The sequence below is a fragment of the Vitis vinifera genome, chromosome 5 (assembly GCF_030704535.1).
Source record: "Vitis vinifera cultivar Pinot Noir 40024 chromosome 5, ASM3070453v1".
Lineage (NCBI taxonomy): Eukaryota > Viridiplantae > Streptophyta > Magnoliopsida > Vitales > Vitaceae > Vitis > Vitis vinifera.
Window position 1 is genome coordinate 16,389,496 of NC_081809.1, and position 144,179 is coordinate 16,533,674.

The 144,179-nt window shown below is 35.0% G+C and overlaps 2 protein-coding genes across 3 annotated transcripts; one reads left to right on the top strand and one right to left on the bottom strand.

The window, feature by feature from the left end:
- The first annotated feature begins 17,050 nt into the window (after positions 1-17,050).
- Positions 17,051-96,069, top strand: LOC100243413 (DNA repair protein RAD50). Of its 2 annotated transcripts, XM_002266629.5 has the most exons (27): positions 17,051-17,344; positions 17,424-17,510; positions 17,806-17,973; positions 23,838-24,013; positions 24,539-24,653; positions 42,410-42,638; positions 42,860-43,038; positions 43,138-43,308; positions 54,027-54,131; positions 54,223-54,330; positions 54,438-54,649; positions 54,758-54,850; positions 62,752-62,879; positions 78,355-78,469; positions 78,564-78,693; positions 78,810-79,019; positions 82,656-82,864; positions 83,055-83,256; positions 84,796-84,965; positions 85,042-85,366; positions 93,632-93,757; positions 93,839-93,891; positions 94,929-95,079; positions 95,161-95,223; positions 95,308-95,441; positions 95,528-95,656; positions 95,729-96,069. In XM_002266629.5, the coding sequence occupies exons 1-27, from the start codon at positions 17,222-17,224 to the stop codon at positions 95,766-95,768; spliced, it is 3,951 nt and encodes a 1,316-aa protein (XP_002266665.4). In that variant the 5' UTR covers positions 17,051-17,221; the 3' UTR covers positions 95,769-96,069. The 2 variants fall into 2 exon arrangements, with proteins under 2 accessions (XP_002266665.4, XP_059592975.1); XM_059736992.1 differs by lacking the exons at positions 17,051-17,344; positions 17,424-17,510; positions 17,806-17,973; positions 23,838-24,013; positions 24,539-24,653 and having other exon boundaries at positions 42,493-42,720.
- A 3,231-nt stretch (positions 96,070-99,300) lies between these two features.
- Positions 99,301-102,933, bottom strand: LOC100248779 (serine hydroxymethyltransferase 4). The gene is made up of 4 exons (XM_002266240.4): positions 101,918-102,933; positions 100,805-101,195; positions 100,608-100,709; positions 99,301-99,794 (listed from the first exon to the last, which is right to left on the bottom strand). Exons 1-4 carry the CDS (start codon positions 102,593-102,595, stop codon positions 99,550-99,552), a joined length of 1,416 nt encoding a protein of 471 aa, XP_002266276.1. The 5' UTR covers positions 102,596-102,933; the 3' UTR covers positions 99,301-99,549.
- Positions 102,934-144,179: the final 41,246 nt, after the last annotated feature.

Here is a 144,179-nt window from a genome sequence, read left to right on the forward strand (position 1 = left end):
GCAACCTTCGCTACCCATGGCCGATAATCGACTTCTCAAGGGCGTTGACATCTTTATCTCGTTCCCACAAATGGCGCCAATGTTGATACCAGGTCAACTAAGAATAGACTTCTTCCTTAATTGTGGCAGGGAAAGTTCCAATCCAGCAATTAGTGACTGGGCTAGCTTCTTCCCTGCATAAAAGATGTTCGGACAGGACGTCCAGACACATCCTTCGAAGCTCAAGTTAGGCACAAATGGGTAGAAACCTTTTGAGAATAGAGATGTGGGAGCCTTTTTTGTGTTGTGTACCTGAGTTCTATTTTAGGGGGGTTTTTATAGTGCTCAATGGGGAAAGCACTGTAGTGTTGAGCTAGCGTCTTGACCTAAACTACAATGATGGTTGACTAGTAGGTGACAAAGCAATCATTGTAGTTCACGGCGGCTAGTGGATGCGTCAAATGACGCGTCATGATGCAGTTTGTTGCCGTTTTAGCTTATTAAAGGTAGGGAACAAGATGTGATGATTCACTGATGCAGATGTAGGGATGAGAGAAGGTCCCGTCAGTCACTCCTGTGTCAGATGGCCATCGCTTCACATATCAGGGAGGATTTGGGGTTGGCAGGAAGATGTTGTCTACTTAGTGAACCCATGCGGCTCGGATAGAACATTCCTAGGTACTTCGGTGGTTGTCTAAGCAGTAATTGGAGGGAGTGACATGTGGTCCAGCAAGGGTACGACCACGTGGACGAACGCGTGGAGGTACTCATAGGCAGACACGTGGGGGAAAGTCCCCACAAACATATTACACATAAAAAAAGAGAAGAATTTAACACTTCCAACATTAAAAAAAAAAGTAAATATTATGACAAGTTTGTTTACTTTCGAATAAGACACTTGTTATATTCAAGTTTTTCATGATACCTATGGACTTAAGTTCCTACAAATTTATTTATAATGAACTTAACATTGGTTGAGTTTAGGTTCTACATGTATTATAATAAAGTTCCAAAAAAAAAAAAAAAAAGAAAAGAAACATGCATACATTATTTATGATAGCTAAGTTTAGGTTAAGTTACCTCCATTAATGAGGGACATGCATCTTTTTTTGTTTCTTCTACCATTGCAACAACAATAGCAGCAACATATGTTGTAATTTCATATGGGTCTTCCTCATGCCTTAAGTCATTCTTCTTGGTATCTCGTGAGGTAGTTGATTGGTGCAACATTTCTACTGATGCTCTTTTCTATCTAAATGCTTGTAATAGTCTTGTTGTTGTTCCTCCAAAGTGGGTGTCAGTAACAAATAAAAAGATAGCTACAAAATTCAAATAAAATTTAATTATTGGTAAACAATAATACAATAATATATATAATTGCATTGTTGAAATTTAAAGGTCATGAATTACTTACATTAAGCTCTAAAAAGACTTTTTCAACTTCAATAGATCTTGGAGCACTAGTTGCACACTAGTTTAAGATTAGATTATAGCTCTAAGATACACGAATGACATATTTCAATCCAATGAGTGGAATAGCCTCGTATGCACAAACTTGGAAGGCATATGCAAATCCAACAAGACTATATGCTTCAACTATAGTTTTTCCCTTTGCCTTTTTCTTATTTTGGTATTTGGATATGCAGTTCTCCAAAACTCTTTACAAACCAAAAAATGTCATCTCATAACAGATTTCCTCCCATGGATATTTATTAAAAGCCTTCAAATTATCAACAAGAGTAATCTATTGCATATCTATTAAAAATTTCCATTTTTTCCCAAATAAAACATGCTCTAGAAAATATAAAAGTGACAACTTTACGATATCCTCATCTTCAGATTCTTTCATATTTTTTTCCTCTCATTTTTTTTTCTTTCTTTTTTTCCAGCTCTCATAAAGAAATGAAAACTTTTTTAAACTCATCGTTTTATGGCTCAATCAATTTCTTTGCAATATTTTCAATGGCTACCAAATGAGATAAACATGCAATTTTTCCAAGAAAGTATTCCTCTCTAGGTATTTTAGTTATAAAAGATTGTGGAGGATGAGGAATGTCAATCTGTAAGATAATAAAAAATTGTAAAAATATCAATATAAATTGTGTAAAATATATTAACAAACTTATCCAATTATATTTAATCCATCATTTCATATTACTTCCTAACGTAGATTTTCTTTTCATATTATTCAAGGATGTCATGGCAGATGCTAATATTCTACAAGGTGTCCTATTTCATAACGATGTTGTTGATGATACTGATGTAATTGAAGCTATTATATTTTCATAAAAATGCAAAGAATATTTTGATGTCTCTTGAAACAAAATCAAAGCATTTTAAAACTGAAACCTATTGACAATGAACTTGATAGTGGTTAAGTTTGGTTTTTTTTTTTTGTATCATTAAGATATTACTTTGGGACTTGGACTATGATCTTACCGAGACAAATTTTAACTTCAATTTCATTTTTTAAGTTTTACTAACCAAAATATCAAGAACTATTGTGTAAGATTGAGAAAATGAAGATATAAAAAATAGAGATATCAATAAAATATTAAGTATTTAACAGAATTAAATAAAAATTCTAAATATTTAGATCAAATAATTCCACAAAAAATCTATTCAATTACATTATCAATTCATAATAAATAAATCCATGAAAAACATTTCAAACAAAATCAAAACAACTTAAAACCTGTTGATAGTGAACTTGATAATAGTTAAGTTCAGTTTTTTCTAATCATTCAGATATTGCTTCATACCTTGGACTATGACCTTATAGAGAAAAATTGCAACTTCAATTCCATAAAAGTTTTATTTAATTACACTATCAATTAATGACAAATAAATTCATAAAAAAAATAAAAGCCCAAAATTTCAAGTAGAAAATTAATGTTTACTTATTTAGTTGAATTGTTCTCATTTTCTGATGATGATGATAGGGTTTTAGTGTATCATTTTCTCTCACTTCTCTTTTCTGTTAGGATTTTATACCTCTTTGGTTTGGTATTTTTCATTAACGAAATTTGTTCTTCCGTCATTTTCAAAACTAAATCAACCCACAATATCAGGAAGATGAAAATAGGATTTGATTTTCAAAAATAAAGAGAACTTAAATAGGACACTTAGGGCTTCTTTTCACTTTAATATGTTGAATTGCATGAAACTTACTCTACGTCTTCCCTCGTGTTGCCTTCCCATTCTTGTGTTGGCTTTCTGTTCTCTTGGAATGAATGGAAACATCCTCTGCAATTTTTTTCTTGCAGGGTAATAAATGGAATGAATGGGTTTGAAGGGTAAGGAAGGGGTACATAGAGAAATAAAAGTATAAGGAGGGAAAGTAAAAGTTAGAGAGAAAATGGGTTGAAGGGTATTTTTGTCGAAAATTGGCCACTTTTAAGGTTATTAAAAGTGAGATGTTATATTTGTAATTTTAAGAGAATTTTGTTCCTTTTAATCAATTATCCCTTATTTTTATGTCTTTGTTTTAAAGATAGTTTTATTTGAATGAAAATAGTGGTTTTTTTTTTGGGTTTACTTTTATTTAAATGGGAGACTTAGGGTATGCTTGGTTGTTGTTTTTGAAAACTATTCTAGAAAACTGTTTTTAAGAAAAGTTTTTTAAAACAATTTTTAGTGTTTTTAGAAAAAAAAATGTGTTTGAAAAACTTAATTTTGGAAAACAGTTTTTGTTCTAAAAAAAATGTTTAGTTGAGTTAATAAAAAGTTTTTTTAGAACAAGTAAAACAAATAACACGTTTAGAAGTTGTTTTTTTTTTAAATTAAGTGTTTTCATCGATTAATTTGATTTTATAAATATAAATAATTTTTATATGTACTCTTCATTAAAATTTAAAGAAATTGTACCAATTTTAAAATTATTTGCATCATTTTCAATTTCTTTTAAATAATTGTAAATAATGGAAATACATCAGAGGTATATTAGATGTCTCAATATAGATATGTTGGTGGGGACATTCTCAAGGTGCAGCACATTATTCAAAGTTACGATCTTGATCATTAACTATATCATTTTCCATGTCTCTGATATTGTGAAATGCAAGATATAATAATTAAAAAGTTCAAAAAATTATAAAAATATTATTAAAAATATTAAAAATAATTATAATTATATAAGTTTAATCATTTAATTTATATCATATTATTAAATCTACAACATGATACAATATCATTAAATTCACATTATTTGGTAACATCATGTCATTAGCATATAAAATAATACATCATTGCATATAAAATAATATATTACCAAATCATACAATACCATTAGAATTTATATAATAAACCATATACTAGAATTTATATAATACACCATATATATATACCATTACCATATAAATTTGGATTTATTCAATATCCATATTACACATATAAAATAATAAACTATTATTGTATAAAATAATACATCATCAATTGCTTGCTTCTCTTTCCCCCATTCACAAACAACACAAGGGCATACCCACAAAGCCCAAATGCAAAGAGGAGATGGTACACTAATCACCCAGAGAGAGAGAGAAAGAAGAAAACAAGATGCATTAATCTTCAATCCTATCGCCGATAAGAGGAATCAAATTGTGGACCCCGCATTTTGGCTCAATGCGTTTCCCACTCGATGGTGAGCTCGATTTTTATTTGAAAAATTGATTTTTATTGATTATTTGAAAATGACTTGGAGTCGCCACTTATTTTTGTTTTATTTTTAAAGGGTAAACAAAATAAGAAAGAAAAACCCTAAGTGTGACTCCTTATTTTGGAAAAGGTGATCTACGAAAAACCGGATCGGGTTCGGGGGTCAGGTTACTTATCGGGAAGGTACGGTAAAGACCGTAGCACCCCTCTAAGTCCCTAAAGTCGGGTCTCTACTAATAAAATGAAGCTGACATGGCAATCAATGAGAAAATCAATGAATATTCGAATCAATCATGCATATATGAGTATCAGAATATGCAATAGAGGATAACTGAAGCGGAAGTGGATGCGTACCTGATCAGCAAACGGCAACGCGCTATCACAAAATGAGATTAGTGCATAGTAATGAACATAAAGTATGTCACTCATGTCACCAAAACAGATAAAGAAGCACCAATAGCACACATGATATTTCATTCAAAATTCATTTTTATTTTAAAGCAAATTTATTTGATGTAGGGCCCCCACCAAAGCCCGTTTATTTTGCATGAATCAATTCCATAAACTCCATCACTTAGAATTATGAAATTTAATTCTTACTTATTTTTAAAACATTTTAAAAAATAAAGAAAATGCAAAAGTGGCTTGCCGGAAAGAAAATGGCAACCAAATTTTATTGAAAATGAGTCTTGCGGAACCCAAAGATTCTAAGGATGAAAACTTTGAAGATTTGAAGTTATTTAAAAAAGAAACAGAATTTGGAATTACAAAATGAAGTCGGGAAGAATTATTTTCTAAACCGAAGAGGATTAGAGAAAAGGAAACTGACACGTGGCTCCTGAGTTGCATGCCAAAGGTGGCCATGCAAAACAGGTCGTGCTTGAGGAAAGAGAATGGGCCTGGGATGCAAATGAACTGGCCACTGAACCACAATATTAAACACGCAACTGCTGGTGACCAACTTATTGGCTGAGATAAACCATTGATGTCAAAGGAGGAATTTCCATTTGCCATGGCATGATAGCGTGCATCAAAGTTATCAGGAGGTTTAAGCAGTGGGATCGCACTTTTCCCATTGTCTGTACAGACCACATCAGCTCCATACTTCTCCAATGCACCAGTAGCTACTCTGAGGTTCGCATTATTGTCATCCACAACTAGAATTTTTCCCCCTACGAAAAAGATTGCGGAGAGACAAACTGGGGTGCTTTTCATTCCGGCAAACCTCTTTGTTCCCAACGCCCAAGGCTCGTTGTAGAGATGCAGTCAGCATACTGGCTCTCAGAGGCTTCATGATGACAGTTGGATTATAAACCCCAGAAGAATTGTAGAGATTCTTGATGGATGAAAATCATGTCGCAGAAGAGAATGGTTGCCAACATGTTCAGGAATCAGATTCTGAGTTCTGGCGTCTTTTGACCTTATTAGGCTTATTCTTTTATTGCTTCCAAAGTGATAAGGGCTCCTGCCACTTGAAGATGTGCTTGGTTTCAATTTCAACAAACTACGGTATCCAGTGATGAAAACCGGGCATGAGCTGTTCTTTGTCTCTACTAAAAGAAAACTTCATCCAGAAATATTAAAGTCCATCTCTCAGACTGAATCAGTTTTGCCCGGAGCCAAGGGAAGGGACCATGTCTATGAACTGAACAGCAACATGCAAGCATTGCTATTTCTAATAAATCCCAGGAATGGTCGTCCTTAGCATGTGCACTACTATCCACAGATGTGTTCTTTCAGGTTCCTGTGCATGAGTGTTTCAGCCGTCATGAGATCTAATTCCCCCAACAGATTGATCCCTTTGAAATTGTCACCAGATTACTTTTCAACTGATAGAGCATCATCAAGATCAGTAGCAGTAGAAGAAACAATAGTAAACAAGCACAAACTTCTAAGATCTCTTCTTCTTCTTAGTCTCAAATTCAGGCACATCTCCTTTAAAATATATTGAGTCGTAGTGAACCTCTGCCCAAAACTCAAAAGCATTACTCGCTCATCGGTGATTTTTCATAATGGTGAAGCACTTCCTATTGCAACATACCATTCTTTACTACTGGAAGCGCAGATCACAGCAATTGGTTGAGCCAGTGGTCATTGAAGAAACTGGAGCAGCCTTAATGGAACTAGCAACAACATCACAAATACCAAAGCCACCATGAGGGCCAGATGAGATGGCAGAGGTGATGAATCTGCATCATTCCATCTTCTCCTTGGGCTTCACACTTGGCCACTTATTCCTTTCTCTTTGGAAACTTAGGCATGAGATTTTTGCCCTGGCAAGAAAGAGTATCGGTGATGTACAGCCAGCCCAACCTCGATCGATTCCCTTAATCCTTGCATTGAGTGTCTACAAGAATGACATATAGTGCATCAATGAGGCCCCTGAATCGTGAAGCTTAAAGTATCTCCGTTTTGGTCCAAACCATCTCCTGAAATTTACATCTATACAAATTGCATACCAAGCTGTAGCATGAATGCCAAGAAGCATACTGCAGCTAGATATGTCTGAAGATGGGCCATGGCTTAGCGGCCTCTTATCCGGTTCTGGCTCAAAGGGCATCAACCTCAGCAATGAAAACAACAACACGTCGAAATGAGTGGCACCATGATAGAAATGGGTATAGAGAATGATTAACGGAACGGCTCATGGAGATATATACGTATGAATTCATGCATGACGAGGACAAATGGGAGAGATGGTGAAACTGCAAGAGAGATGGGCTGAATGGTGGAATTGGAAAATGGGTATGGAAGGTGTATGATGTGGAAAGATGAACATGGCGGATATGGTGGGTATTGGATGAATTGATGGTATGTATGGGTATGAAATAATGAAGGTGGGGTGGTGAGGAAAAGAATGAGCGAGATGGGCATTAGAGAGTAGGGTAGTGATTAGTGAGGTATTTGCATGGGAATAGGGATGAAGGCTATGAAGCATATATACGGGTAGTGAGAAGGTGGGCATAAAGGATATGGCTATGTGGAATGGGTTATAGCAGATGGGTGTAATGAATGGAGGAAATGGGCGTCATGGGTGGAATAGGTAGTGGGAAGGGTGGAATAATGGATATTTGAAGAATGGGAATGTGGGTATTATGGAGGATGGCCCCTATATGCATGCATGATTGGGACGGATAGAAGGTCAAATCAGAATTTAAAGTCCAATCCCATCTCACTCCTTGAATAATTGAGCTAAAAGCTCAACCAAAAGAAGCAGTAGATATCACTGCACCAGATCTAAGAGTCCATGGTGGAACAACATCATAATTAAACAACCACCTTTCAGAAAGCATAAACTCAAAACCTAGGGAATTTGCATGACAATACCACACCTTCTTGCTAGTCATGACTGCAAAACAAGGCGAGAACCCAAATACAAAGTAGCCAGTAAAGAGCTTCAAGGAAGGAGCCATCCAGCATAGTGATACACCTGATGCATAGTTGGATGACCATTCACCTTAAAAATAATTCTCTTTTATCCCTAAAAATCCAATGTTTTCAACCAACTGATGCGATTAAAACATTGATTCCAAAAGTGACCAACAACTATACTTGTCACTCTATAATGTTTGACCAACTCGACACACCATAGTCATCAAGGCAAAAAGTGCAGTATTCGATTCTATTTTGGACGCCATGAACTGAAACAGCTAAACACTTGGACTACTGTGAATAGGCAAGCTTTCAACTCAAAACCAAACAGACATGGGAATTCCACTAACACCATAGGAATAAATAGATATTAACCACAACCATATGGCACTTTCGAAGCTTTATTTCCGAACACATTGGCATCATGGCATCTGTCTCATTTCAACAACAAATTATCTACTCTTCACCAAGAGTGAAAATGAACCTGTGCATGCAGTGGTTTTCCCTTGGAAATTCAGCTTCGCAATCACCACTGGCAGAGTCAATCTCGTGAAGTAATGAAGCAACCTCAACTTTAGCCAACAATGAAGAGGAAGTGGTCATCTATTTCAGAAATGCCATACCTCCAGGATGAATCAGTGCGAGTGTGAGAACTTAGGCCCATCAATCCTCTTACCATAGACTGTCAGGTTCAGCTTAGACTCGATTTCATCCTAGTGACAGAAGGTGAGCATTTACCCTCTCATTCCACCCAGAAGAATGACTTTCCCACCAGATATACATAGAGAACTCCCCATCCAAACACCAAAATCGCCAATCCTTAAAGGAATGAATTCCTGATTTGAAGAACTGAAAGCACCAACCTCCTACATTGAGTGAGATTTCTGACCTTCTGACCAAAGCTACTGACCATTCATAGGAAATTAATACCCTGCTGCGTTGATTTAATACCCATATGCCCCACACATCCACCCAGATTCATGGACATCTGAAAGTCTCTTTTATCCTCAAATGTTCCTCAAATCAATTCATTCTCCACCAGCACACCAGCACAGATTTACAGTCTTAAAGCCTTGAGAGTGCATTCAAGAGAAAACAGAGGAGCAAGAAACAAAAACGAGAATAGAACATGAAGCATTTAACAAATATGTTGAGCCCATTTCCTCATTTTATCCATGGGTCCAACAATTAGTGGGTTAAGATGAAAAATATTTGCCAGAATAGAGCATAAAATGTAGCAAGCTCTCTAAATATTAAACCAATGCAACCCAACAAGCAGAGTGGAAATCACAGAAAATGAGTCATGAGAAATATGAAAAAAAATGAAGGTGCACTGGAAAGCCATAACAACCATACCTGAAAGCCTCTTCTTCAACTAGTCTTGGGTTGCAACTCCTTGCTCTGTCTCCGTTAAGCGCTTAGCTCAGAATCCCTCTCAAAGATCTCTGCTCCAGACTATGGCTCCTTGCCTCTGCCAGAGAACAGCAGCCAAAAACACCACCCTCCTCTAGCTTGCTGCTCCTAGCCCTCCTTAAACCATACTCTCTCTCTCTCAAGCTCTCCCAAAATCTCCCTCTTCCACTCAAACAGCAATGGAAGCTCCCTCAAAAAAATGTCCTCCTACTCTCTGAAAAAGCCTCCCTGAAAAGCACCACCACCCTGCAGCCAAAAACCGCTCTTCTTCCTACAGCTGGCCTGCTGCTCTTCCATAACAGAAACGTACCTCCTCTGCATACCCTCCAACAGGTATCACCTTCTCATTCGTCCATCAACTCCACTAAGCTGATTCCACAACAACCAACCAGGAGGCAGCACTTGGCTTTCAAAGAGCCCTCCAGCTGGCAAGTGAGCTGCAAAAATGAGAGAAAAGAACATGCCCCAAATGGGGGTCTACACAAATGTCTCTAACCAAAGCAGCACTGTTGGAACCAAGGAATTATTCTCGATTGGTCGATTGTTTGGATTTCTTCATTTTTCATCTTCATCTCATGGGTATTGAAAGTTTTGCTTTTTGAGAGAATTTCTTATTTTTCAAAAAAATTTCTATGTTTTACGGAGATTTTTCATTGTTTTTCTAAAATATTTTTCCCCTTTTTTCTAGAAAATTTTCTTTGTTTTTCTATATATTTTTCTTTCTTTCTTTTTTCTAGCAATTTTTCTCAATTATTTCAAATATTTTTCTATGCTTTTTTTTTCTTTTAGAGATTTTTCTCTATTTTGGTTGTTGGTGGAGACGTTCATACTATAAACCGAGGGGGGACACACTTGAGAACACGAAGAACACTCCTAATAAAAACACGAAGAAGAAGCCCATTCTTTGATTCTCTAAATAGTGCAAAAAACAAGTTAAACAAGTTGAAGATGTTTTTAGAAAATAGGACACCAAGAATAGAACATTACTCAGGTTACCCAACATGTTTTTCGGTGTTTTTTTGTTTTTGAGAATAGAAAACAGTTTTGGGAAACACTTCTCAAAGAGGCCCTTATTTTTTCTCTTTTTTCTAGCTCTTAGGATCTATTTCACAATATTTTCAATCTTTTTTTTTTGTGAATATATATATATACATCCTATAAAAGCAATTTTTTCTAAAAAATAAATAATTTTTTTTAGAACAAAATTTCTAAAATTTGATTAAAAAAGATTGTAAAAACACACTTATACACCATCAATACAAGCATAAAACAATAACTCGACATGAATCAAGGGGTGGCTCAAATTGAAACCTTTTAATTGAAACATTTCTTTGTATTGTACTCTTCTCACGAATATCTCCTTTAACTTTGTACAAATAAATACTTTGTCAAAGTCTTATATCATACAATTTATAGCAATAGAATCAAATCTTTTAATAAGATTTTCATGTTTCTCATTTCGTTTTTGCTAAACCATCCTTACGTTCATAAATAATTATTTTACTACAATTATAATTATAATTATAATTATGAATAGTTTTATTATTAATATTTTGTTTCATTGTCTATAATTTTTTTTTAAAAAAAAAAAATTTGTTTGATGAATTATTTTTTTATCCTCCACTAAATTTTAATTAAACTTTATATTTTTAAACCTATGTTTTCTTGGATTTCATGTCCAAATTCATATTAAAATATAATTTATTGGCAACATCTCAAAAATATAAAAACTTTACAACACTTTTTTAACTGGCTAACTATTATTTTAAGAGAAATTTTTATATAATTTATAACTTCATAAATAAAACAGTCATTTAAATTAAAAATTAACTATCAAAAGTTACTAGATTCCAACAAACACAAGTCTAAAAGATAATGAAAAGTGAAAAATTTTCACACAAGATAAGTCTTCTTATCTTAAAGTAAATTTTTTTAAATTTATTTTATGCAAATATAAACATGTCTATAAAATTTTTATGTTAAATTATTTATTTATTTTATACATATTCCTTATACATTTATATTTTGATTATATTTTTTGTATTTTGATTATACTTTTCATACTTGGATCACAAATTTTATATCTCAATATCATAGCCATATTTTTCGTAACTTAGTCATATTTATTTTATACTTTAGCCACTTATATATATATATATATATATATATATATATATATATATATCTTGATCATATTTTTTTACACTTATGTCATATTTTTCATGCTTGATTATACTTTTGATACTTATTAGTTTAATTATATATTTTATACCTTAATCATATTTTTGTACTCCAATCACATATTTCTTATTTATATAATATTTTTTGTTCCTTGATACTTTGATAAAAATTTTCGTATTTTATTGATTTTTTTATACTTGTTACCTTTTTTGCACCTTAATACCTTGGTCACATTATTCACGTACCACTATTACTTTTTTTGTACCTTAGTTACTAAGTTACCTTCTTTTACATGCCTTAGTGCATAGGTCACATTATTAGTACCTAGATCACATTATTGGTACTTTAGTATTAAGTCACTTTTTTTATACCTCAATACCTAGGTCACTTTTTTTTTTTTTTACTTTACCACTAAATAACATTTTTTTGTAGCTAGGTTATATTATTCGTACTTTAATACCTATGTCTAGTATTTAAATTACATTTTTCATATCTCAATATCTAAGTCACATTCTCCGTGTAGAAGTCATTTTTTTTAATACCTTAATAACTAAGTCATATTTTCTGTACCTTAGTACCTAATTTATTTATTTTTTCATACTTACCTAGGTTACATAATTTATACCTTAGTACCTAAATAACTTTTTTCGTACTTTAATACTAGGTAACATTATTCTAAATCATTTTTTTTTTTTTTTGTACTTTAACAATTAGGTTACATTTTTTTTTGTAGCTAGATAACATTATTTGTACCTTAGTTATATTATATGAACCTTAGTTCTTTTTCACACCTGGGTCATTCTTTTCATAGCTAACTCACATTTTTTTGTATTTAAATCACTTTTTGCATATTTTAATACCTAAGCCACAATTTTTATTTTTTCTTGTACCTTTGGTACGTATTTTAGTTTTTCTTTACTTTTAACTTCTATAAGATTGAAAAGGTGAAAATCCAATCTCATAATCTAATGTTCAGTAGTTTATGTTTTGCACCCTACCTTCTAAATTTATATGTATTTTATTGTTATTGTTATTGTTATTCTATTTTATTATTGATTTTTTTTTCTTTTCCTTTCATTATTTTCAATTTTAGAAACAAATAAATAAAAGAATGCTTTTTTTTTTCTTTTGCTTTCTTTTGGTTGATTTTACTTCTAGGGAATATTATTAAATTGAATGATGGAAAACACGTAAATCTCAAAGAGATTTTAGTATAGTTTAGGTCACTTTTTTAAGTAACTAATCAAATCTTATTTGAAAAAAATAAATTGAACATTTTTTTAGCTTGTCAATTAGTAAGCATTAGAGTTGGGTTTAGGTGCCCAATTAGGCTGACCTCGACCCAATAAATGGGAGAAATAAGGGGAGTAGTTTCTGGGAGTTTTAAAATTTCCCAAAAGCTCACTATTAAATGTAAGAAAGGGGTTTTTTTTTTCCTCTTAAAGAGTAGTCTCTACACCAAAGAGAGAAAGAATACTTTTTCTCTCCTCTCTTTCTCTGAAAATAAAATAAATAGTACAATTCTTCTGGGAAGATGCTAATCTAGTGTCTCAAGCATTGATGTTGCTTGAGCGCTAATCTAAGCGCTTGAGCGCTAATCTAAGCGCTTGAGCGCTACATCCTACAATTGCACTCCAAGAACTATTAAGAAAGCTTTGATCTTCACTTTTGGGTCACTATAGAGGAATAAAAATCCGTTTTTTACAAGGAAAAATCCTATGATATGGTAAAATGGGGATTACAATTCGTTTAAGAACAAAATTTGATTTTTACATTGAAACATAAAAACCTATGCTCTTAACCATTGAGCACCATTCATTCATTTCTCTAGGCAATGGGATGAATACACACATCCTAGAAAATAGATGTGAGCACACCCTAAAATGAATCTAACACTCAAGAACCTAACCTAGGGCTTGGATACTAGTTGTTGGGAAACCTTTGATTGCTTTGTTCCTAGGCCCTAGCTCATTAGGATACATGTAATTCTATCTTAAGCACTCTAAATCTAAGAATAATGGAAAACATGGTGTTTAAAAATAAAAAACCGAACCATAGATCAAGAGAATAGTGTCATACCTACGATCAGAATGTTGCCAAATCGATTCTTATCGATGTAGAAAGCTCCATAGGTGTAGAAGATCTTATAAACTCAATCGTCTTCCTCCTCATGACTCTTCCTTGAGTTTAAGCGTTAAGATGGTGAAGATCCCAAGGTTGGAGGTTAGGGTTCTTTCTTTAGACTGAAGGGAGAGTATGACAAGACTTAAAACTCCAACCCCTAAAGTGGTATTTATAGGCTTCTTATTGGGCTTAAGTGACTTGAACCCATCTTAGGTCACTTAGTCCAACCCTAAAAGGTTGCTAATTGATTAATTAACACAACAATGCTCCATTTAATCAATTAGTTTAGACTAGAGATACTGCTCATTTACCTTTATGCAACCTTACATAATTATCAAAATGTCCTTTATGCACACAAGTGAACTAAAAACTCAAATAACCCTCATAAACCGTGTCATCAAGGAATATGAGCTCGAGCAAGGACCACTGTGACCCATAGGATAGTGTTAGCTTCCTTGAAATCCAATTCTGAAGTTGACTGAACATCTTATTATAGAGAGTCAATTGTATTCCAATATCTTATGTATATTACAATGAGACACCAAGTACTTAAGTTTGTGACTTGCTATCAGGAATGGCAACGGGGCGGGTTTGGGACAAGTCACTCATATCCCATTTCGATCCCAAAATATATGGTTATTTCCCATCCCGTCCCAAACCGGGGCGTGATGGGGTATGCACTCCCATCCCCGGCCTGTCCCGACCCGGGTATGTGTATGCACTTTGTGTTGCCTAAAAAGAAGGGAAAACAATGAGTTATAGATCTGCTGAAATGAGAAAAAGAAATTAGCAAAAAGACCACACTTTGTTGCCACCAGATTACAGATCTGCTATACGTTTGGACTCTCCAAATTTTCTAATTAAGCTGCAATTACAATGATCCCAATAAGAAGGACAATCCCAAATATCACCAACAAATATCTCATCTTTTGCCCAGAAACTAACAAAGAAGCACCCTAAACCAAATAAATCAACATTCAAATCTCTCATATTTTGCCTAGAAACTAACAAAGAAACACCCCAAACCAAACAAATCAACATTTGAAAAAAATACCTAAAATGATTCCAATGGAGAAAATGGCAGTAGTATAAACTGATGAGACTGCTAGTAGTTGTAATTTTTGTGAACATGAGATAAAAAAGGATGAATCAAGAGGACATGGAGGAAATGAGATTATTGAATGGATTTTCAGATGGATTATCTAATGGATTTCTGCATTGAGTGGGAGGAACAACAACCCTAGTGATAGAGAGGAATGAGAACCCTAAAACGAGAAAGGAAGACTAGAAAGGATCAAAGGAAGCAAATGTTTATAGGTGGGGGGTAAACTTATAATTTCATATTCGAGGCGGGGCAGGGCATATTATTACTAAACCCGATCCCACCCCGAACCCGATTAGGGTTTTTTTTAAAAAAACTGAACCCGTCTCATCCCCGATTTCTATGCTCCCATACCTGTTCTAATAAGGGCGGGTGACTCGAAAAACCTGTGAAATTGTCGTTCCTATTTGCTATCCATTGTATATTGTCTCCTTGTTAACTAGTCATTCGTAGTCTAATAAGGTAAAAACTATCAACTTTTCAAGACTACTTTTACTATCCTTGAGTTACAAGGATATTAACTTAATATCATAACTTACAATTAAAAATAACTTTAAACATTAAGTCAAAATAGTTAACATATTCTCAATTTCAAAATTTTTGTCTTATTTGTCCACGTCTAATAAGAGTATATTTTATAACCATAACTCTAAATCCATGACACATTTTTTATATGCAATGTTTTGTGATTAACTTATATATATATATATATATACACACACACACTTTAAATCTGAATATTTAATAAACAAATTTATTATTTAGATTAATCAAAATAAATATTAGTTGGGTAAATATTTCAATTTAATAATTTAGAATTAATTTTAAGTTAATTTTTTCAAATAACCTTAATGCTAAAGTAGAAAATCAAGTATTAAGTTTTAAGTTAATAACTTAAGAATATATAATTTAACTTAAAGTAAACTTAAATCATTAAGTCATAAGTATGAGTTTTACCAAATACCCTTGTAGTGTTTGCCAAATTAGACCCCAAAGCCCCTAATTAATTTGAAAATGAGGTAACTTTGATGATTTTATATTGCAAATTATAATTTCCTTTGTCATTTTTATTTCTAGATTTAGTAAACATTCAATATTGTTGTATTGAATACAAAGCTCAAACACTTTTGAGATGCTAAAAAAGGATTTGGTGGTTGAGTTGCAATCATTTCAAGAATATAAATAGTTTTCGATGAGCATTTATTACAAATAGAAAAATTAGAATGTAACATCAACACATTTTTATTATCATCATCGTACTAATATATGTGTTCATGTTATTTATTTGTTTGCACTTAAATGGTGGTTCATGTTAATGCCACCACCAACACACCTTCTTTGTGTAAGTGCTGACTTCATGACTATCGGACAAATTAGTGGTGTGGGTGTTTTTGGTTTTGATATGATGCTTCATGATGAGAAAGAGATGACTGTGGAGATGATGATAATGCTAAACATGATGAAGGAGATGTTCAATAATGTGATGAAGATGTTTATCATCCTTACGCGTCATGAGCTATGACCAACCTCCTTCCAAATAATGGAATGAGTTCAAATTCGACTTTGTAATAATTATGATATATCTATCTTTCTACACAAAAAGTCATATGATGTTTATTAGATGCCAGAAGAATTTCAAATAAGTATATTAGTGAACTTGAAATTTTCATCCATAAAGAAGCTTAAGTGAGAAGTAGTGGATTGAAGTCAAGAGATTTATGTACATTATACTCATAATTATAATATATAAATTATACATTATGGTACTAATATTGTTTTCATCAAAATGGGCTTCCTTTATCTTCACATGTCATAGAAACACATTGATATTCATTTTAGTATAAAACAAAACCATTAGAATGTAATTTTTTTAAACTATTAATATTTAATGAAATCAAATATTTACTCAATGTTAGTATTAAATGTATACTTTGTAAATTTCATATTTTTTATTAATATACATTATATTATTACAAAATGCCGCAAATTTTACTCTCTATATATATTTATATTATTTTGTTCAATAAAATAACTTCAATAGGTATGTCATTATTATTTATTATTTTTTTAATTTTTAAAAATATTTTTATGTGTTTTGACTTACATCTATTTTACTACTTTCTTTTTTCCTTTTTAGATTTTCATCCATTAATTTTTAATACTTTTGTAGAATTTAACAACCGATATTTCACGAGATTTGGGGGGGAAAAAAAGGAACGAGTGAAAAAAGAAAAAAGAAAAAAAGAAGAAAAGGACACTCAAATTGCATTTAAACCCCAACGAAAATGGCTACAATCTTACGCCAGAAACGCAGCCTGAGAGTGCCCGCCCTTTCAACCACAGAGCTTACAGAGGCAGAAAGCAGTGAGTGGGGAGGTTGGATGGTTGGAAGCATCAAAGATGAGTACAGTAGATAAGATGCTAATAAAGGGCATCCGGAGTTTTGATCCGGAAAACAAACACGTCATCGCCTTCTTCAAGCCCTTAACTCTCATTGTTGGTCCTAATGGCGCTGGCAAAACCGTAATATTCATATACTCAACTACTCATTATTCCCCTGTCTCTCTCTCGCTCTCTTCAAATCGTTGTTCTATATTTGCAGACCATTATCGAGTGTTTGAAGCTTTCATGTACCGGAGAGTTGCCTCCTAACGCAAGGTCTGGTCACAGTTTCATCCATGATCCCAAGGTCTCTTTCTCCACTCGAGGGTTTCTATTTTTCTCTCTCTCTTTATCGGGTTTTTTCCTTCAACCTCTTTTTGGTTCATGGCCCCGGAAACATTCTTCTTCTTTTTTGGTTGTCTTTATTGTTTCCTAGAAATGAAAATTTTCAATTTAAATTGGGAAATTGTTGTCTTAGTTTATTATTTCTTCGATGGAAAATTCAAGATTCAAAGTTTTAGATTCTTTGTTGCTAAAAGCTTTTTATTGAATATGTTAATTTCTCTTAATATTATTTTAAGGAAAATTCAACATCGTTGTAGGTTGCAGGGGAGACGGAAACGAAGGGACAGATAAAGCTTAGATTCAAGACAGCTGCTGGTAAGGATGTGGTGTGCATAAGGTCGTTCCAGCTGACGCAAAAAGCTTCTAAGATGGAGTACAAGGCAATTGAGAGTGTCCTTCAGACAATTAATCCTCACACCGGAGAGGTAGGCCTTGGCTTTGCTGGGTTTCTGCTTGGAAGTTCAATTATTATTGTAAAAAGGCGATAGTTTAGGCCTGCTTATCTTGATTTGGGCTTAATAGGCTTTACTGGAAAGTAGTGCTTTTGGGTTTCACAAAAAGTTTGGAACTATTATTGATTAGTTTGTGAATAGGATCGGTTTTAGATTTTGCTCAACTATAATGGAAATATATGGATTAATTTGTTTTGCTGTGAATTCTGTATGCTTTACGGTGGAGTGAAATAGAATTAGGAAAGAATGTACAACCATGTCCATTGATGATACTCATTTCTCTTCTTTAAGTTATTTTCTTCACAATATGCTGCATAGAGTTGTTTAAAACATAGAGGGTTGCTAGTAATTAACCAGCATTTTTTCTTGGTGGATTAATTTTTCACTTATTATCAGTTTGCTTTAGGAAGTTGGTTCAATAATTAATTGTGATTCTCGGTCTGTTGCTTTTTCCTGCATCCCTGGGCAATCTCTTGCAGGGTTGGTCTATTAGAGAGCATATAGCCCTACTGAGTGCTGCTAAGCAACCTGGTTTCTTTGCTAGTCTCTCAGGGTTGTGAAAGTGAAGGATGCTAATGTCTTTGAGGGAGAGGGCTTTGGTTTCCTCAACTTGGGGAAGAAATTACCAGATTTTGGTTGTCTTTGTTCTTTAAATTTGAGTCTGCCTAAAAGTATGCTGTAAAGTAATCATTAGAGTGTGATATTAAAACAGCTCGCCATTTTGGGGCCAGCGGACCTTCTCTTTTTGTTTTGTTTGGTTCCTTGATCTTTTTTCATTTATTTATTTATTTTTTCTGCTTGAGGAGGTGCCTTGCACTCTTTTCCTCTGAACAAAAGTTACCATATTTAGCTCCCATCCCAGAAGAATGAGAAAAAGAAAATCCCTCTGTTCTGGTGCTATAAAATTGCTAGCACAATATGACCAAATTGTGGGCAGTATGGCATCTGTCAAAAGCCTTGTAGGAAGTACTACTCTGTTGGTGTATTTGAGAGGGTATCTCTTTGTTGGAGCTCAGATTTTTTAAATCATGATAAGCACTCAATAATTTCAATATTTCTCTCTATGGAGTCTTGAACTAGTAGGTGTCTCTTTGTTAGAGCTCAGATTTTTTATGCCATGGTAAGCACCCATTAATTTCTATATCTTTCAATGGAGTCTTGAACTCGTTTTCTTATCATTCGTTTTGTGTCTCCATTGTTAAATTCTAATGTATATATGATAGCAACATAAACCAATTTCCTTCTTGTGGGACCTAAAATTTAAGACCCAAGAAATTGTTTGGGTTCTGTTTATATTTTTTTTTGGTTCTAATTTAATGGTATTAGCTATCTTTATATATAAAAATGTTTTAGGTGCAGCTTTATCGTTGCCCTTTTTGGTAACCATAGAAACCAAAATGAAAATATATATTTTTTTATTTTTATTTTTCCCTGAGGGATTAATACAAAATTAATTGAAAAATCTAGGTTTATGGGTGGTTGAGAATTGAAATTGGTGGAAAGGGATTTAATTTGTATATGTAACTGCTTTGGAAGATGGAAATAGAGTGGGATGGGAAATAAGTTCATTTGAGGTTGTGTGCATGGAGTTTTAAGCTATATTGACAATGTTTGAGAGGCACAAGTGATTTTCTCATAGTTGAAGATGTTTGTGTGCATACTGGCAAATGAAGTATGCAGAGAGCACTTGAAAAAAAGAAAAAGAGAATTTGAAGGCCTTATCATGGACTGAATTCTCCGAATGTGATCAACAAATTCTAACAAAGAAGCGTTATTAACCCTTAGGAGATCCCTAGACCACTCGAGCAAAGAGTAAAAGTTAGTTTGAAGGCTGTAACATGGCCTAAAATTTCCCAATACAATCAATGAACTCTTATCGGAGAAACATTATCAACCCTTAGGTGATCCCTAGATCACTTGGACAACGATATGAGTAAAGTCTTGGCCTGATCAGAAAGCTCCAGATCTAAGAAAATCTTGCTGCTCTTTTCTTTCCCTATATATCAAAACAAGCATAAAGGGGCCATCCTCTACACCTACCGCATCTTGCTTGCAAAACTTTCTTGCTAATGTAACTACTAACAAGAATGCTTTATTGAACCATGGGAGCTCCAAAGAAAACCCAAATAAAGAGAACAGAAGATAGTTTTTCCATAATGGATGAGGATATGATTTGCCAGCTCCTCATTGGGTTTGCATAGACAAAATCTGTTAACTATAAATCAGCCCTTCATAAGTTGGTTGGTTGTTAGAATCTTCTTTCCCCACTGCTTTGAACAAACAAACTGACATTTAAGGGAGCTTTCACCTGACACCTTCACAGGAAACAAATGAGACAACTAAAGAAAAGGATTATTTAACAAAAAAATTCCTGTTCTTGGCACATCTTAGTTTCAGTCTATCCTTGTAACTCCCTCAAACAGTTTCTCGCTGAATGCTCTACAGAAACAACTTGACTATCTCCAAGTCCCAATCATGAGAACTCCTTAGAGAACAAGGGTTCTAATGACCTTGCTTGTTTCCTTAATCCTGTAAGGTAGCTAGCCAAACGTTCTATTGTGAAGCAATATGCTAAACAAAATATGGAAGCAGTCTTCAACGTAGAATCCCAGCCTTAAGTGATAATAGCCTAAAACCATTGCCAACTAGAGCTCTTGTTCTAAATCAAAAACGTCCCAAACTGTTTTTTTCCTATAGGTTATGTGTGTGTTCTCTTTCTCTCTCTCTCTCTCTCTCTCTCTTATGGGCTAGAGGGAATCAAACTTGAAACCTCCTCTATCTCTACAACAACCTCTTGCCACTTGAGTTAGGCCTCAATTGTGTCATCGGAATCTCTTTGAATAGCTTTCTAAAACCCAACACCATACTCCTTCCTCCTCTTCCTAGAACACCATCCACCTTGTAACAACACCCCCTCTGCCACTTCCTCAAACTTTCCTTTAATAACTTATCTCCACCAATAATCCTACTCCACAAACAATCAATTTGGAGATTGGTTGGAGTCAATAACTTTTAAATATGGTGACAAATGATTGATTTATTTAGGATAAATTACAATGACCTCCTCTACTGCTTAGTGCTTACAACAGTAATGCTTCCTGTCCTTCTGTTTTCAAAGCAACGTTGTATCCTTTGGTTCACTAACTTTTAATGTTTGTTACTGAACATTTAGTCGGATGGATGGAATTTTCTGATGCTATACTCTTAATTTCTAAAAATGCGATGACTACACTTAAATGGCTTATTTGAGCACAAACCTGCACATGAATAAAAGAGGGTTGATGATTTTCAGTAGCAGCTTTATTGTATAGGTCTCCTATATATAGTTTTTCCTTACAATTCCCTGTATAGAAGACAAAATATACAGGTCCATGTAACATAAATTTCCAAAACTACCCAAGAATAGCTTGTGTGTGTGTGTGTGTGTATGCAAAAATGCGAAAAAGAAGTATTAGTGACTGCTGACAGCACCATAGCTAAAAATCAAACTTCTCTGTCCAAGAGTTCCTTCACATCGCCATATTCCTTGTACTGCACTTGATACAGTCCTTAGAACCATAACCCTGGCATGACATAATTTAACTAAACAAAGCATGTAATACAGAATGCAAGATTCATACAACATCTTGCAGCATATAAGAAATCTACATAAGAAAGTTCAAGACTAAGTTATAACACAAATAGAAATAAATACTAGTTCGTGCACTAAGTAATTAAACTAAGTATTATGCTAAAGCCTTGACACTTAGCTTAGGTAGCAATGTGTTAGGATGAGGGATAGGTGAGGTTCCAGGTTTGACTCAATCTTAAAAAAAGGAAAAAAAATGACCTATCAAAGAAAAAAAATCCTAAGTTATATGCCACAATAGCTTTATGTGTCCTCTATAAATCTTTATTTATCCTAAAAAATCTTAGCATTCGTCTCTTGCCAATGGTCCAAATAATAGCTAGTTATATGCCATAAAATCTGACCTTTTAAATGAACTCAATTACCATTAAAGGAAATAACTATCATAACTATCATCTCTATTACATTTCTTGGGGGTGAACCAATCAATTTGAGCAAATGTAAACAACTCATACTAGAGTACTAAAGCTAGTAGATAGTGAAAAAAAGTGGTGAATTGTTCTCCATTAGTCAAACACATAACATAACAACTAGGATAAAGGAATTTGAAAGGCCTCCTCTTTTGAAGTATGTCATTGGTATTAATTTTATTATTAGCCACAAGTTATTCGAAGGCCTTAATATCAGGAGAGGCTTTTGAATCTCAAATGAAATTGGCTAGAAAGGAATGAATTAAATTAAGAGAAGTAGGCAAGACTCCAAAAAAGGAACTGACTGAGAAAATGCTCAGGAGATCAAAGACCAAACTCTTGCATTTGGAAAGTGGGTGAAAAATAGACATGGAGTAGTGAGGATATGAAACATGCTAGTTTCTAGAATTCTTGATTAGAAAAGTTGTTGTCGAGATTGAAATTCCATGAAGTAAGAGAAAAAGCCTAAGATAGGAAGAAAGGAAAACAAGAATCTTTAGTTCTTATGACCCTAAAGATATTTGGAAATTGAAAATGGAGAGGTTGCTCATCCTACATTGTATCTTCCAAAAAATGGATTTTTGAGCCATCCCCTAAAAAGAAATGAACAAAATGAGTAAAATCAGGTAAAACAAGTGTAATAACCTTCCAAGGGCATCAATGTGACCTCTTGACAACCATGATGGCATCCATCTATTAGGGGGTGACTCATGCATATTTAAAATAACCCTATGCCACAAAGCGCTATTTTTTCTTGGGAATTTTCACAACCACTCCTATAGTTGGGCTCTATTCCATAAGGAATTCCTCCCTAGACCTAGATGAAAAAGACAATGAATTAAAAAAAAAGAGAGATTGGAATCTTGAATGTTGTCAAAAAATAACTTGGAATGTGAGACAGAATATAGATTGCATTAGACCAATTCTACCTCCAAAAGATAGATAAGGTTTAGGCTTTGTGTCAACCCCCTTGAGGAGACCCAAGTGCAAAATGGGTCATTGTGAGACTTTGCACTTTAAGAAGGCTAATTCACTTATAAAAGGCCATGAGTAAAATTGATGCCTAGCAAAATACTCCTATCAAGATTAATGTTAAGGCCTCGAATATGACAAAAAATTTGGAGAATAAGCTTGAGATATTGCAAGTCTTCTGCTTTAGCTCTTGAGCAAAAAAAAAATGGCATCACCAACTAACTGTAAATGAGTCACCTTGATTCTGTCCGACCCACCACAAAGCCCTCTAAAATACCACATTTTTTTTGGTCTTAGCTGCAATCTACTCAAAACATTATCCACAATGGTGAAAAATAGGGCAAGAGTGAAAAATCTTTTCTTAATCTCCTTGATGCCTTCACCCAACCTTAGCCACTTCCATACTAAAAAAACCTAAATAGACTGACGATAAACACCCACCAAACCCATAATCTCCATCTCTGATTGAAACTTTTTCTTTCTAAGCCATGGTTTTTAAAGCCTTGATCTACATAATCATGAGCACAAAATCCTGACACTAATGACTTATCAAAAAAAATAATCCTGACACTAATGTGCTAGCCTGAGCTAAGATTGGAGGTTGGGGTTCCTATATGTACTCAGTGTTTATGATTATTGCTTTACTCATTTGATCTATTTGAATATTTATCATTTATTTTGAAAGTGGGGACGATCCTTTTTTTGGATATTTTAATTTCAAAAAATAATAGTGGGTTTGCATCTTGTAACTGGTTTTTTAATGTAATAATGTCTTGTTTTGTGTAATTCTAATGCCTAGGTTTTGACTTCATGTTGTTGGGCTGCAGAAAGTTTGCCTTAGCTATAGATGTGCTGACATGGATCGAGAAATACCTGCTTTAATGGGGGTTTCAAAGGCTGTCCTTGAAAATGTTATATTTGTGCACCAAGATGATGCCAACTGGCCACTGCAAGATCCTTCAACATTAAAAAAGAAGTTTGATGATATCTTCTCTGCTACCCGGTATGCTTCCATATTTTCTGAGCATTTATTTTAACAGACAAATTCTTTTGGTTCAGATAATGTATACCCTTAATTGCATTCATAAGTATGCCTTCTTCCCCTCTATGGAGTTATAAACTTCGTGTTGTTAAGATTTAGGTAACATGGCCCTGTTGACTTCTTAACATGATTGCCACTGTTATGAATTCATATTTTCTTGAACATGCAGTAATATAGTTGTTCTTTCACAATTTTTGTTAATATTCATTATTCCTAAAATTTGATATTGCAGAGCATATTTTTGCATGGGCAAGTGCCTCTACAATACTCATTTATATATCATGGAAGGGCTTTTTATGAAATCTTTTGAGTGCCTTGTCAAAAATTACATGGTGCACCCAAAAAGCTTCTAGAATAATCTCCATATGATTTTGGTTCTTGTGCTGCAACTTTTGTCATAAAGCGCTGCTTTAGCATTTTTTTAAGACAAATTCTGTTAATAATTTGAGGTTTTTGTTCAGATATAATCATGTTCTTCCAAACCAGGTACACTAAGGCGTTGGAGGTCATTAAAAAGCTTCACAAAGATCAGGCTCAAGAAATAAAGACATATAAGCTGAAGTTAGAGAATCTTCAAATCCTGAAAGATGCAGCATATAAGGTTTTTTTCTATGCTTTTTTGACCAAAATATATATTTTTTTTAATAACACTTAAATATCTTATTCTCGTATTATATTTCTCATAATCTCAATTTAATTTATATTTTAAGTTTATAAGATGAGTAAAACTTCAAAAAAAGTCTACATGGCAATTGTGAATATTGTAGTTTCATTTGTTTATTTTCTTTGATAGCCTGATAATATTTAGTTCTATGCAAGGGTTTAAATGCTTGGGCATTGTTTAGTTTTATAGAGTGGCTGTTTGTCTAGCTAGGGGAAAGGTTTTTGGTCTTTCTTTTTGCCTAGTTTTTTGGGCATTGTTTGTATACTTTGTGTACTTTTCGTCACTTCTAGGCGTTTCTAATACAAGCTCATATTTACCTATCAAAAAAAAAGAAGGGGTTAAATGCTTCTTGTTGTAAGGGAATGTCATGGAGTGTATATTACTTATTCTTTAATGTAGAAATATTCTCTCTGCCAGCTATTCTTTAATCATCACGTGGTTGATATTAATTGGAGACTGGCGTTGATGTTCCACTTCCTTTGGAGATTGTGAAACTCATTGTGAAAGGAGACTTGGGTTTTTTTGAGTTGGCCTATTGTGGGGAGTAGAGGGACATGACATTGTGGTCATTGGAGGAGGTGGATCGATGTAGGACAGCGGAGGCATTCTTTTGAGACAGAAAAATATGGGAACAAGGAAATTTAGATGAGAACTAGGTATTAACTTCAGAAACATAGAATATCATGATATGACAACTTAAAAAATATAGCACAAAAATTAGGTATTAACTTCAGAATGTAGCTTATCTCTCTAATGGTGCTGGTGTCTCCCAGAGGGAGATGCTGGTTTGGTGTTGAATCGATTTTTTTTGAGATTTTGATTAAGGAGGTCAAAAGAAAGTTAGTTGGGAAGATCTGTGAGAGAGGTCAAGACTTTTCATCTTGGATTAGGTTTGGAGGCAAGGGCTTGGCTTTGTTGTTGGAAGGAGTGGAGGCTTGTTGTGCCATTAGGGATGGAAAATCCTTCAGACTGGATTGGATGGAGGATGGAAGAAGTTATAAGCTGGTGTTGTGGAACAACAGAGCTGGACAGTTTTTGCTTTGTACTGCAACTTCAGTGTAGGCAAAGAGGTTCACTTTAGTTTTCCCAGAAGGAAAAGGTTTTCTTGGGGGCTGGAAGATTTTTTCCGCTAAGCTGAGGAGTGTTGGGTTCTTTCCTGTTCGCAAAAGTGTGGAGGAGCCTGGTGCAGTTTCTGAGCAGTTAAAGGGTTCCAGTTTTCTCAGGGTTGGGAAAGAGGGTTCCTTTGTAGAGGTGGTTTCCAAGTCAGAATAGAGCAGAGTAATGAGGTGTGGATTTAGGTTGAGAAGGAGATTGTTGACAAGAATTTAGAAGCTCTGAATCATAGTCTTGTGGGCAGTTTGGGGGGCCCCTGATGTTTTGCCTCCGAACCTGGCAGTCTTGAGAAAGTGGGCCTTGGTCAAATGGCACCTTAAGGGGAACCTTTGGCTGGCTTTGTTAGTGGGAAACCTTATCCTCTTTGAGTTTGAATTTGGCAGGGAAGCTGAGAAAGTGCTCCACTCGGGTACGTTCTTCTTTGATGAAAAAAGGCTTTTTTTGGATTGGTGGAATCCCTCTATCGGATGCTTCATGGAGGAGTCTTGCATTCAAGAAGTATTGGTAAGGTTGTGGGTCTCCCTTTGCATCTTTGGGGAATTGACTTGTTTAAAAGGTTAGGGGATGCTTGTGGGGGTTTGTATTTGTTGATGAGGACACAAGAAGGCGGCGAAGGTTGCATTGGGCAAGAGTCCTAGTGAAATTTAGAGGGTGGAAGGTGCCTAGCTTTGTGCAGGTGGTGGTGGGGGGCTCTTGCTATGTGGTTCAGCTATGGTGGGACTTTCCACCATGGAGGAGTGAGGTGGTGTCTTCTGTGGAGTTCAGAGAGAGGCAGTTTGGAGTAGCAGGTGGGGAAAGTTCATGTGTGACAGTGAAAGTGGGAGTTAGGGCTTCTGAAAGGGTTGGTAGCCACACGTCGATTGAAGGCACATTGAAGTTCTAGAAAAGGAGAGGGAGGACCAGATTGTGGTACTGGTTGCATGCAGGTACATTTTGGCTGGTCTCCAGGCGAGCTGGACCTATCCTTGAAGGCTCTGTTGGTGGGCTTGTTGAGGTTGAAACTGAGGGTGTCGGCCCAAGTGGTTATCGGGCCATGCTTGGTTCTATATAGGAAGTGGAACCTTTTACGAGTAGCCTAGTGAAGGCCCAAGGGACTGTGGAGCTGGCCCTGGGCTCTTCTAAAGACTTGAGTTTTAATGGGCCCGCTCTTTCAAATCCCATGCCACCAATTTCTTCCTTTTTAGAGAAAACTAGTAGGAGACCTTGCTCTGTTCTCTCTTGCAGAGCGATGCTCAACTTAGATCCTTACGCTTCAAAGTGTCTCCTTTTTGATAGGAGAACAAAGTTGGTTGCAGATGAAGCTCTCATCATTGAAGCCAACATTTTCCAAGGAATGGATCCTAGGGTTTATTCTGTGGGGGGAGGGTGTTCTTCTTCTTCTTTTCCTTTTTTGGTGGCGGAGCCCTAAGATGGATGATTGTTGGATCTCATGGGGAATGAAAAGAAGGGTCCTTCAGGTCACTAGTTGGTGGGACGGAGGTCAAAAAAGCATTGGAGGCCCATAGATGGTCGGAGGGGGAGGAGCTTAGCTCCATGATTATACCTAGTAAGTTTGCTGACTTCAGTAGTTTTTTGGGGTTGCCAATGGTGGGGTTTGAAAAGGAGATCACTGCTTTTTTGAGGAAAATGGAGTCAAGAAAAGGATGTGGGTTAATGTCTCAAGGGGAAGTAGGAAATCTTTGTCTTTTCATTTGGAGAGGGAAATCCGAAAGCTTGAATGTTCGGTGAATTACAATTGCTCTCCTCCCTTAGTGAAGGGAAAAAGGGGAAGCAATGGGGGTTCAATTCTCTCACTTTGAGGTCATGGTCTTCTTCTTCAATTTGGATGGTGGTTTGCGGTTTCAGAAAGGCTTTATGTCACGGACTTAGTCGTTCACTAAGCTCGTGCGGCACTTAGGCAAGTCAAGACGCTTGATCTTGCTAAGTCAGCCTTGATCCCTAATGCTTAGCTTGCTCGGCTAAGACACTCGCGACTTGAAAGCTTACGAAGCTTAGTAGGCAACTCCTTAAAGAATGGAAGATCTTTATTACTCGAAGAAGCTTTTACAAGTGCTTGGAAGCTCACTTGCTTGGTTAGGAAGTGATTTGGGTGGTGCCTTGGCCAAATGAGGCCCTCACCTATTTATAGGCACCAATGGAACTCTCTAGAACCTTGGAGGGTTCCTTACAATTCATGAATATTCTAGAATGTCCTACACTATTCTAGAATATTCAAGAGACTTCTAGATTTCTCTAGAAAGCTTTGGACCCTTCTCATGCCTTCTACCATAGTGTAGAGTTGTGTGGGCTTCTCTAGGCATTTCTAGAACCTTCCACACTCTTCCCACTAGTGGCTAAGTGTGGATGTCTCCAAGGGTCTCTAGAAGCTTCTCACCTCCTATATAAGCCATGGGGAGGGTCATTTGAAGCATCTTGTGACACTCTCCCCCACCTAAGCCATCGACGTCCTCGTCGTTGCCTCTTTTTGAAACCTCTCGATGTGTTTCCAGAACCTTCTCAAGGCATCCGCATGTTCCCGGCTTACCTGCCTCTTAGGTAGTCCTTTCCATTGGACTAGATACTCTGTCACAGGAGGGACCCCTTGTCTCCTGGTGACCCGTTCAGCCAGGATATTCTTCACCTCCTTCTCTCGTGAGGCTTCAGAAGGATGCAGACCCGTGCGCTTTCGACGCTTAGAGTGCTGCTTCCTCTTACCCATTGAGTTCACCTTTCCCTCGGTGACCTCTTCCATGTGTGTGCGAGCTACCTCAGCTTGCTCCCCTTTTTCCTCCTTTACTTGCACCCCTGCTAGTAAGGAGGTCTTAGGCGTGCTAGGCTTCGGGTTGAATTGGAGGGCACCTAGTAGCTGCATTGAGCCCATATGTGCTTCGTCCTCCTGCTCCCTCTCTTCGATCATGGCACTAAGCGCCTTCCTCTTTGGACAATCCCGTGCCCAATGTGGACCGTCACACAGGAAGCATTTGATTTTAGGCGTAAACTCCTTCCTTTCCGCCTTACCCCTTCCTTCTCGGACGTTAGACGTCTTGCCTGATCCCTTTTTAGGAGCATTGTGGTCCCTTGGAACCTCGTCTCCCCCACCCATGGCGTGGCTATCCTCCAAAGACTCAATCTTGGAGGAGTCTCCCCTCTTATAATCTGTTAAGGATTCTGCTATTGCCATAGCAGTGGCTAAGTCTTGTACGCCTCGGCGCCTTAATTCCTGCTCGGCCCACCCTTGCAGGTTATCCATGAAGTTAAATAGCAACTCCTCCTGAGTCATGTTAGGAATCTCAAGCATGAGCGAAGAGAATTCCTTGACATAGTCGCGTATTGAGCCTGTGTGCTTAAGACGCCGCATGTTTTTCCTAGCCAGGTAAGCCACGTCCTCGGGATAGAACTGCCTCTTGATCTCCCTCTTGAAGTCCTCCCACATCTCTATGGTGCAAATGCCTTTCTCCATATCGGCAAACCTTCGACGCCACCATAGAGTAGCTGTGTCAGTAAGGTAGAGAGTGGCAGTTCTTACCTTAGTCGCCTCATCCGTCAATGCGATAGCTTCGAAGTATCGCTCCATATGCCATAAGAAGTTATCCAACTCCTTGGCATCCCGCTTGCCACTAAACCTGTGTGGCTTCGGCACCTCCACCCTAGATGCCTCCTGTGTGGCCATGACCCGTGCCGACACAGCAGCCTTGTAGATGGCCAACTCCTGCCTAACTTCCTGGTCTCGGGACTCCATTCGAGTGGCCAAGGCCTCTATCCTTGACTCCATGCTAGCAAGCATGCTCAAGACCTTTCCTTGGAAGGACACAAACTCCTCGTGCGACACTGGCTGAACTTGTGAGACTAGCACCCTCTCACGAAGGTCTTGGATCTGCTCCCTTAGATCCTCTAAGCCCTTCTCCATGCCTTGCTCGATCAAGTCCAACCCCTCCCGATTGTCCGCCATGGCTAGCTCCACCTTGGCTAACCTTGCCTCCATGTTGGCAACGGCATCACGAGATTTATCCTTCCTGCCCCTGCCCCGTGCAGTAGGCTCGGTCTCCCTCCCACGGGTTTGCTCACTAGTCTCCTCCATGTTGGAACCCGACATGCTTCCTTTGCTATGCCCACCTCGTAACCGCGCTCTGATACCACTTGTCACGGACTTAGTCGTTCACTAAGCTCGTGCGGCACTTAGGCAAGTCAAGACGCTTGATCTTGCTAAGTCAGCCTTGATCCCTAATGCTTAGCTTGCTCGGCTAAGACACTCGCGACTTGAAAGCTTACGAAGCTTAGTAGGCAACTCCTTAAAGAATGGAAGATCTTTATTACTCGAAGAAGCTTTTACAAGTGCTTGGAAGCTCACTTGCTTGGTTAGGAAGTGATTTGGGTGGTGCATTGGCCAAATGAGGCCCTCACCTATTTATAGGCACCAATGGAACTCTCTAGAACCTTGGAGGGTTCCTTACAATTCATGAATATTCTAGAATGTCCTACACTATTCTAGAATATTCAAGAGACTTCTAGATTTCTCTAGAAAGCTTTGGACCCTTCTCATGCCTTCTACCATAGTGTAGAGTTGTGTGGACTTCTCTAGGCATTTCTAGAACCTTCCACACTCTTCCCACTAGTGGCTAATTGTGGATGTCTCCAAGGGTCTCTAGAAGCTTCTCACCTCCTATATAAGCCATGGGGAGGGTCATTTGAAACATCTTGTGACATTTAGGTGGCTTCTTATCCTTCTTAGGGTTTAACCAGTTTTCTAGCAGGTTGGGTTGGGTTGTTGTATACGTGGTTTGTATTAGCTTTACCCTTTTTTCTCTTGCTAGGCTTTAGGCCTTTTTGTATACTCCATGTGTACTTGGCTATGCCTTTTGCTAGTGCTCTTTAATATATTTTCCTATTTACCTATCAAAAAAAAAAAGAAAAAAAAGAGAGAAGGAAAATAGATGAGAAAAGAATAGCAATTTGATGAGAAAATAGTAGATTTTTGAGAAAAAGAGAAAGCAGTGTAATAATTTTGAATAATAATAATAATAATTGTTCTTCCTTTCATGTATTCGACCCTATTTATAAGCAACTCAAGAAGCTTAAAAACATATTATTGACTTTGGGATTTTTGAGAATTTCTCTCTTGTATTATTTCAATAGAATTACACCAAATATATATAAATTGTAAGAGATCAAAAATGGAAAAAAGGAAGGAGCTTGTTTCTTGCCTAGGATATCTCTATTTACAAAAAAGAATTAGTCAACTAAACTAATAAGGAAAAACTAAATTCAAAAATATTTCCTAGTTGGAAAGTCTTCATACAAGCTATACATATTTTCCAACACTTCCCCTCAAGCTGGTGAATAAATGTTCTTCATCCCCAACTTGGTTGTGATGTTAAAGAATAAACGTGTTGTAAGTCTCTTAGTCAATATATCAACCAATTGGTTTTTTGTGGAAATGTAAGGGATGCAAACTAGCCCACTATCCAATTTTTCTTTGATGAAATTCGGTCATACTGAACTGGATTGTGAGCTATGCTAATGGTTGACTTGTTATTACAGTAAAGTCTCATTGGTCCCTCCCACCTAACCCTAAGGTCAGTGAGTATGATTTTTATCCAAAGAAGTTCACATATTCCATGTGCCATGGATCAAAATTCTGCTTCTGCACTTGATCTTGCTACCACTGATTGCTTTTTACTCCTCCAAGTTACCAAGTTACCTCCTAAGAAAGTGTAATAACCAAAGGTTGATCTTCGATTTGTAATTGATCAATCCTAATCGACATCTGTATATGCTTCAAGTCTGATTCCTTATGCCTTTTGAAATTAAATGCTTTTGCCTTGTGTTGATTTTCAATAATGAAGAATTCTGAATATCGATTCTATATGTATCTCCTTGGGATTATGCATGAATTGACTCACCACACTCATTGCATAAGCTATGTCTAGTCTAGGATGTGATAAGTAGATCAATTTCCCCACTAGTCACTGATATTTCTCTCGATCTATTGACACATGTTCTTTATCTCCATCAAGTTTGTGATTTGGCTCAATCGAGGTGTTTGCTGGTCTACCTCTCAACATTTCTGTTTCTTTGAGAAGATTAAGTGTATACTTCTGCAGTGAAATAACTTTTACTTCCTTTGAATGAGCAACCTTGATTCCTAGGAGATATTTTAACCTTCTAAGATCCTTAATTTTAAACTCATTTGCAAGTTTCTTTTTTAGTTTCTCCATTTCCTCCAAATCATCTCCTGTTACCATGATGTCATCAACATATGCTATGAGAGCTATTATCCTTCCTTTCTCTGAATGTTTAATGAAGAGAGTGTGATCCCCTTGGCTTTGACTATAACTCATGTTTTTCATTGCTTTAGCAAATCTCCTAAACCAAGCCTCTCCCAAACTAGGCCCTAGGCAATTGTTTGAGGCAGTAAAGAGCTTTGTTCAGTCTGCAAACTTCATTTCTCATAGAGCTTTCCATAAATTCTGGTGGTAGTTCCATATAAACCTCTTCCTCTAAATCTCTTTGCAGTCCTATAGATAGGAGAATAACTTAAGCTCTCAACTTTCAACCACTCTTGATTCCTACCTGTTGAAAGAGAGAGAGGGAAAACCTTAACTCTCATTCATATAATTAACTTTTTCCAATAGAGAAATATATATACAAGGCTAGGTTGAACTAACTACCATATATGTGACCTATATTAAGAAAGGAAAGAAAGATTGTACACTATAAATACATTATATTCCACACTCCCCCTCAAGCTGGAGCATATATGTCATATGCACTAAGCTTGTTACAAATGTATTTAATCCTAGGACCTCTGAGAGATTTAGTGAAGATGTCTGCTAGTTGATCATTTGAATTAACAAAACTTGTAGCAACACACCCTGATGCGATCTTCTCTCTAATGAAGTGACAGTCAACTTCAATATGCTTGGTCCTTTCATGAAAGACAGGATTGGATGCAATATGTAATGCGGCTTGATTGTCACAAACTAGCTTTATCTGTTCATCTTTTCCAAATCTCAATTCCTGAAGGAGTTGCCTCAACCATATGAGTTCACATGTTGCCAAAGCCATAGCTCGATACTCAGCTTCGGCGCTTGATATAGCCACTACATCTTGTTTCTTACTCTTCTAGGATATTAAGTTACCTCCAATAAAAACACAATACACTGAGGTGGAACGCCTATCTGAGGGTGAACCAGCCCAGTCTGCATCTGTGTAACCAACAATTTGGGTTTGACCCTTGTCTTCATACAACATACCTTGGCCTGGTGTTCCTTTAATATATCGAAGAATGCGGATCACAGAATCCCAATGGTTGTCACATGGTGACTGTAGAAATTGACTAACCACACTCACAAGAAAAGAGATGTCTGGCTGAGTGATGGTGATGTAGTTCAGTTTGCCTACAAGTTGTCAATATCTCCTAGGATCTCTTAGAGGCTCCTCCTGTCCTGGTACAAATTTGACATTTGGATCCACAGGAGTGTCAACAGGTTTACATTCTAACATACCTGTTTCTTCCAAGATGTCTAAGGCATACTTCTTTTGTGACATAACTACACCTGAACTGGATTGAGCTATTTCAAGTCCCAGAAAGTACTTGAGTTTGCCCAAGTCTTTGTTTTGAAAGTGGTTGAAAAGGTGTTGCTTTAGTCTTTGGATACCCTCCTGATCACTGCCTGTAATGACAATGTCATCCACATAAACTACCAAATAGATGCACTGGCTCGAAGAGTTATGATGATAGAAAATTGAATGATCTGCTTCACTCTAAAGCATTCCAAACTCTAGAACAATTGAACTAAAACGCCCAAACCATGCCCGAGGAAACTGTTTCAAGCCATATAGAGAGTGGCGTAACTTGTACACTAAACCAGACTCCTTTTGGGCAACAAAACCAGGTGGTTGCTCCATATACACTTCCTCGAGAAGTTCACCAAGAAGGAAAACATTCTTAATATCCAATTGATAAAGAGGTCAATGACACATAGTTGCCATGGAGAGAAATAAGCGAACAGAAGCAATCTTGGCAACAGGAGAGAAGGTGTCACCATAGTCACAACCATAAATCTGAGTATAACCTTTAGCAACCAAGCGGGCCTTAAGGCGATCAACCTGACCATTAGGACCAATTTTAACAGTGTAGACCCAACGACATCCAACTGTAGATTTACCAGAAGGTAAAGAAACAAGATCCCATGTGCCATTGGAGTGCAGAGTAGCCATTTCATCAACCATTGCCTGTCGCCACCCAGGATGAGAAAGTGCCTCACTAGTGCTCTTAGGAAGAGAAACAGAGGATAAAGTAGAGACAAAGGTAGAATAGGATGAAGATAATCGATGGTAGCTCAAAAAATTATAAATAGGATGAGGATTATGAGTAGATCGATTATCTTTCCGAAGAGCAATAGGCAAATGGTCAGCAGTTGATAGGGCTGGGGTAGGAGAAATCGGTGGGACAAGATGTGAGTCATCAGGTACCTCAGCTGAAGAGAGAGGAGGAGCAACAACACAATGTCGACGATGATAAACCTGAAGAGGACGAGAGAGCGCATCTGAAGGGGGGGATATATAGGGAAGTGACAATACTTCAGAAATGGGAAGAGATTCAGAGGATGAGAAAAATGGAGAGTCCTCAAAGAATGTGACATCAGCGGAGAGAAAATAACGATGAGTGTCAGGGGAATAACAACGATAGCCCTTCTGAAGTCGAGAGTATCCCAAGAAGATGCATTTCGTAGCCTTGGCGGAGAGCTTGTCCTGCCCATGTGTGAGAGTATGAACAAAACAAGTACAACCAAAGATACGAGGAGGAAGGAAATAAAGAGGTTGGGTAGGAAAAAGGAGGGAATGAGGGATTTGGTCATGTAATATAGATGATGGCATACGATTAATCAAGTAACAGGCTGTAAGAACAACATCCCCCCAAAAACGAAAAGGAACATGACTATGGAGAAGGAGGGTACGAGCTGTCTCAACAAGATGTTGATTTTTACGTTCAACAACCCCATTTTGTTGAGGAGTATGAACACAAGATGACTGATGGAGGATCCCATGTTGGGACATAAAAGAAGTAAAGGGTGTAGAAAAATATTTCCGAGCATTTTCACTACGTAACACTTGAATAGAAACATTGAATTGTGTTTGGATTTCAGTATAAAATTTTTGGAAAATAGAGAATAACTTAGCTCGATTTTTCATTAAAAATAACCAAGTACATCTTGAATAGTCATCAATGAAAGTGACAAAATACCGAAATCCTAAAGTAGACGCGGTTCGACACGGACCCCAAACATCATTGTGGACAAGTTCAAAAGGAGACTTTGCTTGATTATTCAAACGCTTTGGGAACGAGACACGAGTATGTTTCCCAAGCTGACATGACTCACACACAAGCGATGACAAAGTGGAAAAACGAGGGACCATCTTCTGGAGCTTGGAGAGACTAGGATGACCTAGACGACTGTGAATGAGAATAAGAGCATCGGTGGAAATGCAAGCTGAAGGAGATGAAGGTGATGTGAGGTGATAGAGGCCTTGAGACTCACGCCCTATGCCAATCGTCTTCCCCGTACTCCGGTCCTGCAAGATCACAAATTTATCAGAAAAAGTGATAGAATAGTTAAGAGTACAAGTTATTTTGCTGATGGAAATAAGATTAAAAGGACACTCAGGGGCATAAAGGACAGAATGGAGAGGTAGGGAAGGGAGAGGATGAGCCAAACCAATACCTTTAGCCATAGTTTGGGAACCATTAGCTAAAGTAACAGTAGGTAAGGCAACGATCTCGAGTGTGACCAAGCTTATTACAATAGGTGCACTGAGGATGTTGTCCTCGACCCCGATTGCCACTACATCCTCCTCGAGAGTTAGTCTGAGAGGCTAACATAGATGAATCTGAAAGACCATCAGTTGACAAGGTCTGAGTAGAGGAGAGGTGTAAGAGACGAGCGAACACATCATCCAATGATGGTACTGATGGACTAGCAAGAATTTGATCTCGGATAGACTCAAGATCTGGACAGAGGCCAATGAGGGTTAACACCATAAAGAACTTGTCAGTCTGTATTTGTTGAGCTTCAGCACCATTAGTGAAGGGCATCAAAGTTAAGAACTCCTCCTTAAGAGACGCAATTCGGCCAATATAAGTAGACAGATCCATGTCCTACAGTCTCACATGAACAATATTAGAAACCACCTTATAAAATCGTTGAATATCATTCGTGTATAATCCTTTAGCTTGAGTCCAAAATTTAAAGCAGGTTTTGTAGGCATGAAGATGATGTAAAATTTTGGGATCAATAGATTGCCATAATACGCTACATAATTGTGCATCGATTTTCTTCCATTGAACTTTGTCAACATCGGGTATAGCAACCTCAGGTGTAACAAGATGATGCTCATAACCTTGTCCCATAGACTAGAGTTCCACGGACGCTGATTAGGAGAGATAATTCTCATTACCAATCAATTTTTCCGATGTGATAGTAGGAGATCCAGAGACGACGGATGTAAAAATAGGATTTTTAGTCGCCATATCCACTTCACTTGAGAGTGAATCACGTTTGGATCGAAGAGAGCCCTAAAGGGAGGTCGGATCATAGCTGTGGAAGAAGAACCTGGTATGTCGAGACCCAAACAAAGGAGAAAAGTGACTGGAGATGAAGAAGAGGCCTTCCCAAGGCACACACAAGTCTCGGCCAAGGAAGGGAGCTGCTGTCAGAGGTTGAAAGAAGACCCGCAGAGGTTGAAATGCCAAAAAAATGGAGAAGCAGGGTTTGGAGAGGACTGACGGAGGCTTAGAAGTGCAAGACGGCAAAGGACGAGCCTGTTGGTAAAAGCTCAGCACCAGAAAGTGGGCTACGCGCCCTCATGCGCCAACGCGTGGGATTCAGGCTGTCGGAGAAAAACGGCGCGTGGATCGGTTTTTGGCTCCAGTGCTTTGAGAAAAGTTGCAGATCTCCTTTTTGCACTCCTGATGATGTGGTCGGTGTTGGAAAATATCGGCAAAAAAAAAAAAATAGTCGCCAAAAAAGTCTCCGGAAAATATCGCCAAAAAAATGTTGACGGTGATGAGAGTTTTCTTACCACGATATGGCTGACCGGAAGCTTTGGGAGATGGAAAAGGTGACCGGAATGAAATACGGTCACTGGACGGATTCCCGGAATTAATTATACGGGTAAACCAGAAAGAATAAAGTTTTCTCGCTTGGCTCTGATACCATGTTGAAAGAGAGAGAGAAAACCTTAATTCTCATTCATATAATTAACTTCTTACAATAGAGAAATATATATACAAGGCTAGGTTGAACTAACTACCATATATGTAACCTATATTAAGAAAGGAAAGAAAGATTATACACTATAAATACATTATATTCAACACTACCCTTAAGTGAGGTATTGAAGAATCTAATGATCCTAAATTCAAATCCTTGTCCTCAAGTATATTACCATCTTCCCTTTTAATAACTTCAGTGATTTCTTTTTCCTTTTACCATTCACAATCTTATGAAATAATTTTTAGTTAAGATCATTCTCCTTGACCCATTTCAACCTAGACTTTTTTCAATAGCTTATTAGTCCTCAAAATTTCACCTAGTTCTACTTTCCTACCTATCTTAAGAGACCTAGCATCATTTTTCAAAAGTCTTAACCCTTTAGTGGCATCGATATTTCTATGGCCTTGAGAATAGTGGATTTTCCTTGGTCAAACTCACAAATTTCTCTTTGTTCCATGACTTTCATAAAAGCTTTGATATGCTTGAACTTTTCTATAAATTTGTGCTCTTCCCTCCCTAAGTTGTACAAAACTCAGGCCATTTGCTACTAACATGCAAAGGTTCTCCCTTCTCTCACAATTGAAAGTAACAATTAGTGAGGAGGATTTGAAGATAGACTCACATGCTTATAGAGATTTTGCATCCCACATCATAGTAACTTAATAGAACTTCTAATTCTTTCCTAAAACTATTAAACCGTCCACTTACTAGAAAATATAAACTTTTGGATAACAATATATATATATATATATATATATATATATATATATATATTTATTTATTTATTTATTTATTTTCTTAGAAAATGTTAACTTTTAGAAAAAGAAACATTTTTTTTTTAATAGAAAAAAGAATCTTTCTAAAAGACCTAAATTAGCAAAATTTTCCTTTTGTTTCTTTATTATATTTTCAAGGACTTAGATGGTGTTTAACAAAATTGGAAATTAAGTACTAAAAACATCAGTATTAATTATAGGTGCTGAAAATTGTAAGTGTTAAATTAATAATAGTGAAACGTATTTGTCCTTGTTCTGTATGCCAAGGTTGGTTGGGTGGAGGTTGGAGCAAATTCAAAGAGACTTTCTTTGGGGAGGAAGGGCCCTTGAGAGGAGACCTTACTTGGTTAGTTGGTCTGCTGTTTGTTTACACAAAAGTAAGGGTGGTTTAGGGGTTAGGAACCTCTCATTGCTCAATAAAGCTCTTCTATGCAAATGGAATTGACACTTTGCTAAGAAGACGGAGGCTTATTGGAGGCAAGTTAGCAACGGAAAATACAGGGAGGAAAAAGGAGGATGGTGCACCTGGGAGGTGAGGGAAGTGTATGGGGTAGGGGTTATGGAAAGTCATCAGGAAGGAGGGGGATGTGTTAAGTTGCAGAGTTGCCTTTTTAGTGGGGGGTGGTAGGAGGGTAAGGCTTTGGAAGGACAAGTGGTGTGGTGTTGAGCCTTTGTGCATATGTTTTCCCTTTTTATTTGTTGTAGCTTCCTCCAAGGAGGCGTTGGTGGAGGAGGTTTGGAGTCATTCTCCTGAGGGAGGGTGTTGGGCTCCTCGCTCTTCTGGGCATTTCAATGATTAAAAGATGGAGAGCTCGAAGCGCTTCCTTCTGAGATTGCATAGGAGGAGGGTGTCCAGGGACAAGGAGGATGAGATTTTGTGGATTGAGTCTAAGAATGAGGCTTTCTCTGTTAAATCTTTTTATAGGGTGTTGGAGCTAGGAAGACGGAGCGTTTTCCCACCAAGTGTGATTTGGAATTCATGGGTGTCACCGAGGGTGGTCTTTTTTGCTTGGAAGAAGGTTCTAACTCTGGATTACATTTAGAGGAGAGAGTGATCTTTGGCAAATAGATGCTTTCTTTGCCTTAAGGAGGAAGAATCTGTGGATCATATTCTCCTTCATCGTGCTAGAACAAGAGTTTTATGGTGTCTTCTGTTCTTTCTTTTTGGTGTGGCGTGGGTGCTCTCCTCATCGGTTAGAGAGGCTTTGTTAGGATGACATGGTTCTTTTGTGGGAAAGAAAAGGAAGCAAACATGGTGGGTTGCTCCTTTATGCCTTTTTTGGATTTTTGGAAGGAAAGAAATAGTAGGGCTTTTGATAATGAGGGGCAGTCAATTCAAGGGTTGAAATCCTCCTTTGCTTGTAATCTTTGGGCTCGGTGCAAGATGCACATAGTTCCCTTACGCCTCATTCCTTTGTAGATTTTGTGGGGTGTTAGGGTTTGAGCTAAGGGGGTTGTTGTTGATGACTCTCTTTGTTTTTTGTGTTGCTTTGAGGTATTTCTTTGTATACTTCCTTTGTACTTTGGAATGCCTTTTCCGTCATTACTTTTTATAAATTGATTTTGATTACCTATAAAAAAAAAGTAGTGAAACGTATTTGGTATCATTTTATGTTTAAATGCGGAATTTAATTTGATTGTTTGATTATAAAAATAACTTGTCTAAAAATAATTGTTTTTTTGTGTTTTAACAAATTCTAACTTATACTGGTGATATGCATATTTTAAATATTCTTTTCAAATGGTTTATGTATAATATGGTTGACATAAAGTATTATATGAATTGTTCCCTAGAAATAATTAAAACAAATAGATGGTTAAATAAAACTTGTACATAATTGAAATAACAAACAAAATAGTTCAAACTCAATTACCAAATAATTCATTTATAATTTGCTTATGCAAATTGAGTGTGTAAGTGTAATTAGATCGTGTTTCAACTCCTCTACATCAATGGATGCCAAATTTTCATTCTTAATTATAGGTGCTGAAAATTATAATTGTTAAATTAATAATAGTGAAAAGTATTTGGTATCATTTAATGTTTAAATGCTGAATTTGATTTGATTGTGTGATAATAAAAATAACATGTCTAAAAACGCTAGGATTTTTGAGGATAAGGGGAGATCGAAAAGGATGTTATGAGATTTACTTCATTTCTCTTCCTTTCTATGGGCCTCTTGTACTACTGCTTTTAGAGGAGTTCCTCTTAGTGTTTTACAACTCAATTGGATTGCGGTTTGTGATTCAAAAGTTTGAGATAGTTGGGGTTTATCTTTGTATATAGTTTTCTATAAATGGGTGTATTCTCCTTTGATCAATTTCTATATTTTGTGGGACGGACCTCTCATCCTTCTCTTGTATCTTTACTTCTATTAATACATATTTCTTCGTTTCTAATAAAAAAAAAATGTGTCTAAAAATAATATATATATATATATATATATATATATATATATATATATATATATATATATATATATATATATTCTTAGTTTTCTATAATTGTTTTTTTTTTTGTTTACAAATTTTAACTTATATCGGAGATATGCATGTTTTAAATATTCTTTTCAAATAGTTTATGTATAATATGGTTGACATAAAGTATTATATGGATTGGTCCCTAGAAATAATGAAAACAAGTAGATGGTTAAATAAAACTTGTAAATAATTGAAATAACAAAAAAAAATAGTTCAAACTCAAATACTAAATAATTCATTTATAATTTGCTTATGCAAATTGAGCATGTAAGTGTAATTAGATTGTGTTTTAACTCCTCTAAATCTATGGATGCCAAATTTTCATTACTCTTGTGAGTTCAAAATCATCATTATCAAATTTCTCGAAAAATGCATTATTGTTCTTCAAGGATCATCATGTACACAAGTAATAAGAATGTTCTTTTGCACTAAAAAATTAGGTCGTACACTAGTTTCCAAGATTGAAATTCATGACTTTGAACACTAAAAGTTCATTCAATCGCATTCCTCAATTTAGCATGTGTATAATTAAACATAGTTTTATTATCCGCTATTGGAAGTTTAAGCGTCTTGCCCTTGTTTTCCTTTTTCGAATGCAAACTCTACTTGATCGTTCCTGGTTGCTTTTAGGCGCCTTTTGCTTGCCTTTCAAGCTCAATTACAACTAGAATGTGTATTTAATTGCATTGTTTATTTATCTTGTCCTAAATTCAAACTCGAAATCTACTGACCGGGAATATACAATATTTGAGCAATCTTTCGTTGATAAATCATGGCATTTTTGTTCTTGACTCCAACCAGCACCTTTACTACAGCCACAACATTTTGCTTGGCACTCTATTCACAACTTTGTACAGTTGCATCCCAACACTAGAGCTAGAGTTCGGGTCAATTACTTGAAAAGCAAAGCTAACTTGGAGAAGCTTCTATTTAAAATTTCTTCATATTTGAGTGTTTATGTTATGAATCTCAATGTAAGAATATATATTCTTAAAAAATGAGTCTAGTATATATGCTCATTCAGGTTGAACTGTTCACCCATCATTTTCATCTCTATATGTGCATCTCCCATGCTGTTTTATTGTACTAGGGCCCAAACACACATAAAGTCAGGGATATTTGCTCACTCTAAGTGAACTGTTCACCCATCATTTTTGTCTGCATGTGTGTCTCCATGCTAAATTATTTTACTATGACTCAACCACACACATGCATACAGAACTTCACAGCTCTTCAAAAATAGATTGAAGTAATAAACATAGAAGTTCATTTAGCTAATATGTATTGGGTTCCACCAAGGAGTATTGGAGATATGATGATTATATCGTTTAGAGGCTTGGGGAATTCAATTAGAGGCAAGATTCTTGGGCATATCACATGCATCACTGTGTGGTGGGTTGTGCGGCAAGAGAGAAATGCTATAATTTTTGAGGAAAAGTGCAAAATGGAAGGCATGTTATGGGATCTTATTCATTTCAACTCCTCTTTTTGGGCTTCCTATACTGTCCCTTTTAGAGGAATTCCACTTAATGTTATTCTACTTAGTTGGCTTTCAGTTTGTAATTCTTGAGAGAGTTTGATTTTGGTTTTGGAGATATTTTGTACATGCTTTTATCAATACTTCTCCTCATACAATGGAGTATAACCTTACTTTGATCAGGTTTTGTACTTTGTGGGAGGGACCTCTCATCCTTCTCTTCAACTTTACTATTATCAATATATATTTTCTTTCTGATAAAAAAAAAAAACCACCAAAGTTCATTTATTATAAAATTTTCAGTATGATTATTTTGCTGCTCTTGTTAGCTTTCCTCTTCTGATCATCCTTGGTATTTTGGAAGGATGTTGCATCTAAAATCAATATTAATAAACAGTTAGTTTCTGATAAAAAAAATTAAAAAAAAGTTGGTCTATTTAGGAGAAGGTTTTCTTAGGATCCATTACCATATCCCACTCCAACCTGTTGCCACTTGATCCTGGCCCCAGGGGCTATTTTGATGTTTATTTTCTGATGAAAATTTGCTTTAGGATTGTGATTTTAATTAATATGAGGTTTTTTTTCTTACAGCTTCGAGAAAGCATTGAACAAGATCAAGAGAAAACAGAGTCATTAAAAATTCAAATGCAGGAATTGGAAAATAACATCCAAAATGTGGATGCCAAGATACAGCATACTGAAGCAACTTTAAAAGACTTGCGGAAGCTACAAGACCAGATATCAACTAAAACTGCTGAAAGAAGCACCTTGTTTAAGGAGCAGCAGAAACAATATGCAGCTCTTGCTGAGGAGAATGAAGGTCTGTCAATTGTATAGCAGAAGCAGGAGAGACTCTCTGTTATTGTGTTTCATTTTTCTGCTCAATCCCTTTTACTCTAGTGGTATAAATTATCTTTCTTTACTCTCTTCTCTGTGTCACTATGTAAGTTCTGCTTTACAGGCTTATGTGACCAGTTTGTGCAAATGTTTTATGCTTTTAACAGTTTTTTCTTACTTCCTATTCTTTGGCGAATTGGTCAGACACTGATGAAGAATTAAACGAATGGAAAACCAAGTTTGAAGAGAGAATTGCACTCTTAGAATCTAAAATCAGCAAGTTAGAGAGGGAAATGGATGACACAGAGACAAAAGGTTCTTTCCTTAAGCAGACAATCAATGACTATATCTGGGAGATAAGCAAACTTCAAACTGAAGCTGAAGTAATATCAATGAATCTGTATATATTTTTTATATTAGTAAAAGTAGTCCAGTTAGTGTGGAAATGATTACTAATTTGCTCTCTCTCTCTGGGGTTTTAGGTTCATTCCTCCTTGAAGAATGAAAGAGATTCAACTATTCAAAAACTTTTTGCAAGGAATAATTTAGGGTCTCTTCCCAGTGTCCCCTTCAGCAATGAAATTGCTTTGAACTTCACAAACCGAATAAAAACAAGGTTAATGGATCTTGAGAAGGACCTGCAAGATAAAAAGGTGGTTTCTTTTGTTGCATGATTACGCTTACAAGCATATACCTGTATCCATAACATCCTGATCTTAAATTAGAACTAAGGAAAGGAAGTCTTCTTATAGAAACCTAAAATTTCCCAGTTCATGAATTTATGCAATCTCATATTTAATTTTGATCCTTCTTATGCTTTGAATAGTTCATGTAATCATAATTTTTCCTTTTTTTTTTCCTCTTTGGGGGTATCCTGAATATTCTAAGGAGTATCAGGTTGCACTCTATTTTGTGCTTTCAGTTATTTTATTTTTATAAAAAATATAATTACTGTATTAACAATTGTTGTTTCAGTAGTGGATCCATCATTTTCATTGTAGTTCTCATTTTAATTTTCTTTCATATTTAATTTTCATTTATAGTAGCATCCGGTCATATTGTGAAGAAACTAAGAATTATTTTAAAGTTCATTCAAAACTATATCTTTTTACATAAGCGTATCCCTATTTAACAAATACACAGAGAGCAATTAAAAAGGAAAAAAATACAAATATGGAACACAAATTATCCACAATTAGGGTCTCAATCTTTCCCTATTATCCTACCAATCATCATTTAAAATTATAACGGATTTCAACACTCCCCCTCAAGTTGGATCATAGATATTAATCATGTCCAACTTGCCAATAAAGTCTTCAAAGGTTGATTTCTGTAACCCCTTGGTGAAAATATCGGCCAATTGTTCCCTTGTAGGGATATAAGTCATGCAAATAATCCCTTTCTCAATTTTTTCCTTTATAAAGTGTCTGTCCACTTCCATATGTTTGGTTTTGTCGTGCTGAACAAGATTATGAGAAATACTAATGACAGCTTTGTTGTCACAATAGAGTTTAATGAGGAGCTCTGTTGTAATGTGTAGTTCTTCCAACAGTTTCTGCAACCATAGTCCTTCACACATACCTTGTGCAACTGCTTTGAATTTAGCTTCGGCATTGCTTCTGGCTACTACACTCTGCTTCTTACTTCTCCATGTTACTAAATTCTCCCAGACATAGGTACAGTAACCTATAGTAGACTTTCTGTCATCTGCTGATCCCGCCCAATCTGCGTCTGTATAGATCTCTACTTTCTTACTATCACTCTTTTTAAAGAATAGTCCTCTCCCTGGAGAACCCTTTAGGTATCTGAGGATCTTATACACTACTTCTAGATGACTTTCCTTTGGTGAGTGCATGTACTGGCTAACCACGCTTACGGCAAAAGCAATGTTAGGTCTAGTATGAGAAAGGTAGATCAGTCTACCTACTAGTCGCTGATATTTCTCTCTATCCACGGGCTTTCCGTCACTTTCCATTTCGTTTTTTTGCCTTGAGAGGGGTATCACTTGGCTTGCATCCCAGCATGCCAGTCTCAGTCAACAAGTCAAGTACATACTTTCTTTGGGAAATACTAATTCCCTTCCTTGATCTGGCGACCTCCATTCCTAGGAAATACCGCATTTGACCCAAATCTTTCACCTCCAATTATGTGGCTAAGACCTTCTTCAACCTTTTCACTTCTCCTATGTCATCTCCAGTGAGAATGATGTCATCGACATACACGATTAGAATGGTCATCCTTCCATCATTGGACTGTTTGAAGAACATAGTATGATCCGACTGTCCCTATTGGTATCCTTGGTTTTTAATCACCTTTGGAAATCTATCAAACCATGCTCTGGGTGATTGTTTGAGACCATAAAGAGTTTTCTTCAATTTGCATACCCTGGTTTCTTCTCCTTTCTTACAGAACCCTGGTGGTAACATCATAAACACTTCTTCTTCTAGTTCACCATTCAGAAAGGCATTCTTGATATCAAACTGACGGAGTGGCCAGTCGAGGTTTGCTACCAAGGATAAAAGAACTCGTATAGTGTTCAGCTTTGCTACTGGTGCAAATGTCTCAGTATAGTCGATGCCATAGGTCTGAGTGAACCCCTTTGCAACTAGGCGGGCTTTGTATCGTTCTACTGTGCCATCCACCTTATATTTCATTGTGAATATCCATTTATAGCCCACTGGTTTCTTCCCCCTTGGCAAATTCATCACTTCCCAAGTCTCATTTTTTCCAATGCCCTTATTTCTTCCATCACAACCTTTTCCATTTTGGAATTTTGAAGGCTTCTTGAATGTTTTTAGGAATCTGGATTCTGTCAAGGTTAGTTGTAAAAGCACGACACTTCGCAGAAAGAGAGTTATAAGACACAAATTTCGAGCTAGGATGGAGAGTACATGAACGAGGTTGTTTCCTAAAAGCAATGGGTAAGTCATCTGTTACCTGATCAGAATTGGAGCCATACCCCTGAGGGGTTGGAACTATCATCGGTTCTGACTCTTTTAGTGCTTCAGAGATGATTGTCTCATTGAACTTCGATTTTGGCCTCCTTGAGTAGACAAGTGTTGTCTTATTTGTCTGTAATTCCGTATCTCCCCTTGAGTTTAAGTGTCCTTCTGTATTAGGTGAAGGGGTAGATATAAGGCACGAAGTGGATTCAAACATAGCAACATTAAGATAGTCAAAGGTTAAGGAAGGTCTAATTTCACTCATGGACTCCCCCTGAAGCGAGTAGTAGGGAGTATGCTCAAAAAATGTGACATCTACGCTAACATATAGCTTCTGAGAAATTGGGTCATAACATTTGTAGCCTTTTTGTGTGGAAGAGTAGCCAAGAAAGACACATTTAAGTGCTCTGGGATCAAATTTGTTCCGCTTAGGTCCGTGAGTGTGGGCAAACACAGTGAACCCAAAGACACGAAGTGGAAGATGTGCATCAAGTCTCGAATGAGGGAAAAACTCTTGGAATTTCTGGAGGGGTGTGACAAAGGATAGGACCCGACCAGACATTCGGTTAATAAGATATATGGCTGTCAAAATGGAGTCACCCCAAAAATGTGAGGGCATGTGAGATGTAAACAACAAAGCACGAGCAATTTCAAGAATATGTCTATTTTTCCTTTCTGTAACCCCGTTTTGCTGAGGGGTGTCAACACAAGAACTTTGATGTATAATACCATTTTCTTGTAGGTAAGTGCTCAAGGAGTGATTGAAATATTCAGTACCATTATCAATACAAAGAATTTGAATTTTGGTGTGAAACTGTGTTTGTATCATAAAGTGAAAGTTCATGAAGATTGATCAAACCTCGGTTTTATCAGTCAACAAATATACCCAACACAGGCGAGTATGATCATCAATAAAAGTAATAAACCATTTTTAATGGGTCCCATTAGGGGTACGTGAGGGACCCCATAGATCACTGTGAATCAGAGTAAATGGTATGGATGGTTTATACTTAGATTTAGGAAAAGACGCCTGATGATGTTTGGCAAGTTCACACACTTCACACTGAAAATTCAATAAAGTTTTATTTGAACATAGTGAGGGAAATAAATGTTTTAAATACTGAAATTCACTGTCCTTAGGATAAGAGGTAGAATTACAAATAGTAGGAGAACTCTATCCAAGCACCTTGGTTTTGTCAAAGTAATATAGACCCTCACGTTCCTTAGCACTGCCAATCGTCTTCCCCGATGATAGGTCTTGAAAAACACAATGAGATGGTAGGAATTTAGCTGAGCAATTAGACCTTTTGGTTAACTGGCTAATAGACAGCAAATTGCAAGACAAATTAGGTACATGTAGGACAGGGTTGAGAGTAATCGACTCAGAAATATGAATACTCCCTTTGCCAGCAACTGGTGATAAAGTGCCATTTGCAATTTTTACTTTTAAATTACCGGCACAGGGAGAATATGTAGAAAATAAATGATGAGCATCAGTCATATGATCAGATGCACCAGAGTCAATAATCTAGGGAGTAGTTTGAGACATGGTGCTAAGGGCTGTCAAAAAGGTACCTTTTTTTGCCAAAGAACTAGATGATAAAGTGGTAGAAGACTGACCAGAGGCTTGGAAATTAGAAAAAAGCTCATATAATTTCGCAAGCTGGTTGGAATTAAACCCCACACTAGAAGTTGACTGACAAATTTCTGTGGGAGTTTTGTTTGCCTGGGTTTCGATGGAGGCCTGATGACTATGGGCTTTATTGGGCTGTCTGGGCTTCCAATCTGCGGGCTTGCCATGTAAAGCCCAACAAGTGTCTTTAGTGTGGCCCAACTTCTTACAATGCTCACAATAAGTCCTCTTGGACTATCTTGGGCTTGGCCCACTAGATCCAGCAGCATGAGGCCCACTAGCAGCAGCATGAGGCCCACGTCCAGCAACAGTATGAGGCCCATGAGGCCCATGAGTTAAAAGGGCTGAGCCCTCAGGCCCAAATGAGAGATCCAGCATCACTCTCCTTCTGCTTTCCTCTCACCGCACCTCGGAGAAGACTTCTTGGATGGAAGGCAACGATCGGCGATTGAGAACCCTACTCCTGACATCATCAAGCTTGCGGTTCAGCCCTGTTAGGAACTCGAAGACCCTCTCGTTCTCCATCTTCTTCTTGAAGCGCACACTGTCCCCTGTGCACTCCGACTCCTCTTCGTAGCTGAGATCGAGATCTTGCCACAGACCCAACATCTCGGTGTAGTATTCTGTGACTTCCCGATCTCCTTGCTTCATCTGCCAAAGCCGTTTCTTGATTTCAAAGATTTGGGAAGCATTCCCAGCATCGGAATACATTTCCCGTATCGCATCCCACACGTCCTTTGCCGTCGGGAGGAACATGTAAGTCATTCCAATGGCTGGTTTCATGGAGTTAATCAAGCATGAGGTGATAAAGGAGTTTTTGGCCGCCATTTCTGGGATGTTGCTACATCGGTCGGAGGTGGTTGCATAGTCTTGTCGGTAAGGAACCCTTACTTTCCCTTTCCGTCAATAGCGAGCTTGATTGCTTGGGCCCACTCTCTGTAATTCTTACCATTTAGTTTTTCAATGGTAAGGTGGAGTGAGGAGTTGTCGAATGCATCGACGGGGCCCATTGAAGAGTGTATCTCCGACACACTTTGATGGTGGTTTCCTCTTTGGGCATCCATGGATAGGTTAGGGTTTTAGAGCAAACGAGTCTCTGATACCATGAAGAAACTAAGAATTATTTTAAAATTCATTCAAAACTATATCTTTTTACATAAACGTATCCCTATTTAACAAATACACAGAGAGCAATTAAAAAGGAAAAAAATACAAATATGGAAGAACACAAATTATCCACAATTAGGGTCTCAATCTTTCCCTATTATCCTACCAATCATCATTTAAAATTATAACGGATTTCCACATATTGTCATCAAAGTTCTTGTGTAGACACCCAACAACAAAATGGAGTTACCGAAAGGAAAAAGAGACACCTCCTTGAAGTTGTTGGGTCTCATGTTCACAACACATGTGCCAAAATATTTATGGGGGGAAGTTGTCCTTGCTGCTGCCTATCTTATCAATAGGATGTTATCTAGAGTCCTAAGATTTCAAACCCCTTGCAAAACCCTCATCCAGGCCTATCCACAAACTTGGATCATCTCCTCCTTGCCTTTAAAAGTGTTTGGTTGCACTGTGTTTGTTCATGTTTACCAACAACACAGAGTAAACTAGATCCTAAAGCCATAAAGTGTTTCTTTCTCGATTATTCTCCCAACAAAAAAGGTTACAAATGTTATTTGCCTTTCACCAGAAAATTCTACAATTCTATGGATGTAATCTTCTTTGAAAATGAACCATTCTACCCTAAAACTTTTATTCAGGGGGAGAAGACATTCACATAAGAATGTCGGTTTTGGCTAAATGAGGATATTGTCTAATCTAATTCCATTACCTTGTTCGCACCAATTTCTCCTCAAAATATCTAGTCCGAACCCATTCAAGACGGAATCTCAAACCCACACACAACATGCAAATAACAAATAGTTGTGTTTATTCAAGGAAACAAAAAATTGAAGAGAGATAGAGCATATACACTCCTTGAGTAAAACCAAGAGTCCAATCCTAGTTGAGGCAATTTCGATTCCCTCCCAGGTGATACAATTCATGAATCCTTTTATGATGTAATGATCTTGATATTCCTATTGCCTGGTGGAAAGGTGTTAAATCGTGTATTCAACATTTGATTTCCAAGTTTGTATCTTATGGAAATTTATCCTCAAGTTATCATGCCTTTGTTACTAATCTCTCAAATATAGAAATTCTAAACAATATACAAGAAGCTCTAAAAAATTCAGAATGGAGAGTAGCAATTGGAGATGAAATCCAAACTCTTGAGAAGAATGGAACCTGGGAACTCTCAGAATTACCAGTAGGGAAACAACCTTTAGGATGTAAATTGATCTTTAATGTCAAATATAAAACTGTCGTGAAAGGGACAGGTTCAAAGTAAGACTTATCACAAAAGGGTTCACTCATACTTGTGGGATTGACTATTAGGAGACATTTGCTCTATTAGATAAACTAAATACAGTCTAAGTGCTATTATCATTGGCAGCCAGTTTAGATTGACCTCTCCACCAATTAGATGTCAAAGACACCTTCCTCAACAGTGACTTGGAAGAAGTCTACATGGAGACTCCACCAGGAATTGTATGGCCTCAACAAAGTTTATAAACTACTGAAGTCATTGTATGGTCTCAGCAGAGTCTATAAACTACCAAAGTCATTGTATGGCCTCAATAGAGTCTATGGAAGTCATTGTATGGCCTCAAGAGTCTATGGAAGTCATTGTATGACCTTAAGTAGTCTCCAAGAGCATGGTTTGACTAGCTCACAAAAGCAATCAAGAGGCACGGGTATTCTCGAGGGTAGTCAGATCATACACTATTTACCAAATACTCTCCTGAAGGAAAAATTGCTATTCTCATAATGTACATTCATGATATTATCTTAACCAAAGATTATGAAGAGGAGATGAACAAGTTAAAGGCAATTCTCTCCAAGGAGTTTGAAATCAAGGACCTCGGAGTCTTAAAGTACTTCCTAGGTATGGAACTAGCTTGGTCAAGGAAGGGCATTTTAGTTTCTCAACGTAAGTACACTTTGGACCTACTAAAAGAAATAGGAATGCTAGGATGCAAGCTTGTTGGCGCTCTTATGGATTCAACCTGTAAAGTGGGAATGAAAGAAGGGAGCTTTCCAGTTGACAAGGGAAGGTATCGAAGACTAGTAGGGAAACTCATATATCTTTCTCATACAAGGTTTGACATTAGTTTCTCGGTTAGTGTGGTGAGTCAATTTATGAATAATCCAACAGATGAACATATTGATGCTATGTATCAAATCCTTAGGTACCTAAAATGACACTAGACAATGGTTTGTACTTTTGAATGGGAACAAACATGAACATTGAAATTTTTTTAGATGTTGATTGGGCTGGTTCTATAACAGACAAAAGATCCTCCTCTGATTATTGCACTTATATATGGGGAATCTCGTTACATGACAAAGTTAAAAATAGTTCGTGGTTGCAAGAAGTAGTGTTGAGATTGATTTAGCCAAGAGTGAAATCATTCTAGTGGGAGAGGTGGTGGAGATGGAGGAGTTGGCTGTTGAGCTAGGCTGCAGGGTGGGGTCTTTACCTTCTCAGTACTTGGGTCTTCCTTTAGGGGCTCCTAATAGAGCGCCTTATATGTGGGATGGGGTGGAAGAGAGAGTCAGGAGGAGACTAGCTCTTTGGAAACGGCAATATATTTCTAAAGGGGGAAGAGTCACCTTAATAAAAAGTACTTTGGCTAGCATGCCAATCTACCAAATGTCTATTTTCAGAATGCCCAAGATTGTTGCTAGAAGGCTTGAGAAAGTGCAAAGGGACTTTTTGTGGGGAGGGGGAAATATGGAGGGGAAAACTCATTTGGTAAATTGGGAGGTGGTATGTATAGACAAGGATAAAGGTGGGCTAGGCCTTAGAAAGCTAGCTATGTTGAACAAAGCTTTACTTGGCAAGTGGATATGGAGGTATGCTTGTGACAAAGATAATCTTTGGAAACAAGTGATCAAGGTGAAGTATGGGCAGGCGGACTTTGGTTGGAGGCCAAAGAAGGCTAATGGGGCGGTGGGAGTAGGGGTTTGGAAAGAGATTTGGAAAGAATCAGATTGGTGTTGGGATAACATGACTTTCAGAGTAGGGAAGGGCAACACGATCAGGTTTTGGACAGATGTGTGGTGTTCAGAGTCAGCGCTGTCCCAATGTTTTCCTCATCTCTTTGGTATGGCGGTTCAAAGGAACTCAACGGTTGAGGAAATGTGGAATCAAAATTCGGGTCAAGGAAATTGGAATCTAAATTTTTTGAGAGATTTCAATGATTGGGAGCTGGAGTTGGTTGGGGATTTTCTCCATATATTGAGGGGTCACAAACCCTCCTTGGAGGAAGATTCAGTCTTGTGGAGGAAAGGAAGAAGAGGTCAGTTCAGGGTCAAGGAAGCTTATAGTTTGTTGGCGAGGTCTGATGATACAGGCTTTCCATCAAGGAGCATTTGGGTGGCAAGGGTGCCAACTAAAGTTGCTTTTTTCGCGTGGGAGGCGACATGGGGAAAGGTGCTCACTTTGGATAGACTTCAAAGAAGAGGACTACAACTTCCAAATCGCTGCTTCCTGTGTGGTTGTGAGGAAGAAAGTGTAAATCACATCCTTATACATTGTACAGTAGTTAGAGCTCTATGGGATATTGTTTTTGGTTTAGTTGATGTGAAATGGGTTTTTCCAGAAACTGTAAAGGAGGTTTTAGCTAATTGGAGGGGCTCGTTTGTGGGAAAGAAAAGGAAAAAGATTTGGGACGCCATTCCGTTGTGTATTTTTTGAACGGTGTGGAAGGAAAGGAATAGATTAGCTTTTAGGGGGGGTGTGTTGAACATGCAGAAGTTAAAGAATTTTTTTGTATGTAATCTGTGGAGTTGGGCCAAATTGTATGTAGGTGAGGAGGCGTTCTCTCTTATAGGCTTCCTAGAGTGGATAGCTTCCATTTAAAGGGAGGTGATTTTTTTGTTGTTGTTTTTTGAGGCCTTAGCTGCCTTGTATACTCCCTGTATACCTTGTGGCGTTGTGCCTTTTGAATGCATATCCTTTGCTTATCAAAAAAAAAAAACCTTGGCATGACTATGCCTTCCTCAAACCCTCATATCAGTCCTCTTTCCTTTGTGCTTATCAATCTACTCAACATATCCATGACGATTGTGAAAAGGAATGGATAGAATGAGTCCTCTTGCTTAGCTCTTCTAGATGCCTTTACCGAACTGTTGGCACACCATTAACTAATATAACATAAGTCAACTAAAGATAGACATACCCAAATCTTTGTTCTCCAACTAAACTAAAAACCTTTCCTAAGAAAAACATGGTATAAGAAAGTTGCATCAACATGATCGTAAGGCCTTTTCAAAATTGATATTAAAAACCACCCTCTATTCCTCCGAGTTGAGCTTTACCTTGACCAAATCATTTGCAATAGGCATCGCATCCAAAATCTCTTTACCTTGGAACAAAAGCTCTCTGTAAGCAAGAAAATGTCTCATGCTCTTGCAACACCTTTTGAAGCCTCTTAGATAACATGTTCATTAGAATCTTATATTAGCTAGTTAACAAACTTATAGGTCTGAAGCCCAAAAGATTGATAGCAAAGGCATCTAGGACTAGGGCCATAAAAGTGGCATTGGTGCTCATATCCCTTATCCAAGTACTATCAAAATTAGAGAAGGCATGTGTCGAATCCTCTCTCACAATGTCCCAACATTCTTGTTATAAACTTAAAGAATACCATCAGTGCCTAATGCTTTGTCCTGCATTTGAAAAGTAGCCTCTTTGATTTCCCCTTCAATGCAAGGGTGTTCTTGCCAAATAACGCTATCCTTTAAAATGAGACTTCAATCCAAGCCCTCAATCAAACAAAAATTACCTCTTGCCTTGGACTAAAGATAATTAAAGAAACTTAGGGTCTCTTTAAAAATTTTAACACCCTTTTGAGGGCTTTAGATATGATCCCTTTCCTCTCTAAATGATTCTTCTTTTAGCAAAACATACTCGAACTCCAACTTCCTAGCAGCTTGAGAACCTTTAGGTAATCAAATAGCGAAACTAATTGTTCTGGAAAATCAACAATCTCAACGTCCTTAAGAATAGATGCATTTCTCTCCATCATCTCTCCAGATATGTTTTTTTCCCCACATTTGTAACTTGGCTTTAGTGAACTGCAGTTTTTGCATGAATCTGTTACCTTCCACCCATCAATCTGGGTCTTTCTTCACCATTCACCAACTAACCCTTTGAACCCAAGATGTAAAGGCCACATGTTCTTAAATCCAGAGGGAGCTGGACCCAAGTAGTATCTGCTAGAGTAGGATACTGGCCAGGGATAGAATGGGGAAAATCTGGACAGCCTCCTGGAGGCTACGAGGAAATGTACTTCCTAATCCCTAGGAAATAAGAATCTGGCCTGTCTTTTTCAGGCAGGACCTTTTTGCAAATTAGACCAAGTAATGGATGTGTTCCTGAGTGGAGGGTCAACCAACTCATAGTCTCCCTTGGTTATAATGTCTATCAGTTTTTGTATCTGCATCAAATTATTTCAGTTTCAATAGAGAATATGTCAAATTTTAGTAATTTATTTTACAAAGGTTTTTGGTTAGTTGTCACAAAACTGGGCTTGATGCAAAGTTTCACGTATTGTGTTTGAAGGAAATCTTAATTCCATCTCTTACTTTTTGCTTGAGTTATTTTCATATGCAGAACTAACAATATATTGGACTTTTTCTCAACTGTGGTAGTGAGCACTGATCAGTAAGAACATTATTTCAGAAATCAATTGAAATGGAACTTAAGGTGGCATGGGATCGTTACATGGATGCAAATGACCATTGGAAAGATATAGAGGCTCAAAAACAGGCTAAAGTAGAGATCAAGGTTTGTGTTTAAGGACCCCTTCTATTTGTCTTCTAAAGTGCCATTCCCTCTTGCTTCAGGTTTGGATTTTCTAATTTGTCATTTGGTGCAGAGTGGTATTTTGAAACGCATTGAAGAGAAGGAAAATGAGCGTGATTCATTTGAACTCCAAATTTCTAATGTTAGTCTGTCTCACATTGATGAAAGAGAAAAAAATTTGGTGAGGATCAGCTTGATTCAATGGTCTTGCTTAAGTCACAACTTTAATATTAGGTAAGGTCAATACCTATAAGCATAATGTGAACAATGCTTCTTTTACCTTCACAGAGAATTGAGGTTGAGAGAAAGACAAACCAGCTTGCTGAACGAGAATTTGAGTCAAACATCCGTCAAAAGCAGAGTGAGTTGTATAGCATAGAGCAAAAAATTAAAGCTCTTAATAGAGAGAAAGACATCATGGCTGTGGATTCGGAGGACAGAGTGAAATTGTCTCTGAAGAAGGGAGAGTTGGAAAACCACAAAAAGAAACATCAAAAGATGCAAGTCAAATATTTCCCCCCTCTTTAGTTCTAGTGTTTATTGATCTTGTAATCTTCTGAATGTAATATATTTCTTTTTGAAACTGATGTCTTTTGTTTATTTTTCAGAATGGACGAATACAAGGACAGAATCAGGGGAGTGCTGAAAGGGAGGCTTCCTCCTGATAAGGATTTGAAGAAGGAAATTACTCAAGCCCTAAGGTTGCTGTAACCCTTTTTTTTATTTTTTTATTTATTTTTAACTATTGGATGGTCTCTGTGCATTTGGTTCCTTGTTGATTTTACTATGATCTTTTGAATCTGTTCATGATACCAGCACAAAGTAAATTTCACAAGCCATTGCTTATTTCTCAATTTTGGACTTTTTTTCTTCCACATGTTGCTCTCGAGTTTCCCACTGGCCTGCATGAATCCCTTGTTTTAGTTTTGCAAAGTATTTTGTGTTGTATTTTTCATTTTTATCTGTAACTGCCTTTGCATGGTAGATAATGCTATATTAGACATCCTTATATTTCTTTATATGGAGTTTAGAGGTTCTAAAGACTAATGGTCTAGTACAGAGTCTTCTCATTGATTCTTTTAGTCAACAAATTACATTGTAATTCCTCCAATTTAAAATTCATGGAAGACCTTGGATTTCTATTTAATTGCTGACCCATACACTGACCTTGTTTGGCAGGCTACTGTTCCCATTAATCACTTACGACTCCACTTTTGGATTGTGTTTTTATGGAAACGTTTTTAGATGTTCTCTTCGAGCAATTTGATCTCCCTTTTAATTTATTGCTGCATCAATTTAAGAATATTAAATTGAAGCAAGAACAGGAAAATAACTTGAATAGAAGAGGCATAGATTTTCAAGAAAAAACCTGATGCTTTTAAGGTGCTGGTCTGATGCACTGATGTTGAAAGTTGCAATCATCTTTGACATCATTTGCACCCTGTTTATTCACTCAACTCTGCCATTTAGCCTTATCCTGGTAATTGTTTTTCTAAACTATCTTGTGTTGCCATTCTGCTTTATATGATGCCAAATTTCCTTGTGCTGTGGCATAAGCTCCAATCGCCTTATGCTTTAGCACATGCTCCAATGTTTTGTGATTCATGTTCTTTCAGGATTAAACTAGAGGTTTTCTGCCTGTTACACTCCTCTTTTGTTTGGGGCTTGAGATTGGCAATGCAAAATATTATCAGTATTACCAGCTTGCTCATTGTCTCCTCCTCATCTTTTAGTACTTTCTAGTATAAGTATGATTTTGAATGAACTCTTAATCATCACTGTTCTAAATGTTCTTACCCTTCAAAAATCAACTGTTTGTGATATGTAAAAGGGGCCAATTCATAGTTGTGTTCTGAATCTTCTGATAAGCTGGAACTATGCTTTAAAAATTGCAAACAGTGATATTTCAAATATTAAAAACTAGGGAAAATTGTGGAGAAAATTATGGACATGACAACATCAATAAGTTGGATCTAAAACTTGAATTGTCACATGTAGTGTATAGTTGTAAAAATACAATGATTCTAAGATCATCATTATTTCTGTCTTAATACCTCATAGCTTGATACCTATAAAAACCTTAGCATAACTTAATACACTAAACAACTGGAGTTCTTAACAATTAGTTCCACTTTCATTTTAATCGATAAATTTGCCATCTGAAATAGCCTACCAGTAATTATTCTATTATGATTTAAAAAGAGAAATATCATATATGGGAAGAAAAAGACAGGGAGAAGATGAATATCCTTTGAAAGGGGGAAAACAAGAACTAATATCCTAAATTCAGTGCAGAAAAGGTTCGGAGTAAAACACAATATGACTGATCCCCATACCACTACTATCTGAAAGGGCTAGCAGACTGCCTCCGAACTAAAGGGATCAAGCTAAAACTAAGCCCTGTAAATTCCTTGTCATGGATATTCAAAAGAGAAGTCAAGAAACTGATTATGTCCCATAATCCTACAGTAGGTTTCTGTTCATCCTTGAAAATCCTGGAATCCCTCTCAATTCTTTTCACCAGCAATCTGGCTACCAAGATGCCTTACCAAAGGACTCTACTTCTAGAACTCAACTATTAGTTTGATATTCATTGTGGGCCCAAATGTTAACAATTTAAGATTTTAGCAAAATTGGTAGTCTAACATGATGTTTGAGCTAGAGCTTTTGGGTTCGAGTCTCTCCTACCACTGTTTTCCTATCTATTTACCTACTATTGCTGCTGCTGATGGCTCTCTTCATGTGCGGTGTGGCAGTATGGGTATGGGGCAGCACATAAGGGCTTAAGCATTTTGAAATATTAGTAGTCTAACACCTTCCAAAGCCCTGAAAGGAAATAGTTAGACATAACTTTTATTGCCAATGGAAGTTTGTCATTGAATATGTTTCTATACTCGAGCATATTTTTCATACTAGAACTCATTCTAAGTTCCAATTTACACTTAATCTTGCCTTGGTGTGCATTTTATGCAAGGTCTAAATGATATATCTAATCTAACTTTAAACCTTATTGTTACTAGAGTCTTCATTAATCATATCATAATTTATACTATGCCATAAAACCTTAATGAAATCAAAATTTGATGTTATATTGCTTTTGAAAGATTGTCTTACAGTTGAAAGACATTACGGATAGGAAATTAAACTCTGTATTTAATTTAACATATGCACCAGAATAAATCAATCCTTGTTATAATTTTTATTTTGCATATGATCAAAGAAAGTCAAAATTTGTCAATCATCTTTCTGTCCTTCATCTAAAAGAATGAAAAGATAAAAAAGGATAATAGTGTGTCATTTAGACTCGATTGATGTTGAAATTTTGAATTGTCAAAAAACACCCCTATCTAAAGCCCTCTCAAATTGCATGCGATCTGGAATATCAATATTAGTCCTCGGCTTCAATTGGTATAAGATATAAATCAACAGATCCTTGCATGCTAATTTTGGATCCTCCATGACATGGTGCCACAATTGTAGGACCTGTCAGGTATCTGAAAATCCACTTGATAGCTTCCTAATGGTTCTTGCTGAGATTGTTCATATGCCTGCTTACAATTCCCACTACTTGAGCAAGATCTGTTCTTCTATAGACTAACAATAGGCACACGTTAAATTGCAAATATTTTGGACAAGTGTTACTTCAACCATCTGATTCGAATCTACCAATGTCACTGCACACTCTGGATCTGAGAGTTTGAAGTATTTTTTTATGAAGTGCTAACTAGTTTAGCACCTTTTATGTGTACTTTGACTGCAACAATAACTTTCTATTTGCCTTCCTTCTGCTGGTATTCACATTGATTAGTTGAGTGGGCAACCTAAGAGAAAGAGGATCCTGTTTTGCTAGCAACATCTAGAATTTTGTAGAGCCAACTATCGAACTTCCATGAGTTCTTTTCCTTTTTAGTTACCCAAGGGATAACAATAATAGAATCTCCTAACATACTAGGTTTGAGAGACACAAAGCTTTTGCTTGCAACATGACCTCTAGTAAAGCAAGTATCTTTACCTTAATAGCAACCTACTCTAGAAGGCTAAAAGTAAGTCCTCAATGCTGTACTCAAATGATTTATGATCACACCTCCTATGCCCAATTCTCCAAAATTACCTAGAGAATATTCATACATTATCGAATCTACTAGAGGAGGTAATCACTCATGCATGGATTTATTGTGTAACTTCTTAGCCTCCACATGGATTTATTTTTTGTATATGCATTCACTAAAACAACAAACTAACTAGTGATAAACAACCTTGGATCTGTTAGCCCCTTTGTCCAAGACGACTTGGCTCCTTCATGCATAGGCAGACACATATGATGACCTTGAGAGTAAGACAAGGCAGGGGATGATGCAAGTGCAGCGTGGCAGCCTAAGTGGTGTGGGAGGAGTAGTACTCGGGAAGGCACAGGTGGTTGCATGCAGCACTTTGTAATGCTGCAGCCAACACAACAATGTGCACAACATGCATAGTGGCAGTGTGGTGTGCACAACAGTGTGCTGCACATGGCATGACAGCTGCAGCACCTTGACTTAAATAGTGGCACCAAGGCCTCATGGGGTGACACGTTGGCTCCATGAATAGCTTATGATTAAGGCAAAGTGAAATGGAGGCTATTGAGGGGTGGCAAGCAGCAGGCCCTGACTCAATCAAGGGTTGAATTTTGGCATGGTGATATTTTTCCTTGGAAGAGGAACCTTCAAGAGGGAGAATCCAAGTGGAAGCGGAATTTTATGAAATTTCTTGAATTAATTAAAATTCATTATGCTTCTAAAGCATAGGTGATATCTCCTCTAAAAACTTCCAAAATGACTTAAATGCTCTTTTATGGGGGGGGGGAGTAGGTGACTCAAGGGAGGCAAGGTGACATGGTTGTGGCCACACCTAGGGGCTTCGGTGCAAGGCCACATACGTTAGCAAGGCACAAAGCCAAGCCTTGATAGCATCCACACATAGGCTCCGCGACATGTGGTGGTGTGCAACCTGTGGCCATAACGGCACGGGGTGTGATGCAGTCTTCCCTTCGGATGGTGGCACAAGGGTGCAATGACTTGTGCAATGAGGTTACTTGATGAGCCATGGGCACAATGCCATGGTTCGTTGTGGCACCAAGACGAGTTTGGATGAGGCATGAGGATGTAGCAACAACAAAGCTGACTCAGATGTGATGTCTAATGCTCGGCACAAGGGTGCAATGCCTTGTGCACAAAGATGGGGAGTCATAGGTGCAATGCCTTGTGCACAAAGATGAGGAGTCATGGGTGCAATGCCTTGACACGTTGCTGCATTTAAAATAGGGCTTGGGCATGGCACAGTGCTGTAGCAGCAATAAGATGGAGTGCACAAGAGCATGGTTGTCACGCTCAAACAACAAGAAAGGGCCATGAACCAAGGGAAGGATTGGCACCAAGACATGTTGCAAGGGTTGCAAGCCAAGAGAGGGCTTGGGACGCACACAAGCTGCATGGCAATGCATGCAACATGCTTCCTAAAGATGCTACAACAAACTGATCAGATGTATGGGCCAATTCAAGCGCATGGGTGGTCCGACTCAAGGCACCAGAGTGGGTAGATTTGAGACAAAACAAAGGAGGGACGTCTTGGCATTAGGCAAGCCCAAGGAAGACGTGATGCACCATGAACCAGGGACATGAAGGGCTGGTACATGGATTGATGCAAGCGACAACATGAGGAGTAAATGGATGAAGAATGGGTTGAAGATGTGAAATCTCACATTTGGATTCAAAGTGTAATTGCAATTTGAGTTTGAGTAGGTGTTTGGATTCTTATTGTAATTGTAGTTTGAGTAGGACTAGGGTTGCTTGTCCCTAGTCCAAATTAGAGTGGCTGGTACCACAACCTATGAATTAAGAGTTTTGGTGAGATTAGGATTGTTGATTCCAAGTCAAAATAGGAGTGGTTGGTGCCACAACTATAAAAGGAGGGTTCGAGTGCCTTCCAGAGGATCATGAATGTGATAGCATGAGAGAATGTGGGAGTCTTGCTAGCTATGTCAAGTTGGGGATTGAGCCCTATAAATCTCGTGTGATCTTTGTGAATTTCTTCATTACAACCTTGTGTGGGTTTGAGTAGGCTGGCTTTGAGGGCTCTTTAGCGCCATGTGGATGCAAAAAACTTGAGGGAAAAGTTCATGCTTGTGATAGTGCATAGCCTCCAACTTGAACTAAAACCCTTCCTTTCAAGAGCATGATCCAAGAAACTTCAATCCACATGATCATAAGCCTTCTCAAACTAATTCACATGAGTGTCTTCTTTCATCTACCACTTCATTCATCACTAGAATTGCATCAAGGATTTGTCTACCTTAACAAAAGTACCTTGGGACAAATAAATGGTCTTATGTAGAACCCCACAAATGCAATGAGATAACACTTTGGTTGTGATCTTGTAAAGGCTAGTAACCAAACTAATGGGTCTAAAATTAGAGACTTTAGATGACTAAGATTTCTTAGGTACAAGTGCAATGAAAGTGATATTTGTGCTATTTTTAATCACCCCACTATTGTAGAATTTCGGACAAACCTTCAACAAGTTGTCCTTAATTGTGCCCTAACATTCTTGATAAAAGGCTAATGTAAACCCATTTGGACTTAGATCCTTTTCTTTATCCATTAGAAACATTGCACCTTGAATTTCCTTATTTGTAAAAGGATGTTCTAATCACCTAGCACTCAAGAATTGGGGTCCAATCCAAACCTTCTACCCTCCAAGGATCCTTATTTGATTGGTTGTGAAGCCTCCTAAAAGAGCTCAAAATCTCCTTTGATATATCCTGTTAGGTATCCAACCACACTCCTTCAAACACCAAAGACTTGGTAAACTTCTTTTTCCTTCTTCTATTTGAAAGCTTTTTATTGAAAATATAAGTTTTGGTACTTGTTTGCCTAAAATTGTTTAGGTAAGCCAAAATTAATTGTCACACCCTTGGCATGGTAAGGAATAGTCCATGCATTCCATAATGCTAGTTTGGCTTGATGCCTATAAATTAACTGGTTTGACTTCCTAGAAATTGTTTTTTGTCTCTTGATGCAGTATTCTTACAACGCATTATTGTAGTAATTGTCCTATTATTAGATTTGAGGAACTTTAATTTCAAAAGTTGTCTTATTTTCAACTAAGTCTATTATTTCTTGAAAACATCAATTGCATAAATGACACCCATAATTTTCTAGTAACATCAGTAGTGAACATAATGAAGTGATGAGAGCCACCACAAGAAGGTGCTTGTGTTGGTCCTTGTGCATCAACATGAACTTGTTCCAACTGTTCCGATTTAGAGTCCTTCTAGTCTGCATAAAACTGATCGTTCATTGTTTCTTGATAACATAGTCCACCATTAGATCCATGTTTATGAATTTTAGCCTTGTTGATGCCAAAAACTTCATCCCCTTCTCATTCATGTGCATAAGTGGACAAGCCATATTCTCATGTCCACCCCCTATTTCATGTAATTGTTAGATGTCAAAGCAAGTAAAAATTGCCTTCTTTCTTCAAATGGGCTTATTACCATGCCCCTTTTCTCAATTTCCATGAATCGCATGTGAAAGTTGAGAGAAATCTTGACTCAGATAATAAGCCAATGGAGACTAAATTTTCTTGCTACATTTAGCATGTTATAAATCTCTCAGATTTAGCCTTTTTCTTCTTTATGATTAGGGTGGGTGACCACTATGTTGGAAACACCAGCATCATTGGGTGCATGCTCTCTAGATCCTAAGGCTACTAGACCTAAACACAAAGGAAGCAATACAAATTAGATCTAGGTGTTAAAATTCATACCTTTGGATTTGGATGTTCCTAGATTCCATTCCAATTTATGTAGGGATCTCAAAAACCAATGGATCTTCCACCTGATGTGCTTTGTCTTTGAGCACATATGTAGAGTGGCTACACACTTGAGAGGGAGAGTGATGGAGGCTAGGGCTCTCTCTCTCTCTCGAAGGATGGAACGAATTAGCTAATCCTAAACACAAGGGGGTTTATATAGCCTCTCTCAGTCTCTTGTGGCCTTAAGTGACTTTGGCCCAACTTATGCTTGGATCACCTAATCTTAGCCAATTGGGTCTTAATTAATTAATTAACCTAATCCAGACAAACCTCAAATTCTCCTGATTGGACTTTGAACCTAATCCAAATAAAACTCAACTTTCATGGCTCAAAGAACTCCTAAAACTACATAATTAAAGGGAATAAGATCTGACTGTCAAAAGCTGAAATACCACACAAATTGATTGATCTAGCACTGGTTGCTGCTAATGTGGTTATTGTAGCAGCTGATATGGCTGATGATGTGGCACTTGATGCTGCTGACATGGCACCTAAAGCTTGCTTCTCAAAGGCTGCCTCCTCATCATTTTTTTTTTCTTTTGCTCCATTAATTGTTGATGGATTTTTATTTTTATTTCTTTTCGTGATATACATTGAATTGGTTTTGAGTTCTTTGCGTGGATTTTCAGGTTTTTCATTAATTCATGGATGTTCGGCAAGCTTAATGGGTGTTAAAACTTTATTTTGATCCACATTTTTTTCAGGTTGCATTGTAAATTTCTGTAATATTTGATGTACTGTTTCTTCATAGGGCTCTTGGAATTGAGTTTGATGACATGAACTCAAAGTCCCGTGAAGCTGAGAAGGAGGTGAATATGCTGCAGATGAAAATAGAAGAAGTTAACAATAACCTTTCCAAACTTAACAAGGATATGGACTGTAAGAATCTTGTTTCATTGCTCTACTAGTGGTATTTGTCTAGATTATAGTTTGTCTTCTTGTTTAAAAATACTCTGATTCTTCTTCTACTGCCAGTGTTTTATTGAGGAATCTGAAGGAATGCAATATTTAGTTAGTAACACAAAATTATTATAGGTATTCCCTTTTTGTTTTCCTTGATTAGTTTAAATGTTTTTGCCTCCTTTATATTGCAAGTAAAATCTCTGATCACAAAATTATTACAAGTAAAATCATGCCCTCACTAATTTTAAATATAACTGTGATCTTAACAAGGATTTTATTCTGATTTTACATTGATAAATAGCATTTTGTCTGTAGTATTAATTTTATCGTTATATTGGTTGATTATGCATTTCTGTGCAACGTTAATTTATCAATGAAAATATTGAGCATAATTTTATAAGGAACATATTTTAATGGTAAAACTATTATAAAACTTGTCTTCTTACAGGCAGAAAACATGATGGAAAATTAATTTCAGAATCAAGCATTAGCGCATATATGATTTTAATCTAATTAGAAGTGGTAATCCATGTTATAATTTAATATGGAGCTCTAAATAATAACAATTACCCTTGGACTTTGAAACTAATGATCAATATATGGATAGAGATAGTTAAGCCGATACTTGACTATGGACACAAACTCAGTGTCGATCCGAATGTGATACAAGATTCAAGCATCATGGAAATCGATGATTTCTTGAAACATCTTGGATCTAGCATCAAATCAAAACCGATATTGAACTTGATAAAGTTCCTGTAGTATCAAATTTCAATAAAGCTTTAAACTTGAAACAATGAATGCAAAGTTTTGAGGACAAACTGATAGTGCAATCAATAAAAAGCCTGGGGAATCGAATACCTGAACTCGAGGACATGATTTTCATAGCAAAATTTTATTGGAAATCCAGGTACACCAAGAAATGGGTATCGCATGCATAACAACCCTAATGTTCATATGTATATATATGAATTTATTCAAGCAATTTCTTCCATGCATATTGATACAATAACTTAGTAAGAACGGAGTTGCAAGCCACAAATATGCAAACACTCGAAACCGAAAAGATATACAACCTAAGTGGAGAAATATACTGAAACTAATGATGAATTGCAATAGTGGGAGGCTTTAGATCTTGATGAACAATTTCATTCTCCTTCTCTCTCCAAACTAGTAGAGTTTCCCCACTTTTACATCAAAACCTACCCTCCTCAAATGCATAGGTCTCCCTGTGTAAGAATGGATCTTCAACACCTTATCACTTCCATAAAAAACTCCTCAAATTGCTGCTCATTCCTTGCTTCCATCACAAGTAGAGCTGAAGAGGTGTTCTTGGAGCATGACGCATGGCTAAAAGTGGATCTTGAGATGTGAAATGCCAAAAACATGAATTGTTCAAGCGAAACTGAAATGTCGGTACCACCTTATGAGGTATTGAAGTCATATCAGAATTTGCTACAAAATGGCATGAAAATTGGGTATCGGAATTTCAATACAAGGCTACAATATACTGAAGATATGGTATCAAAATTTTGATACCAAGGAAAATCCCAGTATCAAAATTTTGATACCTCTCCTAAAATGCACCTAAATGACTCGCTTTATTTTTTTTGCTCTAAAAACCCTTATGATATGTTTATGGACTCTAAAACTAACTAAAATATGATAAGCAACCTGAAAAAAAAAAGCACCAATAGCCTAAGGATCCAATGCAAAATGGAAAATGTGCATGAATAATTGTGCATGGTGCTAATTGAGGACAAAATGAGGCGTCTACAAAGATGAGTCAAGAATTATGCCAAAACCAATCCTATAGTGCCTAAACCAATTATCTTGGCTTGAAAAATAGTCACAATTGTTTGAGTGTCCATGCCTTGGGTGAAATTTTCAATTCTTGTTTAAATTTAGGTTGGTTTCTTATTTATTAGGCCTCTAGAAATCAACATCTATTGGAAACACCAAATCAAGTACACACTCACACACAAGATGTGTATGTGTATATATCCGAAAATTTTGAAAGGGAAAGATTTTTTTCTTGTTTTTCTTTTTTGAATTGAAAATTGAAACTAATTACAAACTCAACAAGAGTTGAGATCTGCCATAAATCTCTCAACTACATTAGCGAACAAAACAGAACAACTAACTCTTAAAAATACGGAAACAAGCAAACTTCCCTATCTTAAACAAAACTAGAAAAACCCCTATCTTTCAGCTCTTGCTAACTCCTAACATTTCAACACTCCCCCTCAAGTTGGTGCATGGATGTCTATCATGCTCAACTTGCTTGTTAGAAATTCAAAGTTCGGTCCGATGAGTCCTTTTGTAAGGATATCAGCTATTTGTTGAGTAGTTGGAACTAATGGCATGCATATAACACCAGTTTCCGATTTCTCCTTGATAAAGTGTCTATCAATCTCCACGTGCTTAGCCCTATCATGTTGAATTGGGTTATGTGCATTGCTGAATTCTGCTTTATTATCACAATATAACTTCATTGCTTCTTCACTTGGCTGCCTTAACTCTTCTAGGACATGCTTTAGCCACAACTTCTCACAAATTCCATGTGGCATGGCTTTGAATTCTGCCTTAGTACTACTTCTAGCCATTACGCTTTGTTTCTTACTCCTCCATGTAACCAAATTATCTCAAACAAATGTGCAGTAACCCGAGGTGGACCTCCTATCAGTAACTGAACTAGCCTAGTCAGCATTAGTATAGGTTTCAACACCATGCTGTTCATTCTTTCCGCAAAATAGTTCCTTTCCTGGTGTGCTCGTAAGGTATCTCAAGATTTAGTAGACGACTTCAAGGTTCTGTTCATATGGAGAGTGCATAAATTGACTCACTACACTCACTACACTCACTACGAAAGCTATATCTAGTAGAGTATGAGACAAGTAGATTAACTTACCAACTAACCTTTGGTATCATGCTGTATCAACTGGAACATTTTTGTCACTATCTCCAAGCCTCAGATTCGGTTCCATAGGTGTCTTTGATGGTTTGGAATCACTCATACCAATTTCTTTTAAGAGATCAAGGATATACTTCCTTTGTGAAACCATAATCCCTCTTTTTGATCTTGCAATCTCTATGTATAAGAAGTACTTTAAGGAACCCAGATCCTTAATTTCGAACTTAGTAGCGAAGTTCCTTTTCAACCTGTCCATCTCTGTTAAATCATCTTTCAGTGAGAATGATATCATCCACATAAACATTTAAGACTGCAATTTTACCTCCTGATGAAAACTTTACAAATAAGGTGTGATCTGTTTGTTCCTGTGTAGTCTTGCTTCTTAACTGATTGAGTAAATTTTTCAAACCAAGCCCTTGGTGATTGTTTAAGGTCGTATAAAGACTTTCTTAGTTTGCATACCTTTGAACCGTAGTTTCGATCAAATCCTGGAGGAGAGTCCGTATACACCTTTTCTTCCAAATCTTTCTTTAGGTATTCATTCTTAATGTCCAATTGTTAGAGTGTCCAATCTAAAATTATTGCAATTGATAGGAGTGATCGTATTATATTCAACTTGGCAAGTGGTGCAAAAGTCTTAACCACACCATAGGTTTGGGTAAACCCTTTTACCACTAGTCAAGCTTTGTATCTTTCCAAGGTGCCATCTGCATTGTCCTTGATTGTAAAAACCCATTTGCAGCCAACTGTTTTCTTCCTTTTGGGCAGATCAACTACTTCCCAAGTCTCATTCCTTTCAAGAGCCCTCATTTCTTCAAGAATAGCTTCCTTCCATTCCGGCACTCTTAGAGCATCCTGCACATTTTTTGGAATTTCTACACAAGAGAGTTGGGTGGTAAAGGCATAAAATGAGGGGAACAACATTCATAAGATATGGAGTTAGACATAGGATGCTTTGTGCATGTTTTTACACCTTTACGACAAGCAATAGGAACATTTAAATTTTTTATTGACTCAAACTAGGACTTAGAAGGGCTTGACACCAAAGAAAGTTTACCTCATGACTCATCTAAGGAACTAGTAGAGCTTTGATTTGTGCCTGGGTTGGACTCATGGAGTTATTGCAAAGTTGAATCTTCTTTTTTGTGAAGATGTCTCTTCCTTGAATACACATGAAGCTCATGTTCTGTTTTACTTGTTTTTTCTCTTGTTGTTTTTTCATGCTTATGTAACGGCATTGAAGGATTGGTTCTATTAATTTCATCTCCTAAACTATTCGAGTCTTGATTTGTGGCTGTAGTGTTTGGGTCCTGATTTGTGGCTGTAGTGTTTGGGTCCTGATTTGTGGCTGAAGTGTCTCGGCTCAGGTGCTGATTTGTGGCTGTAGTGTTTTGGTTTAGGTGTTGATCTGTGGCTGTAGTGTCTCAAATTTCTAGAGCTGAAGGAATAGGGTGATCAAGGGTAAATTCAACTAAAATTGGTGGTTTTGGCTCTATTTGGAAAACATCCCCAATGCAAGAATCTTCATTCTCAAGAATGAAGAATTTTGATAATGTATTCTTTTCGTTCTCTCTCCGGGATGGAGAGGATAGCCTAGCATGGAAAGATTGAAGTCTTGGACAGTGTCTGAGTCTAGTTATGGCAAAGTTTTGGGTAGCGATTGAATCGAAGACGTTTGAAGTGTCTATAGAGGAAATCAAAGGGAAACTAAAAGGTATCATTGTGGAAAGGAGTAGAGGCTTTTCCTCTTGGATCAGGTTTGGGGTATCAAGTTTGAGAAAATTACTGGAATGTTTCGAAGAATGTTGTAGGGAGGAAAAGAAAGGAAGATTGGTTAAAGTCTGGGAGGAAGAGGGAAGAAAGTTCTGGTTGGAGAGGCGTGTAAACGGGGCAGGAAGATACGTCTTATGCTCTGTTGTGGATGTAGAGGCTAAAAGATTCTATTTAGTCTTTCCTGAAGGAAAGGGCTTGATAGGAGGATGGGCCATTCTAGCCGAGAAGCTAAGGGCGTTGGGGATAGTTACTAAAAAGGAAGACAAAGGTGTAGAAGCAACCCAAATCAATTCAAAAAAGAAGGATGCAACATTAGATGATGAGGAAGAAAGGTGCATTGGTAAGAAGAAGCAGGGGGAGAAAAAGAGCTTCCTAGATGTGGCTAAAGGACCAGCTGGAAGGGTAGGTGAAGAGCTGTGGCTTCAGGCTGGAGGAAGGGGATTGAGGAGGAGGGAGGAAGTTTTGGGGCGTTGCCTAGTTGGTAGATGGGAAGGGGCAGCGATGGAGATGGAGTCAGATTCGTTTAAAAACTGGGGGAAATGCAGCTGGAACCTTAGGAAAGGAGTTAAGGTGATGAAGCTGGGAGAACCTTTCTTCTTGTTGGAATTTGAAGATGGAGGGGAAGCAGAGAGGGTATTAAACAGGGGGACGCGTAGATTTAAAGATAAGCTGTTGCATTTAGAGAGATGGAATGAGGAGGCCGGGTGTTTGCAGGTTGGAAGCCAAACAAAAGAAGTTTGGGTGAGGGTGGTGGGGCTTCTACTTCACTGTTGGAGTGAAGAATTGTTTAAAAGTATTGGTGATTGCTGTGGAGGTTTGGTGGAGGTGGATGAAGATACAAAGAATCTTTCTCAACTTCAATGGGCCAGGATTTTGGTAAAGAATGGCGGAAATTTTTTTCCAGGAACTCTGAATTTAGTGGTGAAGTCCTTCTGCTATGCAGTCCGCCTGTGGTGGGAGGTGCAGCCTAGAGTTTCAGTAGTGGAGCCGATGATGAACTTGAGATGGAGGGAGGGGGAAAGGGTGAGGGAAAAAGGGGATGAGGGATCACGCGCCAGGAATAGTGGTGGGAAGGAACAAGAAGGATGGCGTGCAGCTGAAGCTGATGGATCAGGTGCAGTCAGAAAAAGAACGGGAAAAGAAAAGTGTGATGGTGACAAGATAGGAGTTTCAGCTGATGGGTTGGCAGGCTATAGCAAGGAGGAAGGAGAGGTGGGCTCAAGTGAAAAAGACTGTGTGGGTGGGCTTGATAGCTGCAAGTTTGGGTGCGAAGTGGCCCAGCCCAGAAATAGTCAAAGCCTGGAGCATGAGAGTCCTGAGGCTTGGGTAGAAAAACAAAAGGATATAAATGGGTCAAGGGCTCGTTGGGAAAGGGGACAGTCAAGCAGAGGTGGGGAGTGGGCAGCTCATGAAGGCCCTTTAAGTGTTCAAAGAAGTTTTTTGGGCCAGATGGTCAATAGGGGTGAGAAGCGGGCTTCAAGGGTGGATCTCTCTTACTTGCAACGGGATGGGCTGGGTTATTTGGACATTAGGCCCAAAGCGGTAGAGAAAGATGGGCAACCCAGCTTAGCGGTGAAATACACCTCGGTGGAGCAGGCTTTTGATGTTGGCCCATCTTCTTTTCAAAAGGATGGGCTGGGCCGGCTGGACCACAGTCCCAGAGTGGCAGGAGGAGAGGGGCAGCCCATCCTAGCATCAGTTTGGGCCCCGCTTGCCTATAAGCCTCCTTGGGATGAGCCCGGCGTAAATGCTAGGGCTTCGTCTTGCCTTGTGCCAGCTGAGGAAGTTTTCGCCGAAGACAGACTAGTCGGAGGGATGGGGCCATCAGCGGCGAGAGGGACACCAGAGCGCTGCTCAATAACGGACGAGTGCTTTTTGGAGGAAGCTTCCAGGTATTCCCTCTTAAAGCCTTCGACTGTGTGCGTGTGGGGGGGTCGGGCCTCTTCTTCTTCTTCTTCTCCTTTCTCTAGGATGGGGGGCTCTTTGCTTGAGATGGAGGAGAGATGTGGCCATGAGGTCATTCTGAAGGAAACCGAAGAGGGGTTAAGTATCAACCCTCTAAGCATGCGTCCGGCAGAAGAGAGAATGGGAGAGAAGAGTATGAGTGGGTTTTTCCCGCTAAAAGAAGGAAGGAATGAATGGGGTGAGGAAGAGGAAAAGGATATGGAATCGTGGAATTACAGTTGTTTGGCAAAGTTTTGCCATTGTTTGGGAATGCCAACAGAGGGCTGTGAGAGGGATATTTTGAAACTTCTCCATAAAATGAGGGACATAAGAGATAGAAGTGAGAGTTTAAGCGGAAAAAAGAGGAAAGGATAGAGAACCTCAAGATTTGACCACGAGTTGAAGAAACTAGAATGGTCAGTAAATTATAGCGGGTCAGGAGGGGACAGGGGGTATCAAGAGTGTGTTAGATGAGGATTTGAATTGTGTCATGGAATGTAAGGGGGGCAAATGACAGAGAGAAGAGGAAATTGATTAAAGATGTGATTAAAACCCAGAAAGCAGATTTAGTGTGTCTCCAGGAAACAAAATTGTAGGAGATGACGAGTGCAATTGTGAGGAGTTTAGGGGTAGGAATATGTCTGGAATGGGGGGCTTTGAATTCAAGAGCTGGGGGGGGGGGGGGGGGGGGGGTGGGGTTGTTTTGGGATAATAGGGTGCTACAGTTGGAGGAAATGGAGGTGGGCAATTATTCAGTTTCTTGCCGTTTCAAGAATGTTGAGGATGGTTTTTGATGGGCGTTTTCAGGAGTTTATGGACCCTCTGTAAAGGTAGAGAAAGAGGAGTTTCTGAGCGAATTGGGGGCCATCAAAGGGCTGTGGAACGAACCGTGGTGTGTTGCTGGCGACCTCAACATGATAAGATTCCCTTCTGAGCGGAGCCGAGGAGGTCGCTTGTCCCCATCAATGCGGAGATTCACAGAAGTGATAGAGGAGTTAGAGTTAAGGGATTTGCCCCTTCAGGGGGGGATGTTCACGTGGAGTGGAGGTTTTAATAATCTCTTAAAATCGAGAATTGACCGGTTTCTTATCTCTGAAGACTGGGAAGCTCATTTTCGGGAGTGTATTCAAGGTGTTTTGGCTAGACCAGTATCAGATCATTCTCCAATTATTCTTGATGGAGGGGGGATGAGGAGAGGGCCCACACCTTTCAGATTCGAGAACATGTGGCTGAAGGAGGAAGGCTTCAAAGAGGTGCTGAGGAAATGGTGGGAGGGGATCCAGGTTAGTGGGACAACCAGTTACATTTTGAGCGAGAAATTAAAGGCTTTAAAGCCGATTCTGAAAAAAATGGAACACAGAGGTTTTCAGACAGATTAAGGTTAAGAAGCAAGAGGCTTGGAATTCATTGGATTTCTGGGACAAGGAAGAGAGGGTCCGCGAATTGTCCTTGGAAGAGGAAGAAGCTAGGAAGGAGGCAAGAGAGATGTATAAGAAGTGGGTCTTTTTAGAAGAAACGTCATGGAGGCAGAAGTCCAGGGAAATTTGGCTGAAAGAGGGGGATAGAAATACAAGGTTTTTTCATTAGATGACTAATGCTCATAGAAGAAGGAATCAGATGAATAGAGTCAAAGTGAATGGGAGATGGTACAATGAGGAAAGGGAGATCAAAGAGGTGGTTTGCAGGGTGTACCAGGGGCTGCTGGCAGACCCGGGGGGATGGAAGCCTAGGATAGATGCTTTGATGTTTGAAAGGTTGGAAGAGGGGGTTGTGGAGGGGCTGGAGAAGCCTTTCACGGAGGAGGAGGTTTTTAGGGCTTTGTTAGGCTGTTGTGGCGAGAAAGCGCCAGACCCTGACGGTTTTTCAATGGCTTTTTGGCAATTTTCGTGGGATTTTGTTAAAGAAGAGGTTATGAACTTCTTTAGGCAATTCCATGAGACCGGGAGCTTTGTAAGAAATTTGAATGCAACTTTCCTAGTGTTGATTCCTAAGAAAGGGGGGGCAGAGGACTTGAAGGATTTTAGGCCAATTAGCTTGGTGGGAGGGTTGTATAAGTGGCTAGCTAAGGTGTTGGCTAATAGAATGAAGGGTGTCTTAGCCAAGGTCATCTCAACGTCCCAAAACGCTTTCGTGGAGGGACAGCAGATTATGGACGCAGTGCTGGTCGCTAATGAGACAATTGACTCCATTGTGAAAAGCAATAAAGGGGCGATTCTCTATAAATTAGACATTGAGAAAGCCTATGATCACGTGGATTGAGATTTTCTTTTAGCAGTGATGGAGAAGATGGGGTTTGGGGAAAGATGGTGTAGGTGGATAAAGTGGTGTCTATCCACTGTTAGGTACTCAGTTATGGTGAATGGAAGCCCTACGGGTTTTTTCCAAAGCTCAAGGGGGTTAAGGCAAGGAGATCCCCTGTCGCCGTACCTTTTTGTAGTGGTGATGGAGGCTTTCAGTGTTTTGATAAAGAAGGCAGTGGCTGGGGGGTTTTTGGCGCCTTGTTTGATTCGGGGAAGAAGAGGCGAAAGGGTCCAGATATCACATTTGTTGTTTGCTGATGATACGCTAATATTTTGTGAAGCAAAGGAGGATCAATTATTGTATATGGGCTGGTTGTTAATGTGGTTCGAGGCAATTTCAGGGTTAAGAGTAAATCTGGAGAAAAGTGAGCTGATTCCGGTTGGTAGAGTTGAGAATGTGGATGAGTTGGCTGATGAGTTTGGTTACAGGGTGGGAAAACTGCCTTCCACTTATTTAGGAATGCCGTTAGGTGCCCCGTTTAAAAGCGTTGCAGCGTGGGATGGAATAGAAGAAATATTCAAAAAGAAATTGGCTATGTGGAAACATCAGTACATTTCAAAAAGGGAGAGGATTACTCTAGTGCGTAGTACATTGTCAAATTTACCGATTTATTTTATGTCGATTTTCCAGATGCCTAGAGTGGTTAGAATCAGATTGGAGAAGATTCAAAGGGACTTTTTGTGGGGTGGCGGGGCTCTTGTGCAAAAACCACATTTAGTAAATTGGTCAATTGTATGTTTAGACAAAAGAAGCGGAGGGTTGGGGGTTAAGAGTCTTAGGGCCTTCAATAGGGCTCTCCTTGGAAAATGGGTGTGGCGTTTTGCAAATGAAAGAAAGGCTCTTTGGAACCAAGTGATCAGAGGGAAATACAGGGAGGAAAGAGGAGGGTGGAGATCTTATGAGTCTAGGAAGGCCTACGGGTTTGGGTTGTGGAAGGCAATAAGTGAAATGGGTAATCAAGTGACTCCTTTTGTTGGCTTTGTGGTGGGTGATGGTGAGAAAGTGAAGTTTTGGAAAGATAAATGGTGTGAAACCATCCCTTTGAGCGATGCTTTTCCTTCTTTGTTTGCTTTAGCTTCGAACAAAGAGGCTTGGGTAAATGAAGTGTGGACAGCCGAGGGGGAATGGGGGGGAAGTTGGAACCCTTGTTTCAATAGACCTTTTAACGATTGGGAGTTGGAAGAAGTGGAAAGGCTATTTTGTTGCTTGGGGGGGAAGAAGGTTAGGGGGGATGAGGAGGATAAGGTGAAGTGGATGGCATCAAAGGATGGGGATTTCTCGGTGAAATCTTTGTATAGGACCATGCAGCAGGGGTCTCGTGCTTTTTTCCCTTCAAAAATTATATGGAACTCTTGTGTGCAGCCTAAATTGAGCTTTTTTGCGTGGGAGGCTTCTTGGGGGAGAGTTCTAACCTTGGATCGCTTGCAAAAGAGAGGTTGGGTTATGGCAAATAGATGTTTTCTTTGCCATGAGAGTGAGGAGACAATTGACCACCTTCTTATCCATTGTGAAAAAACGAGGGAAGTATGGATGGTGTTCCTTTCCTTTTTTGGTGTTTCGTGGGTTTTCCCTCGTTCGGTCAAGGAAACCCTTTTAGGGTGGAGGGGGTCTTTTGTGGGAAAGAAAAGGAAGGTGGCGTGGCAATTGGGACCGTTATGCTTGTTTTGGGTTATTTGGAAGGCTAGAAATTCAATTGCATTTGAGGATTGTGGGCTGTCCATTCAAAGGCTGAAAACATCTTTTGTGTATTTTTTGTGGTCGGAATCCAAATTGTGGATAAAAGATGGTCCTTCGACCTTGATAGATTTTATAGACTGGGTGTGTATGCGTTAAGGGAGGGGTTTTTTTTGTTTTGCCTTGTCCTTTGATGTTTTGGCCCTTTTGTAAGGGGGTAAGTCCCTTTATACTGTAATTTGGTGGGTCGCTTCTTTAGCGCCTCTTTGCAATACAATCTTATACTTATTGATAAAAAAAAAAAAGAATCTTCATTCTCACTCCTCCCCTGTAGATGATTATTATCAAAAGATGAGGTTGTCTAAAAGAGAGTCACATCCATAGACACAAACAATTTTCTTGAAACAGGGTCAAAACACTTATATCCTTTTTGCGTGGTGAATAGTCAACAAAGACACATTTTTTGACTTTAGGATCAAGTTTCCCACGATTGTGGCTATGAATATGGACAAATGCAGTGCATCTAAAATTTTTTAGTGAAATATTAGTGACAAGACGTGATGTAGGAAAACAATTTTTTGAAAACATCCAAGGGTTTTTGAAAATACAAAACTCTTGTTGACATCCGATTAATAAAAAATGCAGCTGTAAGAATGACTTCACCCCATAAATATTTAGGTGTCTTAGTTGAAAAAAGCAAGGCTCTATCAATTTCAAGAAGATGTCGATTTTTTCTTTCAGCTACTCCATTTTGTTGTGGAGTGTCATTGCAAGAACTATGATGGACAATTCCTTTTTTCTTCAAAAAATTTCCCTAATGTTTTATTAAAGTATTCCTTTCCATTGTCACTTCTAAACACTTGAATCTTTTCTTGGAATTGTATTTGTATCATATTGAATTTTTTTTTTTTGAAAACTTGTTTTGCATCGGATTTTTCTCTTAACAAATACACCCATGTTATCCTTGTGTGATCATCAATGAATGTAATGAACCATTTTTTTCTTGAAAAAGTAGTAATCGTAGACGGGCCCCAAACATCGCTATGAATTATAGAAAAAGTTTTAGAGGGTTTATACGGTTGTAGAGGAAATGGAGAACGGTTATGTTTTGCTAATTCACAGATTTCATTCATAGATTTCACATTAAAATGAAGATGGATTTTTATTTTGGAATAGATTCAGAAACAAGTACTTCAGATAGTAAAAGTTTGGATGTCCTAGCCTAAAATATCATGACATAATCTTATTCTTATTAGCAACAAAAAAAGATTTGAAACAAGTGCTATGAGTTTGTCCCTTCAATTCAGACCCATCTTCAAAGAAACAGAGTCCTCCACTTTGCTTAGTATTGCCAATTATCTTCCCCGAGTCCAAATCCAGGAACACATAAGAAGAATGGAAAAAATGAGCCTAACATTTTAGATCATGAGTTATTTTACTAATGGACAAAAGATTACATAACAAGTTAGGAACATGAAAGACATTATGCAGAGTAATGGAAGGAGAAATGATAACTAAGCCTTTCCTAGGTATGGCCAAGAGAGATCCATCTACTATTTTTATTTTTTGGTTCCCTGCGCAAGGTCTACACGCAGAAAATAATTTAGAAGATCTGGTCATATGGTCAGTTGCTTCTGAGTCTATAATCCATGGACAATTAGAATTGGGTTTGACACTATAGAGGGAAACGGTAAGGTAGTTACTTTTCTGGGCTAAAGAACATGAGGAAGAGGGATTTACAGTGGGATTCGAGGATTGGAGCAATTTACACAGGTTGCCTATTTGCTTCTTTGTGAATGGAAGCTTATCTGAAAAAACTTGGTTCCTTTGATCTTCATTTGAAACTTGGAACACATGACCATCTCCCCCATTCTTCTTTTTCCAATTCGGAGGCTTCCCATGTAGCTTCCAACATGTCTCATGCATATGCCATGGCTTCTTACAATGATCACACTATGGTTTTTTTCCTCGCTTGAAGTTTCTCTTAGTTACATGATTACATCCACCTCGTCCTCTTGTTATGAGAGCTAAACTCTGAATTTCAAGGTTGGTCTTTGGTTTGTGCTTTTGTAGCATGACTCTTCGGCGAGACTCTTCTCTCCTGATCTCTAAGAATACTTCTTGAAGACTTGGGAGAGGTTTTTGTCCTAGAATTCGGCCCCGTACTTCATCTAATTCTTTGTTAAGACCTGCTAGGAACAGATACACCTTGTCATATTCCTTCCTCGTCATGTATCGCATACTATTAGTGGGAGAATCCTATTACTCTTTATATATTGATCCAACTCTTGCCACAAAGTTACCATCTCATTATAGTACATAGTAACTTCTCTATCTCATTGTCTGGATTGCCATAGCTTAGTCTTCAATTCAAATATTTGAAATGAATTCTCCAGATCCCAATAAGTGTCACGAACAACATCCCACACTTTTTTTTGCTGTTGGAATGAACAAAAACGACTTTCCAATACCCAACTCCCTCAAGTTGATGAGCATGCTATCACCATGGAGTTTTAAGATCTCCAATTCTTCAGGCGTGAATTGTTGTTTTCTGGTTTTTTCACCTCACCAATCAAGTGACCAAGCTTCCCCTTTTCGTCAATTACAAGCTTCACCATTTAAGCCCATTCCAAGTAGTTTTTTCCATTCAACTTGTGAACAGTCAATTGAAGAGAATTCAATGAAATGACAGACAAATGTTCTGCTTCATTAGATAATGCAGTAGAGTCATTTTGAATGCTCTTTATTGCCTCACCTGTAGTAACTGAGCCTTTGCTAGCTTCGGCCGTGGCAGTTTTCACCATCAAGAACTTTGATTACACCAAAGCTCTAACACCATGAAAATGTTGAAAAGGAAAGATTTTTTTTTTTTTTTGAATTGAAAATTGAAACTAATTACATCAAATAAATAGACTTAGCAAGAGTTGAGATCTTCCATAAATCTCTCAAATACATTAGCTAACAAAACAGAACAATTAACTCCTAAAAATACATAAAAAACTTCCCTATCTTAAATAATTCAAATTGAAAATTCGAATTTTATTAAACAAAAAAAAACTAGAAAAAATCCTAACTTTCAGCTCTAGCTAACTCCTAAAATTTCAACATATACACATATACACAGACCCTTATAGTGTATACACACACACACACACACATACACTTATATATATATATGTTGGATCGAAAAATCAATCTAAGCCATAGTCTCTATAAGGTGCATGTTATCTAGATCCTACTCATAGTGGAATAAAAAAAGCTCTAAAACTTTTCTAGGGCGTTTCTAGGAATTATACCTTTGGATTTGGATGTTCTCAAATCCTTTTTTCAATTCGTACAAGATGCTCTCAAAGACCTCGTGGTCTTCCATTTGATGTTTCTCTCTTGGATCTTACCAATGGAGAAGTGTGAGTTTTTTTCTAGAGGAAATGGTGGCTAGGGTTTCTCTCCAATAGGGGAAGAAAATCCATTAGTCTAACCCTAAACCTTAAAAAGGGTTTATATTTGCTTGTAATTGGGCTTAAGTGACTATCTCATCCCATGGACCGAGTCACTTAATCTAGCCCAATGGGTCTTATATAATTAATTAGCCCAAAGAGTTCTAATTATTTAAATAGCGCAAAAAGAAAATCCATAAGCTATTTAACTATAAGTCCCTGTGCAACCTTATGCTTATACAAAAACACCCTTATGTACGTTGATACTTAAGTACTAAAAAAACTCTCTCAAAATGAATGTCACCAAAGAGTGTATGCTTGAGCGTGGACTACTATGACTCAGAGGAAAATGATGGCTCCCTCAAAATCATATTTTGAAGTTGGTTCAACATTTCACTAAAGAGAGTTAATTACACTCTTGTATCTTATAATATTGGATTAAGATACAAAACTCAAGTTCGTCACCTACTATCCATTGCTTGCAAGTTCCTCATGAATTGATGTTCGTAGTCTAACAAGGCAATAGCTATTAAACTTTCAAAATTACCTCTTAATCCTTGAGTCTTAGGTCCTCTATATCATGATCAATTGACATACTCTTGTCCACAAAGGACGTATGTCAAATTCTACTATAGGAATTGCTATGGCCATAGGCTGCATGATCATGAATCCTCAGGATCACTCAAGGAGACATATTGTCTCAAACCCATGAGACAACATGGTGTCTCTATTTAGAATATATATTATTACCTACTGAAATCACTAGTCACCTAATCCATAGCGAATGTACGATCACTTTTGGATCTTACCTGTTAGTTAAACCAAACTATGACTTCAATACTAATGTAATATTCTTTCAAGGTTGAGAACCCACACAATATACTAGCTTAGAGAAGTCATGACAACTTGATAACCATTAATCATGGCTCTTCATAAGGTCTTGTTGAATGTGCAACCATACATAGTAGTACACTAGCTATAGGAAACTCATCCCAGTGACACCAATTAAGAGGTAGAGCACTATGGCTTCTGATGGATTGTTTTAATCTATGGACCAACCATAAACTATCTCATCAACTTGTAAGGAACCCACAACTTGAATTTTCCATGCAACTTCTAATGCACTCAAGTCATATATAATACAAGTGATCAAACTAGAATGCTCAATTATATCATAATGCAAAAGTTGGATAGTAAAGTGAAATTAATGTCATATGTAATGAAATTAAAATGTTACATCAGGTCACTGCTTTTAAGGGCCCTATCCTAACTATATATATAGTTTGTACTCCCCTTAGTTGCAAAATTTTTTCACTCCATTAGGTCTCATTTTGACTTCTTTTCTCCCCTTAGTTGCAAAATTTTTTCACTCCATTAGGTTTCATTTTGACTTCTTTTAATGACACAGCAAGGAAGAGATTTATTGAATCTAAACTTCAGTCATTGGATCAGCAGTCTTTTAGTATCGAATCTTATATGAAGGCCTTTGATTTGGCGAAGGAGAAAAGAGATGTCCAGAAAAGGTTTCCTGGTTTCTTACACATTGACAACTTTTAAGCATATATATGGTAAATATTTTATAGGTTAAAGATGCTATTTTCTTTGCTTTGGATGCAGCAAATATAACATTGCAGATGGCATGAAGCAAATGTTTGATCCTTTTGAAAGAGTTGCCCGTGCTCATCATGTTTGCCCTTGCTGTGAGCGTCCTTTCTCTGCTGAAGAGGAAGATGAGTTTGTTAAAAAGGTAGGCATTTTACCTGATCTGTTTGTTTCATCTTCTAATGGTATTCTCAAATGTTAGGTATTTCCTTGCTTCCTGTATTTATCACTAGAATGGTTAATATGTCTTGTACATCACAGCAAAGAGTGAAGGCTGCAAGTTCGGCAGAGCATATGAAAGTGTTGGCTGTTGAGTCATCCAGTGCCGAGTCACTATTCCTGCAGTTGGATAAACTTCGTATGGTATATGAAGAATATGTCAAAATTGGAAAAGAAACAATCCCTCTTGCAGAGAAAAATTTAAATGAGCTCACTGAAGAATTGGATCAGAAATCTCAGGCCCTTGATGATGTAATTATCACTTCTGGTACATTTTGCTTTAGAAAATCTTGGTTTTTGCCATTCATTGCAGTAGACAGTAGACCTTTTATACTGAAGCTGTTAGTTAGTTTCTTATTCACCATATTTATTTTCTCTTGATTATAATTAAAATTAAGTAATTGTCCCTTGCTGGCTGTATTGCTGTTACTGAAATGCAGGTGGCTTCTATTTCATTTCTCATACTTAACTTAAAAATTTGAGTCTTATTTGTAACACTGTCTTTTTCCACTCAACTTGTGATAGAACCTATCATCTACTATTATGTGAGGCTTGATGATGACATGAATGGTTAACATTCCATGTAATACTGGATGCATAGAATTTCATCACTTGGAAAACTTTTTAATAAATATTTTTAAAAAATAAACTTTTTAAATATTTATTTCCTGTCAAGCAATATAGTAATTAGCATTTTAATGAACTTTTTTAATATTTATTTCCCATCAAATTGTGTTCGCTCAAATTGCAACTATTTCTAGTGCTAGTGACTTAGGTTGCTATTTTTCCTACGCTGCATTGTTAGAAAATCATATTGCAGATGGTTTAGCCTAACAAGAAGCTAGAAAATTAGCATCTATTTTGTGGGATTTTTTACCTCCCTTGAGTTAGGTTCTATCTTTTTGGCTTGGAACATTTTCATTACTTTCTTTACCTATGTAGCCTGTTTTGCTTATGCTTTGGTTTGGTCCATTTTTACCACACCCACCCACTCCCCTCTTGAGTTATGTTCTTCTAATTATTATTTATATTACTGCTACTACTACTACTGCTGCTATTATTATTATTCTTGTTAAGGATTTCTTATCCTTCTTTATAATGAAGAAAGAGAACATTTTACATATTTTTAGGTTCTTCAGAGTCATGATTGGTAAATAGTTGATATTTGAGTGAATGTGGGCAGTTATTCTATTAGAAACTTCTCCTTATTTTTTATTTCTAAACTTTCTATTTTCTAGAAGTGTCATTCTATTTGAGTTCTTTTTTTAATTCAAAAAGACTTCATTAGTAGAGACTCTTATTACCTCTTGTTATAAGAAGTTTTATAAATTCTTAAATTCTAAAAAGAAATTTTCTGTTGTCTTTTTACTTCCATTATTTAGAAGATTTAAAAGTTTTATGAAAGAATTGAGGGTCCTAATAAGTTATTATATAGGTTACACTTCTTCTTTTTATGGTTTCATTAAGTTTTCATGGTTTTCTGAAGTTTATAAATAAGACTAATTGCTATGAAAAGATGGTAGAGTGAAATAGTTAAAAGGCTATTGAGGCTTCCCTCAAAGCAACACTTTCTAAATTAGCATTAAAGATTCAAAGGGTTTTAATGGGTTTGGGACTTTTGTGGGCTTTTGGTGTAATATTTTATATGAAGCTTAAGCCTTAGTATTCAATGAGTTTTAATGATTCTATGCTTTTGTGGGCTTCTAGTATAAATTTTATAAGTTTTTTCTTGGGTCTAAGCTTGGGTTAAATCTTTTACAAAATATGGGCTTAATTGACTTCCAATTAACCCTTTAAAATGGAGGGGAAAAGGAAGATTGAATAGAAGAAATAGGGAAATTGTTGGTTCTCTAGTGGCTAAACTCATATAGAATCATCTTACCATTGATAGATAAGTAAAAACCCCTGCAATTGATGGATGAAGAAGAAGAATGGGGAGACATTGACATTAATGGGGAGGATATGAACAATTGAATATGATTATTTTTCTTTGAAGGATCCTACTGTTGATAGTGTTGGACTGATGAAGCATGAAAAAGAGTTTGATTTTAGAAGAGAAAAAGGGGAATTAAATTAGAAACTATTTAAAATGACATATGATTAATTTTGTTATTATGAATTCTATGGCTTTCTTATTATTCAATTTTCATGTGATTTTATTAATTTTTTTATACTTTTTGAAAATTTTTTATTATTTATTTATTTATTTGTTTATTTGTTTGTTTAAGTTGAGGCTTACACCTCACCTCATTTCAATATTGAGACTCTATTGTTTTGTGTTTAGGTGAGACTCCTAGAAGTCCTCAGTGACTTCAAGGTTTTCCTATCTTTTCTTCTTTGTCTTCTCTTCTTTTTCTTAGTTTTACTTTCTTGTCTCCACTATATGATAATTCATTGTTCCTCTCTTTAAATCCTGAAGGGGTGAGGCCTTAGCCCACTTTATGTGATTGGAGACAACTATGTTAGGTTGTCCTATATCATATCATGTAGGTAAAAGTTTTCTAATTGATTCTTTTCTAAAGCAACTCTCTTATGGTTCTTTGAGTTTGGATTGGTTGTGTAAAAAGAAAGTGGTTCTTAAACACGAAAAATGTAGTCTTGGTCAAGGGCTTTGTTAAGTTTATTTAACTATTATTTAGTTTAATAATGACATAGCATCTTTCTAGATTATTGGAATACTTGTGTGGGGTTATCATTAGTGGTAAACACAATTAGTTCGTCTGTTTTGGAGTTTTTCACTTGTTCTGTGTAATTAAAACTGGAACAGAGACTGCTAAAAAAAGGTGTTCAAATGAAAGCAGATGTCAGAGCTCAAGTTTAGGAATCTTGTGAATTTGAGAAATTTGCGTATGTTATTTTTTAACTTGAGTTAGAAAAGGAATATAATGGCATCCCTAGAGAGAATCTGGTGTTTTTAGGGAATGTCAACTAGATTAATTGACTTGATGAATAGATCCAATAAAACTGTGAATAGTGTGATAATAATTTGAGAGTCAAAAATTTCTGTCATAGTACATCTACATCTTGAGCAAGCCTGAGTTCCTGTCTTTTTATATCAGTTGTATATTGATCCTTCGCAAAAATGGTTGTACAACAAATAAGACTGATATAATAGGACAATAAATCAGATTTGAGTAAATTATTGTAATTTGACAACAAGATGCCCAAGTAATAGGTTCTAAGGACTGACTAGCACCTATCAAACTTGAAGGTTTGTGGCATAGCTACAAGATCGATGGTACTTCAAGGTAAAAACATTATAGTTCAAGCAACCACATATGCATAACTAGTATAGAAAACTACCAAAAAGTGAAGGATAAGGAATCAATGTATTTACGAGAACTTAGAAATTGAATAATTGAGGACAAGATGGAGGATGTCAACTAAGTAGATCATGTGCATCAAAGACCAATGATTTTAACATTAAGTAGTGAAAAAGTTCAAGTTGAAGGTGCTATAAGGACAAGAGGATGGTCTATAAAAGATCAAGGCTATGATCTGATATAAGAAGTTGCTCAAAATTGAATAAAATGGAGAAAAAAAATCTAGCAAACCGTAAGTAGTAGTGATTCAGCTTGTGAGCTAATATTTTTCTAGTGCTAGTGTTATGGGGTGTCCAAGTCACTGTAGAATTATTGTCTTATACTATGTTGAAGCTCAACATTGCATATTCAAAAAACTAGGAGTGTATTGTTCTCATTCTCTTCTTTCTTTTTCTCCTTTGCTTTGCTACTTCTCATGCCTTGGAAGTTTTGTGGTGGTCATTCTTGGAATGAGGCTCAGGATTTCTTAAAGGACTTAGGTTTTTTGTGCTTTTGTTTGATTTAGCTTTAATCGTTCATTATTTTCTTTTAGTTTTGATACCTGAAAGAATTATTTTTCATGCAGGTGTTGGGTGTTTTAGCTCAAGTGAAGACTGATAAAGACTCAGTTGAGGCCTTGATGCAACCTGTGGAAACTGCTGACAGGCTCTTCCAGGAAATTCAAACTTGGCAAAAGCAAGTTGATGACTTAGAGTATAAACTTGATTTTCGAGGGCAAGGTGTCAGATCTATGGAAGAAATTCAGTTGGAGCTGAATACTTTGCAGAACACAAAGTACAGAATCTCCTACTTAACCACTGATTTCTATTCTTAGATAATGTGCATTTTGCAAGCTGTGACTTGGACCTTTTTTTTTTTTTTTTTTTCAAATTTTCAATAGTTATTGGCAATACTTTTTTCCTTTCTATCTTGTCTTTAGTTTTTTATTTTGTTTTTATCATTCTGTCATCTGCTTGGCAACCAGGGATAATTTGCATAATGATCTGGAGAAGTTAAGGGATGAGCAAAGGTACATGGAAAATGATCTATCAAATATTCAAATACGGTGGCACACTCTAAGGGAAGAGAAGGTGAAAGCAGCTAATACATTGCGGGATGTTAAAAAGGCTGAAGAAGAGCTTGATCGTTTGGTTGAGGAAAAAAGTCAAGTAGACCTTCATGAGAAGGTTGTCTGTTCATTCAAGATAGCCAATGTTCTTACTTGTCTAATTTGTTTTTATCTAATGGTTTACTTTGCATGCCGATGGTAATTGTGAAAGCAATAATATGATGTCAATTAGATATGTTTATTGCAAACTTGGTAGTCCTGACAGGTAATTTTGCTCCCTAGTTCAATTTTTTTAAAAAGAATAAAAAATGAGAAGGCAGGAATTATATCAAGTGTGAGAGATTTGTCAAAGCAGAAGAAAAAAGGAAAAGCTACCATGAAACAGGAAACACCCAACAACTCTCATACTACACCTACTACAATAAAAAATGAGTACAAACAATTGATAGAAGATAAAATTCATGGTGGCATGAAATCTCCAAGAAAAACCTGTTTTCCAAGCTCTCTACTCAGCCGAAGAGTTCACTTATTGGTCAAACTCTCTTGATGTCCAAGTGGCCCCAATACCCCACTTCCCAACCAGATGTTGAATCTTTTCTCATCTGGAAGACATAATGCCAACGCGCAAGGAATCCCTGCCATGTGAGAAACATATTAGGGTCTCTCTCTCTCTCTCTCTCTCTCTCGTTTGCACTCTCATGTTGCGCTGTAGATAATTAGTAAAAGGATCTATCAAGAGTATCCTCTTTGTTAGGGATTTAGTGGATCAGAAAATATATATATGTTTATGTTTTTCTACTTTTAATTACAAATATGGACATATAGGGGAGAAAACCACCACTCAAAGAAAATTCCTTATTTGTTGAAAGCCAAGGAACTATATTGGAGAAAACATGGTGAAAAATAAGGTTTCAATTCCGGAAACCTGTTTACGAAAAAATTTCAAGTGCTATTATCTGTGTGGATGTGTGGTTTTAACCAACTTGTCAAGAAGTCAAATTGGCTTGAAGCATCTCAGCTTACTAGAAACCGTGCACCAACTGCTTTTTAAGTATTTGTATGCATGTTGGCCTTTTCACTGTAGAAAACTTATTGTTTAAGGTTCAGGTGTCCTGGTAACATTGAGTATGGCCAGCCTATCAATATTTTATGTTGTGTGATTAAGTTCACAGGGTTGCTCCTGCAAACTTGATAAGTGCTCCTAGTTGTGCTTTCTTTGTGCAAAAATGTTTAAGTTGTTGAAGAGTTCTGTAAAATGATTCTTGTGGCTACACATCCTGTTCACTTGCATAGGTTCAGAAAGTTTTCTCTGGATGTAATATAATGTTGGAAGATTGTGAGGTTTGATATTGCATTGAGTCACAAGGCTCCGAAGTAATTAAATGTCATTTAGAAGTTTATAAACCTTGCAAATACTTAGTTTGTCAGTTTATTTTCTCTTTCATTTCTATTTCGGTAAGTTCTATTAAGTAGGTGGTACTGTCTGCACTTATTCAAGAAAGACTTTTTCCTAATACACCTTATTTTTTTGTACTCTGCTCCTAGGAACAATACCTTAAATAACCAAGAACATGTAGCTTTACTTTGCTTTAACTTTTTTCTTATGCTGTTTCCACTTAAAATAACTTCTTAGTATTGATGTGCTTGGAACTTTCAGCATTTGGCAGAGGCTCTTGGACCTTTATCAAAGGAGAAAGAGAAATTACTAAGTGACTACAATGATTTGAAAGCAAAGCTTGATTTTGAATATGAGCAACAGGCTGAACAAAAGAGAAATTATCAACAGGAAGTTGAGGCACTCCTTAAAGTTACTTCTAAGATTAAAGAGTACGTTTTTGTGTGCCTGATGGCTGATATATAAGTTTTCATGCCATTATCTTGACCGTTAGTCTTGTTCTGCCAGGTATTATGATTCAAAGAAAGGGGAGAGGTTGAAGGAACTTAAAGAAAAGCAATCTTTATCAGAGTCTCAACTTCAAAGTTGTGATGCCAGGAAGCAGGAAATTTTAACTGAACTAAATAAAAGCAAAGATTTGATGCGGAATCAAGACCAATTAAAGCGAAATATTGAGGACAATTTGAATTATAGGAAGACAAAGGCTGAAGTAGATAAACTTACCATTGAGATTGAATTGCTGGAAGACAGGATATTGAAGATTGGTGGGGTTTCTGCTGTTGAAGTTGATCTTGGAAAGCTATCGCAAGAAAGAGAGAGACTTCTTTCAGAGGTTTGTATGCATAGAGACACCTTTGCGTGCTTGGCTTCTCATCTTAGATTGTTTATTAATGATATGTTAATTGATATCTTTCCTACGATGGAAGCGAATTAAATCCTGAGATTTTGGCATAGAATTAAGTCGGTATATTTGGGGTTTATGGTGGATTTTATTTTTATGAGTTGTGGCTTGTTATTCTCATGTTTCATTATGTGGTTATGGCATATTTTAACCTGAAAACAAAACAACGTTCTCTCTGCTAATGAAGATTTGTTTCTTATGAGAAAAAGGTTATTTAAGCATGTTTTATTCAGGAAAATACCCCTGCTTCTTTGTTGAAACGGTAACACTTTTGTAGGTTTCCAACTTGGGTTGGTTTTACTTGATTCCACCAAAGCTTAGTGATATCAATGGGTAAACTTGGATCAAATTTTAAGCCATGTGATTTGTAATTTAGTGGAAAAATCCCAAGTTCCCAACCTGAGCTAATGTTGGCTGCACTCTGGTTGAGGGCTTGTGTAAGTGTAACCTAGCCCTACCTGAGCTTGGTTAATATTGAAAACATCATATGTAATTCAATTGAACGATGTTTATGTTCATGCATGTAAAATATAATTACCAAGCTTGAGAGGATATTTTGACTTTTCATATGCCTCACAATTCAATAATTTATTAAGGGAGGGTTTCTTGTCCTTTTCTTGCGCATGATGAATGGAACTTCACTGTACACAGAATCATTCCAAACTAGGCCCATCCCCTTCAGGAAAGCTATTAACATGAGAGCTGAGCTTGACTGATTGTGACTTATACAACTCAAACCACCAGTTTGTGTTGGCCAGCTTGCTAAATTTCAATTGCCTAGATGATATTTTAGATCTTCACTTATATCCACCTCTCTTTGAAGATTTCATGCCTCAAAGCTACTAGGAAAGGAATCTTTAAAAAAGACAAAGTTGGAAAGCTTACAATATTTAGCTAAATATCAAGATGAACTTGCCTCTTTTCAGTAGAGATTCTGTTTGAGGAGCATACTGAAGATTGGTATTTAGGAGATCATATTGTTAGAAATGATCTTGATTGGAGAATATGTCAATACTTTTGATGAATATTACATTGAGAAAGAGAGAAAGATCCATTGGTGGTGTTTATTGATCAATCCCAGGAACTATTTCTTAGAACTTCTCATGTTTTCAAACTTAGTGGGATCCTAGTATATTCTTATAAAATAAAAATCGATATTTAGAAAACCACTACTATAGTAATGAGGGCTTGTTTAAAGCAAAACTTTAATTGATGGAGAGAGAAGGGAGGAGAGGGTTGGAGGAGGGAAGGAGATGAGGCAGAAAATATAACAAGAAAAATAGCTTCTTTCTTGGCTAGATTATTGGCTTCCTAGTTTGCTGATCTAGGGTTCCACTATAATCTAATATGAACTGAGGTTAGAGGCACTTGGATATCCATTACTAAGCGAAACTAAAGAGGTACTTTTCATTGGGTTTGAGAAGGATGAAGTAGGTTGGTTGCTTGAGCCCTTGAAGGAAGACTCTTTAGTTGGAGAAGTACTTAGGTTTGAATAAGAAATATAGAGGTAAAACCAGGTCAATCTCATGGAGGTGAGAATCAATCTAGAAGGATAGTTTATTAAGCTGTCTAAATTGTAGCAAAACAAAAAAAAAACCACATTCCTGGTGATACTAAGGGTGATAAGAGAAGTGGTTGGATGAAGCTAAATTAGGTAATCTCTTTGATGTTAGAGATTCCATGGCGGGGAAAGTCTCTTAAAGTATATTCAAGAAAGTGAAGCAAAGAAATTTGGAATTAAAATAGGATTAGTATTTTTTGAAGTTAAATTAGGGATAGCTAATTGTTAGAATCATAATAGGAGAATTAGAATTAAGTCATAATAGGTTAGTAATATCCTAGTGGAATTTGGATTTCTTAGAGAAGCCTATAAATAAGGCTAATGGATGTAAAGCAAGGGAATGTGATTTGAAGAAACTGAGAATCACTCAGAAATTCATTCAAAATTGTGTATGTTTACATAATCGGGTCCCTATTTAACATATACACAGAGAGCAAATAAAATGGAAAAAATACAAATATGGAAAAAAAAAAATAAAATCACATAAATCACCACAATATCTGTCACAATTGGGGCTTCAATCTTTCCCACAATATCCTACAAATCACCATTCACGGATTTCCACATGATTAAATAATATTAGTTCCTTTTACATGTGTTGCATTCTTCAATGGTGAGACTCCATTGATTTTTTTTCCTTATCCTAGGTAAGATTCCTAGAAAGCCTTAGTGAGACTCTAAGGTTTCTTATCCCTTTTTCACCATCATCTTTTATCTTTTTTCATTCTTCTTGTTGCTAGAATTCTATTTCATTTTTCTTCTTATTTCCTCAATTGTTGAATCCTTAGCCCACATTCTATGATTGTAGGCAGCCCTCTTAGGATTATCCTACATCAACTTTTGATATTAGAGTCTAAGGTGCTTGGCTTGAAGGCATATGCAATTAAGGAGTAGAGCAACCTATGCATGCATGAGTTCAAAACATACTTCTAATAATCAAGATGCTGCTACAATACGCTTAGAGGAAATTTCCACAACACAACAATCCCATCAAGATGTTATAATACAACTAAATAGCAAATTAATGAGTTTATGAATTTATTAGAAAAGAAGAAACAACCAAACAAAGATAAAATTGCATGCCATCAATTCAAACAATCACCTAGTAGACCACGTGAAGAATAAGGCAATTTTATGATGGGAAACCTAAGAAGTGGCAAAATAAAAAACATTCATCCAAGTGTTGGTGTAGAGAATTTTAAAATCTTTGAGCAAGATGATGATGTGACGAGTATGCCTTGAAGTTGTTGAATTGTATGGAAAATTAAATTTAGCAGCTTTTCTTGATTAGATTATGTTAATGGAAGATTACTTTGATTGGTACACTATGCCCAAAAATAGAAAGCTCATTTTGTGAAGACAAAGTTGAAAAAAGTAGCACGTCTATGGTGGCATAATATTGAGAATTGACTTTATAGAACTGAACAACCACCTATAGACACATGGAAGGCCATATAGTGTGATGTTTTTTAGCTTTCCTAAAGGTGAAAACAAAAGAAGATCAACAACGTATTAACATTTTCCATATGCGTCTCTTGCTAAGGGAGGTTATGTACCATGATCATTGATAGAGGTTGTAGCAATTTAAACATGACATGCCTAGTCATTAATAATATAAAAGCTTTCTGTGATTTTTGGTCCTTGTCAAAGAGGAGGATGTGAAAAGATGGGAATGTTATTGATTAATTTACCAACGTACAAGGGAAAATATATAGGCTAACAACGGTCAACTAAATCCCTACAAAACTAGGATACTGATCCCTAGAAAGATAGAAAACAATTCTTATAAATTAAGGATAAGACTAACTAAACAATCCTTATAAATCAAGGATAAGGCTAATTAATTAAATTAAATATTTACAACTTTCCTAACTAATCTCAGTCATCTTATTTAAATGATTCTAGCCTGGCTTAGTCAATTTTGATACTCCCCCTTAAGCCAGCAAGTGGATATCATCCATTCCCAGCTTGCCAACAATAGTTCAAAAAATTAATCCTTTGGTTAGCACATCGACAACTTGATTGCTAGTAGATACAAATGACATGTAGATCAATCCACTATCCAACTTCTCTTTTATGAAATGTCTATCAACTTTGATGTGTTTGATTTGATTATGTTGCACGGGATTGTGTGAAATGTTGATTGTTAACTTGTTATCACAATAAAGTTTCATAGGTCCTTCCCATGCAGCCTTTAGATCTTCTAAGATGATTTTTAGCCACAAAAGTTCACAAACTCCTAATACCATTGCCCTGAATTTAGCTTCTGTTCTTGAACTTGCAACTACATTCTATTTTTTGCTTCTCCAAGTTACAAGGTTTCCACCAAGAAAAGTATAATAGCCCTATGTTGATCTTCTATTATCAATAGATCTTGCATAGTCTACATCTGTGTAGGCTTCTAGAGTCAACTTTTCTCCTTTCTTGAATAATATTCCTTTTCCCAAAGTTCCCTTGAGATACTGACTCACCACTCCTACTGCATAGGCTATGTGTGGTCTTGTATGTGAGAGATAAATCAATCTACTGACTACCCATTGATAGGACTCTCTATCCACCGCTGTGTCTTCAGCAGCTTCACAAAGCTTGTGATTTTGCTCAATAGGAGTTTCCACTGGTTTTACACCCAAATTTCCTTGTTTCACCTAGCAAATCCAACACATACTTTTGTTGAGATTTAAAAATCCCATGTCGGGAGTGAGCAACTTCAATGCCAAGAAAGTATTTCAACCTGTTGAGTTCCTTTATTTCAAATTCTTGAACTAGACATTTTCTCAAAGCTTCTCTACCTTTCAAATCATCTCCTGTTACAACTACATCATCTACATAAACCAACAAGGCAGTAACTTCCCTTGAAGCTGAATGTTTAACAAACAATGTGTGATCACCTTGACCTTGCTTATATTTTAGAGCTTTCATAACTTTGGCAAATAATCCAAACCAAGCTATAAGGGATTGTTTCAACTCATAAAGTCCCTTTTTCAATTTACACACTTTGTTACTTTCTGACTCAAAACCTAGAGGAACTTCCATGTAGATTTCTTCATCAAGATCACCATGTAAGAAGGTATTCTTAACATCATATTGTTGCATACTCCACCCACGGCTGATAGTTAGAGACAACAAAATCCTCACAGTTTTCATCTTGGCAACTAATGAAAAGGTTTCAAGATAATCTATTCCATAGATTTGAGTATCCTTTAGCGACCAACCTAGCCTTAAACCTTTCAATCGATCCATTTGCCTTATACTTCATAGTAAAGACTCATTTACATCCCACCGGTTTTTTTTCCTTTGGTAGCTCAACCAATTCACATGTTTTATTGTTTTCAAGGGCCTTCATCTTAACTCTCATAGCTTCTTTCCACTCTTTCTAACCCAATGATTCAGGAGCTGTTTTTGAGATGGTTATAGTGTTTAGATGAATAAGAAAGTTTTTATGACTGTCAGATAACTTCTCATAAGACACAAAGTGAGATAATGAGTATAAAGGACGTCGGGTACACTTTCTCACACCCTTTCTAATAGCAATAGGAAGATCATAATCATCTCTTGGCTTGGGATCAAAGACATCTCTTTCATAAGCTTCAGAGTTAGAAATTATATCAATACCTTTAGTTCTATCATCAGCACTAAGGTTTGGTTCTGATTCTAGGACTTGCGTAGGAGTTTTGTGATCAAGGACTTGAGAAGGTAATATGTTTATAAAATGAGCAGTAGTTAAAACTTCTCCACAATAATTTTTTGGAACATTTTTTTGAAAGAGAAGGGCACGAGTAATTGCTGGAAGATGACCATTCTTCTTTTCTGCCACCCCATTTTGCTGTGGTGTGTTAACACATGAAGACTCATGAATTACTCCTTTTGCTTATAAAAATGGTGACAAAGTTTGATTAAAATGGTCCCTAGCATTATTTGATTGAACCCTCGTTAAGTTCTACCCCAAATTGATTTTTAATCATGTGAAAAAGTCTTTGGAAGGTAGAGCTAACATTAGATTTTTGTTTTAACAAAAAAAAAAACCATGATACACGAGTACAGTCATCAATAAACAAAACAAACCAATGAGCCCCAAAAACATTTGGAACAGTAGAAGGTCCCCAAACATCAGTATGGATAAGAGAGAAAGGAGATGACATTCTTTTATTACTTATTAGAAAAGAAGTGTGTTTGTGTTTTGCAAGCTCACAAACATCACAATGAAATATTCCCGTATCAATCCCTTATAAAAAAAATCTGGAAATAAAATTTTAAGAACATTGAATGATGGATGACCAAGACGAAGATGATACAACCAAATTTTGTTTTTATTTGAAAGAGATGACTCATAAAGGAATGAAAAAGAAAACTTATTCCTATTGCTACTTTGCCCATCGAATTCAAGGTAGTAGAGTCCATTCCTCCCTCTAGCAAGTCCTATCATGTTCCCCATGCCCTGGTCCTGAAATTCACAATGTGTAGAAGAAAAGGTCATAGTACAATTCAAATCCTTTGATAGTTTATGAATTAACACAAGATTCATGGACAATTTAGGCACATGCAAAACATTCTTTAAAACAAATTTCGAATTGATAACATCTTCCTGACCAGCTACTGTACTCAAAATACCATCTGTTGTAGATATGTTTTTATTACTAGGGCAAGGACTGTAAGAGAGAAAATCATGGGAAGACTTAGTCATATGATCTGTGGCTCCGGAATTAATTATCCAAGATCATGTTGTGGATATATTTGAGACACTAGAGTAAATGATTGAGATATATTACCTGAAAAAGCCAAGGAACAAGTACTTGAACCTGTAGGTTTCTCTAGAGTTCCCAGAAAAAATTTCAGCTTTTCAATCTCTACTCTATCAAGCTCAGCGTAGTCCTGAAAAGAGTTTGTTTCTTCTCTTGGTTTCATTTTGGTTACATGTGATTGTCCTTGTCCCTTTGCTGGTCCATTCTTTGTTGTCCAGTTTTTGCTGTTTGTTTGGGCATTTTGAAAGTTTGAGGACCTACCATGAAGTTTCCAACATTTTTCCCTAGTATGTCGTGGTTTTTTGCAATAAGTACACACCACTGGATCTTTGTGTCCAGTCTTTGACCTCTGACCAGCTACTTTCATTTGTCACTCCACTACAATAGGTGCTCGGCTGGTGATCTGCTCCACCACTCCTTGCATTAGCGCCTCTTAGCACCATTGCAGAACTCTCCACTGGTTGAGGTTCTAACATGACCCTCCTCCTACTTTCCTCTCCTTGGATTATTCCAATAGTTTCATTCAATGATGGAAGGTCTTCTTTTCCAAGAACTTGGACTCTAACAATGTCAAATTCAGCATTTAATCCGGCAAGAAAAGTATAAATTCTGTCTTTCTCCATAAATTTCTTAAGAATGGTAGCATCTTCACTACATTTCATCTCTATACATTGATAATGATCCAATTCTTGCCACAAGTTGTGCAAGATATTGGAGTATTCAGTAATAGAGCAATTACCCTGTTTAGTAGTTGAGATTCTGGACTTGATATCGTAGATTTGGGCATCATCATGAACCTTTGAATATGTTTTTCTACATGTCCCAAATATCCTTCGTTGTCTCCAAGAACATGCGGGTATCACTTACTTCAGGCATCATCAGATTCCATAGTCATGACATTACCATAGAGTCAGTCAACTTCATCCCAGGCATCGAACTTCGGATCCCCAAGTTTCGGATCCTTGCCAAGGAGATGACTCAATTTGCCCTTCCCTTTTAGAAAGGTTCAAACAAATTGAGACCACTTCAAGTAGTTTTTTCCATTCAACCGATAATTTGGTTGAATATTCTGCAAATCTCTGGCTGAAACTATGCTTGGTGTCTCTGTCACTTGAATCTTTGACATATTGGACACCTCAGTTGCATCAGACATGATGATGTTGTGAGTGAAAAGAGAGAAAAAACTCGGGGTAATGAAGGCCAAAGAAAATAAGGCAAACAGGAGAATTTTTGGGCTGAAAGAAAAACTTTGCAATTGGCAATGAAGGCTAAAATAAATAGATAATATATGGCTTCAAGGAACTCTGGTTTGGATAGAAAAAACACAGGAAGATTGGGTACTGCGGCAGTTTCAATGTATGAGACAGCAAACACATGGAGAAAAATATATTCAGCGATGAAGGCTGAAAAGAAAGGAGCCAAAGTTGGCTCTGATACCATGTGAAAAGATGGGAATGTTATTGATTAATTTACCAACGTACAAGGGAAAATATATAGGCTAACAACAGTCAACTAAATCCCTACATCACTGGGATACTGATCCCTAGAAAAGATAGAAAACAAACCCTATAAATCAGGGATAAGGCTAAATTAAATATTTACATCTTATTTACACGGTTCCAGCCTGGCCTGTTGAACTTCAACAGAGGATTTTATTGTCTTTTTTTGACATTGTGATTCGTATTAGCATCATTTAATTTTGGGACCAAATATTCCTTATTCTTTTGTTGTGCTTGTGTATTATATGTAAAAAAAAAAAATTTTTTTGGGGGGGGGGGGGGGAGGGGGGGGGGGGGGGGGCGGGGTTGGGTTTGTGTTTCTGATTTTCTTCATTTGGAGCCCACCACTTCATTTTCATGCAAAGAACTATTACATTATACATGTTTGATTTTGCAGTTAAACAGGTGTCATGGAACAACATCTGTTTACCAGAGCAATATTTCAAAACATAAGATTGATCTTAAACAAACACAGTACAAGGACATTGACAAACGGTACTGTGATCAGCTAATTCAGCTAAAGGTACAGCATTTTTTTAATTTCTTGAATGGTTTAGCCTTTTCTGTTCATCCTATGAAATATTTACTTTAAATTTTGTGACAGACAACTGAGATGGCAAACAAGGACCTTGACAGATACTACAATGCACTTGACAAGTGAGCTCTGCATATATATTTTGATATTTAGTTTTGTTAACTATATATCTTGTTGTAGTTTAAAGGGCTGAAATTCTTCTTCAATTCATCCTTTATTTTCTATATAATGCAATATATCTCAAAATAAATTGATGTGTGACTCGTTGGAATGCATGTTTTTGCGCAAAAGTCAACTCAAAGAAGTCTAAAATATCCTAACTACTTCAGATGGCTACAAAAGCTCTATCTAGGGTGTACTGTAAATCATAGGCTGTGTTTTCTTTCTCCCACTGCTGTTACCCATGTTCATTTTAAAGCATTTATCTTTGCAATGCCTTTAACTTTGAATCAAATGACTCTCCCATTGTTTCAATGATGGGTCTACCTCTCATACCCATACCAAAAACTTCCTGTCATCCATTTTCAATCAATGCCATCTTTTTCTTGTTAGGAGTGTTTGATTTATTTCTCGTATTTGCTCATCCATCATAATATCATATCACAGCTACAGTCAGTTTATGGACATATTTCTTGATTTTCAAGCATTCTGTACTGAAGAAAAAAGAGAACTTTTTGCACACCTTTCTCTGGTGGTTGAAAAATAATAGATTGAATGAATCATTATTCTTATAGAAGCTCCAGTAGTGTTTTAAATGAATTGATGAATGGTCTGCTATGCATAAAAAGAATAACAAAGATGCTTGGATGACATGTACACAACAACAGAGGGAAGGTCCCCATTATGATTGCTTTTGTTTGTGGTTCATTAAACCATTACTTTCAAGCCCATTGTATTTTGCATTTCACTGCTGTAATGTTTGTTGAATAAGTGTACTATTATCCTCAATATATACTGAAAATTGGGGAAAAAATTGTAAAAAGAAAAAAGAAAATGAAAACATAGTTATGCTAGTTGTTCCTCCTCTCGTAACCCCAACAGACACACACTGGTTAAGAAAGAGCTAGTTGCTCTGATTAGTGTCACTTTAGTAAAGCTTTGAACTGTACACTCCTACTATGCATCTAAGTGATCTCCTTGCTGAATCATTTTCTTTTAGAGCACTCATGCGTTTCCATACAATGAAAATGGAGGAAATAAATAAAATTATAAGAGAGCTGTGGCAGCAAACATACAGGGGGCAAGATATAGACTGCATTAGAATTCATTCAGATTCTGAAGGTGCTGGGACTCGATCTTACAGCTACAAGGTATGGAAGAAAAGTTCTTTCTTTTTTAGTATTTCCCTTTTTTGGTTTTTCCTTTTTGTTTTATAGGATATTTTTGTGCAGGTTCTTATGCAGACTGGTGATGCAGAGTTAGAAATGAGAGGAAGGTGTAGTGCTGGTCAGAAGGTCTGGAATTGTTTGAATGCATTATTTATCCGATAACCCTTTTCCTTTTCTAAAGGCAAATGAGAACTTCTACATTGGTTTCAGGTCCTTGCTTCACTAATCATAAGGTTGGCATTGGCCGAGACTTTTTGCCTTAATTGTGGAATACTAGCATTGGATGAACCAACCACAAACTTAGATGGCCCAAATGCTGAGAGTCTTGCAGCCGCTTTATTGAGGTATGAGCATTTCCTATCTCCATTTTAAAGCCCATTGCAGTGGTAATCTGCATTCAACCATCTCTTTTTCTCCCCATCTTCACCAGAATCATGGAGGATAGAAAAGGGCAGGAGAATTTTCAACTAATAGTTATTACTCATGATGAGAGATTTGCTCAGCTAATTGGTCAACGTCAGCATGCAGAAAAATACTATAGAGTTGCGAAGGATGATCAGTAAGCCTAACTGTCTCTTGCTTTTATGTTTTTCCCCTTATACTGCCTAACCTATTTGGCTTTCTTTTTCAGTCAGCATAGTATAATTGAAGCCCAGGAGATATTTGATTGAAGGCCTCCAATGGGATGCATGCATTAGTGACCTTCATTCATATGGTGCACAGCTGTGTGTTCACTGTGGACGCGCTCCAAAAATCTGTCTGTTGTATGTATGCTCTCCCATGAAATTAATTATTATATTGTTCTCTTTCTAAAGAGATTGTGGGGTTTGTTTTTGTGCAACTTTGCAGTTTTGAGGCCTTTGGCCAACCATAGGATGGCCCTTGATGTACAGACCATGCCCTATAATGTGCATAATTTGCCTCAAGAGAGTGCAGCTATTTGAATCTATTGGCATGAAAAGTTTTGCATTATTGGTGACTGAAATATTATCGCTCTACTATAAAGATATATATATATATATATTAATTTCAGGTTAGACATGATGTGTACGTAACAAACTTTGCGCATGATTTGTGCTAGTGATAAGAGGAAGAATCATATGGCAGCATCCAGGCCAGATAAATATTATGAGTTTCCACTTAACACACATACAATGAGTCTTCCACTTATAAATAAGTTGTAAAAGATATTAATAGCATTTAAGCTATGTAGGTTAAGTATGATGTTTTTAGAGTGCATGATATATATTATGGATCCAAAGCCTACAAGTTTAAGCTTTTAAGAAAATTGGTAGTCTAACATGGTATCGAAGTCTTGTTTTGTAGGAGGTTATGTGTTGACACCTCACCATCACATGTTTATTTACTCAATTTATTAAGTCCGTGTGTAAGCCCAAAAATGAAGGCTAAATGTAAGGGAGGGTGTTAGAGTACAAGATATACATTATGGGTCTAAATCTTACAAACTTAAATTGTTAGAAAATTTGGTAGTTAAACAAATGTTTTACTCAGAAACAACATTGTGGCTTTATTACCACCACTTGCCACTCACAACACAAAGCCTTGTATGGTTTCAAACAAGTCCTAAGAGTTTGGTTCACCAAGTTAAGCAGATCCTTGTTGGAATAGAGTTTTCAGAGTTCCAAACTAGAAAAATATATGTTTCTTTATTATAATGGTAATATATGTGGATAACATCCTTATTATTGGTAGTAACTTAATCCTTATGACAACTTATTACTAATATGAATTCAAAATTTTCCTTAAAAGAGGTTGGCGTGTTTACTACTTTTTGGACATTTAGGTGACTTCATGTGGCTCCTTTTTACATTTGAATCAAGCCAAATGAATTCCTTATCTTTTTGAAAAAGTTTAAATGGCTTATGCTAAGCTTCCATCCACTTCCATGTCTTCCAAATGAAGGTGGTTTCCAAATGAAGCACTAAATTTGAATATTATGCATTAACCAATGTTGGTAATAAGCTTTGTGGATTTCATCAGATGTCTTGGAGCTTAATGTCCTCTTTTACTCACAACTCTAGTGTTATTTTGTGACATTCTTGACATAACAACTTCAGCTACTAACCTTGTGCCTCACTCCAAGGGAAAGTATGCTCACAACTCTAGGGTTATTTGCGACATTCTTGACATAACAACTTTAGCTACTAACCTTGTGCCTCACTCTAAGGAAAAGTATGATGAAATTGATTACTACTTTGTTTGAAAATATGTTCATACTAAGAACTTGTTTGTTTTTTTTTACTTAAAAAGTCTTAAAAAGCAAGTTGCTTTAAGACTAGCATCTTTAGATGTATTTGTTTTCTAACTTATCACATTTGTATAAAGATAATTTTGTTTTAATAAAAAAAAAAAGTGATTTTATTTTTTATTTTTTACATTTTATCTTAATTAAGAGTCTGTTTTTCTTCTTTCATTTTCAACTTATGATATATTTAAATCAAATTTCTCATATTAAATAAAATCAAATTTATTGTTTGAAATTTTTGGTAACTATTACCTTGAACAGAAATTCAATTATTTATATTTATGCAATTGGGATTAGAAATGAATTTACTATGAATTAGTGACTTAAAAATATATTTTATTTTTATTCTTTTTTTTTCTCGTCATTTCAAGAAAAAAAAATAGATTTAAACTTTTCTTATGAATTTTTATTCAAAGAACAAAACACCATAAAAATTGCTTAATTTGAATAAAAAACTAAATTAAATAAATCCACAATTTCAAATTAAAACTAAAATTCTACCGCATGTAGCTAGTTGTTTTACCTCATGATTTATTCAATTCTCACAAAATTAAATTTCATAAATTTCTATATATTCCTCATTCAAAAATGAAAATAAAAACACTAAAATCATAAAAATTGGATTAAAAATGAATTTATTATGGAATTTCAAAATCCTGCCTCTTACCATACAACAAAACAAATTTAATAATATCATCAGTTCCAATTTTTTTTTTTTTTTTTTCATTTTTTGATTAGATCTCCAAAACATTCACACATATTTAAATATCCACTAAAATCAACAACTCCAACTATTAAAAAAAAAAAGAAAAAAAGAAAAGAAAAGAAAAAGAAAGCTAGGATTGGATACTCCTTCCTAAATTAAAAATTGGAAGTAAATGAATTAATCAAAATAATGGAAAAAATATTCCAATAACCAGTTCATAAATTTGAAAATACATCACATACAAATAAGTGTTAATTTAAATAAAAAAAAATCTAACATTTACTTAGCAATAAGAAATAATTATAAATCATAATTATTATTTAATTACCAATTTTTAATTAATTAAATAATTAATCCTAATAAAAATTTTATTATGAGAATAAATTTGATATTTTAGAATATTTGAAAATTTATTAAATTATTATTTCTTTTTAAATTATTACTTTTCATATTAAAATATGAAGAAATATAATAATTAATTCTACGAATATTTTTAACATGTAAAAGTGAATAAATATGAAGTTTTTTTTTAAAAGCCCTTTTAGTCTTAAAGTTAGGAAATAATTTTAAAAAGTTAAAGAATGACTTGTAGTGCTTCTCAAGAAAACACTTGAATGGTTATTCTCTTGAAAACACTTTTAAAAGAATGACTATCAGTCATACTTTTAACACATAGAGTGTATTTGAGAATAATTTTAGAAAACGTTGCTAAAAATCTAAAATTTTTAGCACTTAAATAATAAAAGATTTTAAGTGTTAGAAAGATTAAAAATGCTTTATAAAATCAATGTCAAATAGGCTATTAGTAATATTTTTAAATGTTGATAACATGAGCAATTTTGTTGAGCCAACTAACGCCAGGCAATATGAGCAATTTTGGTGAGCCAACTAACGCCACACATCCCGTGATGGAGGGTCATACAAGTTACAGAAATCCTTTGATGAGGGAGGCGTGATTTTCTGAATATAGAAGCTTAGTATAATTTTCTTTAACTTAAAATCTTTTTGGAATAAGGTTTTCGCATATTTATTATGTTACTAGCGGGGCCCATATCTGCCACCTCATAAACATATATATATATATAAAGAGTGAATAAGGTTTAGAGAGTTCAGAGGAAGACGACCATTAAAACCTGGCCATGGAGAACATGAATGTCTGGAGCTGTACAGCCTTAGACCCTCCAAAAGAAGAGATACAATTAACCTCATTTTACTGGATATTTCACAAAAATTGACCAAACTGTAATTCATCGTTTATTGGTAAGATGAATGAGCACTTGCTTTAAAACAATTTCCCATTGGGATCAAGGATAAAATTAGAAGCAACCAGCAAATAATAAAATAGACACCAAAATTCAATAACCTACATTACTGAAAACCGTACAAGTTATTTTTGCGTTTGAAATGGAGGCCCAAGTGTAGTAGTAGTAGTAGCAGTAGTAATTCAGAGAACAATAGAGCTGATCACCACTTTTTCCACCTAATCCTTGTACTTCATCTCAGACACTGAAAATCCAGGCATCTCAAATGAGGCTGAAAACTTCTCAACATCAACCTTCAGCTCCTCGATATCCTTATTGTTAACAAGGCCCTTGTTGAAATCCTTCAAAAGTTTCCCATGCTCCTTTTGGATCTTTAAGGTGATGGTCACAGCCCTATGCAGGAACTCTGCTATCTGCTCAAAGTCCTTCTCAACCAAACCCCTTGAAGTCATGGCAGGAGCACCTGGTGGAGAAATTTCCATCATCCAATAATGTCAAATTGAGGAATACGATTTATTAAAACATGAATTTACAATGCAAGTTGGAACTATTTGTCTTCTGGGAAATAGAACAAAATTCGGAGTTCACATAACCAGAAGACAAATAACCCTGAATTTATAAAGCATATCATACTATGGATTAAACCACATGACGCATCATGGTCTTAAACCAAAACCAGTTCAGGAGATGTGGATTGGTGGGTGGGGACTTGGGACAGGGTCCAAAGCAACCTCGAGACTTTTTCCTTCAGTCTTAAGTTAGGTTCCAGGTGGTTAACAACCCTTTGGTAGAGAACTAAAAGACAGGGTACTTTATTGGTTTAGCAAATCCTTTTCAGGGGAACCTATAATGGCAAAAGGGAGAAACAAAATACAACAGAACAAACCAACACAACAACTAAACCAGGCCACACCATGGTCCACACCCAGTTGGTAGATGAAATATTCAGCAGCAAAACTTGCTGACTGATATTGCTCATCATTATTTAGCTATTGCATTTATTTTTCTCGTTGTTGGTCATATGTATGGAACTAACTTCAGGATAGGGCAAAGGGGACAACAGGTAGGCGAATGGAGGTTTGGGCTCTAGAGGGATTTGGCGTTGCTCATATTTTACAAGAGATGCTTACTTATAAATCTGGATCATGTTAGAGCTTGCCAGGAAGTACTTCCAGTATAAACAATTCCATTGCTCATTGAGATTCCTACTTGTTAATTTCTATTGAGCTAAAATCCAGATAAAATCAATTCCACATAGCAGAGAAATAGTTATTACCAATGCGTACACCTCCAGGAGCCAAGGCACTGCTGTCACCAAACACAGCATTCTTGTTCACTGTAATGTTGCACAGATCACAAAGTTTCTCAACTTTGTTGCCTGCAAAAATGGCATAAAAAGGGAAATTGCATTAATGGAAACTAATACCTGGAGCCATTAAATTCCAGAAATTGAGCAAGGGTCGATCCTTTTACCAGTCAAACCGAGAGGGCGGAGATCCCATAGAACAAGGTGGTTCTCAGTCCCACCAGTAACAAGCTTGTATCCCTTGCTCATCAGGTAGTTTCCAAGGGCAACTGCATTGGCCTTGACTTGCTTAGCATAGGCCTTGAACCCGGGAACCATGGCCTGCTTCAAGGCAACAGCTAGGGCAGCAATCTGGTGATTGTGGGGGCCACCTTGGAGGGAGGGGAAAACAGCAAAATTGACCTTGTCCTCAAAATCATAAACTGCATCTTCCGGCTGGCCCTTCTTGGGTGGTTTAGGACCCTTACGGTAGAAGATCATACCAGCCCTTGGGCCCCTCAGGCTCTTGTGGGTTGTAGTTGTGACTATGTCACAATACTCAAAGGGGTTTGCGGCTTCCTACACCCAAATAGTAAATTAGACTAACACTATCCAGATCAAGATTGAGTAAATGGAAGCAGTGGTATTCTGATCCAGTCCTGCACTTTTGCATATCAATGATAATATCACAAAGAAACCCAATATTAATGCTCCTTTTTATTTCCCCATGCTTCAAATTTGAGATTGAAACCAAGAAATGCCTTTTAGACTCGAAAACCAAAAAAATAAAAAGCCTCAATTACAATGAATGGAGATGAAACAATTACCATAATTATTTATAAAATGATAAAAGCAGGCTCATAAAGACTTATATTCCATTCCCTCTTCTCTTCCCTACAGATCTCAATTGCCCACATGACCAGAACCAGAACAGGACACTGCTCTGGCCACCAAATTCATCAACCAAAAAAAAAGGGATCTACCTATCAATTCGTTCAAAAGGATCTATATATTAAACATGCACAAGATAATAAAATAGTTAAATGATCTCCACATCACACCAAATGCTTAAAACCCAATGCAAATCTCCACAACCATTGCAACAAAAAACAGTCGTAGCGTCAGAAACAAGGAACAAAAGAAAAAGAAAAAGAAAAAAAGAAAAAGATCATGGAAATTAATAATAGATCCAAAAACTTAAAAATTAGGCTGAATTATAAGAACTTCAGATCCAACAATTGAATATATAAAAATGAAATATTGAATATAAACAAGGATGACAAGAAACAAGAGGAACGGACCTGAGCAGCAACAAGGCCACTAATGTGGGCCATGTCACAAAGCAACAAAGCGCCACACTTATCGGCAATAGAGCGGAACCTGGCGTAATCCCAGTCCCTGGGGTAGGCGCTGCCACCGCAAATGATTAACTTAGGCCTGAAATCCAAGGCCTTCTCCTCCAAGCGATCGTAATCAATGTAGCCAGTGGTGGAGCTGACCTTATAAGGCAAACTCTCAAAGTAAATGGAAGTGGCCGAGATCTTCTTTCCGCTGGAGGTGTAGTAGCCGTGGGTGAGGTGGCCACCGGAAGGGAGGTCCAAACCCATGATGCGGTCGTGGGGGTTGAGAATGGCGGTGTAGGCGGCGAAATTGGCGGGGGAGCCGGAGTAGGGCTGAACATTGACGCCCCACTTGGAGGGGTCGCAGTGGAAGGCCTGCAGGGCACGTGACCTGCAGAGGTTCTCGATCTCGTCGATGAACTCATTTCCACCATAGTAGCGGTTGCCAGGCATGCCCTCGGAGTACTTGTTGGTGAGGGCGCTGCCCAGGGCTTCAATGACGGCAAAGGATGTGAAATTCTCGGAGGCAATCAGCTCTATCCCCCTGCACTGCCTCCTCTTTTCCTTCTCGATCAGGTCATGGATCTCTGGATCCACTGTGAGGAGGCTTGAGTTTCCCCATTCTGATACTGGATCCATTCCTTCTCCACTCGAATAACCAACAACAAGAAGAACGAAGAAATGAAGGAGATTGTTGGTTGTGGCTGTGCCCTTGGCCACGGGATCTAAGGGGATTTTAAAGAAACCCCTCGGTTATGAGAAAGTACACGTCTGCCCTTGGGTTGGTGGAGGCGAGGTGAAGCCAGGCAATGTCTTTTTTCACCCCTCTTTCCACTTATTAATTTCGATGGAAAGAATTGGATGAGTACCGATGTTTTAAAAATCGGATCGATCATCCGGTTTAATATGAACCTATCAAAATCTTATTAGATTTTTCAATATCGAAACCTTGTGGTAGGAGCCCGAACTGAGACCAGTGGTTTAACAACAGAAGTTGAGGACAAACCGAGCTACATATTTATCATATACGTATATTTATTTTTATAATAATTATTAATAATAAATATGAAAATAATATAAATTAATTAATATAATAATTTTAAAATTTTTAAAATAGATATATAATTAAATTAAATATTATAATTTTTTTTATCTTCTATATATCTTCATATTTAAATATTATAGATATTCTATTTAATAAAATTTAATATTTTAATATCTTCATCATTTAATTTCATATACTAAAACATAAAACATGAAATATTATTAAAATTTTTTAATTATATACATGTATTTTATTTTCTTATAATTATGTTGAATTTGAAGAAAATATAAATAATATATTTATAACATTAGTGTTCACCAATTCAACTAGTGAATCATAAATCAATAATTTTTTTAATTTAATATATAATCTAATTATGAAAACATTGATAAAAAACCATAATAAATTCTAATAAATATCTTTTAGTGTTTTTGCTTCTTATGGTAAAAACCCTTTTTAACTCACATTGATAATAACTAGTGTCGGGAAAGAAAAAGAATAAAACTTTTACATAAATTTGAAATTTAAAGACTTTAAATAATAATAATAATTTTGATAGGAAAGCTTTTTATATGGTTCCTTCAACCAACCCACATCTTTTTTACAGTACACCCTTGGTTAGGCCCAAAGTACAAGATTTTTGGATTGAAGGAGGTTTGGAAAGGGGTCCCACCGAGTATTAAAGAAACATCCTGGTTTTGTCCAAAATTCCTAATACAACAACATGGGCCTTCTAACTTTGATGCATAGCTCATACTTAATTACGCGGACCATAAATGAGTTTCCAACTATCAATTTTCCTTTGCCGACAAGGCCACTTTGTTGGTTTCACGGTTAAGGCCATCTTTTTAAGTGGTATATACACATTTTCAATTCAACATGCAAGTTTCTTTATGCAAGAAATTTTTTTCTTTCAATGCCATATATATATATATATATATATATACCAAAAGTTTCTTTTACCTTGGTAATGATCTTATTTGTTCATATCTTGGTCTCATTTGTTCATATCTAAATTATATTTTTATATTTTACACAAATTAATTTTATAAATCAAAATCTCTTACATCTTTTCCCATGTCCATCATCAAAAAGAAAAATTTCCTTACTTCTTGCCGTGATTGAGAAATTTTTTTGTCCATTATCTAAAAGCTAAAGTTTCTTTTAATTTTGTTTTTTCTTTTTTTTTTCTTGACAACGAGATGTGAACAGTTTAGTCAATCTTTCTATGAATGTGCTCATAAAGAAGACATTGTTGACAACTATTGGGATTATATTAATGATAGCAATATTAGCTTTAAAACAACATGTCTACACATGTCCTTCCAAATTAGGTCAACATTTTTTTTATCTCCTTTTAATTTTGTTTATTTTGGTATTGATCTATTACTTAATTTATGTGTTTAAATTTCCAAGTTTTTTTTTTTAAATTCCGTAACAATCTAAAACTAAAATCTTTCTAAAGAAAGAAATGTAAACTAAATATGAATTAAAAAATACAAATATTTACTTTATTATAAAGTTTTATATTGTTTGAGTGGAAAGAGTTAAAAATATAAAAGAAGAAAGTGGGATTATATTCAAATAGGGAGGTTGACATGGGAAGTTTATTTAAAAATGGTGTAATTAAATAAGATAATGTTATAAAATATGATATTCTATACCACTATGGTAACTTGTGGATGATCATCCATAAATATCTTGTGTAACTCCCTATAAAAGGGAGATACCCCTAATGAATTTCAATAGAGTTTTCCCATGTATTATATTCTCTTCCTACATTCTAATTTCTCTTTCTTATTTTTTTCTCCTTCCACTTTATAATTTTACAACACGTTATCAGCACGAATAGTCTCTACAAAAGAAATAAGAAAGACGTTCTTCGTTCTTCTCTTTAGAGAAATAGAAAGATGTTTTTCCTTTCAGAGAAATAGAAAGACTTTCTCTCTTCTTTCTCACAAAAAGGTATGTGATAAACTTATATCATGATTTTCTATTTTATTACCTTTTGATCTCCATTTTCATATATTTTATTTGAATACATAAATATGTATAATCCATATAACCAGAAGTTATGGGGTAAATTATAAATTATAGGGTACATTCATAACTAGAAGTTATGAAAAATATGTACAATCCCTATTATCATAAATTATAAATTATAGGGTAAATTCATAACCAGAAGTTATGAAAAATATGTACAATCCCTATAATCATAAATTATAAATTATAGGGTAAATTCATAACCAGAAGTTATGAAAAATATGTGCAATCCCTATAACCAAAAGTTATATGGAAAATTATAAAATTACAAATACATGACCAGAAGTTACGTATATGATCCTTAATTATTTATTTTTAATTATACGGTATAACTAAAAGTTATACCAAACAATATTGTAGCCAGAAGCTATAAAATAAATAAATAAATGTTCATAGCCTGAAGTTATGTACAAATCTACATAATGAAAGTTCATAGCCTGAAGCTATGCACAAATCTACCCAATGAATAGTTCATAGCCTGAAGTTATATACAAATTTATATAAAAAAAAGTTCATAGCTTGAAGCTATGTACAAATTTAAATATTTTCTTGTTATGACAAAATAATCATGGCCTGAAGCTATGAAAAATATTAACTTTTAATTTCTTTAATTTATTTTAATTATATTGTGTAACTAGAAGTTATACATAAATAGTTCATAGCCTGAAGCTATGTACAAATTTGAATATTTTCTTGTTTTGACAAAATAATCATAACTCAAAGTTATGAAAAATATTGGATTTAATTTTTATTTTGAACTCATTTATTTTTCACAATAGGAATTATGGAAAACAATTTTTATTAACAATTGTTTCATAACCAGAAGTTATGCATGCAATTTCTAATTCTCTTGTATAACCAGAAGTTATTCAAAACAAAATTGTCAATGAATCTTGGAGCTATGATCAAAGAAGGAAATCAAGCATCCCTATAGGATCGCGCAAAATCATTGATTTTCCTTTGTTGTCATCTCCATGAAGGTTTAACAAAAATGAGTTTTTGATGAGAAATCACTAGTCTCGTCCAACTAGATTTGAATCATTCCTTAAAGTGAATGCAATATTGTCCCAAACTCGTGGACGGTGACAAGGATGTGGTCGTGGAAGAAATCCTCGATACCATAGTTCTTATAGTAATAATTCACCAAATTCTCATAAAAAGAAAGTCTCATTGCACCACCAGAAGTGGAATAATACTGAGATAAAACAAGAAAATGGGAAGTGTTTACAAGATAAACCTCCTAAGAACCATGGGAATAAATGTTATAGATGTGGTATGAAGGGTCATTGGTCGCGTACCTATCGTACGCCCAAACATTTGGTCGACCTTTACCAAACATCAATAAAATGAAAGAAAGTTGAAATGAACTTCATTGATAGTGATGGCCAAGTGGATCTAACCCATTTAGATGTTTCAAATTTCTTTGAGAATCCTAATGGGAAAATTGACCATTTAATTGGTGATGGAAATGTTTGTTATGATTAAACGTTATGTTTTTATTTAATTCTTTGCAAATAGGTTTATTTTGTTATCATATTTGAACACATTGTTTATTGTTCATCTTTTATAGTTTATTTCACATTTTATTATTTATCATTTAAATTCTTTTCTTTATTTATACTTGAAGATACATGGATCTCTCTCATACCTTGATCCATCACTACAATTAGTTTGATTATTGAAATACTTTCTAGTTATTTCATGTATAAATTGCTCCACACTTACAAAATCAAATGTGTGAGATACTTACGAAATATATAACTTTAAATTATCTTTTCATATTTGTTTTATTGTGTTATATATGCTCTCATTGCTTTTACACAACTTATTAAGTTAAGTTATCATCGATGACTAATATTTTCCATTGATCTTAACTTTTTCTCTATGATAATATTTATTCAACTCTATAAAGATGAAGTCTTTATGATAATGTCTTATGACTTGTTACTTTGATGAAACTCTTGTCTCATTAATTGCACAACATTGATGACAAACAATGTTAATACTATATAAGGTGATAAGACCTAATTAAAGGCTCTAGAAGAGCTTATACTATGTCACTAGTAGTATTTGATTCCATGTGAATGACACTTCATACGATGATAGATCCAGAAGAATCTTATAAGACCAACTTGGTCCCCCGGGGTGAAAGGTCATATGGATGTACATTATAAAACCAGAAGTTTTTATTTAGTGACTAGTCTACCTATATACTTAAAAGGTAGAATGACATGTTGTGCAGATTATCATTTTAATGAGACAATTTTCCCACCGTTAGGGGGAGAAGAGCCAATTCCAGAAGAACGATGTGAAATTATTTGGAATGCATTGACTTTGACTCATTTTGATCCTCATACAAATCAATGTGAACTAGAAGTTCAAATGATCATTCATTTACAAAATCTTGCAAATCAATTACAAGATGCATTCATTGATACAAAGAAAGTGACAAAGTCATATATCCCGGCTGCAAATACTCCAGCACGGATTGATGTCCTTGTAGGACAGTTAACAAATTAATCTAAGATATGCCTGAAGCGTGGTAGACTTGTTGGCTCAAAAGATGTAACTCCCCGGAAGAGGAGAACCCAAGAAAAATTTGGTACTCTAGAAGAGACCATCAAAATGACTGATCAGTTTAAAATTGATAAATCTATAACCCTAGAAGAGGCACAAATAATACAAGAAGCCCTTGAAGAGGCACATATATTGAACAAGAAGCCCTTGAAGAGGCACATATTGAATGAGAAGCCCTTGAAGAGGCACAGGTACCTAAAAATTGTGAGATCTCAGTAAGTTATGTATACATGGGAGAAAAATGGGATCAAAATAATATTATTTTCTCTTTCCAAGTGGCCTCCATAAGAAATGATGAAGATCTTAAACTATGAAATGTGGAAGAATGCCGACATAGAAATGATTGGCCAAAATGGAAAGAAGTTACACAGGCAAAGTTAAACTCATTAACAAAATGAGAAGTTTTTGGGCTTGTAGTCCAAACACCTGAAGATGTAAAGCCTGTTGGGTACAAATGGGTATTTGTACGAAAACGCAATGAGAATAATGAGATCATAAGATATAAAGTGCGATTAGTAGCACAAGGTTTCTTGTAGAAACCTAGTATTGACTATGAGGAAACATTCTTTCCCGTCATGGACGCAATCACATATAATTTCTTAATTAGTTTGGCAGTCCCAGAATGACTAGATATGCGTCTCATGAATGTTTTTACAACATATTTATATGGATCCATGGATAATGATATATACATGAAAATCCCTGAAGGATTTAAATTGCCTGAAGCAAATTGTACAAAGCCACGTAGCATGTACTCAATGAAGTTACAACGATCCTTGTATGGATTAAAGCAATCTGGACACATGTGGTACAATCACCTTAGCGAATACTTGCTAAAAGAAGGGTATGTGAATAACCTTATGTGCCCATGCATCTTCATTAAGAAATCAGAAACTGAATTTGCAATTATTGCAATGTATATTGATGACTTAAGTCTTGTTGGAACTCCCGAAGAGCTCACAAGAACAACAAATTACTTGAAAAAGGAATTTGAGATGAAATATCTTGGAAAAAAAAAACTTTATCTCGGCCTGTAGATCGATCATTTTCAAAATAAAGTTTTAGCACATCAATCAACACACATTAAGAAAGTTTTGAAGTGTTTTAATATGGATAAAGCGCATCCTTTAAGTTCTCCAATGGTTGTCCGATCACTTGATGTGAAAAATGACTCATTTCGTCCTTGCGAAAAAGGATGAAGAATTACTTGGTCCTGAAGTACCACATATTAGTGTTATTGGTGCACTTATATATCTTGCCAATTGTATACGTCCAAACATTCTTTTTCTGCCAATTTATTAGCAAGATATAGTTCCGCTCCAACTCGAAGACATTGGAATGGTATCAAACATATATTACATTATCTTTGCGGAACTACTAGTATGGGTCTATTTTACTCAAGGGAATCAAAGTAACAATTGCTTGGATATGCAGATACAGAATATCTTTCAGATCCATATAAAGGTAAGTAAGAAACATGGTATGTGTTTAATTACAGTGATATTGCTATCTCATGGAGATCTATCAAACAAACAATGGTAGTCACATCATCAAATCATTCATAAATTCTTGCAATTCATGAAGTAAGTCGTGAGTGTGTATGACTAAGGTCAATGATCCAACATATTCAAGAAACATGTGGACTACCTTCCATCAGAGGCAATGCAACCAAGTTACATGAAGATAATGCTACTTGTATTGCACAAATTAAAGGAGGATTCATAAAAGGTGACAAAATTAAGCATATTTCCCATAAATTCTTCTATACTCATGAGCTCCAAAAGAAAGATGAGACCGATGTTCAATAGATTCAGGTATGCAATAATCTAGCAGATATATTCACAAAGGCGTTACCTTCGACCGGATTGAAAAAGTTAAGGTATGACTTTGGAATGTAAAGATTGAGAGATCTACCATTTGAAATGTTGAAGAAATCATAACCATGTTTACATGAGGAGGAGAATGATAATATGGATATACTGCACTCTTTTTTCCTTTGTCCAGGTTTTGTCCCATTGGGTTTTATTGGCAAGGTTTTTCACAAGGCGGCTATAATAATCCAAAAGAATATTGTACTCTTTTTCCTTCACTGGGGTTTTTCCTAATAAGGTTTTAATGAGGCATATTTTTATGATCATCCAAAGGGAAGTGTTATAAAATATGAGATTCTGTATCACTATAGTAACTTGTGGATGATCATCCATAAATATCTTGTGTAACTCCCTATAAAAGGAAGATACTCCTAATGAATTTCAATAGAGTTTTCCCGTGCATTATATTCTCTTCCTACATTCTAATTTCTCTTTCTTATTTTCTTTTCCTTCCACTTTATAATTTTACGATAGATAACCTATTATTCCATTATCATATGTTTTTATAAATATAGGAAAAAGTATATTGTAGTCATGTTAACAATTATAGGAATATTTCCTTGAGAAATAGAAAAAAAAATGATATCAATCTATAGTAATTTTATTGAAATAGAAAAAAAAATGTTTCTTCCTCTTAAAGAAAGTGGTTAAGTGATATTTGTAATCAAATTTAAAATTAAAAATATTAAAAGATGAGGAAAAAAATTAAAAATCCAAATATTTAAATTAATGAAAATTGGGTTTGGCTTCCCATAAATTTGTATAAGATTTGGAAAGCACTATATATAGTTGAGAATAGTATGTTTAGATTTATATACTTATATAAAATAAAATTCAAGTTTCAAAATAAACATGAATCATATGCATATTAATTTCTTACCTAGGTGAAACATAATTGAGCATGAGGAGAATTGCTTTTAATATTTTAACTAAAATTTTGAATTAAAGTAAAACCTGCTTTGGAGGTTGAAGAGACTTCAATTATCAATGTTAAAATCTACCATAAGAGGGGCTTACTCCATTTTGCTTCTAATTATGATTTATGGTTGTATGTTCTTTTCAAGTATCAACAATGAGGGAAAAGTAGTTTTTTTTTTTGTTATTTTATTAATGAAAAGAATTTGTTAGTGGAATTACACAAAATTGTTAGAAACTAAAAGTATGTTTGGTAACTGTTTTAAAAAATAATTCTGAAAAATAGTTTTTGAGAACTATTTTTGAAAACTGTTCTATGATTTTTGTAGAACAAAAATTTGTTTGGAAACCTTAAATATTTTAAACCTGATTTTAATATTTTTAAAAATAATTTTAAACATAAATAAAAGAACATGAAATGGTTATTAATGGGAACATTTCTATTATGGAAATATAAATATTAGAGATGAAACATTTTTTTTAAGGAAACAAAATCTAGTGATTGATTGACATTCAGAGAGAAACAGGTATAAAATGACAAACATAAACATTTGGAAAAATATCTTATTTTCTAAACAAGTAATTGGAAAAATATGTTTAATTTTTAAATCTTCATAAATGCTTGTTTATTGGTCTTGACTTAATAGGAATGTATTATGGTCATCCTTACATTAATCTACTGAGAGAATTTAGTATTGCATAAATAAAATTGGGAAAAAAAGTATTTATATGGTGATATGCGCATATTATTTTATGGTAATGAAAGTAGAAAAAAAAAAAACAAATTCAACATGTAACCAAAAACATGCTTATTAACTTGAAAAAAAAAATATTTTCTAAACTGATAGCTTTGAGAAAATAAAATGTGTCATCAAGATATATGAGATTGAGCGGGGACCATTGGAACTTATATGACGGTATTAGCTATCTCATAATCTAATTATGAAGTTGATTCAACATCCCATTATAGAGAATCAACTCTACTCTAGTATCATAGGTAAATAACAATGAGACACTAAGTACTCAAGTTCGTTACTTACTATTTGTTGTGTACAATCTCCCCATGAACTAGAGTCTATAGCCTAATGAGGTGAAAACTGTCAACTTTTCAAGACTACCTCTACTATGCCTTAGTTACATATCCTCCTATTGTATGATCAACTAACATATCTTAGTTCTCCAAAAGCTTAAATCAAGTTCTACTAAAGGAATTATTATGACTGTAGTTTACATGAAGACACTTCCTTAGGATCACCCAAGGGAACTCTATCTCAGTCTCATGAGATATCATGGTGTCTTTATTGAAAATACCTACTGCTATCAACTTTAATCAACAATGATTGTGGACTTGTATTTTTTATGTACGTCCCTACTCAATGAAAAGACTCACTTTTTATTGAAAAACTTATTGTTGTAAAAAATGGAGTTGCAACTTGATTTTATTTATTTTTAAAGAGAAAATAAAATAAAAAATAAAACCCTAAGAAGAGCATGTCTTTGAAAATCTGAGTTTAAATCTGAGGGTTAGATTACCTATTATGAAGATACCATAGCGTAGCACCCCTCTAGCCCTAAATAAATTTCTCTACTAATGAGTTAACTATAACAATTTATCAATAAATTAATGGATAATATAAAATGAAGATGGCAACAGTGATGATAAACTAGAACATAGGAAGAGGAATGAGTGTACCTCAAAAACAGGTTAAGTGCTTTCACAAAAAAAAAAAAAAAAAAAGTTAGTTCACAAGTATATCATAACAATAATGCATGCCAAAGATTAAATAATCTCAACTATAGGTGAAGAAAAGCCAAATTAATGAAAGCATATATATTACACAACAAAAACATCAGAATTGAGACATGAATAAAATAAAGGGGGAATCATGTAAATGTACGTTATTTGAAAAATATGAATGAATTGAGAACCTAAAAAAGTGGGTTTCATGGAAAGTATATTTTAGGAAAAACAATCATCAAATCATGTACTAGAATAGTAACTTTATGCATGCTTCCAAAACTACCCTCCAACCAATTGAATATGGACTATCACCTACCGTCCTTCATTTCCTTTTTTTTCCTTCCAGAAGTCAACCCTCCTCATTCCTCTTCTCTTTATGCTATTTGGAGAAAATCGTTTTTAAATTTTGAAAAAAATTCTTATTTTTCCCCATATTTTTTAAAATCTACTTAATTAAAAAAGAAAAAATTATTTTTTAAAAGTACAATTCATTTAATTATTATTTTTTCATTTTCTTTATTAAAATTTTATTTTAACATCATATGTAATTAACGCATTAAAATAAATTAGTTTTTAATATAAAAATATACTCACCTATAATAATTAATAAATAGATAAATATATACTAATATTTTAAATAATATATATATATATATATAGATAATATTTTATTTTGTTCCATATTCATAATATTTTTATATTTATATTTTTCATATTATGGATATTATGAGTGTTTAGCTAGGTTGGCAATTTAGGACAAAATTCCTAAGTGTCTCCAAACTCGGTTTTCCAATCATTTTTCTGACTATTTGCCTAATGAAGATCAAGTTCTTGAATTTTTCAAGAGGCAAAGTTATGTAGTTGAGGTCGGAGTTGGATGGAATTGAATCAACCATATTATTTAAATGTTGTTTTTTTTTTTTTTGAAATATTTTTTAAGAAGTTAGGAAAGCTTGGGTCGATCAAAATGAGTTAACTATAACAATTGATCAAAATGCCCTGTTCCAGGATCGATCCAACTTCAGGTCAAGTCGATTCAGGTTTCACTTTTTTTGATAAAATATCATCCATTGGATTAAGGGGCTTCATTCATTTAAAAACCTAAAATTGCTTCCTGTGTTGTAGAGAGAGAGACAACAACAACCACCTCCTTTGGTTCTCTTCTCATTTCCCATTTTTGGGGTGTTTTGTTGCCAAGAAAATCCAACTTTCCTATTGTCTTCCAAACTATTTTCAATAGAATTTTTTTTAAGAAAAAGATGGGTTAATTTTTCATTTATTCATCTCTCAAATTTGAAACTATTGGGTTTGAATAAAAACTCATTTTCTTCTTGTGTGGATTCACGAAGAAGTCGAGATCGAGCTTGGTGTGGACTCCAAGTGTGCTTCGGAAGAAAAAGGTGAGAAGTTGAAAGTGAAAGGTGCTAGTCAAGTGGTTTGAGACGAATTGGTAGGCTTGAGCTAGGTAAAACCTTGCATTCAGTTTTTGTTCTTCATAGTGGACATTTTCGATTGGTTGTAGGCCCATGGTTTTTGATATTTTTGAAGGTTTTTCATGTTAAAATTTGGTGTCATTGTCTCTTTCTCTCATTCTCTACTCTTTGATTTAAAAAGTTGTTTTATTAAAGAATTTGATATATGTATAATATGATTTATCATATTTGATAATAATATCATATGCATCGATAAAAATATGAATTTTATAAGTGTACATTTATTATTAAATTACATCAAATATTATTTCATAATAATATTATGATATTTGATTATAATATGTCTAACTTAAAAATATATATTAATATTAAAATTATTATCCATTTAATTCAATTGTATTAAATGTTATAAAATAAATTATGATATATGTATAATTTTTTAATAGTTAATTAATTTATTAATGATATTAAAAACACTATGAAGAAAATTATTATGAGAATTTTTATAATATCAAAACTTATAAAAATATAAAATAAAAACTCTTATAAATGAAATTAAAAGCATACTAGACATTTTAAAGTTATTTTTTTTAATAAATTGATATATATATATATATATATATATATATATATATATATATATATATATATATATATATATATATATATATATATATATATATATATATATATAATATTGTACATGTTAATAAAAAATGTAAATTTGATAAGTGTACATTGATTATTAAATTATATAAAATATTATTTGAAGATAATATTGTGATATGTGATTATAATATGTTTAATTTTAAAATCTATTTAATATTAAAATTATGATATATTATAAAATAAATTATGATAAATGTATAAATTTGTAATATATTAATAATATTAAAAACACTATGAATAAAATTATGATATATTTTTACTAATCAATTAAATGAAAAAATTTCATTCAATTATAAAATAGCTATAATTAATTTGTTATTTAAAGTGTTTTTTTTTTAATTTTATTTATATCCTAACTTTTGATATATATTTCTTTAGTGCATATTATATATCAAAGGGCGCGTTTCCCTAGTGGAGCTGGGGAGGCATGCTGAACGTTTTGTTGGGGGTTCGAATGCCCCCAACGGCAGCAAAAAAAGCTCAAATTTGAGCTTTGACAGCATTGATCGCCTGCGTTGACTAGCCGTTGACAACCGATATATCCATGCTATATATCGCCACCCGCCGATACATCGATATATTGGCGATATATCGCCCAATTTCGACGATATTTTCTTCCCTACTTATAACTCAAACAATAATGAACAAATATTGGCCAAAGCAAATTTATTAAAATAACAACTTGGCTGCTTTGACTTCAATTATCCAAATAAAAATTATATTTAGATTAATTGCTAAAAATAAAATTTAGAATAAAAATTTATTTATATGAAAAATAAAACTTATTTTGATGGTTTCTTTGCATTCTTTTTTCTACATCTCAAATGGACATATTTGCATTTATTTTCATGTCTTATATATTTTATTTACAAGCTTTTTAGGTTAAAATTAGTTGTAAAAATTAAATTAAATCTTTTTAAAGCTTTTTATCTCATCTTAATAGAATATACTACATTTTTTTTTTATAAAATTAAAGATTAAATCAAGAAAAAAATGTTAATAAAAATGATTTTATCATATTTGATTTATTTAAAAAAAATACAAATATTTTTATTTTAAAATTAATCAAATGTAAAATTAATCAAACTATTATCATTTTTATTTACTTTTCTTTCATTTTTCCCCAATTTTTGTTTCAAAATTTATAAGAACTAAAAAAAAAAGTATTTATGATCTAATTAATATCAAATCTATTTTTATTTCATATTTTTATACACTATACATCAACAATCTTAATTTTCATTCAAACATACCCTTAAGTTCTATTGGTGATTCTAAAAGTTATCTCCTCATAGAGTTCTTATTTGTGATGGGATTGTACAGATGACAACTGAGATAGCAAATGTTGAGGATGTAGGAACATGGAGAGGTAATATAGAGAAAATCTTTATTGACATCATGGTAATTGAAGTTAATAAAGGTAACATGGATAGTGGTACATTTAGTACCAACACATGGAGAAAGATCTTACTTGAGATCAATAGTCAAGGGAAAAAAAATTTCAATTTGAAGCAGCTTAAACAAAAGTTTAATAGACTACGTGCAATGCACCGTGAGTTCTTTGATCTTTTAAAGCATACGGGATTTGGTTAGGATGCTGAAACTAACATGGTGCATACTCTAGAGGAAACCTGGAAAAATTACATTCGGGTAAAAATAACTTTTAAACTAACTACTTTTTAATTTAAATATTTGGTATATACTAAGAGTGGGTTTTTTTTCTCTCTATTAGGCACACCCAAATACAAAAAGATTCCGCTCAAAGGGATGCCCTAACTACAACTTGATGGGATTGATCTTTAATCCATCAATAGCAACCGGTGCCCTCCACTACTCTCCACCCAAGATCCACCAAACACCGATGATGAGGATGAGATGGATGACAATTTGGAACATGGTGGAGTGCATGTGGATGTAGATACTAAGATCCTTGATGATCTTTTACGACTAGAGATGGTAGGAGGAGTGACCACCCGTTCTAGAAAGTGTACAACTGATTCTCTATTAGAGCATAGATGTAAGAAAGAGTCCAGATTAAGTCAAATGAGAGATGCTTTGAAAGCTTAGGCTGAGGCATCAAAGGGTAGAACAGAAACATCTCGAGCTAGAACTGAGGCATTATTGGCTAGAGTGGAAAGATATAAGAGTGGAATTAGTAGTGAAGCTACTAGTGCAAGTACTAATTTTAACATAACAAGGTGCATGGCAGCCTTACAAACCATTGAATTGTTGGATAATGACAAATATTTAAAAGCTGTTGAGAAATTCATAATGCCGAAGTGGAGAGAGATATTTATGAATATGCCTAATGAGAGGAAAATGAAATGGCTTGATAGGTTTTAAATGTGAATGTTTGGATCAATAACTATTATGATGACATTGTAATATGTACTATTTCTCTTTTGGTTAGAATCTTTTACCATGCTTTTTAGTTTGTCATTGTATGGATGTTATTTATGGTTGTGAAACTTATATTATAGCTATTTTAATGTTCATTTCGTGCTATTTTATATTGTGAGTTGATTTGTTTTGTGTAGTAACCAATGGATGATAATAGCACAAGTAGTGGTTCACTATATGAGTTAATTTCATCTTTTGAAAAGGACGATGATTTAGATGAAATTTTTATTGCTCACATAATGAATGAGTATGAGGAAATATTTTTATGCAAGACACCTTAAAGGACATCAATGTTAAGTGGTGCACAATTTGTATGAGATATGATAGAAGGTCATCCTCAGACATGCTATGAACTATTTCGAATGGATAAAGAAACATTTGTGAACCTGTGTGATCATCTTAAGAGACATCAAAACTTATAGGACACACGATTAGTCACAGTTGAAGAGGCAGTTGCTATGATCTTACTAATCATAGGACATAATGTGAGAATGATGGTTGTAGCAAACTATTTTCAACACTCCACAGAGACTGTCGCTTGACACTTTAAAGAAGTTAGACATGCATTATGTCGACTAGGAAAAATTCTCTTACATTCTATCAATATGATCAATGAGGCGTCTTCATATGTTCTTAGTAATCCTAAATATTTTCCATGGTTTAAGGTAAGAGTTTATAAAAAATATTTATAAATGTGAATTTCATGTACAAAAATAGTTTTCGTGACCATTATTTAATTTATTTCCTTAATAATAATAAATGTTTGTTGTTGTAGGACTACATTAATGCAATTGATGACACTCTTATTAGTGCATGGGTCCTAGTTGGTAAACAAACTAGTTTTAGGGGTTGAAAAACAATCATAACACAAAATATTATGTGTGCATGTGATTTTGACATGATGTTTACATTTGTTTATGTTGGTTGGAAAGGAACAACAAACGATGCATGTGTCTTTTTAGATGCATTGACTAGACCAAAAGTCAATTTTCTTTGGCCAAGTGAAGGAAAATATTATGTAGTTGATTCTGGTTATCCTTGTATATTTGGATTTTTGCCACCATATCGAGGTGAGTGACATCATTTATAAGAATATCGGGGTAGACATAATCAACCTATCAGGTATAAAGAACTTTTTAATTATAGACATTCATCTCTTCGGAATATTATTGAAAGATGTTTTGGTGTTTTGAAGACCCGATTTCCAATATTAAGGATAATGCCTTGTTATAAGCCAAGTAGGCAACCATCAATTGTAGTTGCCTATTGTACCCTTCATAATTGGATTCGTCTATCAACTCGGAATGATCAATTGTTTAGAGAATATGAGGTAGAAGACCTTTTAGTCCAAGGTGAAGAAGAGAGCACAAGTAGCACAAACCATTCAATTGATTTATCAGATGTAAGTGTAGTAGCTATGGCAACTTGTAGCGATCAAATTGCTCAAGTGATGTGGGCAAATTATATTAATGTCAATCCATGACTTATCCTAATTTTAATTTTAAATATTTGTCAATACTTTAGTGTTTTGTTAGAATTTATATATATTTGTTAACTTAACTAGTTCTCATTAGTGTTATGTGATGTTTGTTGTAATTTCTAATGATTAAATATTGCTTATAAATTTAATTTATAATTGTACAAGTAGGATGGACAAAAGACCCATGTGTTATTGTGGATGTGGATGGATGCGTATTTTCATGTTGAAAACATAGAAGAACAATGGTCGTTGGTTTTATTGTTGTCCATTATATCATGTAAGTATATTTAATTATCATATGAAAACATATTGATATTAATGAAATACATATGTCATATTTTATTTTATTTTTAATAATTTATCTATTGTAGGAACATCCTCATTGCTTTATATGGGTTGATGATTATAATCTACAACAACCTCAACAACTATTGTCAATTGATGTAAAAATTTTAAAATGAAATAATTTTTTAAATTTAAATGAATTGTGTATATAAAAATTAATTACAAATTTATAATATCAAGTTACTTGAAGAAAACACTTTATTAATTAGGGAAAAAAAAACAACTTTCAAACATGCTTTTTATTTTACTTATTCTAAAAAACTTTTTTATTAACTCAACCAAACATGCTTTTTTTTTTTTAGAACAAAAACTGTTTTCCAAAATTCAGTTCCCAAACACAATTTTTTATTTTTGAAAACACCAAAAACTGTTTTCCAGAACAGTTTTAAAAAACAATAACCAAATAGGCCCTATGTTTTTCTTTTTCCTTATATTATTTTTAGAAGCAATCACCTATAGCTTTGACCGCTGCTACATATGCTACATGTTTATGCTACCCTATCCTCACATCTAAAGCTTACTATGCAACATCTCACTCTAGCAATTTCTCAATGCAGGTTTCTTTCTACCTTTTAAACAAGTTTGAAAGATCACGCCAATATCTGACCATAAGCTTTTCTCTCAAAATAAAGAAATTCATTCTCATATCTCTTATTTATTTATTTTATGATTTTTCTTTCTAACTACTTTCTCTTTGCTTGTACACTAACTTCTCAAAATAGAGAAAAGTAATGTTTTTTTTTTTGCTTTAAAGATTTTGGATTCTTGAATCTTTCCAAACAAAGTTTCATTTCAAACCTTACGAGATTTTTTTTAACCATAGAAAATGGATGGAATTGGAAAATTTGGAGTTTTGGAATTTTAATTTTTTAGGTTTTGAATGTTTTGGAATATCTTTCAAATGTCTAGTTTATCCATGGAATCTCTTTCGAATGTTTTGTCAGAACAGGAATCGTTTTGACATATTTGGGGAGATTGTAAAGAAACATCTAAATACAATAAGTTGTTTATTTTTTATTTTTTCATGTTTATAGTTCAAGTTTTCTATGCTTTAATTTGCTTTCTTCTTTTAGATTTATTGGTTGGATTATGTTTTTTTAATTCAATCTTGTAGTAGTGTGTATCAACCTTGCTAACACAATTACTTTTGAGAGCACTACCTTGCTATGAGTAACCTTTTCATGGAGGGGTGTGTGTGTGTGTGTGTGGTTTTTTTTTTTTTGTGGTAATGGGGGATTTGATGTTGGTTATTCTCTTCAATCTATTCATGCTTGTATTACTTTTGTGAATGCAGGTGGTTCATGCCATTCAATATCCTTATAACTTTTGTGATTGGCTCAACACTTGGATGGTTGCTTGTCAAATTAACCAGAGCTCCTCAACATCTCAAGGGTCTTGTGTTTGGTTCTTGCTCTCTTCCTCCATTTCAAAATAATCTCAAAGAATCTTCTCTATCAAAAGTCCTCTAACCCATGGATACTCTCATCCAATAAGTGGCAACCCACCTTACTTTCTGCGTGTAAGTCTTATTATGGAGAGTCCTCTCCAAAAAAACAAAACAAAAACAAAAAATCTTTTTTTTTTATTCTCAAACTTTCATATTGCATGAATAATATATCTCTTCCTACCTTATGGGTAGTCATAAACCTCTGAAAAATCCTTATCCTCAATTTCCAATGCATCAATATCCTCTCAAAAGAATCTTACAAGTCATAGACTTCTATCCAAGTATGGTGTGAATCTAAAGAAACTCCTCCTTAATTAAATCTCCTAAATACCACAAGCTTCAATCTTCCAAAAGTCTCAATTCTAAAAAAACTTCTCCATTGCCATTAATATCATAAAAGAATCCTCCTAGCCAAATCCTCCAAAATTTCCATACTTTCCTTATCCTCCCCAAACTCTCAATCCATGAACCAAAAAGAGTTTTCTCAATCTCCAACTCCAAATCCTTGTCTTCCCATAAGTGTCCTAGTCAACATCAAATCTTAATTCCTTAAAGCCATCCTTGTTTTCCTAAATAAGGCCCACGCATATGCCATGCAAGGTGATATGAAATATTGTCCTAAAATGCACCTAAAAAGCTTTCTAAAATGCACCTGGATGAACTAACTTAAAGTGTACCTAAACGTAATGAATGAAGAATGTATCTAGATGAACTATCTTAAGTTGTAACTAAATTAAGATGCAACAAAGAAATTTTCTAAAATGCAACTAAGTGAGCTAGACTAAGTGAATTGAGTGAGCTAAACTAAAGTGCATCTAAATGAGCTAAACTAAAAATGTATCTAATTGAGCTAAACTAAAGTGTATCTAAGTGAGCTAAACTAAAGTGCATTTGAGTGAGCTAAACTAGAGTACATCTAAGTAAGCTGAAAGAATGTTAAGTGAACTAAACCTAGAAATGCAACTAAGTGTACTAAAACTAAAATGCAATCAAGTGATTAAGTGAGCTAAACCTAAAATGAAACTAAGTGAACTAAACTAAGGTATAACTAGGGTTGCGATTGAGATCTATAAAAATCCTTCAATAATGAGTCTCTAAAAGTGGCTTAAAAATAACACTAAATGAGTGACAATGGACTATCGTGGGACGACTACAAGGAAATAAGAAATAAAGGAGAACACAAAGGGTAACATGTGCTACAAGGACAAAATGGAGGGTTTATAATGACCCAATCCGTAAGGAATATATGATCACTTTAGGATTTCACTCATAGGTCAAAGCCATTACTAACTTTAGCACAAACTCAATATTCTCTTAAGGTTGAGAAACAACACAACATAGTAGCTTGGTGAAGTCATGATCACTTGATAGTTTTATATAATGACTCATCATAGGTCTTGTCCAACATATAACCATACACATTAGTATACTCACCATGGGAACCCCATCTCAATGTTAAGACCAGTCATCCCTCCAATTAGGCGGTGATGCACTACAACTTCTAATGGGTTGTTTATGTCGATGAACTGGTTATGAACAAGTCATCTACTTGTAAGAAACTCGTGACTTTGATCTTCTATGAAACTCCTAATGCACCTAAGTCACATACAATGTAAGAGGTGCAAGCCAGAATACTTATATAGTATGATACATGGAATGATGATAAATAGAAGCATAAACTTTATTAATAAATAATGAACTCCAAAGTTTATTGCATTACGTCATGCTTTTAAGGACTACATTCTAACAACATTGGATCTTATGAATAGTCTATCTAGATTGGGCTAATTAATTTACTAGAGCCTAATAGGACTAATTAATTAATTAGGACCCAAGTAGGCTAGATTAGGTGACCTAAGTCCAAGTTGACCTCAAGTCACCTACGTTTGTGGGGAAGCCTATGTACACCTCCTCAAGGGTTTAGGATTTCAACTTTTTCCATTGTCTTCTAGACTTTAGAAAACAAACCCTAGCCACCCCTTTAGAGAGAGAAATAGAAGACCACCTTTCTTTTGTACCAAGGTCCATAGAAAGATTAGGAGAATGATTGTTGGGTCTACAAGATCTACAATCCTAATAGCCTATCTTTATTTGATTTGATTCATCTAGGAACATCTAAATCATATGTATGAGTCTTCTATCTCTAGATCTATGTTATATTATGATTTTTTTTTTTGTTTCATATGTTTATGTTATATTAGATTTGGAGAACCTAGGATAAGATTGCATGCACTCTATAAGATTCAAGGCTAAGGAACAAAGTAATATAAGGTTCCTAGCAATTAGTATCAGAACCCTAGGTAAGGTTTTTGCATGCTAGATCTATTTTAAGGTGTGGTAACTCTATTTTGTAGAATTATTGCATTCATTCTACGGTTTAAGAGATGAATGAATGTTTTTATTTTTAATATAATGGATATAACTATGATTGTGATTAATTGCTCTTTAGATTAGGTTGTAAGCTATGTGATTAGAAGTATAAAAATTTCTTTTTGAATGTAAGAGTTTTTCCTTTTGGATTAATCTAAGCTTCAATTTGAAGGAGAATAGGTTTATTTTTCCTATGTACAAAAAAAATTATTTTTTCCATGCTAAAAAGACAAGAAAGAGGCAATCTATGACATCTATCGCATCCATTGTGCATAAACTAGTTAGCGAAGGCATGTTTTTCAATGGAAAAATAATTGGAAACCATGGAAGATGCACCATTGGGTCGGACATGCATACACCAGTGCTCGAGCACCCAAATTTGTGCTTGAATGACCATCTAGCTAAAAGTGTCAAATGGGTTGGACCACCCAATTTGGCTCATGAACTAAAATGTCCCAATTACTATAGCAGCTTGTGTGGGGCTTAAGAAGACGACTTGTTATGCCATAGTGCCAATCCATTATGCTAGCCCATTGTGCCAGCCTATCATGTCAACCTACTTGGCCTATTAATATTTTTGTATGCCACATGTCTATAATACCTCTCTCAATAACTAAAAAGTGAATCAATAGTTATTTTGTTATTTTTCATGTCAAATGTCTGTATTACCCTTCCCAACAACTATATAATGGTTAATTTGAAGGATAAATAAATAAATCACTTACTATTAGTATTTTTCATGTCAAATGTCTATAATACCGCTCTCAACAACTATATTACGATTAGTTTTAAGGTTAGATAAGTAAATGATTTAAAAACGGTTTTCTACAAATAACCTCTCATTTTAATTCTTTCTCACACAATTCTCCATTCTCTCTCTTTACATTATTTACAATTCTCTCTAATCCTTTTCTACAATTCTTTAATTTTAAATTCTCAACAAGTTCTCCAATTCAAGGTTCAAGTTATCTACTCTCCACAAGTGTTCATTACTTACAATTTTTTTATGCTTAAGATATCTACTAAACTTATAAGTGTTCATTATTTCAAGTTTGAGACATTTCATATTTAGTTATTTCATTTACTTTTTAAATTCTATATTTTCATTTAATTATTCTCTTCCTTCTACCTTTTTTTTTCTTTAAAATTAAAATTGGATTCCTATTACCTAGATGTTGAAAACCTTGACTTTGGTATTGATGAATGTAATGAATTTGAGCCTTTTGAAGATAAGGAGAACCCCACCCCCATTAGCGTCCTCCCTCTAACCCTTTATCTAACTTTCTCCAACCTCATCATATAAGCAAAAGACCTCGGGTAAGTAGACACACATCTGTAGTATGGAATTACTTCATTATACTAAATAGAAAAAAAAAATACAAGAGTAGAGGTAGAGAATCTAGAACAATATAAATATTGTAAAAGAACATATAGTTGCGAAGCTATTGGTGGCATAAGTCATCACCTTAGAAGACATGTAGAACAATGTACCAAAAGCCATGGTGCATTAGACCCTAGGCAATCTCAAATAAGTCAAATTGAAATAGGATCTAGTACATCTTCAATGTCCATCTTTATATATAATCAAGAAAGATTCAGAGAAGGGTTAGCTAAAATTATGGCTAGTATTAACCTACCACTCACATTTGGAGAAAATCCTAGGTTTGTACATTTCATGCACAAGTATACTCTACTAGCCTATCAAATAATTTTTAGGAATTTTTTTTATAATAATATAATTAAGAGTGATAAGAATTATAAACAATTGATAATCTAAAATTTTAATAATCATAATGATATTACATATATGACCTTAGATATATGGCCTAGCCAAAGTAATGACCCTTGTTGACAACATATTATACATATGCAAATTAGAAATTAAATAAGAAAATATTAGGTTTTCCTATAGTATATTGTCCTCATGATGAGCTTGCCATATATGATTCTCTTACAAGTATTTTTAGAGAGTTTGACATACAAAGCAAAATTTTTAGTATTAACTTTGATAATACTTCAAAAACAATACAAGTGTCATAGATTTTTTTGTAAGAACGATTAGAGAAGATCCACTAAGTGAGATGTTCCATGTGAGATGTGTTTTTCATTTAATTAAATTGATAATACAAGATGGTTTAGAATTAATATCTATCTCGTTAGAGGCTATTTGGTTTTCTATACAATTTATTTATCAACCTAACAAATTATAAGAATTTAATGCTTTATGTAAACAGTTGGTTTGAAGAAGAGAAAGTTCCATTATGATGTTGATCATCGTTGGATTTTTTACTTATCTTATGTTAGCATCTTGTGTAGGGTTTGATAACATATTGTCAGATTATGCCAATGGTAAGGTAGTTAAATTAAAATAACTTCAAATGACTAGGAGAGAGGTTTTACATTTTTAAACTTCTTAAAGGTTTTTTATGATACTACTACCAAGTGTTTTATTGTATATACCCTTACATCTTGCATGACACTTAGATGTATTTGCAACATTAATTTTTTGTTTCAACAATATAGATAATGTGCCCTCTTTAGTGAAATATGTCTACAAATGGGTTTTTTTTTTTTTTTTTTTTAATATTGAAAGAATACCAACACTTTTTTATTTAGATGCTTGTATGGATCCAAGGGTTAAAGTTGAAGATGTAGAAAACATTTTAAATTTCATAGCTAATTGAATAAACCAACAATCCCAACCAAAGGGTAAGGAATACAAACAATTAAACATCTCATATAAATAATATGAGACTAAATATGGTAGTGTCTCTTTATGTGCTATAACTCCATGTGCATTTGGAAATGATCCATTTTTTATGTAATTAGATAAAGGAAAGTGATAAGTTTGTCATTCAAGTAGTTTGGATCTTTCAAAATATTTAGATATTGATTACTCTTCATTCCTAACTCCTAATGAAATCCAAAATTTTGATTTTATGAAGATGGTGGAAATCTTATGAATCCACCTTTCATGTGCTATCTAAAATGGCACGTGATTTGCTAACCCTATTGTAGCATTGGAATATGCTTTTTCTATAGTTGTAAATATGATTGGAGACAAGAGGACAAAACTTGTACCAAATATGATTGAAGCCTTGATTTGTTTGAAGGATTGAGAAAATGGATGCTTGAGTTTCCAAGCTTTAGAAGATGAATGTGAAGTTGAACTCAACAATTTAAATATCAATAAAGACAAAGATGTTCAAAAGATTGATGAAGAATCAAGAATCAAGAATGAATATTGAAATAAGAAGATAAAAATGAATATGAAAATTGAATAATTAAATTTTGTTCATTTCTTCTAAATCTATTAAATGTGACTCATTTTTAAATATTGTGAGTAATGCCTATGATTGATAGTTGGTGGGTGTCAACCTAGTTGGGATGTACTCAAACTATAATGATGTAATTCTCACTTATTTATTTTTTTATTTTTTTAATGTAATTTTTTGAAATATTGAATAAAAATTTGTATTTTCCATACTTTCTTTTCTTTTATATTCCAATATTTTAAATTTATAGTTACTTTGATAAAAAAAAAATTCAAATACGATTTATTTTCTTATTTTAAAAACAAAAATTTAACATTTCTACAAATTTTACAATTACAAATTTGATAAATATAAATACATAGAAAAACATAATTATTTAAAATGTTTAAAGTAACAAAAAGAAATTGCACTTAATAATGAAAACAAAGTCTAAGATAAAGTGACTTGAAAAGTTAAATTAAATATTAACAAAGCGAGTGGCCCACCGACATAGCCTACTAGCATGGTCTATCGTCACGACCTATTAGCACAATTGACCCATAGGCTTATAGGTCGTGGTAGGGCCCCAATTTGGTTTGCATGGGTTGGCATTACATGACACAATTTTTAAATAGGCTATACTAGCCTGACATCGCTTGGCCCATTTGACATCTCTACATCAAGTGGCCATCAAGTGCTCGAGTGCCCTTTTCAATGCTCAAACCTTATAAGTGACTATTGGGAAGCACGAATTACTCAATTCCTTAGTCCTAGATTATGTAGGGTGCATGCATTCTATCCTAAGCTTTTCTAGATCTATCATAGTGGAAACATATGGTATCAAAAACAATATTATGATCTAGATCTAGAGATTAAAGTTTCATACCTACAATCTAGATATTCCCATATCGAATCCCATATGATGGAGATGTTGAAAACCGTGACAGTTGTTATAAAACTTGTTTACTCAATGATCTTCCACCCAACTCTCCCTTCATGGATCTAAGCATAAAAGAAGGGTGAGCTTCTATTTCTCCCATAAGGGTGTCTAGGGTTTCTCTCTAAAGTCTCTTTGAAAAAAAGATAGGCCACAAGCTTGAACCCAAAAGTACCTAAATGGGTTTATATTAAGCTCTCTATGGCCTTAAGTGACTTGAGTCCAAATTAAGCTTAGGTTACATAATCTATCCCACCTATGTCCAAATTATTTAATTACTTCTAATGAGGTCCAATTAATTAATTAGCCTAAACTACCAATCCAGAAAAAACCATTTGTAAGATCAAGTGCAACCTTACATTTTTACCAAAATGCCCTTATATACATTTATGAACTATAAACCTAAATCCTTGAAATGAAGTGTGCCACCATGAACTAGGAACTCGATTAGGGACCATTAAGACCTATAGGAAAATACTAGCTCCCTTAGAATCCAATTTTGAAGTTGACTTAATATTCCACTAAAAAGAGTCAAGTGCACTACATTATCCTATGAAATTAAAAGTTAAAGCTCTGGTTCGTGATATACCATTCATTGCATGCAAACTCCCCATGAGTTGGTGTTCGAAATCTAATAAGGTAGTACTATCAACCCATTAATATTACCTCTCTAATCCTTGAGATATAGATCCCCATATTATGTGATCAATTTACATACTCTAGCTTGTAAAAAGCATATGTCAAATTTCACTTAAAGAATTATTGTGACCACAAATTTCATGATCATATGTCTTTTAGATCAACTAAGGAACATACTATCTCAATCCCATGATATTTCATGGTGTTTCTATTGAGAATAATTGTTTTCACTAGCATTTATCAATAATGACCTAATCCATAGAGATATATGACGACATTAGGTCTCACCCATAGGTTAAAGCCTCCTATTTATTTCAGCACAAGCTCATTATTCTCTCAAGGCTAAGAGTTCATTCAATATAGTAACTTGGATCTTAACAATTCAGTAGCCTTATGTCATGATTCACTATAGGTCCTACCCATTGTGTAACCATACATACTAGAGCACCAGTCAGGGGTGTTGATCGAACACTAATGTGTCAAATCCCCAAGTGTAAGGATTTCAATTATAGCCTAGTAGATACTAGTTTCAATCCTACAAGGAACTCTTTTTCACTTTCTAAAGAGGTTGTCAATATACAAATTGATTTTGGGTGCTTCACAAATAAGATGTAGTTGGTTAGTTCAAAAAAGTAAGGCAAGAAAAGTGCCATGAGGGGAAGGTAAGGAACCAATTTAGTTAAACCATTCTTTTTAAGTCTTTTGGTCCAATAGGGGATTTAAGTTTTGTAATTAGAAAATCTAGGCCATAACTTGCTCAAAATTACTCCTAAGATTGTCCGATTCACAACCATTGCAGTGAGCATTTATCCTAGTAGGGACCCGCTTCAACCTTTTCTAGAATACTGGGTTCTAGGAGAGACTCAAGCTTTTCAATTAAGTTTGAAGCATGTTCCTAAGGCTGCTTAACTTGCAAACCTTACAATCCTTACAACATGCATTTGCTACAACCACTGAATTTATCATCCTCGTCCTCAGTAATGTTAATAAACTAAGGATTTCATTAACTAAGGGAAAAATTCCCCATTTTCCACCCATGATACCCAGCTCATTTAGCTTAGCATTAAGGTAAAGAAGAAAGAGGCACACACTAAAGAAAAAAAAATTACTAGAAGCAAGAGCAAAAAGAACTTTCTTTTAAAACCTGTTGAAAATGTTTGAAAGGTTTTTACAAACTTCTCTCTCTACACTCAAAATAAAAGCTACCAAACTACGTTAAAACTACTCTCATATTTTCCTCCCGTTAACCTTCTTTATCAATTCCCTACACCTTCTTCATATGGGACTACTTTCTATATTGTCAATTATAAGTGCGTTCGCCAAAAGTAGGTTGATGAAGTTCCATTTGTGAACGACGTCCAAAATGGTGATCATGACAAGTGCAATCAATGGGGGTGACTTCCATCAGTTTTGGATGTGACCATTTATCGAATGTGCATTTTTCTCATTGCATGCTTGAGCTTTTAGGTTAGCACAGACAGAGTGCTTGTGAATCAATATAGTGGCTCTTGCAATGATGCATTGGTTAATGAAGGATTGCACAATAAGGGTTGAGCATTGAATGAGCTTTAAGATAGCACAAAGGAGTCTTTTAAATTCTATGCACTAAAGTCTTAGGGGATTGCATAATTAAAGTTGACACAATAAGGTTGGGTGCACAATCTTGCCTTACTATCTTGCATGCACTATTTAATGTTGAAGGTGCACAATCTCAAATTGAAGGCTCTCCTAATTTGGTTGCTTAAGTGCGTATTTTTGGCTTGGTTATTTAAAAGTTGATTAGTACCATTGAGAATGTGCACTTAAGTAGCCTGTGAGATTAAAATCACGTACTACTCATGTGTGCAATGCTCATTATCTTAAAGAATTTTCACTTTGTATTACTCACACTTTTGCTCCATGGTTTTTTATTATGTGTTAAGAATGCTCAAAAGTACTTGAATTATGCTCTAAAACACATTAGTTCACAAAATAAGAGATCTAGCATTTAAACCCTTGCTAAGGATTAATTATGAGTTTTCCTTACTCATCAAAACAAACTCAATTGACCCTATTAAGATGCTAAGTTTAGGGCCTCATTATGCACTCACCATAGGAAACCCATCTCAATGGCTAAGACAAGTCATCGCTCCAATTAGGAGGTAGTGTAGTATAGCCTCTATTCGATTGCCCAAATCCATGAACTAATTGTGAACTACTTATCATCTTGCAAAGAACCCATGACTTGCATCTTTTATGCAACTCTTAATGCACCTAAGTTATGTAAAATGTAAGTAATATGGGTCTGAATGCTTAAATTAATATCAATGCATACAATGAATAAAAAAGTAGAAGCTCAAGTCTAATTTTGTTACATCATATTCCATTTTTAAGGGCTTTATCACAATAATGATAGTGACGAGGCATAAAGGCGGAATTAACATTTTTAAGATTTTTGCAATAGATTAGGGTTTTTCTTTTTTTTTAACTAACCCTAATTCTTGGTTGTAGGATAATTTTGGTAATTTTGATTTTATCCATATTATTATTATCAAATATGAAATAGGACCTTTAAGGGTATGGGAATAATTTATTTTATTTCCTTTATTGTTATTTTATGCTTTTTATGATATTTGTAAATGTAGGGAACTCCAGATTACTTTTTTTCTTAGCCTTGGATCTTGTAGAGTGCATGCATACTATTATTAAGGCTTCCTAGATTTAAGCATAATAGAAACATGACATTCAAAACCAATTATAAACATAGATATAGAGATAATGAATCCATACTTATTATGTTCAATCGGCATAGAAAGTGCTAAATCTCCAAATAATCCCTAACCTCCATTACAAGAAAAAAGGCAAACAATGACGTTTTTGTAAGTGTCAAGAAAGTTAAAAGATGAGACTTCCATAAAGCATCATCTTCCACCTTGTCATTATATGTTTTCATCAACAATGACGTTTCTAGGAAGCACCATCTTTATTAATGCTTTCAATGACGCTTTAAAAAGTGTCATTATTGAATAACATCAACAATGACGCTTGTAAAAACGTCATTATTGAACAATTTTTTTTTATTGAAATCATTTTTACAAAATTACCTACACTGACACATATATGAGTGTCATCTCTTATTAATTTTATGAATGACACGTCTAGAAGCTTCATCTTTGAAAATTTTCTATTAAAAATAATATTTATATCATATTATTAAAATAATGAATTTAACATATGATTAAATAAAAGAAAAAACAATTACAAGCCATAAAATCAAATTGACTTTTACTGATTACATATAATATGTTCAAATATTTATATACAATAACCTAGATCAAACAATTAATGTAAGTACCTATATACACTAATCACATATAAATTTTTTAATTATATCAAAATATTTCAACAAGATTAAGATAAACCATAATCTATAAAAACATGGTTCAACCTTCGAATGAGTCATTGATGTAATCTTTCATGGTTTCAATATCATTTCCTTTAACAAAATGATTTCTTTTCTTTTGGCTAACTGCTTTTCTTTCCAACCTGTAAGCAAAGATAGGAACAATATAAAATCTCTAAATTATGTATATATCAACCAATAAGTATAATTAAAATTTTAACTTTCACAAAAATTAATTTAAAATATTCAAGTTTACTCACCACCCTAAATCCCCTTAGCCTCTTGAATACTAAGTGAATGCGAGAAAATTACAAGAAAAAAATCAAAATAATTTACAAGAAAAAATAATTTATTTTATGAAGAGTTAACCAAATGTAACCTGATGATGAAATTCAAAATTTACATAGTCATATTGGTTAGTGAATGCCCAAACAATCATATATAAGATTTGAGAATCAATTCATTACTAACCTTAAATTTAATTTATTAATAAAAATAAGAATCAATAAAAAATTCATTTTGACAAATCAAAACTCATTTTTAATAAATATTTTAAAAAATTGAAGCAAATGAAGGATGAATGAATTAAGTTATATATCTGAAAAGCAATGCAATGAACTTGAACTCTCATTCATTCTAATGTTGATCTATTGATATAGAGTTCATGAGAGAAAATTACTAGAAGCAAAAAAATAAAAATAATAATAATGCACTCAAATATGCTCTAGTGAATTAACATAAATATCATTCAACTAGCAGACTTACTTGCATGTTCCCAACAAGCAATGTAAAAAGCACCAATTCCAAGAATTGCAATGATAATAGTTATCTACTTCACAAGAAAGAAACACAAAGTTTCTATCAATATTACAAAATCGAAATCTCAAAAGCTAATTAATGAAGCGTAGGAGTTGGGGCAACTCCTTATATGCTTTTAATAGTGAACTTGTAAAACATTGTCAAATAAAAGAATAATGCGGGACCAACAATGCACAATTAAAAAAAATACCAAGGTCCAAATACAATAAAAACCATCTTATTATCATTATTTTAATATTAATTTGTACTTTTAATTTCTTATATATATATTTTATTTATTTGAATAGTTTTTTTACTTTTATTCTAGTTCCTTTTATTTTTATTTTTCTTGAGTTGATAAGAGGAGAATGTTTAAAGTTTTTGAAAATATAAATTATTAGGTGATAGGAAGTATAAACTTTTTTTTTATATTTTATTTCAACAAAACCATGAAATGTAGCATTGTCTTGTTTAAGATACAATAAAACGCTTATGCAATTATAAAAGTAAATAATTAAATTGTAAAGTAATAATAAAAATAAAATTTTATCTTCTATTTAGTCATCCTTTCAAGCTATTATATCTTTGGGAGAGGAATTTCTAGCGTAGTGGACCCACCTCTACAAATATGAACTTTAGCTTGATGGACCAAACATGAATCCTCTAGTTTCAACTCTTGCAAAATAAATTTGCTAATATAAGAATGTATCTAAACAAAGAAAGTTCAAGAATTTGAACTTGAGGATTTATTTTTACCCTAAATCATCTCCCATAAAAATATGGGTATTGAAAATCCTTCATGTTGATATATTATAATAACTAATACACAATAATTTATTTAAACCTATAAACAAATAAAATAATTATAATTGAGTTTATCTCACATCTTCAATATTTATTTTAAAAATAATTATTTTGTAATTTAATATATTTTTATCTTTTTTTAATCATTAGTTATTCATTATTTTAAATATCAATATATCTTTACTACTATTTTGATTATTTATCTTAATTTTTAGAAAGATAGTTTATTCAAAATAAAAAATATAAATCAAATGATTATTTATCTTAATCTTTTTCTTAGAATATAATATATTTATGTATCTTAATTTCATAAAATCTTTCATTATTTATATTTTTAAGATATTATCTTATAATCTTATGATCTAATAAATTAGTTAATTCTTTCACCTTCCTTTACTATAGTATCTAACCATAGTATGATAATTAGACAACAATAGTGTAATATCAATTAAATCAAAATTGAACACCCATAAAAAATAAATAAATAAATAAAGTTTCTACATAGGAAAACAATACTTAAAGACTATCCAAGGCTAGGCCATAAGGACTATACACACTTTAGGAAAGTAGCACTAATGGATAGTTATTGACGTATGTACTAACATTGGATGCTTCATGTTGACTGGACATAAATCTTATAAGTAGGATCTTAATTGGAGGTACAACTTATTTGCACAGAGTATTAGAAATATGATGAAACAACAATCAGTTGAAAATGGTCAATCTTATTCTATATTTTGTTCACTAAAAACATAAAAGCCCAGGTGCATGTCCTATTTTTATTGGATCCATGACAATGAGAAATGTTTTAGTATTAAGAAAGGTTCTAAATATAGAACTTTTAGTTATATTATGAGAAGTTGAGATCAAGAATTATTATGATGAATGGTTTGGATATTAGAAGAAGTTGTTGATTAAATTTTTCTATGTCAACTCATTAAGTGGTAGATGTAAAACATCTATTATTCTTGCCATCTAGTTAATATATTTAAACCTATATTGCTAAATTCTAGCTATACAAAATGATCTAATTGATGAAGAGAGGAAAACCTTTTGAATTCATTCCCAATCAATAAGGTTGAGGTTTGTAATAAACATTTAGATTTGGTTATTTTGGACATTGTTAAAGAACAAATAATGATTGCACAACCAAAGAGAGACCTTCTTAGTTCAGTGCACAAATGGCTTGGAACAAAGAGATGTTGAGGAATAAAAGAAAAATAATGATTGCATTGCTTGACATGATGAGGTTGATAATATGTTACTCTTTATCTCTCATCATTCTACCAAATTTGGAAGTCCTAGTGGAATTTGGATTATGGGCCTAGTTGGGTCATTTATGTTCATGTTCTAGCTTTGATGTTCTAGGAGCAGAATAAGAATGGACTTGAGAACCAGAAATGCTTATCCCATGGTCATCACTAATAAACCAAGCATACAAAATGGATTTAAAAGCAAAAGTAAACCTAGTTTTTAATGTTATCTAACAATCCTCCTTTGGCCTCCGCTAGCACCGCCATATCAAGGTAAATCTAAAAATAAAAACACAAAACATCATTACAAATTAGGGATGTTTCAAGCATTACCTTTGGAAGATGTGATTGTTGTTTTTACTTTCTATCCAATTGTCCATTATTTAAAAAATTCATTAAATTTTGGTAAATTATGGTAACAATTAGGCAAATAACACAAATGAAGGCAACACTCCAATCTACAATTCAAAAAAATCGTAGTAAGATACAAATTTAGTAGTCATGATAGTAAAAAGCCAAGGAATGAGATCTTACCAAAGATGTCATCCCTCGAGTATCTGTTATGAAATTGGTGCCCCTTAGAAATATATCAACCAATGCTCCCTACAAAAAATATTACAAATTCTCACTACTAGTTGCATTAAAGTAAACATACTATTCAAGAACACAAAAAATAAAGAAACCCAAAAAGAAAAGAGACCAAATGTTTGTTTAATAGAATATTATTAGAATAGAACATTGTTTTCTAACTCAACCAAGAATGGTAGAGTACTCCTTTATAGATTTAAGACATTGGAAAAACCTTTTTGGTTGATGAATGAACTAAGGAACTGGAAAAATTTTTCATGTCCTCATTTTATAGTGTCTATAGAACATACAAAGTAAAAAAAAAAAAAAAAAAAAAAAGAACTCTGAATCCAAACAGAATAACTCCATTAATTCCCAAAAAAAAAAACATCTATATGAGAATGATTTTTAGGAGACACGTGAGTTTTGGAGATAATATATTATAATCAACACATAGAAACAACTTCGACATTTCATGTAGGGAAAAAATTAAAAAACACTTCTCTATGCCTAACTAAATAGCAACTCAGTAGAAAAACTCCTCTCCCATTATTTACATATTCATGGAAAATTAAAAGTTGTAAATTCTAAAACCTTTCCCCTAAAGCTTTTTTCATACAAAAGAGTTTTTAGACCCTAAAATAATTATACTTTTAAAGTGCTTTAATTTTAACAAAAAAATCCTGAAAGCCTAAGGTTGTGCCAAACACTAGTAGAAAAGCCTTGCATCACATTTTTTTTTTTTATCATTTCCTAAACAATTTTATTTCTTCTAAAGAATTTTGATTTTCCTTCTTGTTGCTATGAGAATTTTTTTTGGTCATCCTTCTTGCTGGAGGAAAATTTTTGGTTCATTTTCTTGTTACTGGAAATTCTAATTTGTCTCTCTTATTGTTGGAAATCTTGGTTCATCATTTTTTTTTCTTAGAAAAAATTTTGCTCTTTCTTTCCAACAAAAAAAATGATTCTCCTTTCTTCCTGAAAAAAAAAAAAAGAAAATTTGATTATCCTACTTCATACTAGAAAAAATTTTGGTTCTCTTTTCTTGCTAAAAAAATTATGATTATCCTCCTTGTTACTTGGAAAATCTTGGTTCTCCTTTCGTGCTAAAAAAATTTGATCATCCTTGCTTGCTACTAGAAAATTTTTGCTTCCCCAATCTTTCTCCTCTTTTTCATCTCTATTTTCCCTTAAAAGAATTCTTGTTCCCCATTAAGGATATGTTCAAACTCAATAAGTGTAATATATAAACATGAAGATTTAATAGTTTTTCAGATACTAGTACTTGTAGGGTGAAATTATTTCCTATTGATTAGCAATACATCAAGGTAATTTTACTCACCTAGTTCAATGAATTATGTTTGAAAAATTCAGAAAAAACAAAATAATTCGGCTTCGCATAAATTTTCTTAGCCATGATTACACATCCTTTTTTAGAAACAGAGAAAACTACTTAGGGCCTTAGGGCATGAAATGAAAATTTTCAAGCATCGTTTCATATATGACCTTAGTTTTGAATAGTAATAATCCTTAGTTTCATGACTGAAGAGGTTAGCCCCATAGTAACCTTGCACCTGAAAAAATACCAATATATAACTAGCTTATTGGGATCAACAATTGCATAAGATGTGATAATGGCATCATAAGAGAAAGCATGAAACTACTACCACCTAAAAAATATCAATCCTATCATAAATGAATTTAATACAAGAATGTAATGAAAATCAAAGATAAAGAGAGAAGATTGATTTTACAGAGGTAGCATGACTTAACACACAATAAAAATCAAGCACATCCAAAGCCTATTGTTGTTGATGAAAAAGGGGAAATTAGCATATGTTTCTGCATGAAATAAGGAAATTAACATGCCTCATCCTAGCTGCTATTGCTTAAGAATTTTTAAAGTCTAAACTATTATGGATAATTTCTACATGGTTTTTCTCAATTATATTTATCTACAAGATATTCATATTTGTGCATGGAAAAGAAGATTTCCTGCCACAAGATAGTCAATATCCTTCCTGAGAAACAGAGAATTCTTAAAGACATTTCCTAAATTATTAAGAAAATATCAAATGAACAACAAAGAATCTTATGTTTTAAGAAATAAAAAAAGTGACGTATTATACTATAGAAACGTGATCTTTGTACACACATTTGGTTTCATCCAGTTTTCTAGCATCAAGTTGTTAGCCCAAGGGTTCTCCTAATTATGTTTTGATGATAACAAATCATGGTTTAGTTACTAATTGGTTTGAATTATAAAGAATTTCAGGTGTTGATTTGGAAATTCATCAAAGGACTTAATGGATGCAAGATCAAGACTTTTGGAAGACCGTTAATCATAGGAAACATATGTAAGATGAATGCATGGGTGCACTTAGGATTTACATATCATTTCATTCATCTTTGAAAAACTCAATTTATGCTTTAAAATTACATTTCCTTCAAAACTCGAGTTTTATCAAATGAGCCTTAGGCAAATCATTTCAAAATAAGCATATTAATTTACCTAAAGACCTTGCCTAAGTGTTAGAAGAGAAAGAAAAAAAAACAGAAAAATATAGGTTTTTGGGCCAAAATTGGTGAATCGGTCGAGGCATTGTCCAAACCGGCTCAACCGGTCAAGGTACTGGTTGACCGGTTCCTTATTCCTAGTCGAGGTCCAGTCGAGAGATGCAAAAAACACGCTATCTCTTCTAGTAGCATTTCTTTCCTGGTCGAGGGGTTTGCCTTCCCGGTCGAGGTCCGATCAAAGGTAACGGTCACCTGCCAAGCATTAAATGCTCCAACGGTTAGTGACCCGGTTAACCCCAACTCGACTAGTTGAGACAGTTTTTTGGTTTTTTGGCTCCCGAGTTAGAAACCTATAAATAGAGAGCTCCACTTCATTTATGAGGAAAAAAACACCTGCATTTATTTTTCTACCCTTTTGTTCTTGCCTTGAAAGCTCTCATTCTTTTCTTGGTGCATTAAATCTCCATTTGCATACTCTTTAGTGCACCTTTGTGATTCATCCTACCCTTGAGTTGTATTTGAGCCATTGTTGAGCTAGGTTGAGAGATTCATACTTGTCAATTGAGTATTTAAGCCTTCAAGTGAGTTGAAATGTAAGAGCCCATTGGAGTCGGAATCAAAGTGTAAAGGTGATTAGAAGGTTGGTTGAAACTTTAAGTTAGTGGTATCCTCACTCGGTTTGGAGCTTGAGGAGAGTGGACATAGGCAAAGAAGTATCGAACCACTATAAAATCTAAGTTTGAATTCTTTAACTTTATCTCTTTTTATTTGCTCATCTTGTGCTTAAATTTATTGTGTTTAAAAAGATTTTTTTAATCCCAATTCACCCCCTCTTCCCCCATCTTGGGTGTTTTCTCTTTTAAATGTTAACCTTTATTTTCCTAATTGGTATCAGAGCCAAACTTTTTGTTTAAGACTTAATCGTCTAAGAAGAAATGACTAATCCATCAAGCTCATCTCACATTGAAATTTTTGCAACCAATAGACCTCCATTTTTTTACGGGAATCGATTATCCCTATAGGAAAACTAAAATTACTTGGTTTTTACAATCAACAGATTTAGACATATGGGATGTCATTGAAGATGGCCCAACTTTTCCTTCAAAACTAGTTGATGGAGTCATGATTCCAAAACCCAAGTAAGAATGGAATGAGCGTGATAGAATAAATTTTCAATTAAATGCTAAGGTCGTGTATACATTGCAATGCTCTATTGATAGAAATGAATATAATAGAATATGTCAATGCATATCAGCTAAAGAAATTTAGAGATTGCTTGAAATAACTCATGAACATTGCTTCTTGTTGTCAGTGATACATGGTTCTACTCCATGGAGGATCGCATGGATCAGTATCAGGCTGACTTCACTTCATAGTTTGAGTATCTCTAACAGAGGGTTGAGCGTATTGAGGATCGCTTGGAGAGTCAACATGAGGAGATGATGGCTTATTTGCGTTCTGTGTTTCCACCTCCACCTCCTCAACCTTGATTTCTTAGAGACCTTCTTTGTTCCATTTTTATGTTGCCAAAAGGTGGAGATATTTAGGATCTAGGAAACTATAGGGAACTTACATGCATATCATTGTCATATCATCACTTGGATCGTAAATATTGGATATTGATACATTTGACTTATATATGATATTCTTATATGTTTGATGACTTACATCGTTTCTTATTGCAAATTCTCTTTAGTATGTCTTGATTATCTTGTTTTTAGCTTCATAAATTTTGACTATTGATCCATGATTGATTTGAGGGAAAGATTCTTCTTCTCCTAGATAACCAAGGTCTGTCATCATAAAAAATGGGGAGATTGTTAGCCCAAGGTTCTCCTAATCATGTTTTGATGATTACAAACCATGGTCAAGTTACTAATTGGTTTGAATTATAAAGAATTTTAGGTGTTAATTTGGAAATTCATCAAAGGACCTAATGGATGCAAGATAAGGACTTTTGGAAGACCGTTAATCATAGGAAACATATGTAAGATGAATGCATTGGTGCACTTAGGATTTACATATCATTTCATGCATCTTTGAAAAACTCAGTTTATGTTTTAAAGTTACATTTCCATCAAAACCCGAGTTTTATCAAATGAACCTTAGGCAAATCGTTTCAAAATTGGCATATTAATTTACCTAAAAACCTTGCCTAAGTGTTAGAAGAGAAAAAAAAAAGATAGGTTTTCGGGCCAAAAATGGTGAACCGATCGAGGCATTGTCCAAACAAGCTCAACCAGCTAAGTTACCGATCGACCGATTCCCTCTTCTCGGTCGAGGTTCGGTTCAGAGATGCAAAAAATACTCTCTCTCTCTCTCTCTCTCTCTCTCTCTCTCTCTCTCTCTCTCTCTCTCTCTTCCAGTAGCATTTCTTTCCCGATCGAGGTTTAACTGAGGTCCGATCGAGGGTAACGGTCACCTGCTAATCATTAAATGCTCCAACGGCTAGTGAACCAGTCAACCCCCAACTCGACTAGTCAAGGCTATTTTTTGGTTTTTTAGCTCCTGAGATTAGAAACCTATACATAGAGAGATCTACTTCATTTATGAGGAAGAGAACACCTGCATTTATTTGTCTACTCACTTGTTCTTGCCTTGAAAGCTCTCATTCTTTTCTTAGTGCATTAAATCTCTATTTGCATACTCTTTAGTACACCTTTGTGATTCATCCTAGCCTTGAGTTGTATTTAAGCCATTGTTAAGCTAGGTTGAGAGATTCAGACTTATCAATTGAGTGTTTAAGCCTTCAAGTGAGTTGAAACTTGAAGAGATTGTGTAAAAGCCCATTGGAGCAGGAATCTAAGTGTAAAGGTGATTAAAAGCTTGGTTGAAGCTTCAAGTTAGTGGAACTCTCACTCAATTAGGAGCTTAAGGAGAGTGAATGTAGGCAAGGAAGTGTCGAACCACTATAAAATCTGAGTTTGAATTCTCTAACTTTATCTCTTTTTATTTGCTCCTCTTGTGCTTAAATTTGTTGTGTTTAAATTTATTTTTTTTTAATCTCAATTCACCCCTCTTCCCTCTTGGGTGTTTTCTCTTTTAAAGATTAGCCTTTATTTTCTCAATAGCTATAGCATTTGTAATCTTCATTAGCCTACATTATCATCACATGTGAGTCTTAACTTTATAGGTAGAATAAAAATGATGTTTTGGAAAGTAAAAAATTCACACTTGTGCATTAATTATCCACAATGAACACAAAATTTGTGAAGGACTAGGTACTACACCAAGGCAACAATTCAGGACAAGATGATGGAAAAGATTGTTTTGGTCATAAACAAAGTTTAGTTGCCTACTTGTGAGAAAACACAATTTGATTAAAATTGCAAGTGCTATAAGGAAGATGGTAAGACTATAAGGAATGTTGCTTAAGGTGATAGAAAATACACTTCTTTTGGATAGGTAAAAACACTCTTATGATTTGTCAAACCAGGAGAACATAATTAAGAAATGAGTCTTCCAATTTTAAGACATGTTTAACCCTTTAAGTAATGGACTAGCATTAAGAACTAAAGCTTTATCTTGGAACTTTGTAGACTTATTTCAAAGCATTCAAAGGAGATAAGCGATTAACTTTAGACAAGGAGGGTGTGGGTAAAGGTCAAGTATAGATTAATGGACAGAGTGTTGGAATATATTAGACTGCATATGCTAATGGTAATTGCCAATGGTGATTCCCTGGACAACACATTTTCATACCAATAAAGTTAGCCTTCAAATTAATGAGATTATATTACAAGCATGGAGGTTATTAATGTCATCCTTTGTACAACCTATTTTCGCGCTAATGAAGATTACAGAAAAAACAATTGTGAGTTCACTAAGTTGTCCAATATGTGCCCAAAAAAAAGGAAAAAAAAAAAAGTGTTTCCATCTAAGTCGAGTCATGCATTACACAAGTGAAAGTGTCATGTCTAGACAATTATGTGTTATATGTCTATCATTGGAGAATGACTGCGCTTACATCTCATTCCTTCCCATTCATAGCCAAGTTGTTTCTCTAAGGCTAAGACCTAATTATTATTATTAAATTTTAATTCTTAAACACTAATTTCTTCTAGTTTATGTTCCTATATGTCTCTAATGAGCAAAATAGAATTATTAATTAAAGTGGTAATTGAAAATTTTTAAGATATGTAATTGTTCACGTTTGGTGTGTGAAGAAACTAAATGGATTTGATATATCATATATTATGCTAAAACTAAAGAAATAATAATAATAAATGGATGAGTTAATATAAAAAGTAGCAACAACACAAATAAACCTTTTAAGAAGAAAAAAAGGTGAATGAAAATTTGTGCCAGACATGTATCTCGAGGACTAATAATTAATGCTCAACACTATGATCATATGTCAAATCCTAAATATAATTACTTAAAGATCTTCAACTTAATGTCATATCTGCCTGATCAAATAGATGGGTCCCCACTAGGTTGTACATATATAATGGTTAAGGTAGTAACACCAACTAAACCCACATTAAAAAAGAAAAAAAAAAATCAGATGGTTAACACTAGTAGTTAGAAAGGCTTTGTGAGTAGAGTATTGAATGATTGTAACCTCTTTACACGTTTATTGACTTAGAAAAATTCTTTATAACACCTTGGTAAATAACATCTATTATAGTTTTGAAGGCAGACTAGCTAAAGGAATTCAAGAATTGCTAATTATTTACAATTTGGCACCCAACACAATATTGGAGTGCTAAAAAGGTTATGGTAGTAATCTTAAATGTAATAGAACATTTGTAATGATGCTAAAAAAAGAAATTTGATAGAACTTTTCCCTATATAATGAAATTTTGTTTTATCACAAAAAGGATTTTGAATAAGATATCGTTCACTCAATTTTTTTGATAGAAAAAAGAAAAGATACATAATAAACAATGCTACGAAGAGAGGGCTCACAACCTAAGTGAAGCTTTATGAGTCCAAAAATGGTTTTGCATTAAAAAAAAAAAAAAACCAGAATCTAGAATGATGATGTTATATAGAGTTCTTTAACATTTCATCATACGTTCACACAAGTTAACCAAAACATACAACTCAAAACCTAAAATATATTAAGGACCTTCAAGCCAAACCATTAACTAAATATAGAATAAGCAGAAAACAAAATACCTCAATAATGCTAAAGAAGGAAATAAAGTAGAAACTACCAAGACCATCAATTGAATACTTGGTGAGCAAGCAAAAAATATGTCATGACTTAGATTTAAACCTTAATGCCAAAATAAAAATCATCCTCAACAGTTTAAAATAAATAAATAAATTAGTATTAACAAGTTGAACTCCATAATTCTTACCTTAACTCCACTTCAAATTCACCAAACACAAATCTATAATCAACAAATTAGAAAAATGAGAAAAAAATTAAAAAAAAATTAAAATTTGAGAAGTGTTTGCAGTCTATGCAAACTTGGAATGAGATTCAGAGATCAAAAAACTCCAGAAAAGAGGATTAAAGGTTCTAAGTAAGTTTAAGACCTCGAGCAAGGAAATGGTGGTTGGGAGTAAGAGGCATCAAGAAAAAAAAAAGTGAGCACAAGCTCTACAACAACTTGTGCAAACAATAAGGAAATGATTTCCCAAGCCAATACAATATTCAAATCAAAATTCACACCTATGTAATTTAATGCCTCAAACTACTTGCTTAAGAAAAAAAACTTAAAATCAAACAGAGTATTCTACATACTTCAATTTCCAACAACAAGAGCAATAGATAATTTTTATAGATTTATGATTCTTAAATAGAGTTGAATAGAATAGGAAGAAAAAAAACTAACTGACCTAACTTTTATGCCAAAAAACTAGGATCGACTAAGAACTTTCCTTACATCTTGAGATGACATAGGGCTATACCAAGGTTAGATGAAAGGAAAAATAAATTAAGGTCTAAATTGGAATAAGAAGAAACCCACTGGAATCTTCTCTTCCCCCTAGTGATACTCTACTCCCAACTACATTCCCACATACTACACTAGTTATTCAAGCACCAATACAAATGAATACCACACTAAATCTTCCCAAAAAAAACATAGGTCTCAATTCACTCTTGGCTATTTCATGGAGAAGAAGGCCAAACTATTCCTCAATCATCTCCCGCCTCACTTCTGATTTTAAGAACCACTATAATTTGAGAAATTTAATTACTTATGGGTTTTCATTTTGTTGTTAATGATGATGTGAGCTCGTAGAAGACCTAAACATTGGTTGAAAATTGATAAAGAGTACTAAAGGCTTGATTACTACTCAAAAAGTGTTATTTCATAGCTTGTAATTAACTCTTTTAAACACTTTTGAGTAGTAGTTATCACCTTTTATCCCAATTAACATATTAAGGACCCTTACAATCAATTCTAATCAAATTGTGTTAAATTTTGGTGTTTTGATAGCTTTTTGATCACCAAAGCAATCCGAGATTGAGGAGACTTCTTTGGAATCCATGGCAAAACAATGCGTCCGGACACACCATCGAAGATCGACGGAACGTGGGCTGTGGCAGGCTGTCGGAATGACGTAGCAAGGCTTGTGCACTTTAGCCAATGATCCGGACAACATATCCGGATAGGATATGCTATCGTCCGGGGTGTGATGATTGTGAGTACCGTGTGCTTCTCCCTAAGGGAGTCCGGATAGGGGAGCGCGCCGCCATTCCACCCAGATGTACGACATCCGGAATTTTGCTCCGCCGACATTCCACCCGGATGTATCACATCCAGAATTCTACTCCGCCGACATTCCATCCGGATATTTTGCATCCGGCGCTTAACGCCGGATGGGAGAGGAGGGCGTTTCAACTTCTTCGGTCAGACGTATCCGGATCCTCTGATAGCGCTCACCCGGAGAGTTTCGTAGCCATTTTGCACAGTGCCACGGTGTTCTCCTAAAGCTTCCCGATATGTCTGACCGACATTTTGAGATATTTTTCTACACAGTGCCGCGATGTTCTCCTGAAGCTTCCCAATATGTGTCACCGACATTTTGAGATATTTTGCTTTAGATATTTGATGTCTAAATCCCCAAACTCTCCTTGTAACCCACCAATTATAGGATTTCTTAGTTATTAAGTTTGGAAAAATGATGAATAACCTTGTATATATTATTATTGTAATTTTCATATAAATATCTCTCAGGAGCCTGTTCCCGAGGACGACGCATCTTTTGTATAGTTTTCAAAGGAAGAAAAATACAGAGCTTTGATCTGCTTTACCTTCTCATTTTGATTGTATTTTTCTTACTAGCCAAACAAGCTCTGAGGATGTTTCCTCAGAGAATGAGTGGCTAGGCTTTTAGTTCCTTGGAGTTAAGGTTGCCGGCAAAGGTTCCAAGTGCAAGAATTAGTAGCTTTGTGGTTTCAGCCATTAATGAAGAGAAAGTGTGATCCTTTAATGATTTCTATGTTTTTAGTTAACTTAAAACACCTTCAATTCACTTGAGCCAACACTTGGTAAGGCAAGTGATCTCCGTCCATGGAGATGCACTAGTTTACCTCTTGCGAGCTTTTGGGAAGTGACTTGAAGGTAGGATTTTCTAGAATTTCCAACACTTGGTAAACTTTTGGACTCCAAGGAGACATCCATTAGTTATCTCTTGCGAGCTTGAGAAGGAAAGTCCAAAGTTAAAGATCACCTTGAATGGCAAATGCTAGGTGAGAGGCACGAGCCATTGCAAGTTGCATCAGTGAGAGGGAATTAGAGTTGAAATCCATTTAAATGATGCATCTGTACAAC

Excerpts from the sequence above, each read along its gene's own strand:
- LOC100248779 (XM_002266240.4), bottom strand. The coding sequence starts at position 102,595 with ATGGATCCAGTATCAGAATGGGGAAACTCAAGCCTCCTCACAGTGGAT. Across the intron at positions 101,196-101,917 it reads GTGGCCTTGTTGCTGCTCAG|GAAGCCGCAAACCCCTTTGA; the intron begins GTCCGTTCCTCT and ends ATTTGGGTGTAG. Across the intron at positions 100,710-100,804 it reads CCGCCCTCTCGGTTTGACTG|GCAACAAAGTTGAGAAACTT; the intron begins GTAAAAGGATCG and ends CCATTTTTGCAG.
- LOC100243413 (XM_002266629.5), top strand. The coding sequence starts at position 17,222 with ATGAGTACAGTAGATAAGATGCTAATAAAGGGCATCCGGAGTTTTGAT. Across the intron at positions 42,639-42,859 it reads TCTTGCTGAGGAGAATGAAG|ACACTGATGAAGAATTAAAC; the intron begins GTCTGTCAATTG and ends CGAATTGGTCAG. Across the intron at positions 95,657-95,728 it reads AGAGTTGCGAAGGATGATCA|TCAGCATAGTATAATTGAAG; the intron begins GTAAGCCTAACT and ends TTTCTTTTTCAG.